This window comes from Osmerus eperlanus, chromosome 15 (assembly GCF_963692335.1).
Source record: "Osmerus eperlanus chromosome 15, fOsmEpe2.1, whole genome shotgun sequence".
NCBI lineage: Eukaryota > Metazoa > Chordata > Actinopteri > Osmeriformes > Osmeridae > Osmerus > Osmerus eperlanus.
The window spans coordinates 1,765,528-1,909,706 of NC_085032.1; the positions used below are offsets into that span (position 1 = coordinate 1,765,528).

Below are 144,179 nucleotides of genomic sequence, written 5' to 3' on the forward strand. Positions count from 1 at the left end.
TTGCCTGTATTCAAAACTTGAGAGCCCTGGAACAAGTTTGTGTCAGAAGTAAACGTAAATAAATGTTAAACAAAAATGTTAAATAAAAGTAAACAAAAGTAAATGTTGAGTCTTCATAAACGGAGTGACTAAGTTCAGTTGAGTTCTGGATTTTAATAAGTATTATCAATCTGCAAATTGGGAGAGAAAACCAGACCCCTGACAATAAAATGCGACACCAGGATTAGGTCTCAATCATGTCTCAGTCCCAGTCAATCACCCCTTTAATATATATTAGAAACATAACAAGACGGGGCTCCAGTGTGTGTTCAAACAAGGCCAAAAGTGCCAGACGGTATCAGTTGAAAAAGACAATCACACCCGTACAAGAAACCCTCCCCAACCCTCCCCAATCTATTGGCCTACTACAATTGTAAATATCCTATGGCTTCTTCTCCAATTGGGCCTTGATACAATGCCATCTAATATTTTCTTCCCATTCTGCAGTTTTTGGGACCTTTCCAAACCAGTACTTTGTGCCCAGGTCCTCTATTCTGCCATACTACATGTGTTTTCCAACACCTGTTACAATCAACCCTGGGTTATTGTAGCTGCCGCAATAATGTTTTTCTTTCATAATATCGTGTTATTTTGAGTTTGTAATGTCCCTGAGTAATTGTAATGATTGTAAGTTCTGTGTTGTGCTTCTGATGCCTATTGGTTAAGTGTATTGCAATGAATAGCGTGCAGGTAGATCACGTGCTTAATTAGTAAGACGGCTCAAGTGCTTCCGGATGCTGCAGAGAACATATAAGCACGGAGGAATACGCTCGTCAAAAAGGAAGAAAATTTACTTAAACTACTCTTATCAAACAAAGAACTTTGGGAGCAGTTATAGTTATTATAGCTCTTCACCATTGCATGGTGCCATTCTTCACAGATCACACCCATCAAGTCAAAGTGAATAGTAACTGGTCCAACTCCATGTCCAAGCCCATGGTATCTGTGGAGGAATACAGTCATCACACTTGTCAAACCCTCCCCACACAAGTCCAATGACTTAATAACTTTCGTGTAGGCCCATACTATAGCAGTTTGCAGACATACAACAGAGATGAGACTCAGGAGAGTGAATTAGAGATAATGGTAATGGGAGGGTGTTGCACCACCAGGGTTTGCTTCTCTTTTTCTCCACTCACTTCTTTACCTTCTCACGCTTTCCAATTGTTTAAGTCTCTATACTCTATTCTCTCTGTATCCTGCATAAAAGATGACTGTGTACTGTATATCAAAATAATCCGGCATATAAAACAACGTATCTCCACACTCAGATCCTATCACCCTTCCCCAGCCCACTGCTGTTTTCAACTATCCTATATACTACAACAGAATAATACAATTCCTGAAATTCAGTTATGGCTTTTGATTTTGGAGTGCCACCCAAAGATTTCAGTGGCCCTATCTGGCCACTTCTATAAAACATTTCTGGGGGTGCCACTGCTTTTGCATGTTAAGGCCTGCACTGCAATGAAGAAAACTATATGACAACAAAAATGTTTAATGTAACTGGCCCCTCTAACAGAACCACTGGCCCCAATGTAATGCCCCCCCCTCCATGGTCTAGAACCTCCCCTAGCTGCATTGCAATCAAGACAAGAGCCTTTTCATAAGGCCCAGTGACAGACTCATGCTGTCTGAGGCTGTCAAATATCAGCACTCATGGAATGCCTCCTGTACAATTAAAGTAGGCCTACTTGGTTGGAACTAACTGTTATGTACACATTTATATTCAAATTATAAACAAACAACAAGAAAAATTGTATGTAGACACAGCCGCCCCTTTAATTGCATTCACTCTCATTCCCATAGCTATGGTGCTCTCAAGCTAGTATACTAACTTTTAAGCACAGAAGTGTAGGCTAATATACGAATCGTCACAAGCAGAACAGTAATTTACTTTCAAAGGACATTTTAAAATTGTGTGTATGTGATGGATGTAAGGACAACAATTGTATTGTCACTACAGTGGCCTTTTGCAAAATGGAATAGATTTAAATGTAATGTTTTGAGTTAAGTTAACTCTACATTTAATCCAAACTGAATAGAAGTTACATGAGAAAATAATATTGTGTTTTTTATATAAAAAAAGGTACGATTTGCTCAATGATTGCCTCAATGCACTTCATTAAAACGTCAACAGAGCTAAAAGCGGTAATTTAGGTGGGGGGAGGGTTTCTTGCACGGATGTGATTGTCTTTTTCAACTGATATCGTATGGCACTTTTGCCCTTGTTTGAACACACTGGAGCGCCGTCTTGTAATGTTTCTAATATATTGTAGCGACCCTGCACTTCAGGAAGGGGGAAAGAATGTCAGGACATTATTGGTAGAGTACGGGGGGTCACGTTTAAGTTCCGGGGTGACAACAGGCGATATAAGGGGAAGTTTGGGCGGGTTCGGGGCTCTTAAGTTGTGGCTGTTGTAGTGAACCTGTGTCATACTATATTAGCAACCGTTGTACTCCACTGTGTTAGCTGTTAATAGCAAGTTCTACGTAGTAAAAAGGGTTAGTTTGGGCGTGGGCAGTAGCCTAAATGGCTGCCTGTTGTTAAGAAAATAAAAGCCTTAACCAAAATATCACGTCTAGTCTCCGACTTATAACGACCCGTGTCAGGGACGCTACATTGGTGCCAGAAGTGCTTGAACCTAGCCATTGCTACAGCGATCAACTTCCACTGCGGAGATGGCTGCTCGCGAGGGACTGGGCGCCCGTCCTAAAATAAAGGCGGAACGGGTAGACGGTGGCGGAGGGAGTGGCGTGGTCGGTCCGTTGATCTCGCTGTGGGACTCTGCTAGTGGTGTGGCACAACCTTCGGTGCTAGCTCCCGCCGGCGGCAGGCATGTGAGGTTGACGTCATCTGCCTGCGGCGTGGGGATTTTACAGGGGTCACAGCGCGACAGAGGTAACCTCCATGTCAACAATGATGAGGGATACCGGGGCTGGCGCGTAGCAGGCAGCCCCGGTAAAGACCGAGTCGGGAAATGAACGAATCGTTCGTTTCCTCCAGTACAGAGCCTTTGCAGGTCACGTGAAAAATGATCCAAAGACTCGTAGAAAGACCAAGTCGGGAAATGAAAGAAATCGTTCGTTTCCTCCAGTACAGAGCCTTTGCAGGTCACGTGAAAAATGATCCAAAGACTCGTAGAAAGACCGAGTCGGGAAATGAACGAATCGTTCGTTTCCTCTAGCTACCACTACAGAGCCTATGCAGGTCACGTGAAAAATGATCCAAAGACTCGTAGAAAGACCGAGTCGGGAAATGAAAGAAATCGTTCGTTTCCTCCAGTACAGAGCCTTTGCAGGTCACGTGAAAAATGATCCAAAGACTCGTAGAAAGACCGAGTCGGGAAATGAACGAATCGTTCGTTTCCTCTAGCTACCACTACAGAGCCTATGCAGGTCACGTGAAAAATGATCCAAAGACTCGTAGAAAGACCGAGTCGGGAAATGAATGAATCGTTCCCTCTAGCGTTTCCTCTAGCTACCACTACAGAGCCTATGCAGGTTACGTGAAAAATGATCCAAAGACTCGTAGAAAGACCGAGTCGGGAAATGAACGAATCGTTCGTTTCCTCCAGTACAGAGCCTTTGCAGGTCACGTGAAAAATGATCCAAAGACTCGTAGAAAGACCAAGTCGGGAAATGAACGAATCGTTCGTTTCCTCTAGCTACCACTACAGAGCCTATGCAGGTCACGTGAAAAATGATCCAAAGACTCGTGGAAAGACCGAGTCGGGAAATGAACGAATCGTTCGTTTCCTCTAGCTACCACTACAGAGCCTATGCAGGTCACGTGAAAAATGATCCAAATACTCGTACCCGAAGACCGAGTCGGGAAATGAATGAATTTTTTATGTTTACTTGGACGAGCCTATGCAACAGCCCCGATGCGCGGCCACGAGAAAATGAACGAATCACTCTTTGAGAGGACTCGTTACTCCCGAGTCCTTGTAAGGATTCGTTCAAAATGAACGAATCGTTCACGAACGACACATCACTACCACCGGCTGCCATTTGGACTTGAGCGCGGGCACCTTTGCTTTAGGGGGCGGGCAGCTCATTCAAAATTCTGCAGCTAGATTATTAACCAAAACTAAAAGGAGAGAACACATTAGTCCTGTCCTAGCTACTTTACACTGGCTCCCTGTTACCTTCAGAATTGACTTTAAGGTCCTTTTCCTCACATACAAAGCTCTACACGGACAAGGACCTAGCTACATTGCTAACTCCCTTATAAACTACACACCAGCTAGAACACTGGGATCATCAAATGCAGGCCTATTAGAGGTCACCAGAAGCAGTCACAAGAAGATTGGTGATTCGGCCTTTGTCAATTACACCCCAAAACTATGGAACAAATTACCCATAAATATTAGGGAAGAAAACACTCTAGACATTTTTAAAAGACAGCTTAAAACTTACCTTTTTACCGAAGCATTTAAGTAATTTTATCTCAAAAGGGTTTTTCTACTTTTATTAGTTATATTATTGTAGAATCTTGGTTTAGTAAATTTGGGTCATTATTTGACTTGCTAATTTTATTTTGTCTAGGTCAGAGTTGGCGAACTCTGATAGCGTACAAGAACTCTGGTCGCGTGAAGTATTTAAACAAATATGTAAAACAATCTGTATTCTTGATCTGAGGCAAAGGATCCGTTAACAGAGAATACGGCCCATACTCTTGACCTGGGGAAAGGATCTGTTAACAGAGTGTATGGTTTTATATATACAGACCAGGGGTGAACCAAATGTATGTGTGTTACTTGTAATCCTACTTTTATTAGTTATATTATTGTAGAATCTTGGTTTAGTAAATTTGGGTCATTATTTGACTTGCTAATTTGCATTCGGATATTAGAAATTTGCTCTCGTAAATGTCCGATGAGCCACAACTTTTCTTTGTTTTCAAAGCTGCCAACTGGGGTGGCAGCTGGGGTGGCAAGGCTATTTTTAGGGTGGCATTTGCCACCCCATGCCACCCCGGTAGATCCGCCCCTGCATGTACCTCCAGCTTGGTGTGTGTGTTTTAAAGAACCTGCTTCTGTGTCGTCAAGATAGTAGCCCTACAGATCACAGATTTTAAAACAAGCTAGTCGTTGCTGCCCTCTGGTGTTCGGAAGTAATAACACCCCCAATCATTTACATGTCTCTCCCCCTCTCTCTCTTTTTCACTTGTGCCAGTATGCATACTACGGCCGATCAAACAAACGACTAAATGACTCGTTATACCATTTGTGTTTTATGGTTATTCCGTCGTTCCAAAATAAAACAAAACAACGGCAAGCACGCATTTCCCCATCATCTGGTTCTGACATCCGAAATGGACAAATCGATATTACGAGCCTATTTTTCATCTTTTGCAGATATCAGTATAAAGGATATGGAATAATAAAAACAAGGATTAATGGCTCGTTATACCATTTGTGTTATATGGTTATATCATTATTAAAAAAAAACGAAACGACCAAAAACAATTGCCTACTTAAATGTGTGTTCGACTTACTAAAGTGACAAAACGATATTACGGCCCTATTTTGCGTTTTATCGACACGGGTTGCAAAATAGAAAAACCAATGGCCACAAGGGATACGGACCCACTTGGTCCTTAATATGTGATATTTGCTCACACACAAAAAATTAAATAAAAGGTCGCTAACCACATGTCCGAAGTGTTGCTGCATTGTTTCACTGCGGAGCCTATTTCTGTTGCAACATCCTGCTTAAAAGGACAACAAGCGGCTCTATACGGGACCAAGCCCTTGATCCTACTGTATAAACTTTCCTTTTTGTCTTGAAAAGTTATTTGATGAAAAAGGAAACTACGCTTGTAGCTTTTTTGTTGTTGACAAAGCCTACATCCGTTTGTAGGAAGTTCCCTTTTATGGAAGCTTGAGAATTCTATGGAACGCACATCGACTTCCGTTTGGGTGTGTAGTGGTAGCTCTATCTACAAAGTAATTAGCTAAAGTCGTACCTTTTTCGAGCAATTTTTACCCATTATCCATTGCAGACTAAAAGGTAGGATTTTCTGATAAAGATACAATACGATTGCTTCTCTGAAAATACTTCAAGTTTGTTGTTTTTCTTAACTTTCACATCTCACTGCACTTGAACTCGTCCTAGCCGATCCGTGGAGTAGATTTTCACTACTCACATTCTTTGTATATGTTACATTTAGTCATCTAGCAGACGCTCTTATCCAGAGCGACTTACAGTAATTACAGGGACATTTCCCCGAGGCAAGTAGGGTGAAGTGCCTTGTCCAAGGACACGTCATATTTTTTTATTTTTTGCACTGCCGAAAATCGAACCAGAAACCGTCTGATTAGTAGCCCGATTCCCTAACCGCTCAGCCATCTGACTCCCTATGTATGGTGTTTAATTGTAGAAGATGTCAAAGTCTTTGAAGAAAATTGTGGAGGAGAGTCGGGATAAGAATATACCTGAGGTGGACATGTGTGACAGAGGGATATCCAACATGCTGGACATCCCAGGACTATGTAAGGACATTAAGGCTAGTCTGTTCCAGCCCGCTGGAATACAGTTAAAAACGAAATCCATATTTTAATTATTTTCTTTACTATGGCAATAATTGTGCATTAATGAGTTAAATGATATAAATCAGCAATAGAACACATCTGGGTAGCTACAATTGTCAGTCTTTTACAATACAGATCACATATAGGCCTAACATTTAGAATTTTAGATGAATGGTAGAATATAAATGCAGAATAAATATTGAAGTATGACATGTTGATAGTGGGCTGATTGTATACGTCTTCTATGTTTCAGTCACCTTGTCCAACATCACACAGCTGGTTCTTAGTCACAACAAGCTCACAAGTAAGTCATGATTATTCTCTGTGTCTTTCTCTCTTTTCATCCTCTGTGGTTACTCAAGTATTTTACAGTGTATTTGTATGATGATTTGACACAATCCTACAGTATGTGGCCTTCTGTACTACTAACCAAGACCACTAGAGAGCACACTTATTCTATCTTGTCCATTTCAGTGAAGGACTAGGCTTCTAATCTGTGTGCATAAAACAAATTATTTGGCTTGTTTACCTGTGTGCATCTCCCTGTCCCTGTCTCTACTAATTGTCTGTGACCATCACAGCCAAGGAGATTACACATTTATCCCCTCTCTATTTATAGAGAAGATCAAAGACATTTTAGGTGAGCTAATTAGGATCATTATCCATTCCCTCATATCTACGGGTGGGAAAGGTGTGTTGCAATATGTATGTGGGTAAAACAGAATTTTAGTCATTGATGGTATTAATTTGTCCTATGAAGGTTGGTGCATTGTGTTGTGAGTCTTATTCTTTAGTCCATGACTTTATTCTTTATCATAACAGTGCATTTGTTTTTGTGCTCTGAAATTCTCTGATCTTGCCCTACTTGCTTTAAAAAGCCCCATATATAAAAGATAGTGTCGTCTTTTTGGACTTTTGAAGGCAGACAGGAATTATGGTTACATTTGGACAGTCTTTCATTAGTGAGGTAAAAGTACAGGGGGATTGTACTTGCAAAAAGAGAGAGAATAGGTGGATGGAAAGTAAGGAATGAAGAGATATGGGATACAAGTGAGGGGGAGAAAGTGATATGCTTAGCAGAGCTTGGGTGTGGACCCTTTCCCTGCTAATTGATAACATGGCTCTTCCTTATTACTATCAATCTCTCTCACCATTATCTGCAGTGGAGTGTCAGATCAGTTACACCAACCTACGCACACACAGCAAAATGTAACTGATCCCAATTAATTTTAAGATACACACACACACACACTTAGGAAAAATTCACTTTGGGCTGCTGTATGCTACTTTAAACTCATGCTATTCTGCGAACATGCAACCTTAATAAACGACTCAACTCAATCAACTACCATCGGTTGCGCATGAAAAGAGTGAACTACTGTGATCGTTGGAGATCAATAGAATGGACCTTATTGTGGACTGATTTGGTCTGTTAGTTCTTCATCTTTGGAAGAAGTGATGTGTACTATGGTCATCTGACTCTGGACTGTATCTGCATTGATTCACCACACTCACATGACCCATGGAGACTGTCACAGAAGAAATGCAATAGATTTTTAAAATCCAAGGTCAACCTTTATGAAAGACATACAAGAGTGGTCTTAAAGGTCCCATGACATGAAATGTTCACTTTAGGAGGTTATTTAACATTAATATGAGTTCCCCTAGCCTGCCTTTGGTCCACCACTGGCTAGAAAATTTCGATAGGTGTAAACCGAGCCCTGGGTATTCTTCTCCGCCTTTGAGAAAATGAAAGCTGAAACGCTCGGTTTTGAAATTCCTCTCCTTGTGTCGTCATAAGGAGGAAGGTTACCTCCCCTTTCTCTGCTTTGCCCGCACAGAGAATTTGGCCCACCAATGAGAAAATTAGCTACGACTGTGCGAGCGCAATATTGTTTTTTCCTCGAGACATCATGGCTTGCAAACGACCGAAGCATGGCAGTTAACCCCACCTTTTTCTTCCTCATAGCATTTACAGCTACAGACACAGAAACGGCACGTCCTGAGGAAAGCTCATTGTGGGACTGCTCGTAGTGGCTGTAATTCTGCACACAGGCTGAATTTCGGTAAAGAGACTTCAGATACAGTATTAGGGGACCACTAAGGCCTATTTAAAAGCATCCAAAAACAGCATGTCATGGGATCTTTAAAGCGGTAGACTACAGAGACATCCTTTTAATAACATTCCGGTTTGGTTGCACTGTGAAAATTAAGAACACTTAACTTTTTAAAACGTACTTTCGAGTGCTGTGTCCTCAGACTATAATTACAAAATGTTCTTGGCCCCAATGTTTTACTTTACTTTAGTCATATCCTATAGCCTACCAACCATTTTGGTCAACCCAATAACACACTGAAACATGAGTAAACCCCTGTGGCCTATTTATAAAGGTTGCATAAGCACAAAAGAATGCATGAACCAGTTCCTATGCCAACGTTGGGATTATGAAAAAACAAACTTCATGCGGAAATGTGTGGTCCTCCGCACACACTGGCTCATGCATGCGCACAATAAATGAGAAACTGCTACTCCGATGGCAGAAGGATGAAACTCAAGAAAATCCTTCAAATTGATAACATTGTGGAAAATATATTTTTTTTATAACCTCTCACATATTACATATGAACAGTTCCCTGGAGCACACACTCAAAAAAGGATTTCTAATAAAAACATATATTTTCATGCAAAAGAACCCCCCCTAATATTTGTACAGTTTAATGGCAAATAATATTTGATTGGATCGTAAATGTTTCAACACTTCTTAAATGTTATGAAATTCATTCTAATAGATGATAAGGTTAAAATTAGGACATTTTAGATTATGCTGTTGCCTCAGTCGGACAAATACGAATGCACAGTGTCACATATGTTATCACATGTTCGTTGCACATAACTGTCAATGTAATCATGCCCACACTGTGTCCAGCAAACCCAGTGGGATGGGCGTGCACCCTGTTTTATAAATCGAAATATTTTTGTGCGTACTCTTTCTGTGTTTCAATTGTGCACAACATTTTCACATGAATTCTACGCAGTTTTATAAATGAGCCTCCTGGGGCCTGTACTACGAATCAAGATCAACATGCTCTGGATTACTTTCAGTTACCCGGCTACACAAAGCCTAACAATGGCAATCACGATAAACGGTATCACGACGGCGGTTATCAACTCTCTAACTCAACCCAGATATTTCCAATCTAGAGACGTGCGTGTTCACATAAAGGGGCGGTGTTTGCACCGTATGTCCAATCGCAAACATGGACAAAACAAGAGCCGCATATTTCACGCAGACAATAAGCTTACAAACGTTGTCTACTCCTCCTGCGTGAAATATTGTAATACAAACATATCAGGAATACAGACATATAATACTGGCAAAAATCAACAAAGTCGCTGCTGCCAAGCTGGCAGAAAATAGCAGACGCTGTAAATGCGTAAGCTACATGACTTATTGATATCACTGCCCCAGGCACAAGATGTGACCATAATTACACTTGTGCATTCCATAACGTTAAACTTTTGTTGCTGTATTATTTTAGTTGCAACCCTGGCAGTGGCAAACGATCATGGGAGCAAATAAAAAATAAAAACATAATTCAAAACGGTAAGGAGCAGTAGGCAATACTTGCACATATTTTAAGGCCAAAAAGTACGAGGCTGAATTGCCCGAGTCAGTCGCTTTTGCAGGATATTGGTATACAAAGGGCCTATAGAACAATGACATTGCTTGCAGCCAACAGGAAGAAAAATTAGGAAAAGAAAACAACTGGAGGGAGCCCTCCTCCACAGGACTTCACTCTTGCTGAGGAGCTGGCCCTCTCCAGCTATCAGGGTCGCCCCATGATGGAAGGAGTGGTAGGGGGCATTTCTTCAGACCCTGGTGGCAGCAGCTCGGAAACCCAGGCATATGTATGTTTCAAGTAATCTATGTGACCATGTTCATTCAACAAATATTTATGAATATTGTAGGAGTGAAATGTATTATTGTTCTCTGCAGTGACAGGAAATACAGTGGTGTTGCTGCCACCATCCACTGTCGTCCCACTGTGCCATACAGAGGTAACAGTGAAACTAATAGTCATACGTCAGTATGTATGCCATATGTTGTTGCTGAATATTTATCAAATATGTCATTTACTTTCTTAAGTGGAGGTACTAGATGATCAGGAAACTGTGTCTGCCTGCTCAGAGAGCATTTTGGGGGTACACTTTTGAGTTTTTTTTACCACTTGCTGGTGGTAAAAATGGTGAGTGTGTGTGAACGTGTGGCTGTGATTGAAGTGTCTGTAATGACTTGCTAATGGTGGTGGTCTGAACATGAGACACAAGTCCTTAAAGTGCTCATTTCAAATGACTCAATTGATTAAATTGCTTTGGTGTTAAACTCAGCAGGAAGAGGAACTTCTTCCTCCTCCTGAGCCTAGGGTCTTCACTTCAAGGCCAAGACAAAGACACGAGGTATAAACAATGAACCTTGAAACACAGTAGTCCAATGGACACCTTCAACTTTCTCCAAGTGTGCCGTGCAAAGGGACAATGTTCTTTATTTGTTTCAGGTTGGAGCAGACAATGTGAGGGCCCTGTATAAAAGAACCCTGGAGCTCGATATAGAGTAGGCTATAAGAAGCCTTTAATTAAAAAAACAAGGCTGTAGATAGAAAAACTGGAATATGAGAAGAGATAGTACATGGCTGGATTAATGACACGAAAATTAGTTACACTGACATTCTTTTTCTGTGTTCCTATGAAAGGGAGAAGACATGAGGATGTATTTGTTAAACCTTTTTCTACGTTTTGGTCTTTTTATACCTTTTTGTGGCTTTTTTGTTGTGCCTTTTGAGTCTTTTATGGGGGTTTTCACCATTTCTTTCTTTCAATGTCCAATTTATTATTTTTGAAAAATGCTATAAAAGTGAATGAAACATCCAAATTCAATGAAAGTAGTGAAATTATCATTTATTTAACTTGTGAGGGGCATTCTACGGTACCATACACATTCTTCCTTTTGGTTTGAAATGTTTTTGTTGAAGGAAACCCAAATTTCTGATATGGAAATAATTAGAAAATGGGTCAAAGCAACCCAAGGACAACAGAAGGGGTTAAAGGGAGACACCCTAGTGAATAGGAATAACATAACATGACACTACATAAAAGTACCCGTAGCGAAATAACGCAACGCTATGCATAGTCTGTGGGACTGTGAGCGCATGGCTTCGATGTGTCACATTGGCAACATACGGCTCAAGAAGCTGGCAAAGATATGTAGATAATTCCCTCAGCTGAGAATCTATATCTTTCATAAAAAATACTCATCAGGGAATGCCAAAGGGATTTTTCGGTCTCTAAATGTTTCTCTAAATTATTTTAAGTCTTAGCATTGCTAGTCTATGTACCTTTAGTATAGTTAGATCTTTTTAAAGGCCATATGGCAGGTTTATTTTTCCAACGAATTTGCGCTATTTGCTTGTTGGTAATAAACATTTAAATTGTTATCCATTGTATTTGATGTTGTTGGGTGTCACAAAACGGAATATAATACTAAAAAGTAGCTACTTTTTGCAATGATTCTTCTTTTCCCCACAATGCATTGCATGACTTCACATTGGGGAGACGACCGACCAAAGCCCGCTTACAGACCATTGAAATCGATTAGAAATAAACACTAGGCTAGTACCAGAGAATGTCTAATATGTTCTCTGCTAGTACCATCAAAACACGGGACATCTAATCGTTAACGTGTTTACAACGTCGGGGAAAATATTGAATTAGGGATGATCTTGGGGGGATTTCTAGGTGGGACTGGCAAGTTAGCCCATAGCTAGCCCATAGCTAGCATGATGTCTTCTTTCTAGATAAGTTTACCGGTAATACTAGTCTACTTATCTGAACTACAGCTAACGACATGATTGTCCGGGACAAGTGGATTTTTTTGTAAGGCAGAGAAATGTACCTGCCCCACTGGACAAGTTTAAACTCAAACAAAATAAAATGCCATACTGTACTTGCACTGGCCAGCTTGCAAATACTGAGGATAGCCTACCGAAGTTGAGTTAGCCAATGTCGTTAGCGATGCTAGCTAACGTTAGTTTGCTAGCTGTATATAACATTTCACTGGGTCTTGCAGCTGTTTGATTGACTGAAATTATTATGAAATGTTATGTTCTACTAGCCATTTGCCTACTTTTGCAAGTCACAGTATTTCCAAACCCTGATAGTGTAACTGAGAAGACGCAGTAATTCCTCTTTCAAGTAATAAGCCAAGTGTTCAAGTGTTGAGCATTAAATTAGCTGCACGGTCTGTAGAGATATTGGGACGAAGCTGCAATACATTACATAACAGAAAGTGTTTCATTCTGCAGAAATTGTGTAAATGTTTAATGTAACAAATACCTTTTTTTATAACACCTCAATTGTTATCATTTGTATAATATTACAACTCATCTTCGTTGGTCAAAGCCACAATCTTTACCCGGACGTGACTTTTGTGCATGGAAAAGTGAAACGTAAATGTAGGGCTAAGTGCTTAAAAATGTTTTTCAGGCCCTGAATGATCACTATCACTAGATATAAAGAAAACGTTGACTTTCACTCGGTGCTATTCACTGACAGTAAAAAAAAAAAACATTGTATATGTGCACTGCTGTTCGTAGACTAGCTCCAGAGATCGTTGCTGCGTTGCTAAATGATAGCAACTCACCAGGACACTTCACCAACTCTCCACTCATTCTGCTCGGACCATCCATTTAATTGGCTTTGACGGCCATCAGGTCTGGGCAATTCCTCATTTGCCCTCTCATGTCTACTTGGTTCGAAATTATACGGCTGCGGGCCATCATACACATTAGTGGTTTTTGCCACCTCTTCTTCATCCCAGTCAGTCGCCATAGTTCTAGTATTGGCTGGGGCTTCTCTCCTCCACGACTCCCCAACGTGACGTCATTGCCGATTTGCGCTAATATGCTAATTGCTAACACCAAAAACGAAAAAACTGGTCTTTAATACCATTTGGAGACACCATTTGGAGATATTTTAAATGATATACATATCTTGAGTGCTTCATGTACCCATTAATCAACAGTAGTGTTTAACCTGCCATATGGCCTTTAAGATTCCTATATGTTTAATGTATGCACCTTCATGCCAAAGCAAATTGCTTGTCTGTGCAAACTTTCATGGCGATTAAAACCCTTTCTGATTCTGATGTTCTGGCTCTTCTGAGCGCACCTCTCACTATCTGCGCACCAAGCTCCACAGGATCTTCTATGAACGGTGAAGCCATTATCCTCAAGAATGAGTTAGTGGACGGGGCTTTTATCCGGTTGATCTCTGATCTCCATCTTAACCTGCTCCCGACCAGGTTAGCCGTTCAGCATGTGTTACCATGGCGATCTACCCTGGTAACAAGTGATCCACCATTGTGATACAGAAAACCCTGGGTTGAACCTGAAGTTACCTCGCTAACGCCAAATCTTGATTCGTAGTACAGGCCCCAGGTCAGATGTGGTCCAACTATGTTCAAATAATCCTAAAATAAATGAATAATGGGATTTGGAGAGTTTACAAAGTTAAAGGCTCTGTCATAAATTCCCACCGAAGTCAAGTCAGAAATGTAAACCTTTGTTTGAAGGGCAAATGGGTTCAAACGAGGTTGTTGAAAGCACACCTGATTTTCTATGATCGGTTTTCTTTCTGAGACCTAAATGTCTGATAATTAAACACAACAGTTAATTTCCATTAGCCAGTTTGAAAATTACAGTTTTCTCTACTTCCTTGGGGTGTGCGGGATTTGAAAAGTGCTTTTGAAGTTTCACCAACTACAATAGGTTGTGATCACACACACACACACCCTTTCTGATACATTATCAGTATGCCAGAACAACGCTCGGCCATCCTAATCTCCCCAGGGCCATTCGTGTCATGTTCACTTGGTCTGTTTGTGTACGCCTCCCACTCCATCCCTACATCTATCCCCTCTCTGTCTTTACCATTTATCAAACTTACCTCCCCCCTCCTGTCTCTTACGCATCAATCTTTGTCTTCTCTAGATTGACCTGATCAGAGAGGAGGAGGAGTAAGGGTGGTGTGGGAGGTGTGGGTTGCAGGGTAGGTCATGTGTGACTTATCAGTTATGCTAAATGACTCATCATTAAGATGACAAACCCTTGGCCTCGGTCATAGAGGCAACTAATTCAACCATTAAAGACATCCAGTCAGTGAACCTAACGATTATTAGATTGTTTAGTCAAGTCATGTTGCACTGATGTTTTTAACAGGGTGGTGTATCACTGTTTAGCCGCTGTGTTCATTTTTTGATTCTATGTTGTGTTTGAAGTGATGGAGTTTGCAATGTTGATGTGCTCAGATGAATGGGAGGCTTGAAATTGAGAGTTGTAGTTTCATCTATATCACTCTCATTTTCACTCTTTTGTTTCTTGAATTTTCATTCTTTCACAAATTTCACATTTTCCATTTCACATTTTCCTCAGTCGTTCCTTCCAACATTGCAGACATGAAGAACCTGGAGGTTCTGAATGTTTTCAACAACCAGATTGAAGAGCTGCCCACCCAGATCAGCAGCCTACAGAAGCTGAAGCACCTCAACCTGGGGTGAGTGTGTGTTTATATTGTCGCATCTGTGAAAATAGCCAGCGAGTTTCTTATGCTTTGTCAAACTCGTAAAGCTTGACAGAGAATACATTCTTTTCATTTTTCTGTCTGGTTTATTTGCACGTCTTCACCATCCCTCGTGTGAACTAATGTATTTTATTAGCTGGAGAGAAGTCAATCCTCCTTATTTCTCTCAATTTGTAACTCAATTCTAACCTGTTTTACTATATTAAAGTCCCATAGCCCTCAAACCATTTAAGAGGACAGGGGAGGACTATAAACCAGAACATACATTTTGTAGATTAAAGATTAGGTCAGTTTCTTGGATTTTAACAACGTTCTCTCTTAAATGGTAAACACAACGGCCTGAGCATATCACACTTTAGGTATGTCTGTGCTATTGGCCACGTGCAACCACATTGTCCCGAACCATTATGCTTTTGCTCAGAACAAGGTTCTGAAAGGAGGAGCAATCATTGGGCTACAGTTTTCTTCATCCCAGGTTGAAGAAGTAGTAGTATATTAGCTTGTGTTGCTCCAAGACCCTCATTTTTTCAGATCCATTGTTCTGACCACATTGTGTTGTGGTCTGACCATGCTGTGTTGACAAAATATCTATCAAAGTGAAATTTAGCCAACAGTATGTCATGACAATAGACAGCTTCCTTGTGTGTTTGCCCCCAGAGCAAGTACTTTGAGCAGAAACAACTTTGTTTGGGTTCAGGGGGCCAAAAGGGGGAGACGGGGGCACTGGGATTTACAGTGGGATTTCTGTTTACCTGTGTTCTCTGCAGTAGACATTAGACAAATGCAAATATTAATAAACAGAAGAATAAGGCCTTGCCTTATTGTTATGTATCAGTCCTTATTGGTGTATTTCATTACTGAAAATATTCACATTGACAAGCTGTGACAACTTGCAGCATCGCAGGAGTCACACACAGTGAGCTAACTTGGTAAAGTAATTAAAACTAGAGAGGGTACAATTTCTGGGGAAATTGTGGGATGTGCTTGCGTCGGTTGCAGATGGGTCCATTTTTTTTACTGACATTTACAACTGATATTTCTGTGTATTTTCTATAAAAATGCGTACTCATTCTTTATGAAGATTTAAAAGCCTAAATTTGTTGCTGCTCATTAATTCAAAATACTAAGAGTGAAGTGTAGAATGAAACAGTTGTCATCTCATTTCCTCTGCAAGAGGGAATTGTGAATGGTATGGTATGGTTGTGAATGGGTTGTGCTCAAGCCTTCGGCGAGCACAACCATTGTTCTCTCTCATATATATTTAGGGTTCCTCCGGTAGGAGGGAACCTATTGTTTTTGTTATTATTCTTATTAGGGTTCCTCCGGTAGGAGGGAACCTATTGTTTTTGTTAGTATTCCTATTATTATTATTATTATTATTAGGGTTCCTCCAGTAGGAGGGAACCTATTGTTTTCACTTCCTACATATATTTGCACAATTTTTAATTTTTAACTTAATTTTATATTCCTAATTTCTTCACATTTTAAACTGCTGCTAGCTCTTCTTGTGTTGTTGTTACTTGTTAACGTTATATGTTATAGTGTTATATGTTATAGTGTTAAATGCTATTTTTGGTATATGTTACTATATTACTTTGTTAGTTATATCTACTGTCTACTGCGCAGATGTTGCTGGCCAAGTCTTAAGAATTTCGCTGCACTGAAGCAATTTGGTGTATGCGACAAACTTTGATTGATTGATTGATTTCTGTTAGTATTCTTCTTATTATTAGGGTTCCTCCGGTAGGAGGGAACCTATTGTTTTTGTTAGTATTCTTATTATTATTCTTATTCTTATTTTTCTTCTCCTTGCGCCCCATTATCTCAAAAAGTCCCTAGTCATAAATGTTCTAATTTGGCACATTGATACTACATGCAAGTGGGTACCCCCACACCAAATATGGGCCACATCAGACCATAGGGGGCGCCACAGGCAACGTCCAAAAGTCGGATTTTCAAAGTGATGGGATTTCCACCCCATTGCTCCAATTCTTCTGAAACTTGGTGTACATGCCTCATTTGTAATAAGGGACAAAAAAGCCTCAAGGACCCATAAGGTCCGCCATGATGGATTTTCCTGTACAGTGATCATTTGGGAAAATCTTCAAAATCGATCTCCTCTTAAACAAAAGGTCAGATTGACTGGAAATTGTACAGATATGTATCATTGATGTATTTAAAAACGTTACTTAAGACAGTTGAATCAAATACAAAATGGCTGAAAGGGGATGTATTTATGTAATTGTCCACATTGCCTCAATATGTTTGGGTCACTAAATCAAATGTAATTTTGAATTATGGTTTTTCAAACCTAATAGGCTTTAAGGTGACACCCCTTGAAGTAAACCTGCAAAGTTAGGAATACTTATGTTTTTATTTTTATAGAATAGAAGTATGCACTGGAATAACTACATCTCTGACGTTGATAACAAACCAAACCGTTTAAAAATTGGTTGAAAATTGAGCAAGTTATGGTTATTTAAAAAGTACATGTAGCACCAACACAATGTTATGGGTGAGCGAGTTGACTGTAGCAAGATGGCCGCCATTTGCGGACGTTCGACTCCAATAGCCGGCAACGCGGACGAGACATCTAGCCCTTATATATGTCTATGGTTGAGGCTACTTGGTTCCCCTTCGTTCTTTTGGTGAGCAGTCTCACGAGCCCTACTCACCCGGCGTCATTGAGCCGACCAGCTAAATACTTATTTAGCACTAACGTTAGCTACCTGATGCCACCCGGATGAATATTACATTACTCTGCCAGTCACTATATTACAGACACTCAACAATGGCATATTATTTGCAGATAATAATTAATAAATGTTGATTTTTTAATAACTAAGTAAAAGCCATATGGCAGGTTAAACACTACTGTTGATTAATGGGTACATGAAGCACTCAAGATATGTATATCATTTAAGATATCTCCAAATGGTGTCTCAAAATGGTGTTAAAGACCAGTTTTTGTTGTTTTTGGTGTTAGCATTAGCATATTAGCGCAATTCGGCGATGACGTCACGTTGGGGAGTTGTGGAGGAGAGTAGCCTCGGCCTATTACTAGAACAATGGCGACTGACTGGGATGAAGACGAGGTGGCAAAAACCACTAATGTGTATAATGGCCCGCAGCCGTATAATTTTGAACTAAGTAGACATGAGAGGGCAAATGAGGAATTGCCGGAGGAATTAAATGGATGGTCCGAGGAGAATGAGTGGAGAGTTGGTGAAGTGTCCGGACGAGTTGCTATCATTTAGCAACGCAGAAACGAGCTCTGGAGCTAGTCTACAAACAGCAGTGCACATATACAAAATGTATGTTTTTTCTGTCAGTGAATATCATCAAGTGAAAGTCAACATTTTCTTTATATCTAGTGACTTTTTGAGGCACTTGTCCTTTGGACAAGTAGCCCTACATTTACGTTTCTATTTTCCATGCACAAAAGTCACGTCCGGGTAAAGATTGTGCCTTTGACCAACGAAGATGACCTGTAATATTATACAAATAATAACAATTGAAGTGTTATAAAAAGTGTTATTTGTTACATTAAACATTTACACAATTTCTGCAGAATGAAACACTTTCTGTTATGTACTGTATTGCAGCTTTGTCCAAATATCTCTACAGACCGTGCAGCTAATTTCTTGCTCAACACTTGAACGGGGGCTTATTACTTGAAAGAGGAATTATTTACTGCGTCTTCTCAGTTACACTATCAGGGCTTGGAAATACTGTGACTCGCTAAAGTAGGCAAATGGCTAGTAGAACATAACATTTCATTATAATTTCAGTCAATCAAACAGCTACAAGACCCAGTGAAATGTTATATACAGCTAGCAAACTAACGTTAGCTAGCATCGCTAACGACATTGGCTAACTCAACTTTGGTAAGCTATCCTCAGTATTTGCAAGCAGGCCAGTGCAAGTAACATGCCATTTTATTTTGTTTGAGTTTAATTAAACTTATCCAGTGGGGCAAGTACATTTCTCTTCCACTTGCCCTACAGAAAAATCCACTTGTCCCGGACAATCATGTTGTTAGCTGTAGTTCAGCTATGTAGACTAGTACTACCGGTAAACTTATCTAGATCTAGAAATAGAAGACTATGGGCTAGCTATGGGCTAACTTGCCAGTCCCACCTGTAAAATCCCCCCAAGATCATCCCTAATTCAATATTTTCCCCGACGTTGTAAACACATTTCTGATTAGATGTCCCACGTTTTGATTGTACTAGCAGAGAACATATTATACATTCTCTGGTACTAGCCTTTTTATTTCTAATCGATTTCAATGGTCTCTAAGCGGGCTTTGGTCTGTCGTCTCCCCAACGTGACGTCATGCAATGCATTGTGGGGGAAAGAAGAATCATTGCAAAAAGTAGCTACTTTTTAGTATTATATTCCGTTTTGTGACACCCAACAACATCAAATACAATGGATAACAGTTTAAATGTTTATTACCAACAAGCAAATAGCGCAAATTCGTTGGAAAAATAAACCTGCCATATGGCCTTTAAGTGAACTTGAATCATTTCTCACGGCACACCTGACGATCTCTCACGGCACACTAGTGTGCCGCGGCACAGTGTTTGAAAATCACTGGGCTATAGCAGCCTCAGTTGAAAAGTTGCATCAAAACGAAGAAATTTGGCAATCCGTTGTATTTATTTTTCCTAACCTCTACGTCCCTTAAGTTTTCCCCTTCTAGTGATATTTTCAAGCATTTAGCCTACTCATATTGCATTCATTCATTAATAAAGAACCCCCTTTGAAACATGCTTATTCTAACAACGTTGTCACCGGTAGAGCTAGTCGCTCTATCTCAGATGGAATCGTGATTCAAACAGTACCATCTGCTAACTGAATATATGCCTCCAAAAACGTAAATAAGCTTGACATTTATTTATGGATAATTCAAAAGAAGTTTGCTCGAAGCGATCATTGTCAGTAACAATGCCAAATGCGACCATTATGTCTCAGTCTAGAGCCCTGCGTGGAAAAGCTGACCCCTGTAAATTGTGCTACTAGCAAGCTAGCCTAGCTGCCGTTGCTAGCCAAACGTCACTGAGGGGATTGTTTGAATCCGCCGTAAATGAAAAACATTTCCTTTAACAAAGTTTAGGCTGTGGCATTGAAAGTTTGAGTTTAAATACATTATTTAATGTGACAATACTTACTGTACATGCAAGTCTTGAACTGCTTAAATGTATGATGCTGCTACTACACCACGGCATGATAGTCCTACTAGAACGTCGTTTCTATGCATCGTTGCTTACGTGTGCTGACATGTGATGTTGTGATGTAAGGCTAGCACTGAGTTCCCTTGTGCGACCAAAAGGCACTTTTTGCCACAAACGTAATTCAAGCCTAAACCATGCAACGGAACGTAAATCCCAATACAAGCAACGCAATCGCTAACAAGACAAAACCTAATGACACCGGCGTTGTCTATGTCGTCCAAATATTGAGGGATCCTGAGGGGTGGGAACATAAATAATATATAATAAATAAAGCTGCAAGCAGCGATGCGGGTTCCTCCGCCAAATGGCAAAATATTTTAAACATGTACACTGTCGAAGATCGAGAGTTGGACAACAAGAGAGCAAAACTACTTCATGTTTGGCCAACAACAGGCTGAATGGGGATTTGAACTCATGAGCATAAGGTTACAAGTCAGTCTCTCTATCCTCTCTGCTACACACCAACTGTTGAGATTGTATGAATAGAAAGGGCAGAGTATTAGCTTTGGTCAGCTTTGGGACAAAGGTTAAGAAACGGTTGACATTTCAAGGTGAAATTGCATGAAATTGTACATGTTATTTCAGAATGATGTCATCCTGTTTAGCTAAACAGATAATCAAAATTATGACAGGCCAAAAGATAATGGCTGGATTCCAACCTACTACCTTATACTTTACAGGTCACCATCCCAGCCCATTGAGCTATTCTCAGTGTTGAATATTGTCATGTTCAGTTACTGTATAAAAAAGTAAGCTGTTTCTCCTGTGGTAAGCGTTGTTAGATTCAGCCAAAGTTGAAACTGCTTGTACATTTCCTATAAAAACGGGACAACGGGATGACTGGGTTGCTGCTGTAAAGAATAACTTACTCATAGTTTTAAAAAAAGGTTGTTTGGAGTGCCATAACTTGTCATGGAAGGGAATTTCAAAACAAACTGATTTCCCTAACAGTAGTTATTTGTAGTTTACATTTAGTCACTTTGAGCAGAAGTTCTGATCCAGAGCGTACAGGGACATTCCCCGAGGCAAGTAGGGTTAAATGCCTTCCCAAGGACTCAACATCATTTGACATGGCCGGGAATCGAACCAGCAACCTTCTGATTAATAGCCCGATTCCCTAATTGCTCAGCCATCTGACTCCTGTTATTATTTCTTCACTAAAATAATATGTTAATGCAGTTTCTGATAAATAAAATGTATAAAAATACAAACTTAAGATATGAAACTTAGTCCTTTGAACAAAAACACAATAATAAAATAAATAATAATAATAATAATATTCATTTATCGGCCGATAATATTGGCCCGCCGATATATCGGTCGGGCTCTATTTTGCAGTGGTTTACACAGTCTCGCTAAAAAGATGATCGGAGTGTTGTGATGGGCTCAAATTAACACGCATTGCTATGTTTTACAACCAGAGGATTGATCGGAAGACTAGAAACCGGTTTGTCAGATTACAAAATAAAAACTATGCCTCTGACTGGTTTTGAACCTACAACCCTTTGCTTACCAGCACAACATCTCAGCCAATTGAGCGATTCCCAGACATGGATTACACAAAGTTCAGTAACTGGATAATAAAAAAAGCAGTTTCTCCAATGGCGAGCATTGTCAGATTTGGTCCAAGTTCAAACGGCTGTAATTCAGTCATATTTTCATATCAAGGTGAAACTTTGCATGGTACTTCAGGGGCGTGTCACGTTAAAGCCTATTAGGTTTGAGCCATCCTTCAAAAATACATTTGATTTAGCGACAAAAACATATTGAGGCAATGTGGACATTTACATAAATACACCCCTTTCAGCCATTTTGTATTTGATTCAATTGTCTTAAGTAACATTTTTAAATATGTCAATGATGCATATCTGTACAAAATGTCAAGTCAATTAGATCTTTGGTTCAAGAGAAGAGGAACTTTTAAGGTTTTCCAAAATTATCACTGTACAGGAAAATCCACCAAGTTTCAGAAGAATTGGAGCAATGGGGTGGAAATGCCATCACTTTGAAAATCGGACTTTAGGGCGTGGCCTGGGGGTACCCACTCGGATGAAGTATCAATGTGCCAAATTAGAAAATGTGTGACCAATAAAATGTAGAGTTATTGTGGCTCAAGGAGAAGATTAAGAATAATAATAGTAATAATAATAAAACTAACAAAAACAATAGGTTTCCTCCTGCTGGAGGAACCCTAATAATAAGAATACTAACAAAAACAATAGGTTCTCTCCTACCGGAGGAACCCTAATAATAAGAATAAGAATACTAACAAAAACAATAGGTTCCCTCCTACCGGAGGAACCCTAATAAATACTAGTGCTTGTCAGTTAAACGTGTTATTAACGGCGTTAACGCAAACCCATTTGAACAGCGTAATTTTTTTTATCGCGAGATTAACGTTCTTTTTGGCCTAGCAAACTTTTTAGTTTTTGTCACATGCTGTTGCAACAACTACTGACGTTAGAAAAAAAACACCACACCGGATCTAGATAGACTGGAAACAAAACAAACAAACAAGTCTGTGCGGCACGCCGCACAGACTTGTTTGGGCTTGCGATCTGGCTAAAGAGGAGTAGGCTAATGTTATGTTTTGAGTGGATGGCGAGTGCGAGACGCCGAAATGGATGCCAATAAGATTCTGAATGGAAAGTTTACTTTAAAAAAGTTGCCAAATGGTTCCATTGACAAGACCAAAGTGATCTGTGTGTTTTGTCGTTGTGAACTGAGCTATCATTGCAGCACATCCAGTCTGAAATACCACTTGATGGCCAAGCACACAGCTGATGCGAATTCTCCGCCCCCTCGTCAAAGCCAGGCGATTGGAATGTTGTTTTCAATAAAAAAAAAAACATTTGCACTAAGTGTAATAGTGTAACTAAGTGATAAGAGCATTAAAATGAGAAAATAATATTGGGACAAAAAGAAATCAAGGGACATTTAGAATAGATAAAAATGTGTGATTAATTGTGATTAATCGCGAGTTAACTATGACATTAATGCGATTAATCGTGATTAAATATTTTAATCGTTTGACAGCACTAATAAATACATATGAGAGAGAACAATGGTTTGTGCTTGCCGAAGGCAAGAGTTTGCATCACCAGGGACGAAACCCAGCGTCTGGTGATGTCTATGGGTTCCAGACTTCAGGCTGTCATTGACTGCAAAGGATTTGCAACCAAGTATTAAAAGTGACAATTAGATTTATGATTATGTTAGTTTGTCCAATTATTTTTGGTCCCTTAAAAAGGGGGGGGCCACATATAAAATGTGGCCCCCCCTGCCACATCTGTTACAGCTACCTAGGCTACATAATTATATATTTTTATTTACAGTGCCCAATCGGGACCCCCCTGCAGCCTAGCCCCCTTGTCAACCACCTAGGTTGCCTATGTCTAAAAACGCCCCTGCAAACAGCGCTGCAGTTTTGACACTTTGACATTTGTGTTATAGTATGCGGGCGACACAGTGTAAGCCTACAAACCTATCAAAATGAAAAGCACAGCATCGGAAGTTTGGTAACATATATAATAAAGGTTTGACTTTTTGACGGAGCCGAAGCACACGTCCGCAACCCTTTACCCACCAGTTGAGAAACACAGGTATAAATGATTTATCTGATATACAGTTAGGTCCATAAATATTTGGACATTGACACAATTTTCATCATTTTGGCTCTGTATACCACCACAATGGATTTGAAATGAAACAATCAAGATGTGCTTTAAGTGCAGACTTTCAGCTTTAATTTCAGGGTATTTACATCCAAATCAGGTGAACGGTGTAGGAATTACAATACATTTTATATGTGGCCCCCCCCCTTTTTAAGGGACCAAAAGTAATTGGACAATTGGCTGCTCAGCTGTTCCATGGCCAGGTGTATGTTATTCCCTCATGGGAGTTTGTTATTTCATTGACAAGGAGCAGATAAAAGGTCTAGAGTTAATTTCAAGTATGATATTTGTGTTTGGAATCTGTTGCTGTCAACTCTCAATATGAAGTCCAAAGAGCTGTCACCATCAGTGAAGCAAGCCATCGTTAGGCTGAAAAATCAAAACAAACCTATCAGAGAGATAGAAAAAACATTAGGTGTGGCTCAATCAACTGTTTGGTACATTCTTAAAAAGAAAGAACGCACTGGTGAGCTCAGCAACACCAAAAGACCCGGAAGACCACGGAAAACAACTGTGGTGGATGACAGAAGAATTCTTTCCCTGGTGAAGAAAAACCCCTTCACAACAGTTGGCCAGATCAAGAACACTCTCCAGGAGGTAGGCGTATCTGTGTCAAAGTCAAAAATTAAGAGAAGACTTCACCAGAGTAAATACAGAGGGTTCACCACAAGATGTAAACCATTGGTGAGTCTCAAAAACAGGAAGACCAGATTAGAGTTTGCCAAAAAACATCTAAAAGAGCCTGTACAGTTCTGGAACAACATCCTATGGACAGATGAGACCAAGATCAACTTGTACCAGAATGATGGGAAGAGAAGAGTATGGAGAAGGGAAGGAACTGCTCATGATCCAAAGCATACCACCTCATCAGTGAAGCATGGTGGAGGTAGTGTTATGGCGTGGGCATGTATGGCTGCCAATGGAACTGGTTCCCTTGTATTTATTGATGATGTGACTGCTGACAAAAGCAGTAGGATGAATTCTGAAGTGTTTCTGGCAATATTATCTGCTCAGATTCAGCCAAATGCTTCAGAACTCATAGGACGGCGCTTCACAGTGCAGATGGACAATGACCCGAAGCATACTGCGAAATCAACCAAAGCGTTTTTTAAGGCAAAGAAGTGGAATGTTCTGCAATGGCCAAGTCAATCACCTGACCTAAATCCAATTGAGCATGCATTTCACTTGCTAAAGACAAAACTGAAGGGAAAATGCCCCAAGAACAAGCAGGAACTGAAGACAGTTGCAGTAGAGGCCTGGCAGAGCATCACCAGGGACGAAACCCAGCGTCTGGTGATGTCTATGGGTTCCAGACTTCAGGCTGTCATTGACTGCAAAGGATTTGCAACCAAGTATTAAAAGTGACAATTAGATTTATGATTATGTTAGTTTGTCCAATTATTTTTGGTCCCTTAAAAAGGGGGGGGGGCACATATAAAATGTGTTGTAATTCCTACACCGTTCACCTGATTTGGATGTAAATACCCTGAAATTAAAGCTGAAAGTCTGCACTTAAAGCACATCTTGATTGTTTCATTTCAAATCCATTGTGGTGGTATACAGAGCCAAAATGATGAAAATTGTGTCAATGTCCAAATATTTATGGACCTAACTGTATGAGAGAGAACAATGGTTGTGCTCGCCGAAGGCTTGAGCACACCCAATAATAATATATATTGACATTTGAGTTTAGTCATTTAGCAGACGCTCTTATCCAGAGCTACTTACAGTAATTACAGGGACATTCCCCCGAGGCAAGTAGTTTGAAGTGCCTTGCCCAAGGACACAACGTCATTTTGCACAGCCGGGAATTGAACCAGCAACCTTCGTATTACTAGGCCAATTCCCTAACCGCTCAGCCACCTGACTCTATATGAGAGAGAACAAAGGCTGGTTCTTGCCGAAGGCAAGCACACCCAATTATTGCAGATGCTTTAATATTTTGATTCAGTGTGTTAAATCAGTCCAAACACTGTGATGTTAATTATGAATACAATTCATTATTTTAATTCAGAATCTTCCAATGAGAGTGTTGCACAGTTGTGTGGTGTATAATGAGTATAAGTAAATCAGTGTCTGCTGGTGTAGTTGATAACGGTAACTCTTATATTAGGGTTGTGGGTTAAAGAATCGCATGCATTTTCAGTATTTGATTAGCAATGGAATGTGACAGCTTAACCCCAAATGAGTGTACGAACTCACACCATGCAGACTTTTTTGTTAATGCCTCTACCCTGAGCACAAATCCCAAAAATCTATGGCAAGCCGTTTTAACATTTATTTCTGAAAACGTACTAGTCACTATTTTGAAGTTACTAGTACTTATTATTTAGTTACTAGTAACTATTCCAACAGTTACTAGTATCTATTCCTGTTTTACTAGTAACAAATTGCACATTTTTAATAATAATAATAATAATAAATTGTATTTCTAACGCACCTTTCATCTGAAAACAGATCTCAAGGTGCTACAGTTAAGATTATAAAACAAGGTAAAACATCAATATAAAATACAATTAGATAATTAACTGACAAGATCTGCTAAAAATAAATGTTTTTAGTCTTTTTTTTAAAGTCTCAGTGGTTTGAGGTGCCCTCAGATGGTCGGGGAGGGCGTTCCAGATCCGGGGGGCGGGGGAACAGAAAGCCTAGTCACCCATGGTGCTGAATTTGTTCTGGGGAGATTGGGGGCTCTGCTTTACAGATATTTACTATTTGTTTCCAACTAGTATCTATTCCAATAGTTACTAACTACTATTTCAGTTTTACTAGTATCTAATAATTAGATACTAGTACTTATACATTAGTTGGGTGTGCTCAAGCCTTCGGCGAGAGCACAACCTTTGTTCTCTCACATATATATTATTATTATTATTATTATTTTTATTTCTTTTTGCCCCCCTAAAACTCAATATTTGGCCTACCTAGACAACCTAGGTGTCAAAAGTTTCGTCTTGGTAGCGATTGAGTTGCTTCTATTGGGATTTACGTTCCGTTGCATGGTTTAGGCTGAAGTTAAGTTTTTGTGGCGAAAAGTGAAGCTAACGGTGGCTAATTTGCTAGCCACAGTCACTGACGTTACTAACGTCACTACGTCACGAAAACACGCGTGACTACCTTTGGCAGAACATTCGTTTCGTATCTGTTAACTTGGGGTATAGCTAGGCTAACTATAGCTTTACTGCAAGACAGCTAATTTGTTAGCCACAGTCACTGACGTTACTAACGTCACTACGTCACTAACGTCACGAAAACACGCGTGACTACCTTTGGCAGAACATTCGTTTCGCATCTGTTAAGGGATAGCTAGGCTAACTATAGCTTTACTGCAAGGCAGCTGCAGAAACGCCACAAGCAAAGAGGCCAGGGTGATAACTATTTACTTATTTTACTTTGTGATATGACACACAATTGTGATGTGTAATGTAACTACAATATAAGCTGATATTATTAAGGAAGTACATCTACTTTCGGAAACAGTAGTCTACTACTTCACTGAAGTATTAGCATCATGACATTATAGCCTGTGTTGCCCGGGCAACACATACTACAGTGGTCTATGATGTATCTGTTTTCAATCGTTAAAATACACATTCCTCACATATACATTTTCGTTGTAGGATTTATTCTGACATTAGTAAACGATTTGTTGGTGAAATTACCATTACCTGTGGTTTCAAACCAGTGTAGCTAACTGGAACGCTGTAGCTTACGCGAGACACACTACAAAAACATCTACAGTACACAGCTGTTTAGGAAGTCAAACGGCGACAGAACATGTTCGGCACTCTCCTTACTTAAATCAAAAGTCTATCTAACTACTAACCTGAACTTCATTGCCACAGCCTAAACGTTGTCAATCTGTTCATGAAAATAATTAATTTCAGCCTAAACCATACAACGGAACGTTAAATCCAATTCAACCAACGCAATCGCTACCAAGACGAACACAGCAGTAGTCTACTAGTACTGTACCGTAGTAGTACAATTTACCGGGGCAGCTTCTCCACACAGGGATATATCGCATTTTGCGTTGTTACTGACAATGGTCGCTACCAGTGAGCTTTTTATGAATGAGCGATTTTCCACTAAATAAATGTCAAGCTTATTTACGTTTTGGGGGGCATATTTTCAGTTAGCAGATGGTACTGTTTGAATCGCGATTCCACCTTCTACTGCCGGGTAACGTCGTAGAATAATCTTCAAAGGGGGTTCTTTATTTATGAATGAATGCAATGAGTAGGCTACATGCCTGAAAATATCACGAGAAGGGAAAAACTTAAAATGACGTTTAAGTCATAGAGATTAGGTCAATTTTTACACCGGTCTGCCAAATGTATTCGTTTTGATTCAACGATGAGGCTGCCTCTTGCAGGGGAAATGAGAAGACATCTATTTCATTCTACACTTCACTCGTATTTTCAGTTGTAAATGAGCAGCATTTTTGTCTGTTTTTTTTAAATCTATTTAATCTTTATAAATAATAACTATGCATTTTCATATAAAATATACAGAAATCAGTTGTACAAATGTCATTCAAAAACGGACCCCTGTGCAACCGACGCAAGCAAGCACACCCTACAATTTCCCCAGAAATTGTACCCTCTCTAGTTACTAGTATCTATTTCAATTCTTACTAGTAAAAGTTGTATTGTTACTAGTAACATTTAAATTGAACTATCAAGTAGTCATTTCGACTACTCAACACAGAGTCACCGCTGCTCCTCCGCGTCGAGAGGGGCCAGTTGAGGTGGCTCGGGCATCTGATAAGGATTCCTCCTGGACGCCTCCCTGGTGAGGTGTTCTGGGCACGTCCCACTGGGAAGAGGCCCCGGGGAAGACCCAGGACACGCTGGAGGGACTATGTCTCTCGGATGGCCTGGGAACGCCTCGGGGTCCCCCAGGAAGAGCTGGTGGAAGTGGCCGGGGAGAGGGAAGTCCGGGCCTCCCTGCTTAGGTTGCTGCCCCCGCTACCCGACCCCCGGAAAAGCGGCAGATGATGGATGGATGGAAGTAGTCAATTTTACTCTTCATAAGCAATGACGAGTAAAAAAGCAATTCTTACTAGTAAGAATAATAATGTTACTAGTATCTAACGAATAGTTACTAGTAAAAGTGGAACAGATACTAGTAACTGTTGGAATAGTTACTAGTAACTAAATAATAAGTACTAGTACCTTCAAAATAGTGACTAGTACGTTTTTATAAATAAATGTTAAAACGGCTTGCCATGAGAATCTTGTTTAAAATGAAACCATAGGTCACCCTCACCTTATTGGGTTCAACTGTGGAATTGCTGTGGTTCGTTGTTGACCAAACATATTTTATAATCAACATCATCTCATTTAGACATTTACATTTAGTCATTTAGCAGACGCTCTTATCCAGAGCGACTTACAGTAGTACAGGGACATTTCCCCTGAGGCAAGTAGGGTGAAGTGCTTTGCCCAAGGACACAACGTAATTTGGCACAGCCAAGAATCGAACTGGCAACCTTATGATTACTAGCCCAATTCCCTAACCGCTCAGCCACCTGACTCCCTAGGCAAATCACTGATCTCACAGTGATTTGCCTTAAGACTGTTGCTGTAGTGGCCCATGGCCATAAATACTAGTGTGGTGGACACTGGCTCCAGCTCCTGAATCGCTAGTCATGCCCAGTTTTGAAATTGACGGTGGTGATATTGGGTGGGTTAAAAATTTATTATTAATCAGTAGTCCCAACTTGTTGTCTCTTTATAGCAATGCAACGGCCCTCATGATGTTGACAGGCAAGGTTAACTTTACCTTAATAGCTTCACGCTATTTCTAATATGACTTGTGTTGCATTTTTCAAATGTTGTCGGATAAATGTTTCAAATCCACAATTCCTTGTTGGGACACAGCCATTTCTCCTCTACAAGCAACCATGGGAAACAGAAAAGCAAATTCTTAGCTAAACTTGCTGTCAGCCAGTCTATATCAATATCAATCAATATTATTCTTCCAAATACCTATCATAAATATGATTTGGCTTCATATCAACTATGAAACAAACATTATATGGCATGCTGCCATGAAAGAAAGTTTCACAGAAAATTAAGAGAAAAAGGCTAATACAATTACCCTACGTAGGTTGGAAAACACATTTGGACCCTGACTACCTTCAAGCTGACGTAGTTAGCTAGATAGAAAACATGACCACCACTTAATAGATGGATGGGTTACTGTAGCTTATTTGATGATGGCAAATAAATGCATTTCAAAATTGTCTTCTAGAATCAACGTAAGTAAAATAGTACATTAAATTAGTCGCTAAAAGTTGGACGTGAGAAATCTCTGTTACAAGTTACAGAAGTTTCTAATGCAAAAATATAAACTCAAAAGCAAAAAAAAGTTTTAAGTTTCAAATGCTCAAAAAATTATATTCTATGGCAAAAAAAGTTTATAATGCAAAAAATACTAACGTTTTGCACATCACTACAAAATATTTGGTGCAATTTTATTTATTTTTGCTTTGAAGCCTCGAATTTGCTCTCAACATAGACAGAAATGTATCTCCATAAGGGCTTAGCCCTGTTATTTGAATAATTAATACATTATTTAAGTTGAATAATACTATATTAAAGAATTGGCATTACATACTAGCTAGCAGCCTACATAATGCCACTGAAGACAATTTTTTTAAATTTCTTATAGCAAGTTCCCAAAAATAGCCTGTTGTAGGTTTTGCCTTTGCCCTTTCTTAAAGATGCTGTAAAGCAAATTCCATGATTTGCTTCTCAGTACATTATATACGTGTGAAATGAGTTGCTGAAAGCATGTGCAAAGCTCTAAAACTGTCGCACTGAAATGTGGAGTTAGACTGTTGAACAGTTTCTCACCCGTTTTCAGCTCAGGTTTTGTATAGGCGGGGCAAAACCCAACCTATTTACGTCACAGCCACCTATCTATGTCAGATCACAGATGGCTGCATTCTGTTACTCAGCTGGTACGGTGCAAAGACAAAGCAATTAACACATAAAACACTCAGAGACTGCAGGTAGGTCTGTTCTGATATCTGAAATTGATTTAGCTAGTGTTGCTGTTGTTGCTAAATTCACTAAATTTTAAGGGGCGGAGCTTCAGCTCCTTCAGGCGACACGCCCCCCCCAGTCTCAAGCAGAGAAAACTGCTGATTTTCTCACGATTTCAAAGCCTAATTTAACATACTTGTCAGTGTTTTTTTTTTTTTCGAATTTTGATGGGTAATTAACAACACATTCTTCTGTGGTGTGATGAACTTATTTTCAATTCCACTTTACAGCATCTTTAACTGTAACGTTAAAGGGGTCATTGACTGATTTTATAGAGTATTTCACACTGTTCCTTAAGGTCTCCGAATAGGGTAGGTAACATTGGTTGGGCTGAAAATGGCCCGGGTGCTGTTCTATGCGCCCTATTGCAACCCTGTGAAATAGCCCTAGAATGAAACAAGAGGTTTTCTCCATTTTATGGTATGCTCATGAATATTTAGATGAGCTGCGCGCTGATGGAAGCTGTGGAGCAAAGATGCAACATAGCCAAACATGCATCGTGAATTGTAGATTTACATGACAACAGAGGTTATTTATTCGAATGAAACAGTCAGGAAAATGAAATAACGTTAGCCCCATTGCCAATAAACTAAATCATCACACATTCTACCTATGCTAGATACAGGATACGTTAGCATTGCTAATAACTGTTAGCGACAAAATCATACTTACAGCTTGCGGTTGTGATGAGCATACGGTCGGATGTGTATGTACATTTTGGGGCGTGACAAAGGTACAGAGCAGAGCCAAAAAAGGTGGAGCCACCGATCTGACGTCAATTTGGTGGCTTTTTGGAAATCGCCCGTTTTACAGCGGCAGTTTCAAATTGTGAGATTTACATAGGAAAGAGGTGTCAATGGACTTCACTGTATGTCCATTTTACCCACCGAACTGTCGTTATTCAACTATAACAAGGTAAACTCGGTTTTGCAGTCAATGACCCCTTTAATGTCTGGTCTGTTAGGTCCAAGCTGCTTAATTAGTAGTAGTTGGTACTTTATTTATCCCTATGGGGAGATTGGAGCAGACAAGTAGAGGAAATGGGGAAAAATACAAGGTTCAAATTTATTAAATACCCAGTACCAAAAAAACACCGGGCGGTGTGTAATTACTGGGTCATACTAGGGGTGGAACGGTACACTGAAGTCATGGTTCGGTTCATACCGCGGTTCAGACATCACAGTTTGGTACGAGTTCGGTACAACGGAGGGAAAAGCAAAACAAACCAGGTTCCTCTACGAGTGAATACTGGCGTATTGAAGATATGTAAATTCTGATTGCGTCAGTAATTCTTTTGGCCCTATTTGTATGTGTATCTAATGGCTGGTTAAACACTGTAGGGAGGAGAAGTTGGACAGTTTTTTTAGTCTCGTTCCAGTGATTGGCACACCTGAGTGATGGCGTCGGATATCTTTAGTCATTTAGCACACGCTAAATGCGTTATATGCGTTAGCATGTTAGATGTTTTTCCACTCACATACCATAATTACCAAATGTTTTTAATAAAATCGCGCTTGGAGAAATTCCTCAACTCCGTGATATTGGCAGACACCGCTGCTGTCATTTTCACTTGAATTTTGTGGGGATTACGCTTACAATGTAGCTGGTGTAATGACGTTAGCTGTGCAAATGTCCAGTAATATCTCGATTTTAATTGTTCCATGTTTGATACGTAACGTAGGTGATTACTGGCATAACATATTTACGTGCAAAGGCACAGCAGAGTTGAAGAATACAGGATCGAAGTGCGCAAGTGAGTTTTTCTCTTGTCGTCCGCAGTGAACGGACAGTAAAAGCACTGTTTGCAATCTTTTTTGTATTTCATTATGCGTAGCTGCTACATTTGTCATCGTAACGTCTAAACAATTGGAATAAAATACATATTGCATATATATAAATCACAATAATAAACAGTAAAAATACAAATACAAGTTTATTAAAAAAAAATATTTTATAAACATTTTTACGTTGGAATTTTGGCACGGTAGGCAGTGCCTACCTTGCCTACCCAGACTGCACGTCACTGCCCACTAGGGATGGGTATCGAGAACCGGTTCTTGTTTACTTGGTTCCCAGTGAACCGATTCCTTGGAATCGTCAGCCAAATTCTTTAACGATTCTGCAGCAAACATGGCAACTAGGCAGAAGCGTTCTAAAGTTTGGTTGTATTTCACACGACAAAATGACAACAACGCCACTTGTAACGCGTGTAAAAAGTCTATTTCGTCAAAGGGAGGAATTACAACAAATATGAAGAAGCATTTGAACACACAGCATGGAATGAAGTTACTGGAATGTCATGTGTTCGATGCATGCAGCAGCGCAGCTAACGTTCGCGCTTCATCTCTTACTATCCAAGGTAGAGCTAAACCCCTCAAAAGTGATTACAACCACTTGTCACTGTGTGAAGCAATTTGCCTTTATTGTGTATAGTAGATCAAGTTATCTTCTGTCCCGTCGTTTGAAGCATACATTTTAGCTCCATCTCCCATTATTGATCACTTCACGTTAATTATCGGAGGGCATGTGTTATCACAAACGTTCGCGTTGTCGTGTTAACCCATTATTAAACTGAGCATATCGATTTTTAATCCATTATTAAACTTAGCATTTTAATTGTTGCTCTTGTTGGTTAGTTGTAACGGTTTTAAATTATTTTACTCGCTGTGAAATATTTCACTGTTGATTGTTTTTCGACAGGTACACTCTTGCACTTTTTTGAGTTTCATGTTGTTTAATTGTAACTTGTTTAACTGCATGCTCTTATGGTTCTTCCCTTTGGTACTTATTTGGTTTTTCACAATGTATACTTCATGTTTGGGGCTATCTCGTTGTTATGATCAGTGACCTATGCTCTTTTGTAAAGCTCTCTCTTGGAAGTCCCTTTGGATAAAAGCGTCTGCTAAATGCATAAATGTAAATGTAATGTAAATTGTTTAACAGAATGGCCGATGTTTGACACTGTCATATTATATGATTTGACCTTGGCTGAAAATGGAATATTATATAGTTAAGCTAGTGTAGCTAATAGAAGTGTAGAAGAAGAGCAACGGAAACATTTAAATGTGTATGTATACATACTGTATATGGTGTGCAGCATTATAGAAAATGATATAAAAGAAAATGTATGTAAATAAACCCGTTTGTGCTCTTTCCCCCCCCCCCCCCCTTGCCCAATAAGAATCGAAAAAGAGAATCGATAAGGTATCGAATCAATAAGCAGGAATCTCTGACTCACGGCAGCACCAATCAGAGCTTCAGAGCTTCAGATTAGATGTCCCTAAAGAACAATATCTAACAGTAGTTCCGCATTACATTAATTAATTTGCACGCAAGTTTTATTTATTTTTATACAGTGTATTCTCCGTGTAATTTCATGCATCGAACCGTGACGTCCGTACCGTACGGTTCGGTACGAATACATGTACCGTTCCACTCCTAGGTCATACACATATGTCCAAAACAATTTAACGCTGTTGCACGCAGGAGTAATACACATACACACAAAACAATTTAATGCAGGTGAGTCAGGGGTAGTACACATTTGTACAAAAAAAGTTTGTCTCGGGTGACACACTTGTCAGTGACGCAGGTAAAACTGCTAACTGTGAATAGCATGAGCCATTGAACAACCTGTAACTTAAGGCCGAATCCCAATACTCTGTTTTACCCCTACCCCTTAGTTTTGCGCGTTCATGTGAGAGTAAGTGGTCTCCCAATACTCTTTTTGATCAAGGGGTAGGCCTAAGACAAAGGGGTACACACCCCTTAAAACCAAGTGTTTTCGGGAGCTTACTTGAAACCAAGGGGTATGTGAATACTGCGCAACCTGCAACAATGGCGACCAGATCAGCCAGAGTCCCATAAATGTAATATATTCGGCTTAAATAATTGATTAAAAAATTATGACAGTCTTGTTTTGTGCTCGACACAGTCCTGTACATATGTATTTGCAACCATGTTCTTAATTGAAATGTTTTTTTAACCCTCGTGCTGCCTTCGGGTCACATGACCCAAAGGTTCATAATGAACCATCGTTGTGTTTACCCAATTTTACCCAATACAAAAACAAATTAAAATAATTTTCTTTTAACCTTTGCAATGTGGGGGGTCTGAGACAGCCTAGCTGTTAAAAGAAAATGCTTCACTTTGTCTTTGTATGCAGTAAATCTGTCGCAATACAACGGTGGGTCACAATGACTGATGGGTCAGAATGACCCGAAGATAACACAAGGGTTAAATCGCTTGTGTGCTACGCTAACGTTACATTGCTGATTTGAATGGACTCCATGCATGTCTACAGTTTTAACTGTAGCAGCAAATTTAGTTTGATATCAGTGCATAACACTACTTGCTTTGGAGACATTGATATACGTAACCGTAACACTACCTGACCCTTTCAAGGGCTAGTGGTGGGGTGGTACACATCCTCCCTGTGAGAGAGATAGAAGGGCAGATCAGGGGCCGGTGTCAATGTCACAGGGGATTACAGAACTTTGTACAATCTCCTCAACGTTCTGACATTCTCTGTGTTATTGATTGGATGTCAGATGCACAATTTGCCAACCATAATCTTGTACACATAAGCCACTGAGTTGTATTCAGGACTGGGTTTTCTCGCATGTGTGTGTATGTGCTTGTTTTCAGTGTGTAAGGGTGACGAACCTAAACTCATTTGTCAAAAACAATCGGTCCCTTCAACCCGTAAATTGCTCTGTGCAAACAAAACCTCATCTCACACACACACTCACTGGTGTGGATTCTCTCCCCCAAAATTATCCCCTGACCACGACATTACCTTTGAGCTTCTCTGTGGCATTTAACGAACAAGCAGTATTGAAATTGATAATTATGTTGTCCTGGATGACGAAGAGGATAGGGGTGAAACAGATATGGACTCACCAGGCAGAGAGGAGCTTAAATAGGTCACGACAAGGTCATGATTCCCAAAGCATTCTCTTTGTACATCCGTTGGCATTGTTCTATAGAATCACAGAGCAATTCTGTCTTTGTACGAACATTTAGTATTGGCCTCTGCCTGTGCTGTGCTGTAGGCAGTAGTCAAATATTTAGGTCAGTACACATAGTGGATCAAGTGCTGTGTTGGTAGGTATTTGAGGTATGTTTGGTAAAAAATAACTTTTTGTGTACCATAAACATGTTATTCAAGCTAATAACACCGTCTGAGAGTTGTTGAGCAACACAGACAACAGTGCCAGTGGAAAGTCAATTTCACATTTATGAGTGGTCTTTCCAGCCCAACCGCCTTTTGCGAGGCGGGCCCTTTTTTTCGTGGCTCAATATGGAAGAAAGCATGGAAGTTTTGGGTGCACTGTTTCTCATATTATATACACTACCGTTCAAAAGTTTGGGGTCACTTAAAAATGTCCTTATTTTTCAAAGAAAAGCACTGTTTTTTTCAATGAAGATAATGTTAAATTAATCAGAAATACACTATACATTGTTAATGTGGTAAATGACTATTCTAGGTGGAAACGTCTGGTTTTTAATGAAATAGCTACATAGGTGTATAGAGGCCCATTTCCAGCAACTATTACTGTATGTGTTCGAATGGTACATTGTGTTTGCTAATTGCCTTAGAAGACTAATGGATGATTAGAAGGATCAGAATTAGAATGCCAAAGGTCTGCAATGTTGTAATTGCTGCAAATGGAGCATTATTTGACGAAAGCAAAGTTTGAAGAACAACATTTATATTTCAAATAAAAATAATTATTTCTAATAATAATAATTAACCTTGTAAATTTCTTGACTATATTTGATATTCATTTTGAAAGTTATTTGATAAATAAAAGTGTGAGTTTTCATGGAAAACACGAAATTGTCTGGGTGACCCCAAACTTTTGAACAGTAGTGTATATATTTGTAATGTTACCTATTGCAGTTTTAAGACAGCATACTGTATGCTGTTCAGGTGCTGTGTAATCACTGTATGTTTCTGCTCTCCACAGAAAGTAATGAATAATCACAAAAAGTATATTCAGTCTTTCTGGTGGTATTCTTTTTTTTTTAATAAACTGTTGCAATGCAGTGTGGGAATGAAGCCTCAGTGCAGTCAACAAGCCATTCCTATTTACATTTACATTTATTCATTTAGCAGACACTTTTATCCAAAGCGACTTCCAAGAGAGAGCTTTACAAAGTGCATAGGTCACTGATCATAACAACAAGATAGCCACAAAACATCGCGAGTAGCCAAAACATGAAGCACACATTGTGAACAACCAAAGTAAGTGCCAAAGGGAAGAACCATAAGAGCATGTAGTTAAACAAGTTACAATTAAACAACATGAACCGCTATAAGTGCAAGTGTACCTGTGGAAAAAGCAAGCAACAATAATAAAAACAATATATCACAGCGAGTACAACAATTTAAATCAGTTACCACTAACCACAAGAGCAACAAGTCTCTAAGCAAGAATCATTGTGATCCTTGAGGAAACTAACATCGGGTCAAGCGAACCATTCCTAAGTACCGTTGTACTCCCGGAACAAGTGCGTCTTGAGCCTTTTCTTGAAGGTGGAGAGACAGTCAGTGTCTCTGATGGAGGTGGGGAGTTGATTCCACCACTGGGGGGCCAGACAGAAGAGCTTGTGTTGGGACCGGGCGGTCTTGAGCGGTGGGACCACCAGGCGGTTGTCTGAAGAAGACCGTAGGTGACGGGTGGGGGTGTAAGGCTGCAGGAGAGACTTGATGTAGACGGGTGCAGTCCCGTTCACTGCTCGGAAGGTCAGTACCAGGGTCTTGAATCTGATATGGGCCATGATAGGTAGCCAGTGGAGAGAGATGAGGTGCGGGGTAACATGGGAGCGTCTGGGTAGATTGTAGACCAGGCGGGCCGCTGCGTTCTGAATCCTCTGAAGAGGGTGGGTTGCACATGCTGGGAGACCAGCGAGCAGCGAGTTGCAATAGTCCAACTTGGAGAGGACAAGTGCTTGGACTAGCAGCTGGGTGGAGTGCTCAGACAGGTATCTCCTGATCTTCCGGATGTTAGATGTTAGATGATGTAGAGGGTGTATCTACACGACCGGGAGACCGCAGCAATGTGGGCCGTGAGGGAGAGCTCGTCGTCCATGGTAACCCCAAGGTTCCTGGCAGAGGATGAAGGGGTCACCGTCGCAGATCCCAGGGTGATTGAGAGATCGTGGGAGATGGAGGGTTTAGCCGGGATGATGAGAAGTTCTGTTTTGGCGAGGTTCAGCTGGAGGTGGTGCTCGGTCATCCAGGCGGAGATGTCTGTGAGGCAGGCCTCAATCCTAGCTGAGATCCCCGGATCGGTCGGGGGGAACGACAGGTACAGCTGCGTGTCGTCAGCGTAGCAGTGGTAGGAGAAGCCATGGGAGGTGATGATTGGTCCAAGTGAGGTGGTGTACAGAGAGAAGAGGAGGGGTCCAAGGATGGAGCCCTGTGGGACACCAGTGGAGAGCTGGCGAGGTCCTGACAGTTTGCCTCCCCAGGAAACCTGGTAGGATCTTCCCGACAGGTAGGATGTGATCCACTGGAGTGCAGTGCCAGTGATGCCCATCTCAGAAAGTCTGGCGAGCAGGATCTGGTGGTTAACCGTATCAAACGCTGCAGAAAGGTCCAACAGAATGATGACGGATGACCTGGAAGCCGCTCTGGCAGACTGGAGGGCAGTGGTGACTGAAAGGAGGGCAGTCTCTGTGGAGTGGCCAGTCTTGAAGCCCGATTGGTTGGGGTCAAGCAGGTTGTTCTGAGAAAGTTAGACAGTTGGTTAGATACAGCATGTTCAATTGTTTTTGAAAGGAAGGGTAACAGTGATACCGGTCTGTAGTTCTGGAGGACAGCAGGGTTAAGGGAGGGTTTTTTGAGTAGAGGGGTAACTCTAGCCTGTTTGAAGGCAGAGGGGAAGGTGCCAGAGGTAAGAGAGGAGTTAAGGACATGGAGAAGAAAAGTTATGATGGAGGGGGAGATGGTTTGAAAGAGAGGGGAGGGGATAGGATCAAGGGGACAGGAGGTGGGGCGATGAGAGAGAATGAGGTCAGAGATCTCTGCCTCAGACAGGGGAGAAAAAGAGTTTAGACATTTAGTTGGGTCAGTCATGGAGGGTGAGAGAGTAGGAAAGGTGGGTTTAGGGAACCGACTGCTAATGTCGGCGACTTTTTTCTCAAAGAAGGAGGAGAAGTCGTCTGCTGTCAGGGTGGAGGGAGGGGGTGGGGGAGGTGGGTTAAGAAGGGTGGAGAAGGTAGAAAAAAGTTTGTGGGGGTTTGAAGCAGAGTTAATTTTGTTCAGAAAGTAGAGGGTTTTAGCACCAGTTATGGGAGAAGAGAAGGATTTGAGGAGGGAGTGATACTTATCAAGGTCCAGACCGCCTTTGGACTTGCGCCATCTCCTCTCAGCTGCCCGAAGGGTGAACCGTTCTTCACGAATAACATCCGTAAGCCACGGGCAGGAGGGAGAAGATCGTGCAGGCCTGGTTGACAGGGGACAGAGAGAGTCAAGTGATGCAGTTAAAGTGGTTAACAAGGCGTCGGTGGCAGTGTTAGTGGGGTGGGACGAGAACTCGTCAATGGGGGGGAGGGAGAATGTTACAATAGAGGAGAAATGGGAGGGGGATAGGGAGCGGAGGTTGCGCCGGAAAGTTACAAGGGGAGGGGAGGTAGAAGGAGTTGGAGGGAGAGAGATAGAGAATTGGATAAAGTAGTGATCAGAAATATGCAGTGGGGTTACAGAGGTTAAGTCAGTGATACAGTTACGTGTCAGAATGAGGTCTAGCTGTTTGCCTGCCTTGTGGGTCGCCGGTGTGCTCAGCAGCGTCAGGTCCAAGGAGGTCAGGAGAGACAAGAAGTCGACGGCCTGCGTTCCTTGGAGGTGGATGTTGAAGTCCCCAAGGACTATAAGGGGGGTTCCATCATCCGGGAGGACGCTGAGGAGCATGTCCAGCTCCTCCACAAAGTCGGCTAGCAGGCCTGGTGGGCGATAAAGAACAATTAAGCATGCTTTGATAGGATCAGTTAGCATCACATAATGGTGTTCAAATGATTTGGCAGTAACAGGGAGTGGTGTGGATGTGTATTTAATGTGGGGAAAGAAGCAACCCTGTCCCACCACCCCGCCCGGTTGAGCGGGGTGAGTGAGTGAAGGAGTGTATAGAAGCAACTATTTTTCATATTTCAGACATGTAGCGTACAATAAAACATTTGCCATCATGTTACATTAACTACCATGGAACTACATAGCAATACCTATAATAAAACATTGTAGATACGCAGGAATGTACTTAAATGTGATGTTGTATTCAGGGCACTACACTGCAACCGAAATGGTCGCATTTGCGACCTTTTGAAATGCCATGCAATTTTTTGTGTCGCAAATGTATCACTGATTATTTTTGTGCTTACCTTAAGTTTTAGGCAATATGCTAGGATTTATTATGAGCATTTGGTAAAACAGTAATGTGTATTTTAAGAATAAGTTTTAAAACGTGCTCTGAGCATTCAACACATCAAGTTAGCTTTAGCCCCCCGCCCCCCGCCCCCCTCCCAGAATGGTGTAGTAGCCTAACGTTGATTTGAAACAAATCAACCTCTCGTCAAGACGCACGCAGCAATCGCATATAGGCTACTCAAATCTGACGTGTTAAAATGAAGTGGACAATTCGCCATGTACGGAGCATGTGAACGAGAATGATACAGACATATGAATTTCAACACCAGTGGCTCGAAGAATACCAGTGATCAGCGTATAAATAGTATTGCCAAACTTTTTCACCAGCGCAAGGCGCAAAGTGTAGCCTATTTAAAAGTCTCATGTTTTTGTATCGCTTCAGATTCCTCACTACATAAAATGTGGTTGTCATTACAGTTTACTTAAGTCTTCTAAATTAAATAAACCTCGGTCTGCGAAAAAGTAGTATCGCCAGGCAAATGAGGCAATACTTGTTTCAAAAGTAATATTGCCATGGCAATACTGGCAATACTGACGGCGGCGGCAATGGTTAAGGTACCCTACCAAGACGGAGCAATGCACTGTGTGTACTGTAAATTGTGGGCCTTCAATTGCAGGACTGTCCAAATTTGTAACAGCGTCAAAACAATTAAAACCCAAAACATTGAAGCTTCACAAAGATGGTATAAAGCATGTGAAGTGTAGAGACAGGTAGGGCCTACATATCCAATAACACAGCAGCACTCCCGACTGCATTTCGGCATTATTTTTCCTTAAGAGTTCAGGAGTCTGCCCATCAGTGCCCCAACCATAGCATGTTGAAATCTAAAATAAATTCATTTTGCACTTCATAATGTAGGCCTACTATCCCAATCAAATAAATAAATAAATCTATCCCAATCAATGTTAAAGAAAACAAGAAGGCATGTAGTTTAAAAGTTGGCAAGTAATTAAAGGTCCCATGGCATGCTTTTTTTGGATGCTTTTATATAGGCCTTAGTGGTCCCCTAATACTGTATCTGAAGTCTCATTCCCGAAATTCGGCCTTGGTGCAGAATTACAGCCACTAGGAGCAGTCCCACAAAAAGCTTTCCTTAGGACGTGCCAAATCTGTAGCTTTAAATGCCATGAAGAGGAGATAGGCGGGACTAACTGCCATTGCAAGCCATGATGTATCTCAAGGAAAAAACAATATCGCGCTGGCACGGTCATAGATCATTTTCTCATTGATGGGCCAAATTCTCTGTGCGGGCAAAGCAGAGAAAGGGGAAGTTGTACCAAAAGGTTAACATTGTTACCAAAATGGTAACATCCGCTTACACCTGGAACTGGACCTTGAACACCTCAGTTGTGTAACAACTTGTACCGCTAATCCATAGTGAAATGTAGCTGCATATCAGTTCCTTACTAATATCCTATCTAACCACAATGTTGTTACTTGATATGTAGTTACATGGTAGAAAATGTAAACTCAATACAATAAAGTGTTGCCAAACATTCTAATCTTGCCTACAGACAATGCCTACTACATTAGATATTTTATGAAGAATTCAAATATATACATCTACACAGACACACCAATTGCTCTGAAAGTGCCAAGTCAATGGAAGGAATAGTTAAGATGAGTTCAAGACAAAATCAATGTATTTATTACACATATGTGAGGTGCAGGTGTCTGTTACACTCAAGTTGAGTATCACAGAAGACTGGACAATGAATACAGAAAATCAAGAGAGTATATGGTTTGCAGGCACTGAAAAAGGACACTGTATGCTAGATAGCTTTTGTTTAGGTCTTTAGATAGGGCTCCCAGAAATGGCCTTGTCATTGCTTCTATTTTCCTCATTCAAAGTTGCATGGCATTATACACTTTGGAAATATGGTGACCTCTGACTTACATTAGTGACACAGGCCTTTCATAGTCACACCTTACAAAGACCCAACTTATGGCTAAGCAGGCATAATGAAACAGAATAATATCAATTTATCAATGATACAAGAAACATAGGCATACTTCTCTCCTGGACATAACCAAGGGTTATGTGCTCGTGAGCTTAATATTGCAAGGTATAGATCAAACATTGTTTATTATATTCAGAACATTTCAAACAGTGTAGAAATAATAAAGATCATTTTCTTTAATTGTTGTTAACTGATCAGTGGTTTAAGGACAGACCTCTTCAGTGGATGGGATATATTAGACATGAAAGTGAACATTTTGTCCTCAAAGTTGATGTGTTATAAACAGGAAATAAGGGTGCGAGGATATGAGCGACTTTAAGGAGGACCAAATTGTGATGGCTAGATGACTGGGTCAGAGCATATCCAAAACTACAGCTATTGTTAGGTGTTCCTGGTCTGCAGTGGTCAGTACCTATCCAAAGTTGTCCAAGGAAGGAAAAGCGGTGAACCGATGACAGGGTCATGGGCAAGGCTCATTGATGCACGTGGGAAGCACAGGGTGGCCCGTGTGATCTGATCCAATAGACGAGCTACTGTAGCTCAAATGGCTGAAAACGTTAATGCTGGTTCTGATAGAAAGTTGTCAGAACACACAGTGCATCGCAGTTTATTGTGTTTGGTGTTGCGAAGCCGCAGTCAAGTCAGGGTGCCCATGCTGACCCCTGTCCACTGCCAAAAGTGCCTACAATGGGCAAGTCAACATCAAAACTGGACCATGGAGCAATGGGAGAAGGTGGCCTGGTCTGATGAATCACGATTTATTTTACATTGCGTGGATGGCCGGGTGCGTCATTTACCTGGGGAACACATGGCATCAGGATGCACAATGGGAAGAAGGAAAGCCGGTGTAAGCAGTGTGATGCTTTGGGCAATATTCTGCTGGGAAAATTTGGTTCCTGACATTCATGTTGATGTTAATTAACACGTGCCAATGCTAACCAAACCTGCCTAAGCATTGTTGCTGACCATGTACACCCTTTCATGGAAACAGTATTCCCTGATTGCAGTGGCATCTTTCAGCAGGATGATGCACCCTGCCACAAAGAAAAAATGGTTCAGGAATGGGCATTAAGATCCCCAGATATTAATCCAATCGAGCATCTGTGGGATGTGCTGGCCAACATGTACAATCCATGGAGGCCCCACCTCGCAATTTACAAAGACTTAAAGGATTTGCTGCTAATGTCTTGGTGTCAGATACCACAGCGCACCTTCAGTGGTTTAGTGGAGTCCATGCCTCAACGGGTCAGGGCTGTTTTGGCGGTAAAAGGGGACCTACACAATATTGGGCAGGTGGTCATAATGTTATGGCTGATTGGTGTATATTCCACATGGAGACAAAGACAATAAATAAAGTTATGAAAAAACTTAGCATAGAAAATTGTCTAGCTGTTTTTGGGTTACATGATCATAACCAGTGTTCCCAATAGATGTTACCGGGAATGAGTTCAACATCAGATTTATTTATATATATATAGTAGTGCTGTCAAATGATTAAAATATTTAATCGCTATTAATTGCATTAATGTCATATTGACATTAATGCATGTCATGTCATATTGACATGTTAACTCGCAATTAATCGCACATTTTTATCTATTCTTAATGTCCCTTGATTTATTTTGGTCCCATTATTTTTTGTCCTCCACAACGTTAACAGGCCTACATGCAGTAGCCACCCATTTAGCTATGGCTCTAGTAAGTTTGTTCTTAGTTGTGGTATTCATGTGCTTCTGTCTGAAGTCATCCATTGTCGTCTGGCTTTGACGAGGGGGTGGAGAATTCGCATCAGCTGTGTGCTTGGCCATCAAGTGGTATTTCAGACTGGATGTGCTGCGATGACAGCTTAGTTCACAACGACAAAACACACGGATCACTTTGGTCTTGTCAATGGAACCATTTGGCAACTTTTTTAAAGTAAACTTTCCATTCAGAATCTTATTGGCATCCATTTCGGCATCTCGCGCTCGCCATCCACTCAAAACTTAACGTTAGCCTACTACTCTTTGGCCGGCTCGCAAGCCCAAACAAGTGTGTGCCTGTTGTTTTGTTTACGGTATAGCTAGATCCAGTGTAGTGTTGTAGTTTTTCTAACATTTCTAGTTGTTGCAACAGCGTGTAAAAAAAAAATACGTTTGCTAGGCCAAAAAGAACATTAATCTCGCAATAAAAAAATTATCGCAGTTAAAATGGGTTTGCGTTAACGCCGTTAATAACGCGTTTAACAGACAGCACTAATATATAGATATGTAACTGCACTAAGTTTCAGAACTAGGCTGTTGTAATGCTTTTGGGAAAAGAGACTGGATCAGATAGCTAACAAGCTTAGAATATTTTATTGGGGAATATATATTTTTGCATCATATAACTTAAACTGGGGGGCAGAAAAAACAACTGTGCCCCTTCTTGCCTCCTCATGGTGACGGGCCTACATTTGATAGCTTAGCTTGCCGTAAGCATTTCTCAAACTTCCAGAACTAAAATACAGACAGATGATGTGCATGTACTGAGCCGTGCATTTACCTAATCGTTACATCCATACCGTGAATTTGCGGTATGAATATATATTACATTACATTTAGCAGACTCTCTTATCCAGCGCGACTTACAGTAAGTAAAGGGACATTCACCCAAGGCAAGTAGAGTGAAGTGCCTTGCCCAAGGACACAATGTAATTTGGCACGGCTAGGAATCAAACCAGCAACCTTCTGATTAATATTCCGATTCCCTAACTGCTCAGCCATCTGGCTATATGTACCCCATAAATATATTTGTGTGTATACACCCTCACACGCACATATATCATAAAGGATGTAAAGAACATTTGGACATGTCAATGTAAATAACATTTAAATATAATATATACTGGCCATTAAAAGTCTGTGGATGATGACACATTTATTTAGTTATTTAGTTTCTATACTAACAACAAAGTGCATTTTAAGGGAATTTGTATGCGTATCATTTTACATTTTTTGCCATCTCACTCAAAACAAATAAATCAGATTTAATAATGAAAACTATTTAGCCGGTGAAGAGTGGTCAAACTCACTCCTCAGGTATGTATACAGGCCACCGGTGTAAGTGAATCTGTAGCTTTTGGTGGCGTGTTCGATCCCCGGTGCGGGCGAACGTTGGCCATGTGTTGCTCTGACAGGGTCGTGGCCACATCTGTTACAGCTACCTAGGCTACATAATTATATATTTGTATTTACAGTGCCCAATCGGGACCCCCCTGCAGCCTAGCCCCCTTGTCAACCACCTAGGTTGCCTATGTCTAAAAACGCCCCTGCAAACAGCGCTGCAGTTTTGACACTTTGACATTTGTGTTATAGTATGCGGGCGACACAGTGTAAGCCTACAAACCTATCAAAATGAAAAGCACAGCATCGGAAGTTTGGTAACATATATAATAAAGGTTTGACTTTTTGACGGAGCCGAAGCACACGTCCGCAACCCTTTACCCACCAGTTGAGAAACACGGGTATCAATGATTTATCTGATATACAGTTAGGTCCATAAATATTTGGACATTGACACAATTTTCATCATTTTGGCTCTGTATACCACCACAATGGATTTGAAATGAAACAATCAAGATGTGCTTTAAGTGCAGACTTTCAGCTTTAATTTCAGGGTATTTACATCCAAATCAGGTGAACGGTGTAGGAATTACAATACATTTTATATGTGGCCCCCCCCCTTTTTAAGGGACCAAAAGTAATTGGACAATTGGCTGCTCAGCTGTTCCATGGCCAGGTGTATGTTATTCCCTCATGGGAGTTTGTTATTTCATTGACAAGGAGCAGATAAAAGGTCTAGAGTTAATTTCAAGTATGATATTTGTGTTTGGAATCTGTTGCTGTCAACTCTCAATATGAAGTCCAAAGAGCTGTCACCATCAGTGAAGCAAGCCATCGTTAGGCTGAAAAATCAAAACAAACCTATCAGAGAGATAGCAAAAACATTAGGTGTGGCTCAATCAACTGTTTGGTACATTCTTAAAAAGAAAGAACGCACTGGTGAGCTCAGCAACACCAAAAGACCCGGAAGACCACTGTGGTGGATGACAGAAGAATTCTTTCCCTGGTGAAGAAAAACCCCTTCACAACAGTTGGCCAGATCAAGAACACTCTCCAGGAGGTAGGCGTATCTGTGTCAAAGTCAAAAATTAAGAGAAGACTTCACCAGAGTAAATACAGAGGGTTCACCACAAGATGTAAACCATTGGTGAGTCTCAAAAACAGGAAGACCAGATTAGAGTTTGCCAAAAAACATCTAAAAGAGCCTGTACAGTTCTGGAACAACATCCTATGGACAGATGAGACCAAGATCAACTTGTACCAGAATGATGGGAAGAGAAGAGTATGGAGAAGGGAAGGAACTGCTCATGATCCAAAGCATACCACCTCATCAGTGAAGCATGGTGGAGGTAGTGTTATGGCGTGGGCATGTATGGCTGCCAATGGAACTGGTTCCCTTGTATTTATTGATGATGTGACTGCTGACAAAAGCAGTAGGATGAATTCTGAAGTGTTTCTGGCAATATTATCTGCTCAGATTCAGCCAAATGCTTCAGAACTCATAGGACGGCGCTTCACAGTGCAGATGGACAATGACCCGAAGCATACTGCGAAATCAACCAAAGCGTTTTTTAAGGCAAAGAAGTGGAATGTTCTGCAATGGCCAAGTCAATCACCTGACCTAAATCCAATTGAGCATGCATTTCACTTGCTAAAGACAAAACTGAAGGGAAAATGCCCCAAGAACAAGCAGGAACTGAAGACAGTTGCAGTAGAGGCCTGGCAGAGCATCACCAGGGACGAAACCCAGCGTCTGGTGATGTCTATGGGTTCCAGACTTCAGGCTGTCATTGACTGCAAAGGATTTGCAACCAAGTATTAAAAGTGACAATTAGATTTATGATTATGTTAGTTTGTCCAATTATTTTTGGTCCCTTAAAAAGGGGGGGGGGCACATATAAAATGTGTTGTAATTCCTACACCGTTCACCTGATTTGGATGTAAATACCCTGAAATTAAAGCTGAAAGTCTGCACTTAAAGCACATCTTGATTGTTTCATTTCAAATCCATTGTGGTGGTATACAGAGCCAAAATGATGAAAATTGTGTCAATGTCCAAATATTTATGGACTTAACTGTACATGAAACCAACAATGAAAAATGTGTGTTTTGTGTGTGCTTTTAATCTATGCTTTTCTGTTTTAGTTTATCTTGTGTGGACAATATATTGTTTTAGACTTATGTTAATGTGAATAAGTCACAGATTTACAAATAGTGCCATAAAACACCTTTCTGTCTTGATATTCTTCAATTGTTTGTTTTATATGTGTGGGTGTGTTTTTCTGTGTCCAGTATGAACAGGATGAGTAGTCTGCCACGTGGTTTTGGGTCACTGCCTGCTCTTGAGGTACTGGACCTCACCTATAACAACCTGAATGAGAGCTCCCTGCCTGGGAACTTCTTCTACCTTAGTGAGTCTTTCTATGTCTGTCACACACACACCAACACACCACACCCAGCATTATCATCTTTGTTGATTTTGGAGATGATGACAATCACTCCTTTCATGCATTTAACACTGTTCTTTCTCTCTTTCACACTATTTTGCATGCTCTGCTTCTACAACTAAATAGACTGTTATTTTAATACCGTGATGACATAACAGAATCTCGCAAAGTAATCAGCTATATTCAGATCCCAGGGTTTCCCGCCGAAAATGTGTTAATTAAGGTGGGGTTTGCCATCAGAACCGGGGGGGGCGCCTTAACTACAAAACATTGTAGTTAAGGCGGCAGTCGTGTGTTGCTTAGGCGGCTGCCTTAAGTGAAAAGTGCTGCGGGAAACCCAGGATCCTTTCTTCACAACAGCACAGTAACTGGCTTTTTGGCTAAATAAAAAATTGGATTAATAAATGATCTGCATATGTAATCAGTGGTAGTAGATAGTGTGTCTGTGATACATTTTACATTTAGTCATTTAGCAGACGCTTTTATCCAGACTGACTTACAGTAAGTACAGGGACATTCCCCCGAGGCAAGTAGTGCCTTGCCCAAGGGCACAACGTAATTTTGCACGGCTGGGAATCGAACCGGCAACCTTCTGATTACTAGCCCTATTGCCTAACCGCTCAGCCTCCTGACTCCCCTGTGTTACTGTGTTCGCTGCGCACCAGTCTGTCAACGTGTATTTGATTAAGACATCTCTTTGTCCTTACTTGACCAGACAAGCTGACGTAAATTTTTTCTTAACTTGTGTGTATGTGTGTGTACGTCAGCTGCTCCTCCATACAGAGATTGCAAGGCGTGATGAATCAGCCGTGACTGGTCTTATTGATTAGTCTTTGGCTTGGTTTGGATAGGATGTCCAACACGCACGTGCATGCACATACAACCATAAGAAAACATAGGCCAACCAGACACACATCCACACAGACACGCACAACTCAAAACACTAACCCACTCCGGTGTGAATTACAGCGACCCTGCGTGCACTCTATCTCAGTGACAACGACTTTGAGATGCTGCCCCCAGACATCAGCAAGCTGACCAAGCTGCAGATAGTGAGTAATTTATCTAAATATCCCTCAAAATCAATGCCTTCTCTCCCTTTTTTGGTGTATGTTTCGATTGGGTTTATCTTTGGGGTTTCTCTCTGTCTACCGTCTTGGGTCTTATGAGTTGAATCTTAGGCTTGTTTTAAAGGGCGTTTTTTGGGGCTGATGTTAAATTATGGTCTTTCAATCTAATGGTTTTATATGAAAAACTGTGTGCAAAACGTAAATCAAGTCTGTATAATTGTATATCCCCCCTACCGCTTGTCTGCCCCAACCCCCCTCCCATCTGCCCATAATATCTCTCTTGCACCCTCCCTCATCTGCCCCGTTTCCCCTCCCTGTCTTAGTATCTGTCCCTCACTCTCTTTCTCTCTCCCGCCTCTCCATTTCTCATCCCCCTTGCCCTCTCTATGTCCCTTTCACTGCTCTTTTTCTACCCCTTTCCCTCTCTCCCCCGATTCATGACTTTATCGTCCCTCCTTCCATCCTCCTCTCAATGTATTTTCATTCTTCCTCCCTTCCTCCATTCTGTAGCTTAGTCTGAGAGATAATGACCTGATATCGCTGCCCAAGGAGATTGGAGATCTGGCCCAGCTCAAAGAGTTGCATATTCAGGGCAACAGGCTCACCGTGTTACCCCCAGAATTAGGTAAGACTGACACTCAAATCTGACATTTTTAATACTTACCACATGCATTCTCCCTATGCGTTGTATATGTGCACAAACACACTCACACACAGAAAAAGACTTTGTCTTTTCTACGACGGAAAACTAATAAAACTAACTGCACACAAACACTTACTATTTCGGATTCACACAAACACCTACTCGGAGCAGAAAATGTTTGTGATGGAGAGAGAGTCTGCGGGAGAGTAGGGGGGGACCATCTCATGCCCCAGACTGAATGCTTGGCTGAACCAGAGGCACCCCCACAGAGGTCTGCAGGGGTCATACCATCCCTGACAGGCTGTCCCCCTCTTTCTCACACACATGCACATACACACCTGTCGCCCTCATACGGCCACATACATGCATTTGCTGTTCCATTTCTGTCTTTCTCCCACTGTGTTTCACTCTTCTTTCCCTGCCAGAGCCTCTTGTATTATAGCTTAGATGGTCCTAAAGCAGAGAGAACACAATGAGGAGAGGCAGAGAGATGGTTGTGACTTAAACTTCCCCATTAAGTTTTCCCCTTCTGCTGAAATGCTTTCTGTCACTATTGTCACCTTGTATCTATGGGGTAGTCAATCCACTGTAAGAAATCGTTTGGATACTTTCCATCCCAAGTTCCGTTACAAATACTTGTCATTGATTGATATCCGGGGCTTATGATCATCACTTATGACTTATGATCATAGCTAACAAAAACAGAGAAACAGCTGCAGAACCAAAAGGGAGAAGTCGTGGATGTATCCTATGTTTACTGCGATAACACCAGTCCGTCGTAGATGTAAGCTATGCAGCTAGTCAAATTACTGAAGATTTATTGTTCACTGTGTTGGTCTCCTCTGATCCTGACTTGTACTGTACAAGCATTGTGGTGTGACATTGTGATGTTTGTCACTGTGGCTAGCTACCTAGCATAAGGGTCACCTTTCACCCCAAAAAATATAATATTTCCTAAATCTAACCTTCCAGAAATTAACAGCAACACTTTTGGGAATGAGACACACATTTTTACAGTGCAAAAACTGAGTGAAAGAATGATAAAATTATAAATACATTTATACATGAGATAACAATAGTGTGCCTTGCTGAGAGCAAGCACACCTAATTAAAGGGAAACAGATGCATAGAGGGGGGAAAGGGGTGAAAGAGAGACATGTAGAAGCAGAGATAGGGGAAATGGGTAGAAAGAGAAATAGAGAGGACGAGAGGATTGCGGTGTTTGAGCTATTAGAATTCCCCTGTCACGGTTCCCTAATCCCTGTCTCTGCCCTGGGCTCGTTAGGCCTGACGCTACACTCTGCTAGCCGTGGGAGAGGGAGTAGAGAGTACTGAGAGGGGTAAGGGGGAAGCAGAAAGAGAGATAGGAAAAGGGAAAGTGGTACAGAGGGATATCGTGGAAATAGAGAGTTTTGAGGTTGAGAGAGATGAGGAACGGTAGAGTGGGTTAGAGGGTTAAAGGGAAGGAGACAGGAATTTAGAGGACCGAGACTAAGCAATAACAGGAAGGTGACGAAGATGCTAAATCCAGTTTTGACACTCAAATAAAAAACCATCTGAAAGCATAAAGACGGTCGGCAAGTATGTTTGGCCTCAAGTAAAAAAAAAAAAAAATTGAAGCCATTAGATGATTCAACTGCTGAACTGTTTGAGTGCTGGAGGTACGCTTTTACGCTGTTTGCAGAGTGAAGTTGGATAGATGCTACACACTGTACCTTTTAAGATAGCTAGCAAGAGTAAAGCGTTCAAAGAAAAACATGCGTTCCTCCTACATGTTTTCATTAATGCACTGCCGGGATGTAAGGTGTAGGTTTGTTTTCAGATTTGGTAGGGACATGAATATATAATGCAAGCACGCCAGAGTTTGTAAGATATATTTGCATTCATTTTATACAGTTTTACAAGATTTATGTAATTGGGTGTGCTTTGCCTTCGGCAAGGGCACAACCTTTGTTTTCTCACTTATATATTATTATTAGGATTCCTCCGTAAGGAGGAAACCTATTGTTATTGTTAGTTAGGTTTCCTCCTTACGGAGGAATCCTATTGTTATTGTTAGTTTTATTAGGATTCCTCCGTAAGGAGGAAACCTATTGTTATTGTTAGTTTTATTATTATTATTAGGATTCCTTCGTAAGGAGGAAACCTATTGTTATTGTTATTGTTAGTTTTATTATTAGGATTCCTCCGTAAGGAGGAAACCTATTGTTATTGTTAGTTTTATTAGGGGCCAAGCAGTGAAGCTGCGAGGCACCTATTGTAATTGGTAGTATTATTATTATTATTATTATTAGGGGCCAAGCAGCCCCTATTGTATTGTAATTACCTATTGTAATTGGTAGTATTATTATTAGGATTCCTCTGTAAGGAGGAAGCATGTAAGCATATCTCAGCAACCATTTGCGCGATTGTCACCAAACTTGGGTTCCATCGTTCCCATGAGGAGCAGAGGAGGCCTGCAGTGTTATACCAGAAAAATAACTTTGAACTATCAGTACTCTTGAACGCAAACATATATTTCAACCAAACTTGGTGTGTTGCATGAGTGCAACAGGTTGTTGTGACTTAATTGTTGCACAAGTGCTATGGAGGCCATGTCCTGCTCTGGACTGCTTGGCCCCTCCATTGCTGCTTGCAGCTATATTTATTATTGGGTGTGCTCAAGCCTTCGGCGAGAGCACAACCTTTGTTCTCTCACATATATATTATTATTTATTGTTTATTGTTTATTTTCGCCCCCCTAAAACTCAGTCAATATTTGGCCTACATAGACAACGTAGGTGTCAAAAGTTTCGTCTTGGTAGCGATTGAGTTGCTTCTATTGGAATTTACGTTCCGTTGCATGGTTTAGGCTGAAGTTAAGTTTTTGTGGCGAAAAGTGAAGCTAACGGTGGCTAATTTGCTAGCCACAGTCACTGACGTTACTAACGTCACTACGTCACTAACGTCACGAAAACACGCGTGACTACCTTTGGCAGAACATTCGTTTCGCATCTGTTAACTTGGGGGATAGCTAGGCTAACTATAGCTTTACTGCAAGGCAGCTGCAGAAACGCCACAAGCAAAGAGGCCAGGGTGATAAGTGTTTACTGATTTTACATTGTGATTTGACACACAATTGTGACGTGTAATGTACAATATAAGCTGATTTTATTAAGGAAGTACATCTACTTTCGGAAACAGTAGTCTACTATGTCACTGAAGTATTAGCATCATGACATTAGCCTCTGTTGCCCGGGCAACACATACTACAGTGGTCTATGATGCATCTGTTTTCAATCGTTAAAATAAACATTCCTCACAAATACATTTTCGTTGTAGGATTTATTATGACATTACATTACAAGTAAACGATTTGTGGGTGAAATTATAATTACCTGTGGTTTCAAACCAGTGTTGCTCACTGCAACGCTGTAGCCTACCCGAGACACTACAAAAACATCTACACAGCTGTAGGAAGTCAAACGGCGACAGAACATGTTCGGCACTCCCCTTACTTAAACCAAAATTCTATCTAACTACTAACCTTAACTTCATTGCCACAGCCTAAACTTTGTCAATCTGTTCATGAAAATAATTAATTTCAGCCTAAACCGTACAACGGAACGTTAAATCCAATTCAACCAACGCAATCGCTACCAAGACGAACGAACACAGGAGTAGTCTAGTACTGTACCGTAGTACCGGGGCAGCTTCTCCACACGGCTATATTGCACTTGGCGTTGTTACTGACAATGATCGCTACCACTGAGCTTTTTATGAATGAGCGATTTTCCACTAAATAAATGTCAAGCTTATTTACGTTTTTGGGGGCATATTTTCAGTTAGCAGATGGTACTGTTTGAATCGCGATTCCATCTTCTACTGCCGGGTAACGTCGTAGAATAATCTTCAAAGGGGGTTCTTTATTCATGAATGAATGCAATGAGTAGGCTAAATGCCTGAAAATATCATGAGAAGGGAAAAACTTAAAATGACGTTTAAGTCATAGAGATTAGGTCAATTTTTACACCGGTCTGCCCAATTTATTCGTTTTGTTTCAACGATGAGGCTGCCTCTTGCAGGGGAAATGAGAAGACATCTATTTCATTCTACACTTCACTCGTATTTTCAGTTGTAAATGAGCACCAAAAAAAAAAAGCTTTTAAATCTATGTCATCTTTATAAATAATAAGTATGCATTTTTATATAAAATATACAGAAATATCAGTTGTAAAAATGTCATTCAAAAACGGACCCCTGTGCAACCGACGCAAGCAAGCACACCCTACAATTTCCCCAGAAATTGTACCCTCTCTAGTTATTGGTGGCCAAGCCGCGAAGCGGCGAAGCCACTTAAGTGTTTCTACCTTTTCTTATTATTGGTGGCCAAGCGGCGAAGCCACTTAAGTGTTTCTACCTTTTCTTATTATTGGGTGTGCTCAAGCCTTCGGCGAGAGCACAACCTTTGTTCTCTCACATATATATTATTATTATAAAAAAAAAAATCTTTTTGCCCCCCTAAAACTCAGTCAATATTTGGCCTACATAGACAACGTAGGTGTCAAAAGTTTCGTCTTGGTAGCGATTGAGTTGCTTGTATTGGAATTTACGTTCCGTTGCATGGTTTGGGCTTAAGTTAAGTTTTTGTGGCGAAAAGTGAAGCTAACGGTGGCTAATTTGCTAGCCACAGTCACTGACGTTACTAACGTCACTACGTCACTAACGTCACGAAAACACGCGTGACTACCTTTGGCAGAACATTCGTTTCGCATCTGTTAACTTGGGGGATAGCTAGGCTAACTATAGCTTTACTGCAAGGCAGCTGCAGAAACGCCACAAGCAAAGAGGCCAGGGTGATAACTATTTACTCATTTTACTTTGTGATATGACACACAATTGTGATGTGTAATGTACAGTATAAGCTGATATTATTAAGGAAGTACATATACTTTCGGAAACAGTAGTCTACTATTTCACTGAAGTATTAGCATCATGACATTAGCCTCTGTTGCCCGGGCAACACATACTACAGTGGTCTATGATGTAGCGTTATCTGTTTTCAATCGTTAAAATAAACATTCCTCACATATACATTTTCGTTGTAGGATTTATTCTGAAATTAGTAAACAATTTGTGAGTGAAATTATCATTACCTGTGGTTTCAATCCAGTGTATCACTGCAACGCTGTAGCCTACGCGAGACACTACAAAAACATCTACACAGCTGTAGGAAGTCAAACGGCGACAGAACATGTTCGGCACTCCCCTTACTTAAATCAAAAGTCTATCTAACTACTAACCTGAACTTCATTGCCACAGCCTAAACTTTGTCAATCTGTTCATGAAAATAATTAATTTCAGCCTAAACCATACAACGGAACGTTAAATCCAATTCAACCAACGCAATCGCCACCGAGACGAACACAGCAGTAGTCTAGTACTGTACCGTAGTAGTACAATTTACCGGGGCAGCTTCTCCACACAGGGCTATATCGCATTTTGCGTTGTTACTGACAATGATCGCTACCAGTGAGCTTTTTATGAATGAGCGATTTTCCACTAAATAAATGTCAAGCTTATTTACGTTTTTGGGGGCATATTTTCAGTTAGCAGATGGTACTGTTTGAATCGCGATTCCATCTTCTACTGCCGGTAACGTCGTAGAATAATCTTCAAAGGGGGTTCTTTATTAATGAATGAATGCAATATGAGTAGGCTAAATGCCTGAAAATATCACGAGAAGGGAAAACCTAAAAGGACGTTTAAGTCATAGAGATTAGGTCAATTTTTACACCGGTCTGCCAAATGTATTCGTTTTGATTCAGCTATGAGGCTGCCTCTTGCAGGGGAAATGAGAAGACATCATATTTAATTCTACACTTCACTCGTATTTTCAGTTGTAAATGAGCAGCACAAAAAAAATGCTTTTAAATCAATGTCATCTTTATAAATAATAAGTATGCATTTTTATATAAAATACAGAAATATCAGTTGTAAAAATGTCATTAAAAAACGGACCCCTGTCCAACCGACGCAAGCAAGCACACCCTACAATTTCCCCAGAAATTGTACCCTCTCTAGTTATTGGCCTCTGACTCTCTAACACTGGCCAAGCCGCTTCCAGTGTTTCTACCTTTTCTTATTAGGTTCCTCCGGTAGGAGGGAACCTATTGTTATTGTTGGTATTCTTATTAGGTTCCTCCGGTAGGAGGGAACCTATTGTTATTGTTGGTATTCTTATTATTATTTTTCTTCTCCTTGCGCCCCAATATCTCAAAAAGTCCCTGGTCATAAATTTTCTAATTTGGCACATTGATACTACATCCAAGTGGGTACCCCCACACCAAATATGGGCCACATCGGACCATAGGGGGCGCCACAGGCCACGCCCAAATGTCCGATTTTCAAAGTGATGGCATTTCCACCCCATTGCTCCAATTCTTCTGAAACTTGGTGTGCATGCCTCATTTTTCATGAGGAACAAAAAAGCCTCAAGGACCCATAAGGTCCGCCATGATGGATTTTCCTGTACTGTGATAATTTGGGAAAACCTTCAAAATTCCTCTTCTCTTGAACCAAAGGTGAAATTGACTTGAAATTTGGTACAGATATGTATCATTAACGTATTTAAAAACGTTACTTAAGGCAATTGAATCAAGTACAAAATGGCTGAAATGGGTGTATTTATGTAAATGTAAATGTAATAAGCTTTAAGGTGACATGCCTCTGAAGTACCATGCAAAGTTTCAGCTTGATATGTCAAAATATGACTGAATTACAGCTGTTTGAACTTGGACCAAATCTGACAATGCTCGCCATTGGAGAAACAGCTTTTTTTAATTATCCAGTTATTGAACTTTGTGTATTCCATGCCTGGGAATGGCTCAATTGGCTGAGATGTTGTGCTGGTAATCAAGGTTCAATACCAGTCAGAGGCATAGTTTTTAATTTTTTATTCTGACCAAACGGTTTCTAGTCTCCCGATAAATCCTCCGGTTGTAAAACATAGCAATGCGTGTTTATTTGAGCCCATCACAACACTCCGATCATCTGTTTAGCGAGACTGTGTAAACCACTGCAAAACAAGCCAGGTTCACCACAGTAGCTAGCTACTTGTAGTCTACGCATGGTAGAGATAACTCTAATGGTTATCTCTAATGAAGTAAATTAATTGTTCAGGTGGATCCCTTGCCTGTTGCACAAATTCATTTCAGTAACCTGAGCCAGGACACATCCCCACTGATGCTAGGCATGATTTGAAATTTGACAAGTTATGGCACTCCTAACAACCTTTTAAAAAAAACTATGAGTAAGTTATTCTTTACAGCAGCAACCCAGTCATTCCGTTGTCCCGTTTTTATAGGAAATGTACAAGCAGTTTCAACTTTGGACGAATCTTACAATGCTTACCACAGGAGAAACAGCTTATTTTTTTATACAGTAACTGAACATGACAATATTCAGCACTGAGAATATCTCAATGGGTTGGGATGGTGACCTGTAAAGTATAAGGTCGTAGGTTGGAATCCAGCCATAGTCTTTTGGCCTGTCATAATTTTGATTATCTGTTCAGTTCAACAGGATGACATCATTCTGAAGTACCACAAACAATTTCACCTTGGTATGTGAAAATATGATTGAATTAGAGCAGTTTCAACGTTGGCTGAATCTAACAACGCTTACCACAGGAGAAACAGCTTACTTTTTTATACAGTAACTGAACATGATAATATTCAACACTGAGAATAGCTCAATGGGCTGGGATGGTGATCTGTAAAGTATAAGGTAGTAGGTTGGAATCCAGCCATTATCTTTTGGCCTGTCATAATTTTGATTATCTGTTTAGCTAAACAGGATGACATCATTCTGAAATACCATGCACAATTTCATGCAATTTCACCTTGAAATGTCAACTGTTTCTTAACCTTTGTCCCAATGTTGACCAAAGCTAATACTCTGCCCTTTCTATTCAAAGAAACAGTTCTATATCTCAACAGTTGGTGTGTAGCAGAGAGGATAGAGAGACTGCTTTGTAACCTTATGCTCATGAGTTCAAATCCCCATTCAGCCTGTTGTTGGCCAAACATGAAGTAGTTTTGCTCTCTTGTTTTCCAACTCTCGATCTTCGATAGTGTACATGTTTATAATATTTTGCCATTTTGCGGAGGAACGCACATCGCTGCTTGCAGCTATATTTGGTGGCCAAGCCGCGAAGCGGCGAAGCCACTTAAGTGTTTCTACCTTTTCTTATTATTATTGGTGGCCAAGCCGCGAAGCGGCGAAGCCACTTAAGTGTTTCTACCTTTTCTTATTAGGGGCCAAGCAGCGAAGCTGCGAGGCACCTATTGTTATTGTTAGTATTATTATTAGGGGCCAAGCAGCGAAGCTGCGAGGCACCTATTGTTATTGTTAGTATTATTATTATTATTAGGGGCCAAGCAGCGAAGCTGCGAGGCACCTATTGTTATTGTTAGTATTATTATTATTATTATTAGGGGCCAAGCAGCGAAGCTGCGAGGCACCTATTGTTATTGTTAGTATTATTATTATTATTATTATACTTCTTAAGACTGGGTGTCTATGGCAGGCCCTAGAAGCGCTTGGTCGAAAGTTGTGAAATTTGGCACACTCATTGGGGACAGTCCCTTGGTCCAATTCACAAAGTTTCATGTCCCATACTCGGGCACTCTAGCGCCACCAATGGGTCAAAGTTGGAGTTGTGTTTACACACGCAACTTTTAAACCGTATGACCCATTTTCAAAAATGAGGTACCATTGGATTCCCTGGATCAAGCCGAATTCAATGCACACCTTGGCGTCAATTTCCGGTTATATAGATTTTCCGCTATTTCCGGTTTTATCAAAAACCTTTGAAAGCCTACTCCTCCTACAATCTTTGTCAAATCTTCTTCAAAATTACCAGATATGCTCTTCAGACCAAGCCGCACAAAAGTTATGGTAGAGCATTTTGATACCCACAACCGTTTGTCCTTGACAGCCAATCAAAATCAGCAGAAAAGCCACCAAACAGGAAGTGAAGTCATATCTCAGCAGTTGTTTGAGGCAGTGAAACTAAATTTGGTACGCCGCCTCGGAACCTTATTCTGAGGATGTCCTCCAAAGATTGTGTCATGTGACTAAAAGGGGGCGTGGCCGGAAGCATAAACGTGTTTTGGCTAATAACTGTTGAAGTGTGTACCTTAATAAAGTAATTTCTTTGTCTCTTGATGTCTTGTGAGATATCAAGCCTGACTATTAATAACTTTTCATAAAATTCGACTGGACGTGGCCGCTATTTTGGATTTCATGGAAAAGTGTAAAAACCTTTTGCACGCCCCAATTTTTGTCCAATGTTTACCAAATTTGGCAAAGATGATCTTTAGACCCAGTTTCACAAAAGCAATCAGATGGATTTTCAATTTTCAAAAACGTTTGTTCGGTAGAGACGATCAAAAGCGGTGGCGAAGCCGCCAAACGAGGCGCAAGAGCATATCTCAGCAACCATTTGCGCGATTGTCACCAGACTTGGGTTCCATTGTTCCCATGAGGAGCAGAGGAGGCCTGCAATGTTATACCAGAAAAATAACTTTGAACTATCAGTACTCTTGAACGCAAACATATATTTCAACCAAACTTGGTGTGTTGCATGAGTGCAACAGGTTGTTGTGACTTAATTGTTGCACAAGTGCTATGGAGGCCATGTCCTGCTCTGGACTGCTTGGCCCCTCCATTGCTGCTTGCAGCTATATTTATTATTATTAGGGGCCAAGCAGCGAAGCTGCGAGGCACCTATTGTTATTGTTAGTATTATTATTATTATTATTATTATTATACTTCTTAAGACTGGGTGTCTATGGCAGGCCCTAGAAGCGCTTGGTCGAAAGTTGTGAAATTTGGCACACTCATTGGGGACAGTCCCTTGGTCCAATTCACAAAGTTTCATGTCCCATACTTGGGCACTCTAGCGCCACCAATGGGTCAAAGTTGGAGTTGTGTTTACACACGCAACTTTTAAACCGTATGACCCATTTTCAAAAATGAGGTACCATTGGATTCCCTGGATCAAGCCGAATTCAACGCACCCTATGGGGTCAATTTCCGGTTATATAGATTTTCCGCTATTTCCGGTTTTATCAAAAACCTTTGAAAGCCTACTCCTCCTACAATCTTTGTCAAATCTTCTTCAAAATTACCAGATATGCTCTTCAGACCAAGCCGCACAAAAGTTATGGTAGAGCATTTTGATACCCACAACCGTTTGTCCGTGACAGCCAATCAAAATCAGCAGAAAAGCCACCAAACAGGAAGTGAAGTCATATCTCAGCAGTTGTTTGAGGCAGTGAAACTAAATTTGGTACGCCGCCTCGGAACCTTATTCTGAGGATGTCCTCCAAAGATTGTGTCGTGACTAAAAGGGGGCGTGGCCGGAAGCATAAACGTGTTTTGGCTAATAACTGTTGAAGTGTGTACCTTAATAAAGTAATTTCTTTGTCTCTTGATGTCTTGTGAGATATCAAGCCTGACTATTAATAACTTTTCATAAAATTCGACTGGACGTGGCCGCCATTTTGGATTTCATGGAAAAGTGTAAAAACCTTTTGCACGCCCCAATTTTTGTCCAATGTTTACCAAATTTGGCAAAGATGATCTTTAGACCCAGTTTCACAAAAGCAATCAGATGGATTTTCAATTTTCAAAAACGTTTGTTCGGTAGAGACGATCAAAAGCGATGGCGAAGCCGCCAAACGAGGCGCAAGAGCATATCTCAGCAACCATTTGCGCGATTGTCACCAGACTTGGGTTCCATCGTTCCCATGAGGAGCAGAGGAGGCCTGCGGTGTTATACCAGAAAAATAACTTTGAACTCTCAGTACTCTTGAACGCAAACATATATTTCAACCAAACTTGGTGTGTTGCATGAGTGCAACAGGTTGTTGTGACTTAATTGTTGCGCAAGTGCTATGGAGGCCATGTCCTGCTCTGGACTGCTTGGCCCCTCCATTGCTGCTTGCAGCTATATTTGGTGGCCAAGCCGCGAAGCGGCGAAGCCACTTAAGTGTTTCTACCTTTTCTTATTATTATTACACTTCTTCTGCCATTGGAGTCTATGGCAGCCCCTAGAACCGTATGGTAAAAAGTTGTGAAATTTGGCACACTCATTAAGCACAGTCCCCTCTTTATATTCACCAAGTTTCATGTCTCCCATTGGAGCACTCTAGCGCCACCAATGGGTCAAAGTTGGACTTGTGTTTACACACGTAACTTTTGAACCGTATGACCGATTTTCAAAAATGAGGCACCATTGGATTCCCTGGGTCAAGACGAGTTCAACACACCCTATGACGTCAATTTCCGGTTATATAGATTTTCCGCCATTTCCGGTTTTATCAAAAACCTTTGAAAGCCTACTCCTCCTACAATTCTTCTTTAATCTTCCCCAGAATTGGCACACATCATCGTCAGAGCAACCCTCACAGAAGTTATCCAAAGATTTTTGATTTTCAAAACCGTTTGTCCGGTATAGCCAATCAAAATCGGCAGCAAAGACACCAAACAGGAAGTTGGGTCATATCTCAGCCAATCCTTGAGAAATAAACACCAAACTTGGTATGATGACTCGGAACCCTCATCTGAGGATGTCCAAACAATTTGGTGTCATGTGATCACTGGGCGTGGCCGCAGGATGCAAAAATGTGTTTTGGCCAATAACTGTTGATTCGTTTGCCTTTATTAAGTGATTCCTTTGTCTCATGATATCTTGGGACATCCCGTGTGTGACACATGATAACTTGTGATAACAGCCGAATTGATGCGGCCGCCATTTTGAATTACTGAAAAAACGTTTTTTCTGTACTCCTCCTACAAATGTTTTCCAATCTTCACCAAATTTGGCAGAGATCATCTTCAGACCAAGCCTCACAAAAGCCATCATATGTTTTTTGGATTTTCAAAACCGTTTGCCCGTTACGGCCAATCAAAATGTGCCGTTAAGCCAGCAAACAGGAAGTTGGGTCGTATCTCAGCAAATCTTTGATGGATTCGCACCAAACTTGTTGCGTGTACTCTTAACCCTCTTCTGAGGATGTAAAACATGTTTTATGGGTCATTCGATTGCTTGGCCACCTCATTGCTGCTTGCAGCTATATTTATTATTATTCTAGTTCCATGGGAGTCAATGGCAGCCCCTTGAACCCTTGGATAACTTTTTGTGAAATTTGGCACACTCATTGAGGACAGTTCCTTCTATACCTACACCAAGTTTCATGTATCCCATTAGACCACTCTAGCGCCACCAATGGGTCAAAGTTGGACTTGTGTTTACACACGCAACTTTTGAACTTCAAAAATGAGGTACCATTGGATTCCCTGGATCAAGACGAGTTCAACGCACCCTATGACGTCAATTTCCGGTTATATAGATTTTCCGCTATTTCCGGTTGTATCAAAAACCTTTGAAAGCCTACTCCTCCTACAATTTTTGTCATATCTTCTTCAAAATGACCAGAGATGATCTTCAGACCAAGCCTCACAAAAGTTATCCCATGGCGTTTTGATTTTCTAAACCGTTTGTCCGGCACAGCCAATCAAAATCAGCATAAAAGCAACCAAACAGGAAGTTGGGTCAAATCTCAGCAAATCTTTGAGATATCAACACGTAACTTGGTATGTCACAAGGAAGACACTACAACATGTTACCACGTGTAAAGGCAACTTCATATCTCCAAAAATGGTTGATATAAAGCAAATCGAATTTATCGCTAACGCTAAAATAATGCTTTACACATCCGCCGGTCAAACAATGATACTTTGATTCAATCACAAGTTCATATGAAGACTCTTGAGAATGTTTAGTACACAAATCTGAGGAAAAGTTGACTGTAACATGAAAAGTCGATTTGTGGTGAATATTGGAAACATGCATGCTTGGCTAATTGTTAACGAAATTTCCAATGAAATGTCTCCCCTGCTCTTCAGCGCGCGCGTGCTCCACATTCTCACACACTCAGCCATTCCCTTGACACACGCGCGGGCTTGGCGAGACACATACTCAACATTTCAGGCAATTGTGTGCTGACCAAGCCCCCACTCATTCCTTGGCTTGAAGTGAAGGCCCTTGTGGATCTTGATGGTAATGCATTTTAGAAAAAGTTCTCAAAATCCTGAAACATTGATAGTATAGGCCAGGAGTAACTACCACACCACAAATGACGCACCATTATCCATAGGTGGCGCTACGGCCAAGCCCCAATTGTCCATTTACAAAGTGATGCCATTCGCATCCCATTTGGCCCAAAATTCTGAAATTCATTAGATATGCCTTATTTCTTATGAGGAACAAAAAAGCCTCAATAACCTATAACGGCCGCCATATTGGATTTTTTTGTACAATAAAGATTTAGGAAACACGTTTTTTCGCTACTTCTCCTACAATTTTTGTCCAATCTTCCCCAGAATTGGCAGGTATCATCGTCAGAGCAACCCTCACTGAATTCTTCAACAGATTTTTGAATTTCAAAACCGTTTGTCCGGTACAGCCAATCAAAATCGTCAACAAAGCAACCAAACAGGAAGTTGGATCAAATCTCAGCAAATCTTTGAAATATCAACACCAAACTTGGTGTGTCACGTGAAAGACACTACATCATGTTCCCATGTGAGAAGGCAAATTAATATCTTAAAAAATGATTGAAATAAAGGAAATCTAATTTATTTCTAACGCTAAAATAATGCTTTACACATCCGCCAGTCATAAAACTCTGATTCAATCACAAGTTCATGAAGACTCTTGAGAATGTTTAGGTGTATGGATTCATGACCCTGTTATTAAGAGGTCCGAAAAAGGTAGGGTCATTTGAGTTCTAGGGGGCGCTACAATAGGCAAAACTGTGTTTTGACCAATAACTGTTGATTTGTTTGTCGTATTTAATTGATTCCTATGTCTCGTGATATCTTAGGAGATCCCGACGAATTGATGAGGCCGCCATTTTGAATGAATGAATGAAACTTTTTCCGTACTCTTACACAATGTATCCAATATTCACCAGATTTGGCACAGATTATCTTCAGACCACAATCACCTTGACATGTCAAAATAGGACTGAATTACAGCTGCTGGGGCAACAATTTGGGCCAAATCTGACCACGCGTGCCACAGGAGAAATGGCTTACTTTTTGTGTACAGTAACTGTACACAGCAATTCCCAGCGCTGAAAATGGCTCACTGGGATAAGACGGGCTCCTTTGAAGTGCAAGGTCGTAGGTTCGAATCCAGCCAAAGTCTCAAGCATGTCATGATACTGGTTTATCTGTTTAGTGATGCCAGGTATGCGACAGTAGCTGTCGAGCAGTATAATCATAATGGTCACGATAATGTTTCATTCTCAGGGGATTTATACTCAGAGTCAGATTTATTGTGCTTTGTCGATATAGTGATGCTACATCTAGCCAGTGCATCGGATTTCTTGCATCATAACTTCTGAACAGATTTGTCATAAATCACAAGATTTGTCTCTTCTGATTCTACGTGGCATACTAAGTTGAAATATATCACACTGTCCCGTGTCTGCCATGTTGGGCGTCGGCCATTTGGAATTTTCATAAAAACAAACTCCTTGTTCGCCGTTGCTCCTATTTTCATGGACATGTAATCAAATCATTTTCAGACCACAATCACCTTGAAATGTCAAAATAGGACTGAATTACAGCTTTTTATACTTGGGTCAAATCTGACAACGTTTCCCACAGGAGAAACTGCTTACTTTTTGTATACAGTAACTGAACACAGCATTTCCCTGCAGTGAGAATAGCTCACTGGGATAAGACGGGTTCCTCTGAAGTGCAAGGTCATAGGTTCGAACCCAGCCACAGTCATCAAGCATGTCATGATACTGGTTTATCTGTTTAGTGAAGCCAGGTATGCCACAGTAGCTGTCTAACAGTATAATGGTAATGATCATGTTTCATTCTCAGGGGATCTATACTCAAGAAGAGTCAGATTTATTGTGCTTTGTAGATATGTGTCCTCTAACCTCTAGGGGGCGATCCCGTGTCTGACACATGTTAACTTGTGATACCAGCCGAATTGATGCCGCCATTTTGAATGAATTAATAAAACGTTTTTGTTCACTCCTCCTACAAAATGTATCAAATATTCACCAAATTTGGGACAGATTATCTTCAGACCACAAACACCTTGACATGTCAAAATAGGACTGAATTACAGCTGTTTAAACTTGGGCCAAATCGGACAACCGCTTGCCACAGGAAAAACTGCTTATATTTTTACCCAGTAACTGAACTGTGATTTGCAGCACTGAGAATCGCTCACTAGGATAAGTTGGTGTCCTGGCAATGGCAACGTCAGAGGTTTGAATCCAGCCAAAGCCGACGAGCTTGTCATGTCTCTGATTTTCTGTTTAGCGAGACTGTAAGCCACTGCAAAGGAAGCCAGGTACACCGCAGTCGCTAGTTACCTGTAATCAAGCTACAAGCTATAGTGCAATCCTCACACAAACTATCAAAATGATTTTCGAAACCGTTTGTCCGGTACAGCCAATCGAAATCGGCAGCAGAGCCGCCAAACAGAAAGTTGTGTCATATCTCAGCAAATCTTTGTTGGATTCACGCCAAACTTGCTGCATGTACTTGGAACACTTCTGAGGATGTCGAAAGTTTCTTCTGGGTCATCTGATCTGCTTGGCCACCCCATTGCTGCTTGCAGCTATATTTATTGTTATTATTTATTTTCCCACCCCTAAATCTTCGTCAATATTTGGACTAAATAGACAACCTAGGTGTCAAAAGTTGCGTCTTGGTAGCGATTCAGTTGCTTGTATTTTTACTTACGTTCCGTTGCATGGTTTAGGCTCAAGTTAAGTTTTTGTGGCGAAAAGTGAAGCTAATGGTGGCTAATTTGCTAGCCACAGTCACTGACGTTACTAACGTCACTACGTCACTAACGTCACAAAAACACGCGTGACTACCTGTAGCAGAACATTCCTTTCGCATCTGTTAACTTGGAGGATAGCTAGGCTAACTATAGCTTTACTGCAAGGCAGCTGCAGAAACACCACAAGCAAAGAGGCCAGGGTGATAACTATTCACTAATTTTACTTTGTGATGTGAAACACAATTGTGAAATGTAATGTACATTATTAGCTGATATTATTAAGGAAGTAGGCCCACATCTACTTTCGGAAACGGTAGTCTACTATTTCACTGAAGCATTAGCATGACATTAGCCTCTGTTGCCCGGGCAACAAAGGCTATCTGTTTTCTGTAACAGGCATCTGTTTTCAATCGTTAAAATAAACATTCCTCACAAATACATTTTTGTTGTAGGATTTATTATGACATTACATTACAAGTAAACAATTTGTTGGTGAAATTATCATTACCTGTGGTTTCAAACCAGTGTTGCTCACTGCAACGCTGTAGCCTACGCGAGACACACTACAAAAACATCTAACTTACACAGCTGTTGAAGTCAAACGGCGACAGAACATGTTCGGCACTCCCCTTACTTAAATCAAAAGTCTTTTAATAGGTGAAACTATCTGACTACTAACCTGAACTTCATTGCCACAGCCTAAACTTTGTCAATCTGTTCATGAAAATAATTAATTTCAGCCTAAACCGTACAACGGAACGTTAAATCCAATTCAACCAACGCAATCGCTACCAAGACGAACACAGCAGTAGTCTAGTACTGTAGTAGTAGAATTTACCGGGGCAGCTTCTCCGCACAGGGCTATATCGCATTTTGCGTTGTTACTGACAATTATCGCTACCAGTGAGCTTTTTATGAATGAGCGAATTTCCACTAAATAAATGTCAAGCTTATTTACGTTTTTGGGGGCATATTTTCAGTTAGCAGATGGTACTGTTTGAATCTCGATTCCATCTTCTACTGCCGGTAACGTCGTAGAATAATCTTTAAAGGGGGTTCTTTATTAATGAATGAATGCAATATGAGTAGGCTAAATGCCTGAAAATATCACGAGAAGGCAAAACTTAAAAGGTCATAGAGATTAGGTCAATTTTTACACCGGTCTGCCAAATGTATTCGTTCGGATTCAGCTATGAGGCTGCCTCTTGCAGGGGAAATGAGAAGACATCATATTTCATTCTACACTTCACTTGTATTTTGAGTTGTAAATGAGCAGCAAAAAAAGATGCTTTTAAATCTATGTAATCTTTATAAATAATAAGTAGGCCCTATGCATTTTTATATAAAATATACAGAAATATCAGTTGTAAAAATGTCATTCAAAAACGGACCCCTGTGCAACCGACACAAGCAAGCACACCCTACAATTTCCCCAGAAATGGTACCCTCTCTTGTTTAAAAAGCTTTGTTTCACTCAGCGATTCTTGGTAGGGAAATCATATTTCCGTGGCTTTGGTAGTGGCTTTTTTCCCGAGCATCCCTACTAAATTCTACACCCTTGCTGGTGTGTATTATCTGCAATGATGTTATCGCTGTTTGCAAGGAATATACTACGGCACAAGAGACAAAGCATGGCACCTTCAAATGCCCTGTCTGCTCCAATTCGGTCACGACTTTATTAGAATAAAACCGCTCAATACAACGCTTTTTTCCAAAACATTTTTTTGCAGGGAAAATGGCACAAAAAAAAATCTAAATCATCAGGCGGACCAGATTTTTAGGTCGGCCAGTCTTGTCCTGCTGGCCGCCTGTGGCCGACCGCTGGCATAGACAGAGAAGTTGTTAAGGAGCATAAGAATAAGAGGTCTAGTATAAGGTTGGTTGGGAGTTTGGGGCAAAGTCTATGGTTTAATGTTAGGGCCTCATGTGCGTTGATTGGAAAGACTGCAAGTCAGGGCAATCTGTGAAACTCGGGCTTTAGCTTGTCCTTAGTGCTGGGGTCTGGCTTCACTAGCTGTGAGGTGTTAGCTATCGGCAGTACTGTTATCACTATATGCTTAATTTAGCCTCTCACCCTGACAGCATGTCTCAACACTGGCTAATCAGGAGCTAGCTAATTAGCCCCTAAGGTGCTAGCATAAACCACATTAGCACGCTGACCCGTGCCAACCCTGCCTTGGCAGAATGCTAATTCAAGAGGCCTTCTCTCTTTCCCTCACTCTTCTGTTCTTCTCATCCCTTCATCACTATACCCTTATGACCATTTCATTGAAATCCCCAGATTTCTCTTACTCTTGGTTTTGCAAGCTGTCTCTCGTCACCTGCTTCTTTCCTCCCTTATTTCCTTGTTCACACCCCATCTTTATATCTTCATTAATTTCCCCCCTGAACTTTATTCCCCCCCTGGCCTTCCCCCCCTGTCTTACTAGGTAACCTGGACCTGACTGGCCCTAAGCAGGTGTTCAAGGCGGAGAACAACCCCTGGGTGACACCTATTGCAGATCAATTCCAGCTGGGAGTCTCGCATGTTTTTGAGTATGTCCGTTCAGAGACATACAAATAGTAAGTAGATATTTGTAAAACACTCTACACAGGGCTCACAATTTACTCCCAACTTTATTATTATAATTTGGAGCACCCACCCAAAAATGTCATATCTTTTCAGATCTTCAAATTCTGCATGCTAGTTTTATTTATTAATTTTTTGTTTAACCTTTATTTACCCAGGCAAAGATCATTAAAAGATCATTAAGAACAAATTTGTATTTACATTGATGGCCTGACAAAAAGCACAAATCTTTTTGAGGGGAAGGGGGCTAAGGAAAAAAAATCTGGTTAAAAAGCACAGTGGCACACAACCACAGCAATACAGACATACAGAAAAAAGCACAAAAGCAACAACAAATAACAAGCAGGTTAAACAAAGCAGGGCATTAATAACATAGGGAGATTATTTACAACAACCACAATCAAGGCACAGACTGACACTGGCAGGTATGAACAAAGGATACAGGCAGGGGACAAAACAGGCAACATAAGTAGTTAGCTCCCTGTCAATCTGCATTAAAGTTAAGAACGTAAAGATGATTTTTTATTGGTTGTGTAACGTTTGATAGAATGGTGGACCATCCACTATCAGCTCACAGCAGTCACACACTTTCAAGCCCTGCTCTGTAAGGCAAGTGCATCGATGCATCAGTACAAAGTGCAATTAAACCCATATTCATCTAAAGCAAATTTCACCGCATCAAAGGGACGATGGACGGGGCCATGTACCGTCAAATCTTGGGTGAGAACCTCCTTTCCTCAGCCAGGGCATTGAAAATGGGTTATGTATGGGTATTCCAGCATGACAATGACCCAAAACACACGGTCAAGGCAAGAAAGGAGTGGCTCAAGAAGAAGCACATTATGGTCCTGGAGTGGCCTAGCCAGTCTCCAGACCTTAATCCCATAGAAAATCTGTGGAGGGAGCTGAAGGTTCGAGTTGCCAAACGTCAGCCTTGAAACCTTAATGACAAAATCCCTCCTGAGATGTGTGCAAACTTGGTGGCCAACTACAAGAAACGTCTGACCTCTGTGATTGCCAACAAGGGTTTTACCAGCAAGTACTAAGTCATGTTTTGCAGATGGGTCAAATACTTATTTCACGCATAAAAATGTAATTGTCGCAATTATATTATAATATGAGCTATCACCTGCCCAATAAACATTTTAACATTAGTCAGTCTTAACAACAGCAAATAATTCATTTAGCCTCATTTGCCTTTTGCTGAATGAAACAAATCTCGTTTTTATTAAGTAATTTTGCCATCGAAAAATAGCAAGGATGTGTGGGTAATATTGTTGTCAAAGATTCTATAGCCCGCCCACCCACTAGTGATGGGAAGTTCGGATCATTTTACAGACTCGGTTCGTTGCTCAACATTGTATAGCCAATTCCCTGGCAAACACGTATATCATATTCTCATGTAGGTTAGTGCATGTAAACCAGCAGATACTATTTTAAAAGAAATGCCTGCATTAAAATAATGTATCATGACAGTTTGTATGATTTGAAATGGTCATTTATTATCATACTAGCATTTAATTATCACGGCAAACAATTACGCTGCACTGAACTACCAAAAAGTTAAAATAACGAAACCTGTAATTATCATCAAACAGAGAGAATTAAGAAGAGTGGCCATTTCTAGTTGAAAAACATGGAAGCATGGCCGCCCTTGTAGCCATTTTTGTTTGTGAAGGAAATTTTTTGCTTGCAGTGTAAAAAAGTTCACAACAAATTCCAAAGAGTTATTTACAGGGTTCTTACAGTAAAATAGAAAATCCTTTGCAGTAAGGGAGTACGATAATCCAAAAAGATAATAATTTAACTCGGTAATAAACATTTTCGTCTTCTCACACACAAAAAAATATCATCTGTGTTGTCACAAAAGGAACAAGCAGAGCTTATGTCAGTATACTTTGCTATATTGACATTCACTGGGTATATTTTATGTAAGGTTTTGAAGTGAACCTCCTTTACCTTATTTGTAATACAGTATTTACTCGATAACAGCCAAGCTTTTTGCCAGTCAATGTCCTGAACCAAATATTCCCAGTAGAACTTCCCTTTAGGTGTTATCCTTTTTCTGAATTGAAAGAGCTGGCGAACATTTTCATTATCACACTTTCTGGCTAACACATCAATCCCATTCAAAAGTAATTTATGTTGTGTTGCATTGCCCATACCAAAAGAAAGGTGACTTTTGATAAGTTGGATTAACCCCTTAGGGATAGCTTTAGTGAGTGAGTTAAATTCTCTAAATGGGACTGGGAGGCCATGACGTGACAGAAATTGTTCATATGTCAACATAGTGCCAGATCCATCAAACAAAGAAATAATATTATGAATGCTATTTTCAAACCATCTAGAGAAAAACAGGGATTTATTTTTAACTGTAATATCTGCATTGTTCCAAATGAGTGTTTTATGAGGTGAAAAGTTGTGAATGAAACACAGTTTCCATGCAAGAAGACATTGTTGGTGAAATTTAGAAAACATGACAGGTAATTTGGTAGGGGCATAATTACATTTCAAAACAAAAGAAAGACCCCCAATCCGGATAAATATATGATTGGGAATAAAAAAAACATAATGTGTATAAGACATCTCCTTATCCAGCCGACCCTAAATGAATTAACCGTGTATGTGAAATCTAAGAAATCTAAACCTCCCCAGGCTTTGCAATCAGAGAGCACCTCCTTCTTAAGTTTGTGACGCTTATTTTTCCAGATAAAGTCCAGAACATTTTTATTAATCTCTTTTAAGGATTTATTATTAATAAATAAAGAGAGAGAGGGATATACAAAGTGAGAGAGGCCATCTGCCTTGGATAAAAGAGTTCTACCAAACATAGATAAGTCTCTTTGCAACCAAGAGTTAAAAATATTTTTTTTTTGTCATTGTCGCTGTATAGTTTAAATGCTGTCTATGAGTTACATTTTTAGTTATGTGAATACCAAGGTATTTAACAGTATGTTTTACTGGAATATTTTTCATGACACTGTCATCACACTCATGCAAAAGAAGGATCTCACACTTGGAAGTGTTCATCTTAAGACCTGAGGCACTTGCGAACTGCTCAACCAAAGTTAACGCACAAGACAGCTGATCCTTGTCTTGCATAAACAAAATGGTGTCATCTGCCAATTGTGCAATTTTTATTTCTCTGTCAAAAATATTTATGCCTTTAAATTCAAGATCATTAACTACATTTAAGGCCAGTAATTCTGTGACCAGAAGAAATAAGAAGGGAGACACTGGGCATCCCTGCCTTATTCCACGGTTGATCTCAAATCTATTAGTCATATTATGGTTAATTATCACAGAACTATTGATATCCTTATATAGCATTTCAATAATATTAATAAAGTAATCACCAAAACCAAATAACTTAAGAGTTTTCAAAAGAAATGCATGTTCAATAGTGCCAAAGGCCTTGTAGACGTCTAAAAAAAGAAGAAGAGCCTGTGACTGTACTGCATCATCATAGTCTACCAGATCAAGCGCAAGTCTTACATTGTTTGTTATATGACGATTTTTTATAAAGCCAGACTGTGTTTCTGATATGATGTCACCAAGGCCAGTTTTGAGTCTATTTGCATAGACTAAGGCTAATATTTTATACCTCCTAATAGTGGAGTGTCCTTTTGGCTGTCCAGTGTAATTGTTATCAACTTATGATCAGATAGTGGTGCAAATGAATGTAAGACTTCCTTAACAAAATGTATAGCTGATTGGGAGATTAAAAAAAGATAAATTCTCGATGTGTTGAGTTTTTGTTTGGCCAGGTGAAGTCCATTAGATCAGGGTTAAAAAAAACGTAATGTATCAACCAGAGAAAGGGCAGAACACAAGGACAAAATCAAATTATTTGCAAGAGGACCCTGACTCAATCTGGGGGGGGAATCTATCAACACTAGAATCAACACACTCGTTAAAGTCACCCCCAAAGATAACATAAGAGTCAATATATTTGTTAAGAAGTAATTTGGTATTATTCGATATCTGGACAAATAAAGTTTTGTTGGCCAAACGCAAATTATAACAATAAACATTACATACAATAAAAATGCCATTGTCTTGTCTTATGACAATCATTACCCATCTTCCCTCAGGATTTCACTGTTTCCAACACTTCACCTTTGAATTTGTGTAAAAGTATAGCAACCCCTGCTGAGTTATTACTTACATGACTATAATGTATAGTATTTCCCCATTGCGATCTCCAAAATCTAATTCAGTCGAGTGAGTTTCTTGGAGCATTATAATGTCTGCCTCGCTTCTTTTACAAAATTAAAATAAAGCTTTCCTCTTCACAGTATCACGCATTCCTCTTACATTTAAAGACAAAAAAGACGAAGACTTGAAAACATAATCCAACAGTGAAAGATAACAGTTAACTCTTAGCAAAAACTTACAAACTTACAAACTCACCTACAAAGGAGAGGTGGATAACAACTATAACTTTCCATAACACAGTGTTGGGATGTTCAGTTTCAGATTTGTTTTTAATTGTTATGTACCGTTTTATGTACCGCGTCAAAGGGCAGGAATACCTGGTATAAAATGCTGTGTTTCCTTTACATTTTCCTTACAGTCAGTGGATATTATATAAAAAAGGGTTAACAAAAAAAAGACAGACTTGAGCTGAGCAACTTAAACCATAATGAATGTAACTTGAGTCCTCGTGAATAGTTCAGAGGTTGTAAAGAGAAAAGAAAAATCAAGTTCACTTCTGTGAACTCTTTTTCATAGCAAGATAGCACAGGGATTAATATACAGCACTTTTTTTCTCCCTTATCCGAAATCTGAGAAGCTGTATTTCTTCCCGTCAATAAGGGCGTATGAGCTCTTAAAAGACGCTCTCTTACCCTCCTCTCGTGCCTTCTTAACCTTTTAAGGAGTGAGTTCTAAATATTACCGACGCTTCTACCAGAGTGAGTTATTTTTCCAAAACGGAAGCTAGCTAGTTTTAGTTAGCTTCCGTTACCTAGCAACCTAGCATAATACTCGTAGCAATGCTACTACCTGCTAGTGTTACTTGTTAGCCTCCTAATTGTAAATTTTGAAGCCATACTATAGCGTTTTTCATATAGTTTTTGTCTATCGGAAAATAGTTGGTTGGAATGTTCCGAATCACACGTGTGACGGTACTCTGTGGGGCCCGCTTTCGAACGATCACATATGTGTGACGCTACTCCTTAACGGGTTAACTAATGGCCAGAGCCTTTCCCTCGCTGCTCTGTCCTCAGGAGGCAGAGGCTACGTGATGGTCAGATGTTTAGATTGAAAATACTTGGACTCCCTGACGGCATACCATACTGCGTCTCAAACTCGCCGTACTGCGAAGAGGATGATGATAGATCTGTTCCTCCTTTCTTGTTTAGATCCAAGACGAGGAACAATGTCAACTCCTGCATGTAGACTGTCACAGACGTCAGCTGCCACGTGTTGTAGAATGTCTATGACTCTCTTTCTCACGTTCTCCCCGTCAGTTTCTTCCAGACCATGATGTTTCAAAAATCATTTCCAGCTATAGCATCTTCTTCACCTGAGTCCACAGGAGAATGCATAGCACTGGTGTTAGCACTAGCTGCCATTGCCACATCTCGAGGATCCTGCAGCATCGTAGTCTTCTGCTTTCTTTTCAGAATCAAAATCAGAATTCGGTTTATTCGCCATGTATGTTATACAAACACGGAATTTACTGTGTTACTGTGTTCCAGTGGGCTCACCATCTGCAGGAGGGGTCATGGGGGTCGGGTGCAGTGTGAGACGGGCGGCGGCCAAAGGCGGGGGCCTTGGCGGTCCGATCCTCGGCTGCAGAAGCCAGCTCTAGGGACGTGGAACGTCACCTCGCTGGCGGGAAAGGAGCCTGAGCTGTTGCGCGAGGTAGAGAGGTTCCGGCTAGATATAGTTGGCCTCGCCTCAACGCACAGCATCGGCTCCGGAACCAGTCTCCTTGAGAGGGGTTGGACTCTCTTCCACTCTGGAGTTGCCCTCGGTGAGAAGCGTCGAGCTGGGGTGGGAATACTTGTTTCCCCTCGGTTCGGCGCCTGTACATTGGGGTTCACCCCGGTGGACGAGAGGGTAGCCTCCCTCCGCCTTCGGGTGGGGGGACGGGTCCTCACTGTTGTTTGTGCTTATGCACCAAACGGCAGCGCAGAGTACCCACCCTTTTTGGAGTCTCTGGGGGGGGTGCTGGAAAGCGCTCCTCCCGGAGATGCCCTCGTTCTCCTGGGGGACTTCAATGCTCATGTGGGCAATGACAGTGAGACCTGGAGGGGTGTGATTGGGAAGAACGGCCCCCCTGATCTGAACCCGAGCGGTGTTTTGTTGTTGGACTTCTGTGTTAGACATGGCTTGTCCATAACGAACACCATGTTCAAGCATAAGGGTGTCCATATGTGCACTTGGCACCAGGACACCCGAGGTCTCAGTTCGATGATCGACTTTGTAGTCGTGTCGTCGGATCTGAGGCTGAATGTCTTGGACACTCGGGTGAGGAGAGGGGCGGAGCTGTCAACTAATCACCACCTGGTGGTGAGTTGGCTATGATGGTGGGGGAAGACAAGGCCATAGAGAATGACTTCCGAACGGCTTCGAAAAGGTTCTGGACCACCATCCGGCGACTCGGGAGGGGGAAGCAGTGCACCGTCAACGCTGTATATGGTGGGGATGGTGCGCTGCTGAACTCGACGGGGGACGTCCTAGATCGGTGGAAGGAATACTTTGAAGAACTCCTTAATTCCACCAACACGCTTTCCGACGTGGAGGCAGAGTCTGGGGACATCGGGGGGGCCCCCTCTATCTCTGGGGCTGAGGTCACCGAGGTGGTTATAAAGCTCCGCGTTGGCAGGGCCCCTGGGGTGGATGAGGTCCGCCCGGAGTTCCTTAAGGCTCTGGATGTTGTAGAGCTGTCTTGGTTGACACAACTTTGCAACATCGCGTGGACATCGGGGACAGTGCCTCTGGACTGGCAGACCGGGGTGGTGGTTCCCTTCTTTAAAAAGGGGGACCAGAGGGTGTGCTCCAACTTTAGGGGGATCACACTCTTCAGCCTCCCTGGGAAAGTCTATTCAGGGGTCCTGGAGAGGAGGGTCCGTCGGATTGTCGAACCTCGGATTCAGGAGGAGCAATGTGGTTTTCGTCCTGGCTGTGGAACTGTGGACCAGCTCTACACCCTCGGCAGGGTCCTGGAGGGTGCATGGGAGTTTGCCCAACCAGTCTACACATGTTTTGTGTCCCTTGGGGGCTCATGTGAAGGGTGCTCTGGGAGTACGGGGTACCGGATTCCCTGATCGGGGCTGTTCGGTCCCTGTACGACCGGTGCCAGAGTTTGGTCCGCATTGCCGGTAGTAAGTCGAAGTTGTTACCGGTGAGGGTTGGACTCCGCCAGGGCTGCCCGTTGTCACCGATTCTGTTCATAACTTATATGGACAGAATTTCTAGGCGCAGCCAGGTCGTTGAGGGGGTCAGGTATGGTGACCTCAGGATCGGGTCGCTGCTTTTTGCAGATTATGTGGTCCTGTTGGCTTCATCGGGCCGTGACCTTCAGCTCTCACTGGAGCGGTTCGCAACCGAATGCGAAGCGGCTGGGATGGGAATCAGCACCTCCAATCTGAGGCCATGGTTATCGACCGGAAAAGGGTGGAGTGCAATCTCCGGGTCGGAGAGGAGATCTTGTCCCAAGCGGAGGAGTTCAAGTATCTCGGGGTCTTGTTCACGAGTGAGGGAAGAATGGAGCGCGAGATCGACAGGCGGATCGGTGCGGCGTCCGCAGTGATGCGGGCTCTGCATCGGTCCGTCGTGGTAAAGAAGGCGAAGCTCTCTATTTACCAGTCGATCTACGTTCCTACCCTCACCTATGGTCACGAACTGTGGGTAGTGACCGAAAGAACGAGATCGCGAATACAAGCGGCCAAAATGAGTTTTCTCCGCAGGGTGTCCGGGCTCTCCCTTAGAGATTGGGTGAGAAGCTCGGTCATCCGGGAGGGGCTCAGAGTAGAACTGCTGCTGCTCCGCGTTGAGGGGGGCCAGTTGAGGTGGCTCGGGCATCTGATAAGGATACCTCCCTGGTGAGGTGTTCTGGGCACATCCCACTGGAAAGAGCCCCCGAGGAAGACCCAGGACACGCTGGAGGGACTATGTCTCTCAGCTGGCCTGGGAACCACTCGGGGGTCCCCCTGGAAGAGCTGGTGGAAGTGGCCGGGGAGAGGGAAGTCGGGGCCTCCCTGCTTAGGTTGCTGCCCCGCGACCCGACCCCCGGAAAAGCGGCAGATGATGGATGGATGGATGAATTTACTGTGGCAGGGAGGTGCAAACACTAAACATACACAAATCTTAAATTAAGTAAAGGTACAGAATTTTAACTATTCCTAAGAACTAAACCTAAGAATAAAACTATTTAAATATAAAATGTAATATATTTAAAAATAAGAAGAAGAATGAGCAGCATGAGTGGTCAACATAGTGCAATCAGATACTGGGTTAAATAATGAATGAATGCCAAGGGGAGTCCTTGGCCTTGTTGAAGAGGCCAGTAGCAGATGTAAAGAAACTGTTCTTATGGCGTGAGGTTTTGGTCCTGATGGACCGCAGCCTTCTGCCGGAGGGGAGTAGCTGGAACAGGGAGTGGCCAGGGTGGGAGGGGTCTGCCACAATCTTCCTCGCTTGCCTCAGGGTCCTCGAGGTGTGCAGGTCCTCGAGGGTAGGCAGATTGCAGCCGATCACCTTCTCAGCAGTGCGGATGATACACTGCAGTCTGCTCTTGTCCTTGGCAGTGGCAGCAGCGTACCAGATGGTGATGGAAGAGGTGAGGATGGACTCAATGATGGCTGTGTAGAAGTGCACCATCATTGTCTTTGGCAGGTTGAATTTCTTCAGCTGCCATAGGAAGTACATTCTCTGTTGTGCTTTCTTGGTGAGGGAGCTGATGTTCAGTTCCCACTTGAGGTCCTGGGAGAGGATGGTACCCTTTTCGCTTCAATCTTCTGCCCATACACTCAACTCGAAGTGTCTCTAATTTAAAAAAAACATAACACACGTGCTTTCTCAAAATTATGGTTAAATTATTAGTTGTTTTACCACTTCACTTGAACTTTCTCGACGAGCATGGGTTTACATGTCTACCTGCGACGACGCCATCTTGGCTCCTCTATCATTCACGTCTTACTAAACCTAGTCACGCGAAAGTGAACGAGGTAAACAAATCCTTTCTGTTTCCTCTTCTGAGCCTATAAAGGTCACATGAAAAATTATCCAAAGATCCGTATCTGAAGACCCAGTCAAAATGAACAAATCATTTCTGTTTTATCTAGCTACCACTGAGCCTATGCAGGTCACGTGAAAAAGGATCCAAAGACGTACCCGGCAGATGAACGAATCGTTCACCTCCCGACCGTGTCTTCGGATCAATGTTTAGTTCCTCTGCCAACCGAGTCTTCGGATCAATGATTCATTTATCTGCCGGGTACGAGTCTTTGATCCTTTTTCACGTGACCTGCATTGGTTAGTAGAGGAAACTGTTACCTCTCCCGAGACACGGCCATGGGAAAATGAACGAATCTCTCGTTGAGAGGACTCGTTACTCCCGAGTCCTTGTAAGGATTCGTTCAAAATGAACGAATCGTTCACGAACGACACATCACTACCACCCACACATGTTGCGATTGTTTCCCATCCTGTTGTGTTGTGTTGCATTGCGTTGCGTGTTGAGTAAGTGATAAGTAGGCTACCCCATGCCCTTCAAACACAAAAGTGGCTGCAGGAAGCGGCCCGAACGCAAAGAGCAGAATGAAAGGGTGGCAAAGCTGGCAAAATGATCTTCATCTGGATTTGTGGCGAACAGTGTTCAAGAGTACGCTATGTCTGACCCCCAGCCCAACAGCAATGAGTGTGAAACTCAGCCACCAGGGTAGGCTAATCACATAACGTTTACTGTCTGGTATAGCCTAATTGAATGCATTTAGACATGGGTATTAAACGTCATAAAATGCACGTATAGGCCTATAGGCTAAGGCAGCAGCCAGGTTAGATATTATAAACTATGTGCAGGATGTAGTCGGAAAATAGCTAAATCTATTTCATTAAAACATATTGTAGCAACCCTTAATGTGTATTGTACATCATAAGTACATTTCCCTGCGCCTCGCTAAGCTCAACACAATAATTTCGCCTGACGATAGGTCGGCAAAGGGCCCGTTGGTGAGATATGCACTCGGGCCCGCCAAGTCATTGTTACGCCGCTGCCGCCGTGTCGGACATTTTCCAGTGCGAATTTCTATTATCCTACTGCAAGTGAATGCAGCATGAGACAACTCTACCCACCCTCCCCACACCGCCGAGTCGGACATCTGAGAGCGAGTTTCATTTGAACACAAGGCGCAAACTGACCAGGGCTGCGTTTCCAGAAAACGTTGTAAGCCTAAAGGCCGAATTATACTACTCCGACTCCGTTACAGACAGACGGACGGAGTTGGACGGATTCGTTGAATTTATAGTACTCCGAAGGCTGTGGGTGCTGAAAACAATTCACCGCCAGAAGAGTAGGTGGCGCTGCACTGCGATGCTAGTTAGGTTATCGAAAAGTCTGAGCAAATTTACAAATTAGCCGTTTCATCAATAAAATAAGCACATTTTCAGCAACTACACTGCCCATTTCTAGTCACATTTTAATTCAAATGCTGATTTACATGTTCTGTTTAGCTGAAATATGAATTGTAAAAACTTACAGCAATGGCGGTCAAAGGATTCTGTACGTCTTTTTGGTCACGTTAACCCCGCCCCTGACGCAAGCGGTTCTTAATACGGACCAATCACAGCCAAGGGGTATCCGTAAAATGACGGACGGACAGACGGATAGTCAGGAAAATTAGGAGGTGCACGTAGAGCTCTCCGAGGGGCTCGGAGAGGGCTCAGAGAGGGCGTTCCACGTCGGAGAGGGCGTTCCCTGTGTCCGTGTCTGTGAAAACGGAGTAGTATAAATCGGCCTTAAGTTGATCATAGAATCCATCGTACGACGAATCTTAGTTTTACGGGCCGTTCCCAAAGACACCGTAGCTAAAATGTCTCTTGAAAATTCTTAGCTCTTGAAAGCGCATAGATTAGCCTACTCCTTACGAGCATGTTTGGGAAATGCACGTAAGAAATATCGATGGTTTCGTTATTTTGCTTGATCGTTACTAAGATCCATCGTTATCGGGAAACGCAGCCCAGGCTCCAACTCAAGCAAGCACACCGGAGGAATGAGGTATTACTAATCAATTATATAGTTGTATTTGTATCTATTTATAAACCTTTAGATGTGTGAGTTATATAAATATTTCCGACGGTCCCCACAGCTTAAGTTATTTTTCCGAAACGGTAGCTAGCTAGCTTTAGTTAGCTTCCGGGATAAGTTAGCTAGCAGACTTGGGGAAAGCAACAACAACAAAGATGTGCTTTCTATGCTCAGGGTGCTCTCCTAAGAAATATATGTAGAGCTAACGTTTTGATAAAATATATTTTATGCAACACGTTAGAGCTAACTTTTTGATAAAATATATTATATGCAACACGTTAGAGCTAACTTTTTGATAAAATATATTATATGCAACACGTTAGCTCTACTTACTGTGGGTTGGTTAGGTGTAAGGTATGTGTAATGTAGGAATAAGGCTAGTTTTGTTTAACCGTAAATGTTTGTCTCGCATGCATGCTCGTGTTATATTATCAGTCATTGAGTATGATACATAAAGACTCAACAAACCGATTCAACCCCTTAGATGCGAGTTCTAAATATTTTCGACGCTCCCACCAGTTATTTTTCTGAAACGGAAGCTAGCTAGCTTTAGTTAGCTTCCGTTACCGAGCAACCTAGCATAATACTCGTAGCAATGCTACTACCTGCTAATGTTACTTGTTAGCCTCCTCATTGTACATTTTGAAACCATACTATAGCTTTTGTCATATAGTTTTTGTCTATCGGAAAATAGTCAGTTGGAGAGTTCGAAAATGTACATGTGCAAAATCGCACAGAAAACAAGAAAATGAGTGACAAAAATACCTAAATGTTGGGAATAATGGATGAGAAAAATAAGAAACAGGTGATTGAAAATCAAAACTACATTAAAACACTAACTGACATTCTAGTTCTAACTGCCACATAAAACACATCCCAACGGGGTCACAGGGAGCCATCTGACTCAGAAAAAAGGGTGTTTTTCTAGCTATGTTAGATTTGCTGGCCAACCATGATCCTATGATTAAAAAAAGACTTGAGCAGCAAGCTAAAAATGCAACAATACACTATCAAAACGAAATACTGGAATGTTTGGCTGCAATGGTTAGAGAAGAAATCATTCAAGAGGTTAAAAAGAGCATACAGCTTTCAGTGATAGTAGATGAAACTAAAGATGTTCAGAAAAAAGAGCAAATCTAATTTGTTCTAAGACACTATTACAATGGTGTCGTTCATGAGAGCTTTCTAGAGTTTGAAGTGGCAGAACGCCTGGATGCTTCCGCGTTAACTGACAAGATTATATGCTTTCTTGAGAAGCATGGGCTTGAGTATAAGGAAAACCTTGTAGGCCAGGGCTATGATGGCACTGCAGTGATGAGCGGGGTACATGCAGAGTCCAAGCGAAAAAGTAGCCAAACATGCTTTCTATGTTCATTGCAGTGCACACTGCTTGAACTTAGTAATAGTAGACTCTGAAAAGTGTAACGGATGCGGGAAACTTCTTCTCATTGTTAGAGCGTATGTATGTATTCATGTCTGGGTCTTATGTACATAACAAATGGCTGGAAGTGCAGCAGGAGATGTTTGATGGAACTCCAAAGGCTTAAGGCCGAATTATACTTCTCCGACTCCGTTACGGACAGACGGACAGTGTCGGACGGATTGGTTGAATTTATAGTACTCCGAAGGCTGTGGGTGCTGAAAACAATTCACCGCCAGAAGAGTAGGTGGCGCAACGGTTTTTTGTAAGTCGTCGTCGAGTGTTTATTTACCTAGGTTATCGAGAAGTTGGAGCAAATGTACAAATTAGCCGTTTCATCAATAAACTACGCACATTTTCAGCAACTACACTGCCCATTTCTCGTCACATTTTAATTCAGATGCTGATTTACATGTACTGTTTAGCTGAAATATGAATTGTAAAAACTTACAGCAATGGCGGTCAAAGGATTCGGTTCGTCCTGTTTATCACGGCAACCCTGCCCCCGCCCCTGACGCAAGCTGTTCTTAATACGGACCAATCACAGCCAAGGGGTATCTGTAAAATGACGAACAGTCAGGAAAATCAGGAGGTGCACGTAGAGCTCTCCGAGGGGCTCGGAGAGGGCACGGAGAGGGCGTTCCCTGTCTCCGTCTCCGTAAAAACGCAGAAGTATAAATCGGCCTTTAGTGATACATGTTGGGCCTGCAGGCACATAGCATGTTGCAATGTTATGGATAGGTTTCCTGCAATAATTCAGGTGCTTGAAGAGATTGCATCTGAGAACCATCCACAAAGAGCTGTTGAAGCAAGAGGGATATTGGTTCAGATTGATTTGAATTTTCTTGGATGCCTTGTACTGTTCCGAAAGGTTTTAAGTGACTAATTATTTGTCAGACATGCTCCAGTCTAAAACAGTGGACTATGCTAAGGCTGTCGAACTAATTGAAGCACTTAGAGACATTGCTACATTATCGTTGTGAAGCTTCTTTTGATGAAGTGTGGAGGGAAACACTTGATCTATGTCAAAGAAGTGTTATTGATACCACTCAGCGAAACCCAAAGAGGTCCAGACAAACAACAAGGGCACTTCAAGATAGTGTCATCGCTTCCACCTTGGGACAGTATGTAGTTCCAGATAGCAAACACACCTTTTGTGTCATTGTGTACTATCCAGTTATGGATAACATGATTGGAGAAATAGAAAGACGGTTTTCTAACACAAATTGTAACATAATCCAAGGTGTCCAGGCACTAAACCCGTCAAGTACTACTTTTTTGAGAGAGGAGGCTGTTCTTTTATTGGCTAATACTTATGTTTCAAATATTGAGGATCTTAAACATGAGTTACATCAGACGAGGAGAGTACTAGAGAGAAAAGAGAAGGAAATGGAGTGTCCTACCACTCTGATGGAGTAAACTCAGTTTTTGGACCCATACCAGGAAGTTTTTTACAAGTTGTTAAGGTTGTGTAAAATAGCAGTAGTTTTACCTGTGAGCAGTGCATCGTGTGAACAAAGTTTTTCAACTCTTCGGATCATAAAAAATTACTTGCGGTCTATTATGACAGAGAATCAAGTTTGGCTGTACTCAGCATTGAATCAAAACACACTAAAGCTTTGGATCTAAATACGTTTGTGAGGCATTTTGCTGAACAACATGGTAATCGCCCCATTCAGCTCTTGTAGGAATGCCAACATCATGCTCTGCTTACTGGTGTAATGTGTATTTTTTTGTGGGGGGACTGACCCCCAAAAACGTTTAAAGTTGTTATAATGTACAGTATGTATACTGGATGTAAGTTAAAACAGTATTTTTGTTGTAAGGCGGGATAATCAGTTATTATTCATTAAACTTTGTCTGCCACATAATGTTTCTAAGGCTTTAATAATGTGCCATAATAATGTAGCCTAATGTTTTTGAGCTAAAATGTCTTAATTTGGGGGCATTCCAATTAAACATTAAGTTCAAGTCTTTTGTCTTTTATATTGTCAGGTACACAGGCCAACACAGGGTTAGACTGTGCACTGAAATTCTTAGGACAAGACAACGCAAAGTAACCTGGCATATCATGAAATATAAGTACTCAGAACAAATTTACACTTATGACAAGCTAACATATATACCTCCTAAACAGGGCCGTTGCTAGGAATTCTGGGCCCCCTGAAAGAATATTGGTATGGGCCCCAGACTTTTCATTGCTAAAGATCAATTTTACACCACTTTTTGTCTTAGACTATACATATTATAATTTTTTCTTTATTTTTCTGTTTCTCTGTGTTCTTGACAGTGTCTGACGCAATGCACCCAATTATTTAATTTTTTCAATTAACCACATTATGTAAAAATCAAGCACCTGGTGCAACACACCCAAACTCACATTATCAATGCCATAGCTTTAGAGAAACAGCTTCACTTTATTATTGTATGAAGATGGCAAGCTGTAAGATTAGCCCCTGCTTAACATTAACAACTCATGTCAACAGGCTACGATAGCAGTTTAGTTTTAGTAAACACTCATGTAAGAATGGAAAATTGTGTGCTACTGGAATTTTTTGACAGCGTATTATAACGTTTGGCGAATTAGAACCCTACTGATCTTTTCTGTGGATAATATTTAGTGGATCATTTTGTAATGTCAGCCTTGTCAGGCGATTATTTTACACTGCTGACCACACGTAACGATAAACGTTAGTGTCATTCGGTTAACACAGTAATGTTAGTAGCTGGCTAAGCGCTAGCTCCCAACATTAGTCACTCCAACATCGTGACGTTGGACAAGGCGAGCTATGCTATTTCTCGTGAACCACAGGGTGCCTGTGCAGCTAGCTTAACACTCACCTTTCTTGGAAAAAAAATCGCTGATATTCTGGGCTCCTGATGTGCTCCTGGCCTCTCTTTTTTGGCGTCCCGATTTATGTTTTGGCATTGTCAGTTCTCTATTGATAACCAGCTGGCTGCTGCTGCAGTTTGTGAGCAATAACGTTACGCGCAAATTTTCAAAAGAGGAGCGAACCATGGACCAAACAATTTTTTAAAAGAAGGGTGTTACTGTTCGGAAAATATAAACATTTTTTTCTTTCAATTTTGCGGCTTTGTTTTAACTCTGATGCTTTAGTATGAGTATTAGTTAGGCCTATGCATAATAATTTAGTCATAGAAAGGGAAGCCTACATAATAGGCTACTGGGGTTTTTGTGCCTCTCTCCCCCCCCCCCCCCCCCCCCCCCCCTAGAATTGTCATCATCTTTCACACCTAAACGACGGACCTGCTCCTAAATATCCAAAATAATAAGCAATAGAGTAAACTATACCTATAATACACATAATATCCTATACTAGCCTTATAATCTATACTAACGTAGAGACAAGTAGGGTACACTTAGTGCAATATTGCTGATTGTGCAACCATTAGCTAAAGTGACAGTGTGTAAAGTGACTAGTCGACAGTGTATCAATATACAAATCAATGTTCATTCAGAAGCCTGATAGCCCTTGGAAAGAAACTGTGGTTCAATCTACGTGTGCGAGACCGAATGCTTCAGTATCGTCTGCCAGAAGGCAACAGGGTAAAAAGACTGGAGGATGGGTGGTAACAGTCTGATTGATTAATAATAACTGCGATTAAATCAGCATATATACTTCTGCCACCGGGTGCCACCCCTCAAAATCTCCTGCCACCCTCTTGCCACCCCATTAATATTTTTCTAGATCCGCCCCTGGTTTGTGCACATTTATTGCGGAACATGACTTGTCATTCACACTTTCTTAGCCACTGGTCACCCTGTGCAGAAAACTAGCAGAAGACAAAAAAGCGTTTCTCTCCCAAAAAAAAACAATATCGCAAGCGCAATATTAGTTTTTCCTCGAGAAACATCATGGCTTGCAAACGACCGAAGCATGGTAGTTAGCCCCACCTCTCTTGAATACATATTAGATAATACCCAATTGCTTTGAAAGTGCCAAGTCAATGAAAGGAATAGTTAAGATAAGTTCAAGACAAAATCAATGTATTTATTATTGTATTTTTAATGTGTGGTGCAGGTGTCTGTTACACTCAAGTTGAGTATCACAGAAGACTGGACAATGAGTACAGGAAATCAAGAGAGTATATGGTATCACAATATGGGAGGATTCAAGGCGATTAACATAGCGTTTGCAGGCACTGAAAAAGGACACAGAATGCCAGATAGCTTTTGTTTAGGTCTTTAGACAGGGCGGGGGGGGGGGGGGGGGGGAGTTGGTTGGCGATCATGTAGAGACAGAAATGACATGCCGTCATGTAAATAAGATAAATAACAGAAGGCCATTTAGTTTGTTTAATAAAAGAGCAAGCTATAGACCTGTTTTATAGGAATGGTAACCTTAAATGACCTATTTTGTGATTTGGGGGGGGCGGGGCCCCTAATATAATGGTAGGGGAAACACTGATGGCATTATACACTTTGGTAATATTGTGACCTCTGATCTACCCTAGTGTCACAGACATTTCCTAGTCGCTTCTTACAAAGACCCTTATGGCTATACAGGCTATATATGGCTTATGGCTATACAGGCATAATAAAACAGTATAATGACAGTTTATCAATGATACAAGAAACATAATTAATAGATTCTCTAGGATGTCCAGGATTCTCTCCTGGACATAACCAAGGGTTATGTGCTCATGAGCTTAATATTGCAAGGTATAGATCAAACATTGTTTATTATATTCAGAACATTTCAAACAGTATTGAAGTAATAATAGTAATAATAATAATCATTATCTTTAATTGTTGTTAACTGATCAATGGTTTAAGGACAGACCTCTTCACTCTCCTCCTTATAGTATTTAAAGCTACAGACACAGAAATGGCATGGCCTAAGGAAAGCTCATTGTGGGACTGCTCGTAGTGGCTGTAATTCTGCACCATGGCTGAATTTCGGGAAAGAGACTTCAGATACAGTATTAGGGGACCACTAAGCATACAAAAACAGCATACCATGGGACCTTTAACGGAAGGGTACCAACAATTTTGTGTATGTATATGGATATTCTATACAGCTCTGGAAAAAAAATTGACCACTGAACCTTTTTCTTTCCTTTCAAATAATTAAATGAGGAAAGTTTCGAGTGACGAACAGAAGGGTTCAACTTGCAGTGGCCTCCTGAACTCTTCTGTTCCTCAAAAGAAAAAAAAATCACAACATTGTTGGAAAGGAAATAAAAAGGTGCAGTGGTCTCTTGATTTTTTCCAGAACTGTACATACGAGTATGAGAAGGCTATATGATAGACATCAGTAGAATAGAATAATAGGTTCAGAGATGTTTTCCAGGCGGTTCTCCCCTAGGGAGAAATGCAGAATCATCTTAGAATGCTTTTTACTCAAAGTGTAGTCCCAAAAGACTTGACCAGACTGAAAAATAGTAGGAGTGATTTCTTCCTCAGGTTTCTGTTGCAAGAGACACACCCTCTAAGTTTGACGGTCATTCGCTGGGACGGCTCCTTTTCTATTTGGCCAATGGCCAATGTAAGGTTTTATCACTAGTCTTTGCTAGCAATGGCGCTAATTGCATCCTGTCAATAGGAAACAACCCTGCATGATGCATTACCCTTCAGTCAAGCCAGGCCCCTGGTTCCCTCTGCTCACCCTTTCCATTCTTCTCATAAGTCATCTGCCCTTATTGATTGGCCGATTCATCAAAAGCAACACACCATTGAATATTCTGTCTCGACCATTAGTATTTGGGATTGATATAAAGTTATTTTATTTTGGGATCAGAGTAGTGGCAAACTGTGGTGGCAGTTTTGAGCATTGGGTCGTTCTGTAAAAGTACCACTTCATTGTCACACATTCAGTATTGCCACATACAACTTCTGTTCATACACAAGTAGTGCAACATTTTCAAATGCAATACTTGGGAGTGTGCACTGGAATTTGATTTACCCTTTAAAATTAGCCTCAGTTGAACCTTTCTAACATCTATTAAAGAAGTCTATAAGATGTATATTAGTTCTTTTTTTTTCTCACCGAAGTGTTGTTGAATAATACGACATTTGCCAGTTATTGGGACTACTTGAAATTCTTAGGAATAAAATGTGACAGAAGTATTTGGGTCAATGACAAATTGGGTCCTCAAAGTATTTTCTAAATAAATATTTTTACATCTGGAACAATGTGTTTAAACAAGTCTCGTTATTTAAGTAACATGCAGTGTTTACATATAAATATTATTTTTTTCACAGTATTTTTAACTTTTTAACTTATTTATAATAATTTGAGATTATTGCATTTCAGTGGAGAGGTATTTTTACCATCCGATTTGACATGTAAAGAACTAGAAGTGCCAAGCCGGTTTTACTAGAAGCGCGGTTATGAGTCTTTGAGTCTTGTTATTATTTATACCTCTCGATATGTCAGAAATGCTAGTGTAAGCTATTTTATTGAGTGGGCTGTTATAATGTTAGGCAGGAATTCCAAAAGGGTGACTTTGATTGTGAAGGAGGAAGTCGTGTGCGAAGAGAGTGGAGACAATGCGTGGCCAGCCGAATGCAGGTGTCACGGAGCCCTGTAGTCTGTACCCTGTGTCTCTAATTATTATAAATTAATAGTGCACAGTGCCTGTGATGCAGTCCGTGATTAAGATGTCAGTGAAACACACAAATAAAGATTACTTGAACTACATTTACATGTATTCATTTAGCAGACGCTTTTATCCAAATCCAAACTATAGATAGTGCATAGTGCCTGTGATACAATTGGTGGCACACACACAAAGATTCTTGAAATTAAATATAGGGCAGAGTGCCAGTGATAATGTCAGTGACACAAACAGATATCTGGAATTATAGATAGATAGTGCAGTGCTTGTGATGCAGCTGGTGATGAGAGTTCTTTTCAGTGGTTCTGGTATGTATATTTTTCAGACCACAATTGAAATTCTCTGTCATCTCTGAAGTACTTGTTCAACCTCCACGTCATCTACTCTAGTCAAATTGCCAATGATGTGGAAGCCTAGATTCATGCAAATGATTATGTAACCTTCATTTGTCTGCTGTTTCCTACGTTATCAATTGCTCATGTTTTGTTGAGAATTTATTATATTTAGTCATTTAGCAGACACTCATATCCAGAGCAACTTACAGTAAGTATGAAGACATTAGCTCTCTGTTAAATTGTCTTACCACCACAAACATCTAGACCAGGGGTCACTAATTGGCGGACCGCGGTCCGGACCCGGACCCAGGTGGATCCCTATCCGGACCTGGACCTATAACCAATATATTATTATGGAATTAATTCATTTTGACGGAACGTTTCCATTTTAACCGGCACATCTTTTTGTTCCAACAAAATGTGGTTTCTATCTTACTTATCCAATACAAAGGTCCAATCAGGAGCTTTAATAACTGTAATCACCATGACAACTCACTCACTGAAAGTTGGCCGCAACCTCTGTGGGTCAGGTTGTGTGTGTCCTTCGCAACAACGCAGTCTAATCGATTTGCTATCAGTACATGTTTCTTCCTTAGCGAAAAACATGGCGTGCTCTAAACCCGGCGAAAAGTTGATTCCAAAAATACCTAATTTCAGACAAGTATGCATTTGTGCTGCCGGTGGGGAGCACAAAACTGATGTGTTTAATGAGACGGTTGCCCTTGTCAATAGTGGTAGCTAATGTGAAACGTCACTATCATGGCCGTGGGAACTAGGAGTGCTGTAGCACCCCCTGACAGCACGAGAATTTCCAATGATATGACTTGAAAATTCACCACCGCGGCACAGCCCAGCCCAGCAGTAGTGGACTGGCCATCGGGAGCACCGGGAGAAGAATAACAATGGAAAACCATTGGCTATGGTCACTATGACACAAGGCATGGACACTTTGAACAAAATTACCCCCAGAACTCTGAGGTAAGGCCCAGAAAAATAAACCATATTTGTTCCAGACCCTGGACTGAAGGGAGAGCCCGGACACCCTGCGGAGAAAGCTCATTTTGGCCGCTTTTGGCCGTATTCGCGATCTCGTTCTTTCGGTCACTACCCACAGTTCGTGACCATAGGTGAGGGTAGGAACGTAGATCGACTGGTAAATAGAGAGCTTCGCCTTTCAACTCAGCTCCTTCTTCACCACGACGGACCGATGCAGAGCCCGCATCACTGCGGACGCCGCACCGATCCGCCTGTCGATCTTGCGCTCCATTCTTCCCTCACTCGTGAACAAGACCCCGAGATACTTGAACTCCTCCGCTTGGGTCAAGATCTCCTCCCCGACCCGGAGATTGCACTCCACCCTTTTCCGGTCGACAACCATTGCCTCAGATTTGGAGGTGCTGATTCCCATCCCAGCCGCTTCGCATTCGGTTGCAAACCGCTCCAGTGAGAGCTGAAGGTCGCGGCCCGATGAAGCCAACAGGACCACATCTGCAAAAAGCAGCGGCCCAATCCTGAGGTCACCAAACCGGACCCCCTCAACGCCCTGGCTGCGCCTAGAAATTCTGTCCATATAAGTTGAACAGAATCGGTGACAAAGGGCAGCCCTGGCGGAGTCCAACCCTCACCAGGAAGAAGTTCGACTTATTACTGGCAATGCGGACCAAACTCTGGCACCGGTCGTACAGGGACCGGACAGCCCCGATCAGGGAATCCGGTACCCCGTACTCTCGGAGCACCCCCCACATGAGCCCCCGAGGGACATGGTCGAATGCCTTTTCCAAATCCACAAAACATGTGTATACTGGTTGGGCGAACTCCCATGTACCCTCCAGGACTCTGCCGAGGGTATAGAGCTTGGTCCACTGTTCCACGGCCAGGACGAAAACCACATTGCTCCTCCTGAATCCGAGGTTCGACAATCCGACGGACCCTCCTCTCCAGGACCCCTGAATAGACTTTCCCAGGGAGGCTGAGGAGTGTGATCCCCCTAAAGTTGGAGCACACCCTCTGGTCCCCCTTTTTAAAGAGGGGAACCACCACCCCGGTCTGCCAGTCCAGTGGCACTGTCCCCGATGTCCACGCGATGTTGTGTCAACCAAGACAGCCCTACAACATCCAGAGCCTTAAGGAACTCCGGGCGGACCTCATCCACCCCAGGGGCCCTGCCACCGCGGAGCTTTTCAACCACCTCGGCGACCTCAGCCCCAGAGATAGAAGGGCCCCCCCCCCCGATGTCCCCAGACTCTGCCTCCACGTCGGAAAGCGTGTTGGTGGAATTAAGGAGGTCTTCGAAGTATTCCTTCCACCGATCCAGGACGTCCCCCGTCGAGGTCAGCAGCGCACCATCCCCACCATATACAGTGTTGACAGTGCACTGCTTCCCCCTCCTGAGTCGCCGGATGGTGGTCCAGAACCTTTTTTCGAAGCCGTTCGGAAGTCATTCTCCATGGCCTCGCCGAACTCCTCCCATGCCCGGGTTTTTGCCTCCGCGACCGCCAAAGCCGCGTTCCGCTTGGCCTGCCGGTACACATCAGCTGCCTCTGGAGTCCTACCAGCCAATAAAGTCCAATAGGCCTCCTTCTTCAGCTTGACGGCATCCCTCACCTCCGGAGTCCACCACCGGGTTCGAGGGTTACCGCCGCGACATGCACCGACCGCCTTGCGGCCGCAGCTCCGGTCAGCCGCTTCAACAATGGATGCCCGGAACATGACCCATTCGGACTCAATGTCCCCGGCCCCCCCCCGAGACATGATCGAAGCTCTCCCGGAGGTGTGAGTTGAAGCTCCTTCTGACAGGGGGTTCTGCCAGCCGTTCCCAGAAGACCCTCACATTACGTTTGGGCCTGCCAGGCCTGACCGGCGTCCTCCCCAACCATCGTAGCCAACTCACCACCAGGTGGTGATCAGTTGACAGCTCCACCCCTCTCCTCACCCGAGTGTCCAAGACATTTGGCCCCAAGTCCGATGACACGACTACAAAGTCGATCATCGAACTGAGACCTCGGGTGTCCTTGTGCCAGGTGCACATATGGACACCCTTATGCTTGAACATGGTGTTCGTTATGGACAAGCCGTGTCTAGCACAGAAGTCCAATAAAAAAACACCACTCGGTTTCACATCGGGGGGGGCCGTTCCTCCCAATCACGCCCCTCCAGGTCTCACTGTCATTGCCCACATGAGCATTGAAGTCCCCCAGGAGGACGAGGGAATCTCCGGGAGGAGCGCTTTCCAGCACCCCCCCCCCAGAGACTCCAAAAAGGGTGGGTACTCTGAGCTTCCGTTTGGTGCGTAAGCACAAACAACAGTGAGGACCCGTCCCCCCACCCGAAGGCGGAGGGAGGCTACCCTCTCGTCCACCTGGGTGAACCCCAATGTACTGGCGCCGAACCGAGGGGAAACAAGTATTCCCACCCCAGCTCGACGCCTCTCACCAAGGGCAACTCCAGAGTGGAAGAGAGTCCAGCCCCTCTCAAGGAGACTGGTTCCGGAGCCTATGCTGTGAGTCGAGGCGAGGCAGACTATATCTAGCCGGAATCTCTCTACCTCACGCACCAGCTCAGGCTTCTTTCCTGACAGTTCCACGTCCCTAGAGCTAGCTTCTGCAGCCGAGGATCGGACCAACGCCCCCGCCTTCGGCCGCCGCCCGTCTCACACTGCACCCGACCCCCATGACCCCGCCTGTAGGTGGTGAGCCCGCTGGAAGGGGGTCCCACGTTGCTTCTTCGGGCTGAGCCCGGCCGGGCCCCATGGGAAAAGGCCCGGCCACCAGGCGCTCGCCATCAAGCCCCACCCCCGGGCCTGGCTCCAGGGTGGGGCCCCGGTGACCCGCGTCCGGGCAAGGGCAGCTGGGAACCATTGTTGTTTTTCTTCATGGTGAGTTTTTTGAGCTTTGCTAAAACGAAAGCACGCAAACCAAAAACGCTGCAAATACATAAACACGTTGCGAAAACAAAAGCACGCAAACCAAAAACGCTGCAAATACATAAACGCATTGCAAAAACGAAAGCAGGCAAACCAAAAACGTTGCAGCCAGTTTTCACAGCGGAAGTTGTCCAGGCCTCTAGGGGGAGCGTTAAGTGGAACAGCTTGATTTTTGGCCCCACGGAGCGAAAGAGAGCATATGAGAAGTTTGGACCAACATCGAAGTAAAGAGGCGACATAAAAAGGTTAGTATTCATTTTTACATGTGGCCCTCCTCTTTTACAGTTTTTTAAAAGAGCAATTTCGATTTTGGTCCCATTTCCAAAACAAACTTCTCATATGTTCTCTCTCTCTCTCGCTCCGTGGGGCCGAAAATCAAGTTGTTCCATTTAGCGCTTAGGCACTTCTAACCCACCTAAGTCGATTCTGTTTGCTTCGACAACAGAAGTGGAAACAACTAACGTTATCATTTCAATGATATCTAGTCAATCTGTTGAAAACAGTGTTGTGTAGATTTATTTGTACATTTTTATTTCAAGTCTCCCCCTTCGATGTTTCAATGAGTGCTGTTGGCCGTGTTGCGTCTTTGCTCCGCAGCTTCACTCGTTGTAGACCAACCAATCAGCGCGCAGCTCATCTATATATTCATGAGCATACCATAAAAGGGAGAAAACCTCTTATTTTACTCCAGGGCTATTACACAGGGTGCATAGGGGCATATTTTCAGTCCAACCAATGTTACATACCCTATTCGGAGACCTTAAAGTGGAACTGAACTGCAATTAGACACAGTGATATTATAATAGTATATACATTTATTTTAAAACAATTGGGTTCTATAGACTTATTTAGCTGTTTCTGATTGGACGAGAGACGTTCCTTGACGTTCCATGAGTTGAAATATCCCAGGACATCCGAACTCTGACTTTTCACAGCTAATAATAAATCACTCCGCGATGAAACATTCGCGACTATACCTCGCTGCGTAAATTATGTACTTAAAAAGAACTGGGCGCCGCCATGTTTAAATGACGTATACATCTGACGTCACGAGAATGGTTGCGCTCAATTTCAACCCGCCAAACTGAATTAAAGATGTAAGAAAATCGACCCATCATCGACCCATCATACCTATCCCTGTTCATCCTATGGCGTATGCTTTCGAACCAATACGTTATTATGTACCCGCAGGACAGCAGTTGTTCCATATGATGCAGAATATGTGGTTTTGTCGGAAGATATAAATATAGTTAACACTGACAGGTTGAACAACACCGAGTGGTGTACTTGTAGCTAGCTACGTAACTGCACGACAATGCCAACAGACAGAATCGATCTGATCAAAGAGGCAGACCTGCATGACCTGGGTGTTGGTGGTCCACCAAAATTATTGTTCATCATTGAGCACAGGCTCTTTCCGTGTGAGGAGAAAGACTTTTATGTTAGCTTATCATAGGTGTAACCTATGAATCATAGTATGATCTGAGTAGGCTACTTATATGTCATGCTATGCCAGGTTGCCTTGCGTTGTCTTGTCCGTCCTAAGAATATCAGTGCTCGGTCTGACCCTGTGTTGTTCTGTGCATCTGACAATAAAAGAGCCCCCTATAAATAGCTGGTAAGTTTCAGTTACTAGTAGACCCTTCAAATTGTGTAAAACATGCTCACTGGTTGAGTTGATAACTTGTTCGCTGCTAGGTTAAACAAACAAACAAACAAAATACAGCGTAGGAAACATTACGTAACGGAGCTACCTTTGGCTACAATCAGATGTGAATTTAGGAGCTAGAGCTAGCTAGCGTAGCTATGTCAAAAACGCTAGTGTGTGTATGTAACGTTAGCGTATTTAACAGGTTTATAAATATAATCCACTTCTGTAAAGTGATCCCTGCAAACTCTGAATCCGGGGGCAATCTATCAATCTATCAATGTCAATCTTGATGACTGCTAGCAGCCGGCAGTCACAGTACCTAACCATTCTTGTGACGTCACAGACATGCCGATTCAAAGATGGCCACGCCCAGTAGTTAAGTAGTAAAGTTTAAAACGTTTTTATTAACAAATGGAACATTTTGCTCTTTTAGTTGTCAGATAAAGTTTTGTGATCTTATTTTAATAATTATATGAGCCGTACTTCATAAATCAGTTCAATTCCACTTCTTCCTACAATTCTACATTGCAAATGTGCACAAACTCCAATTAAATAAAAATAAAATAACCAACATTATAATCACCAGCTGCATCGCGGGCATGTGCACTGCACAATGTAGAATTCTAGAAATCTGTGTGTGTGCCACCAAATCAACTAAGCAACATAAGCATTGGAAAAAAATTATTAAGATTGAGAAATTGCTTTTAAGATGAACATAAGTGCCTCGATGATGTGGAGGTTGGACAAGTCGTTTTACGAATTTCAATTGTGATATGAGAAATATAGGTACCAAAGTCACTGAGAAGAACTGTCATCTTGAGCACTGTACTATTTATCTACAATTCCAGGAATATGTGTACGTGTGTCACCTTTTGAATGAGCTGGGACTGAGAAGTGGACTAGAAATATCTTTTGTGTACTTTTCCAAATCATGTCCAATCAACTGAATTTACCACACGTCGACTCCAATCAAGTTGTAGAAACATCCCAAGGATGATCAGTGGAAACAGGATGCACCTGATCTCAATTTTGAGTGTTATGGCAAAGGCTGTGAAAACTTATGTACATGTGATTTTTAATTTGTAATAGATCTGCAAACATTTCAAAAACTTTTTTCACATTATCATTATGTGGTATTGTGTGTAGAAGTTTGAGTTTTTTTTTTCCGCAATGTGGAAAAGTGAAGTGCTATGAATACTTTCCGGATACACTGCATGTACACTAATTCCTGCCAGGCCCAATTCTGTTATTTCCAAATTGAATAGACCTCAATTTGGACGCCTGTATTAGCTAGATCAAAATCCTACATATAATTTTTTAATAGATTACCGTATTTCTTCGATTAAACGCTGCCCTCAAATAAACGCCGCCCTCGAATAAACGCCCACCAAAAATGAACATTGTGTAATAAACGCCGCCCTTGATTAAACGCTGCACCAAAAAAATCGGAAAACGGTTATTTAATTGGTTAAATTAAAACAGTATTTATTACACAAGTAAATCACAAGTGTATTATAATTCCCTCGAAGCACTGGCAGACACAAGTGGCTTTCTTGCTATAGGTTTCTCCAAATCCACCCACAGTATAACGAGAAAATAAAGATCACATTACCGTATTTTACGGAAAATAAGCTGCATCGTGTACAAGCCGCACCCCCCCAGAATGAGCACTTTGCGTTTGTAAATTCGAGTATAAGCCGCACCGGAATACAAGCCGCACTTTATAGGCAAACAACGTTGCCGTTGCGCGGACCAATGCTCACAAATGATTACTTGTACATTCATGCTGTAGCTGCGGACAGCTTGGATAGCGATCTAACTAGACAACATTCACAATTAGGGTGAACACAAATTATCTAAACTATAGACCATAGCATTACACATATCAAAACAGAACAAACACAACAATAGAACTCCAAACAATGCTTATTTAACTAAGCTAATGCCCTTAATTTAGTAGCTTTTCAGCTTGCCGCAGGGCATTCTGGGTACCAAGAGCAATGCACGAGTATAGGCGATCTTACAGCATTGTGTAACTGTTACACACTTCGGTTGTGGATACTATGTCCAGAAATAAAGCCAAGTCACTCATTTGGTGGCAGAATCCATTGTTATGTTTACAAAATTATTTTAGATATATTATAAGTTTAGCTAGCTTGCAAATCCTGAGGATAGCCTACTGTAGCAGACCTTTCTATGTGACAACGGACAAGGGTGTTTTGTCCCTCGGGAGTTGCCGTAGGCTTGATGCTGAAAGAATTACGTGAAATCAATAGGTGCGTTCGACATGGACTGCGGCTGCATGAAACGACCGGCGAGAGCAGTCGGGGAGGAGTTGAAAACGGCTCTGTAAAGTCGGACATTCCAGCTTCTCTTGGTTTGCTGCGTTGACGTCAGTCATGGCCGATCAAGCGCTGTTTGCTTACTTTACTTTATTTATAATTAAACTTAGTCTTTCCGTTAGTGAAGAGGCAGACTAAAACTCTTTCTTCAACACATTTTTAATTCAATTAAACTGTTTGGTCCGGATTTGAGCGTTGGCGAAACTGAAGGTGTCAGAATAATTACAAAACACGCGTCAAAGTTGTCGTGTGTGAGTCTGGCCAATCATGAAATAGCTGTGTCGTCATTAGAACCCGTGCAGTTGCTCTTGAGAAAATGCGCTCGGCTACACAGCCGGCAGTTCTCGAATCAATCTCACGGTACTTTGATGGCTACGTCACAGTGACCTAGCCTCGGCGCCGTCTCAAGTCGGACAAAAAGTCTAACCAGAATTCACTGTTTCAAGTCAGCCGCTTGCAGCCGGCTGCAGCGCTGCATGAAGTCAGTCCATGTCGAACGCACCTAATGAGTGCTGTTCGAATGGCGATGTCAAGAAGAGCAGTGGTAAAATACAAGTTATGAAAAGAGACCGTGTCCGTGTCTTATTGTCCACACGATCATATACAATTATATCTAAAACGAACTTACAAAGAGCTTGGTTAGACTACCAAAATTGAATTAGTAATGTTGTTAGCGATGCTAGCATTATTTTGCTAGCTAGCCTAGCCTATAACATTTCACTGGGTCTTGCAGCTGTTTGATTAACTGAAATTATTATGAAATGTTATGTTCTACTAGCCATTTGCCTACTTTAGCAAGTCACTGTATTTCCAAGCCCTGATAGTGTAACTGAGACAACACAGTAAATAATTCCTCTTTCAAGTAATAAGCCCCCGTTCAAGTGTTGAGCATAAAATTAGCTGCACGGTCTGTAGAGATCTTGAGACGAAGACACATTTTTGTTCTAAAACCGGACTATACGCCGCTTCGAAATATAAGCCGCACAAGAAAACTGTAAAATCGGAGTACAAGCCACGGCTTATTTTCCATAAAATACGGTAATATGAACATACAATGACATGCACAGCATGTAAATAACGTTCACCAAAGTAAAATAAACACAAAACAACATACCTCGTTGGCTGCATGCTGTACACAAGGGAATAAAGGTTTCATAGACCGCTAAACAACCTTAAACTTTTATCGGAGCATTAAATTGTCCGTGCTTCGCTTGCTGTTAGCTTGTCGACTCTCTCACTCACAAGCATTCCAAAAGGCCTTCAAAATAAAGGCACTGTACTCCTACCAAATAAAGTCACTTAATAATACTGAATGCAATTATATAATTCTAAATTATGACATTGGTTGAAAACAAATTATACATTATAATAATGTAATTGCGACAATTACATGTAGCCTACAATATAGCGAGGTAGCTGACTTCACCACTGGCGATTTCGGCTTTCATCAACCCCAAGTTCACGTGCTACAGATCTGTCGTTGCTGGTGAGTGCTTTCTGCACAGCTTTCTGTTTGACAGCTGAAGTGTAAAAACGTTTCTACATGCAGCTTCAGATTTCGTTCATTCAAAGAAATACGGTAAATCGTTTTATGATAAAATATAATTTTCATAGTTTGGTTGTACCACCTGACGTGTACCAGCCTACCAATGAGTCAAAAGTAGCTATTTTTATCTATATTTGAGAGAGATCTACAAACCTTTTCACTCAGACAGTTGGTGTCCTCTTGATGGTGCAGTATCCTGTTTACAGTTCACTTCATGATAAAAGTAGGTTACGGTTCTGCCACCCTGACATTTGAGAAAATACAAAATGCTGGACTAATGTTTTTCAATTATCCCAACAGGTTTATAACATTTGGAATTTGTAAAGTTAGTTTTATTTGAAAGGTTTCAAATATAATGTAATGTCATGTTATTTTATTTTGAATTTATTATCATTTAAAAGAAGTTTAGTTTGTTCTTTTGCATGGCCGGTTGCTCCGCCTGACACATTTTGGGAGTTTGGCATGCCAAAACATAAAAATATGGATTAATATTATTTCAATGTATTGAAAATGTATTCACACTAAATAGGTTTTATAGAATAAGGTAATACATGTCACAAATGGATTAAATACATTTGATAGAAAATATAAATAATATAAATATTGGAGACGGGTGCTGCCAGATTTACAAAGACACAGTTTAAGGGAACACACTGGACACAACAAATGACAACTTATGTCAGTAACAGTGAGTTTGTCGTAAAAAGAAGGATCCCTGTCCCGAAAAGAACCTAACCCCCCTGTTAAGTAAGGTTGAGTTTCCGCAACGTTATGACCTACAACCCTGGATGATCTGGAGAGATTATATAAAGAGGAAACCAAATTGGTCAGAGGAGGAAAATATTGTGCTTCTACAGGAATACAAAAAAATAAAGCACATACTAAAAAGTAAATTTGATCCACAAATAACTGCAAACAAAAAACAACGAATGTAGGAGGAAATTGCATCAAAATTAAACTCAAGATGTTTGGTGAAGCGGTCAATTCAAGAAATAAAAAATATAGCTATAAGATAACTTGACTGTTATGTCCAAAAATAGATTTCAGGAGGGAGTCCAATAAAACTGGTGATATCAACTTCACTTGTTGGTCTTGTTGCTACACAGTAACGTTTAAGTGAGAGCTAGCCTACTTCTTAGGTAGATCAAAATGAGATCAACAGTTACACTGCATTTACCGGCGTGCTAGGCTAGCTACTTTATTTACAGCGGTAGCCGACGCATAAATAGCCTTCATGTTTAGACTGCAGCACAGTAGCCTAACAGAGTGCTATAGGTATGGGATGGGTTCATTTATCTCCATAAACTCAGCCATGTTGCGGTAAAGAATAAGTCAGAGGTACCTTAAAGGTGACATGACATGAAAACTTCACTTTAGGAGGTTATTTAACATTAATATGAGTTCCCCTAGCCTGCCTTTGGTCCCCCAGTGGCTAGAATTTTCGATCGGTGTAAACCAAGCCCTGGGTGTTCTTCTCCGCCTTTCAGAAAATGAAAGCTCAATTGCTCTGTTTGAAAATCTCCTCTTTGTGACGTCACAAGGAGGAAGGTTACCTCATAGACATATATACATGTCTATGGGTTACCTCCCCTCTCTCTGCTTTGCCCGCCCAGAGAATCTGGCCCGCCCATAAGAAACTGAGCTACGACCGTGCAAGTGTTTTTATCCTCGAGAGACATCATGGCTTGCAAACGAACGAAGATTACATTTGCTCAGTTTGGATGTACAAAGGAAAACAAAAATCTTTTTAAATTTCCTTCATCCGTACCTCTGAAGACCCAGTATCTTAATTTTATTTTCTCTGGAAATGCGCCTACACAACTTCTGTTGTAGGCGCATTTGTTTTGTATGTCTGCGCCAAACACTTCAGCCACGACTGTTTCCTCAACTTGAGCTAATACAAAACTGGCCTTGCTGAAATTAAATTCTGGATCAGTACTAACTTTGCTTCGTCCAGCTACTAACCTCAGACAAGTAAGTTAACTAACGCTATATCATTTTGTAGCTTTACTGTATATGGTTACCTAGCTTGCTACCCTTAGAATGTGGCTGTAACATTAGCTCTGCAGCTAACAGCTGAGTTACTGTCGCTAATGGAAAGGTAGATCAAGCATCATGTATGTGTGTGAATACACATGCTGTAACGTGAGTGTTGTACACTTCTTTGTTATTTGGATAACCGTTCTGCTGTTGGTGTTATTTCCCCTCATTGAAATGACTGAGTGTGTACCTCTGCAAACCAGGGTTATCAGATGAGAATGGGAAAATTTGAGGCATCTTACTGCAACGGGGCTACAGCCATTGCGATACATCCATTGTAAACATTAGCGCATGGTGCCGCCCCTCCGCTCCTCATTAGCATTTAAAGCTACAGACACCGCGTTCTGAGGAAAGCTCCTTGTGGGACTGCTAGTAGTGGCTGTAATTCTGCACCAAGGCTGAATTTCGGGAAAGAGACTTCTGATACATTTACATTTATTCATTTAGCAGACGCTTTTATCCAAAGCGACTTCCAAGAGAGAGCTTTACAAAGTGCATAGGTCACTGATCATAACAACAAGATAGCCACAAAAACATTGCGAGTAGCCAAAACATGAAGCACACATTGTGAACAACCAAAGTAAGTGCCAAAGGGAAGAACCATAAGAGCATGTAGTTAAACAAGTTACAATTAAACAACATGAACCGATATAAGTTCAAGTGTACCTGTGGAAAAAGCAAGCAACAATAATATATAAATATATCACAGCGAGTACAAAAATTTAAATCAGTTACCACTAACCACAAGAGCAGCAAGTCTCTAAGCAAGAGTCATTGTGATGATGGGGGAAACTAACATTGGGTCAAGCGAACCATTCCTAAGTACCGTTGTACTCCCGGAACAAGTGCGTCTTGAGCCTTTTCTTGAAGGTGGGGAGTTGATTCCACCACTGGGGGGCCAGACAGGAGAAGAGCTTGTGTTGGGACCGGGCGGTCTTGAGCGGTGGGACCACCTGGCGGTTGTCTGAAGAAGACCGTAGGTGACGGGTGGGGGTGTAAGGCTGCAGGAGAGACTTGATGTAGACGGGTGCAGTCCCGTTCACTGCTCGGAAGGTCAGTACCAGGGTCTTGAATCTGATACGGGCCATGATAGGTAGCCAGTGGAGAGAGATGAGGAGCGGGGTAACATGGGAGCGTCTGGGTAGATTGTAGACCAGGCGGGTTATACAGTATTAGGGGACCACTAAGGCCTATATAAAAGCATCCAAAAACAGCATGTCATGTCTCCTATAAGTTTTCTTCCTTACTTTGTTTGCTAAGGTCTTTCGTGCAACGCTTTAACAAACTTTAAGGGAATCCTTAAGTATACGACCAAGATAAGGAGAAAACCTGAAATACTTAAGGGAACATTTAAGGAAATCTTAAGGAGAAGAAGAAGGTGCTTTGTGCAACCGATTATATTTTAAGGAAACCTTAACTCTGACTTTAAAGAAAATCTTAACTTAAGGTGTTTTGTGCAACCGGCCCAAGGTCTTTAATAAACAATCACAGTTTCCTATCAGTGACCCAGCTGTAGCCTTGCTCTAGTTGGTTATGAATTTTGTAGTTTAATCAAATCCTGTGCTGAGCCAAGGTAATACAGTAGACATGAGTTTACCTTTTGTGTTCACAACTAAAAAATTTACACAATGGAAGCCCTTGCAATTTACATGGCATATAGCTCTATTAAAACATTTGCTTGATTGACTGATTGATGGCCTATTTTCGAATTATGGCTTTGGAAAGAAATTACAATAGCTTATATAGAGGCATGTTTGAAGGAAGAGCAGGACTACTCTAATGCGCTGCTCTTCCTCCAGACACGTCCTCCCAACTTCAAACGTTCCCTTAACCCTTTTTAAAAATATTTACCATGAGTGCCAATTATTCCAGAGTTGACTATACAAACTTTTCAGTTACAAGATGGTGATTTTTTTTGACAGATTTTGTTGTTTTAATTTGAAGGTGCTTGTGTGTGTGTTAAGTCAGTGAGATTGGATCAGCATGAGGTTGATGTTCCGATCACAGTGTGATCCTTTTTCTCTCCCTGTGTGAACTAGCCAGAACAGGGTGCTGGTGAACTTTCAGTGGGTCCACAACTCTTTAATCCTGTCTTTATCTCAGTGTAATTTCCTTCCAGTGAATATGGACTATGGAATTGTCTGTGACCTTGCCAATATACGGGTCAATGACATATAAGGATTTTCAACAGGCCAATTTAAAAATACAATAAGATTTTTTGTTGCATTTGTTCAAATATTAACAATGTTGTGTATGTATGAATTTATATAAAACCATTATTTAATTTCACCTACCTACATGTAGTTACCATACACATTTTTCCGGTGAATTGCATAAAACTAAAAAAAATGTCTAAACAATATAATTCCCTTTAGCATACTCGATCATAGATTAATATTTTTGCCTCAGAAATGTCATGTTGCATTTTTATTTTAATACAGTTATTGCCATTTCTGGTCACACCACATGATGTGTGGTCGCACCAAATGATGGGGCAACCATCTATTGTCAAAAATCAATATATTAGGAAGCAATAATTGCATGCAAAAATCTAACACAGATTATTATTCAAATTTAACAGATTTTTCAGTGAAAGCAAACATTTAATTTTAATTTCCACAACATTCCATTTTCATAAAATAAAAAATAAAACGTTTTAGAGAATTTCATCCATGGCATTTTGTAAACATTTCATTTTCAAAACATCAAATTTTACTACTTCTACTCATTCTGATGGGACCATTGGGATTGAGTATAGGCATTTCTTTAACCCCAGGAACTTTTGAACTTTTCCCAGTCATTGTTGCTCAACTTAAGAGCAGCGCGAGGTTGCTGGCTCAGGTTCTGAGATCACTGACTGACTGACATAAAAAATCTAAAACAGATCACTGACTGACATGCAAAAATCTAAAACAGATTTTTATTCAAATTTAACAGATTTTTCAGTGAAAGTAAACATTTAATTTTCATTTCCCCAACATACCATTTTCATAGAAAAAAAATAAAAAAACACTTTAGAGAATTTCATTCATGGCATTTTGTAAACATTTCATTTTCAAAACATCAAATTGTTCATTTTACTACTCCTACTCATTCTGATGGGACCATTGGGATTGTGGTATAGGCATTTCTTTAACCCCAGGAACTTTTTAACTTTTCCCAGTCATTGTTACTCAACATGGAGCAGCGAGAGGTTGCTGGCTCAGGTTCTGAGACTGACTGGACATCCTTCTTTAAGTAGAAAATGGCATCTGGAGTTTGTGGCCACTTAAATAAGTTCTTATTTCCTGACTGCCGCATTGCATTGACCCTGACCTCCTCTCCCACAATCTCAAGGACCTGGCCAATGTATGGAAGCTCATCATATGTTATTATCACAAACTTGCCACATTGTCCTGAAGACTTGTTCCATTGGTGGCTCAGAATTTCTTGACGCATCCTCAGTGTGGCATGTGGTGTCCGTCAGGTCAACTTTTACTGGCTGGTAGCATAAGCAGGTCTTCATTTCTGTATGCTTGCAGAAGCACGACACCTCCCTATGGCTTATCTGTGCAGCTTGTGAAGACAAAACCTGGTGGATCTTTAAGGTGCCCTTCACAGCCATCATCTTGCCTGGAATCATCTCATCATACTTTTGTATTGCCTCTTCGCTTATCCAGTGATGATAAATGCTTGATCCTGACTTTTTGGCCAGCATTTCGTACAAATCCTGTGGAGTCTACAGCTCGCCTCCTCGTAGAACGTATTGATCGGCCTCCCTCTTTAAGGCACCACCAATACCGTCCGGGGCACCCTTTCCATGGGATCGTTCAGAATAGTTCCATGAAACATACTCAAATCCAGATAGGACAGGTACAGCACTAAGCATGTAAAAGTTAGCTTTGTTTCTGTACTGTGTAACCGGTCCATCACTAATAACATGCAAAGCTGTAATCTTTGGGTAGGTTGCCCGTAGCTCCGTCAGTATGGGCTCCAAGTGTGCCCAAACTGCCCGCTCATCATGATGGAGGCTGTCTGACAGTGTTGCATAGGATTTTGTGCCATGCACAGTGTAGAGTATAGCAGTGTGGATCGTGGCTTGCTTTCGACTGCTTCCAAAATGATAAGCCTGTATCTCTGTGCTCATCTTGCATGCATAGTTCTCCGAGAAATCAATGTGAAGAACCGCTTTAGTCAGTGAGATTTTGTTTTATGTATCAAAACTGCTCTGTTTGGTGGATCCAATTGAACTGATGTATGGCTAAAGCTTCTAGCTTTTTTTGGAACAGCTCTTTCAATTCCTGTATTGGCCCTGTATGTGTGCGCTTTACAACATTTGCAAAGGTTTTCTCTCCCTTTGTTGAAGTTACCCGCTCCCATTGTTCCCAAGAGACCGTAATACCGTCTGTTTCAGGAAATTCAACTTTGTCAAAGCAGCACTTAGGACAAACACGATCCATACATGCCTTATTTTTGGGGTCACATACACTGATTTCCACTAACTCTGAGATGCTGGTTGTCTTTAGCAGCCCTCTCTTGGCAATTTGTTTACCAACGCAGGCCCAAACGTAATGTGAGGGTCTGCTGGGAACGGCTGTCAGAATCCCCTGTCAGAAGGAACTTCAACTCCCACCTCCGGGAGAGCTTCGATCATGTCTCGGGGGAGGCCGGGGACATTGAGTCCGAATGGGCCATGTTCCGGGCCTCCATTGTTGAGGCGGCTGACCGGAGCTGTGGACGGTCAACCGCAAGGCGGTCGATGCATGTGCATGTGTAGCTGATGTGTACCGGCAGGCCAAGCGGAATGCGGCTTTGGCGGTCGCGGAGGCAAAAACCCGGGCGTGGGAGGAGTTCGGCGAGGCCATGGAGAATGACTTCCGAACGGCTTCGAAGAGGTTCTGGACCACCATCCGGCGACTCAGGAGGGGGAAGCAGTGCACTGTCAACGCTGTATATGGTGGGGATGGTGTGCTGCTGACCTCGATGGGGGACGTCCTGGATCGGTGGAAGGAATACTTTGAAGACCTCCTTAATCCCACCAACACGCGTTCCGACGTGGAGGCAGAGTCTGGGGACATTGGGGGGGGCCCTTCTATCTCTGGGGCTGAGGTCGCCGAGGTGGTTGAAAAGCTCCGCGGTGGCAGGGCCCCTGGGGTGGATGAGGTCCGCCCGGAGTTCCTTAAGGCTCTGGATGTTGTAGGGCTGTCTTGGTTGACACAACTCTGCAACATCGCATGGACATCGGGGACAGTGCCTCTGGACTGACAGACCGGGGTGGTGGTTCCCCTTTTTAAAAAGGGGGACCGGAGGGTGTGCTCCAACTTTAGGGGGATCACACTCCTCAGCCTCCCTAGGAAAGTCTATTCAGGGGTCCTGGAGAGGAGGGTCCGTCGGATTGTCGAACCTCGGATTCAGGAGGAGCAATGTGGTTTTCTTCCTGGCCGTGGAACTGTGGACCAGCTCTATACCCTAGGCAGGGTTCTGGAGGGTGCATGGGAGTTCGCCCAACCAGTCTACACATGTTTTGTGGATTTGGAAAAGGCGTTCGACCGTGTCCCTCGGGGGCTCATGTGGGGGGTGCTCCGGGAGTACGGGGTACCGGACTCCCTGATCGGGGCTGTTCGGTCCCTGTACGACCGGTGCCAGAGTTTGGTCCGCATTGCCGGTAGTAAGTCAAACTTATTCCCGGTGAGGGTTGGACTTTGCCCTTTGTCACCGATTCTGTTCATAACCTATATGGACAGCATTTCTAGGCGCAGCCAGGGCGTTGAGGGGGTCCGGTTTGGTGACCTCAGGATCGGGTCGCTGCTTTTTGCAGATGATGTCCTGTTGGCTTCATCGGGCCGTGACCTTCAGCTCTCACTGGAGCGGTTCGCAACCGAATGCGAAGCGGCTGGGATGGGAATCAGCACCTCCAAATCTGAGGCCATGGTTATCGACCGGAAAAGGGTGGAGTGCAATCTCCGGGTCGGGGAGGAGATCTTGTCCCAAGCGGAGAAGTTCCAGTATCTCGGGGTCTTGTTCACGAGTGAGGGAAGGATGGAGCGTGAGATCGACAGGCGGATCGGTGCGGCGTCTGCAGTGATGCGGGCTCTGCATCGGTCCGTCGTGGTGAAGAAGGAGCTAGAGTCAAAAGGCGAAGCTCTCTATTTACCAGTCGATCTACGTTCCTACCCTCACCTATGGTCACGAACTGTGGGTAGTGACCATATCCCCCGGATAAGCGGAAGATGATGGATGGATGGATGGATGTTATGTTTATCTATTTTTCTCATTATATTGTAGAAATACTAATCATTAACCATTGTCTCTGAAATACATGAAAAAATCGTAAAAAGCCTTAAAATCTTGTTTATAGAATATTAAAATGAATTACTATTTGTATATAAACCATCAAAAGAATAGAAAAGCACAAAACCTGTCGATATCGGATATATATCAGTATTGGAAGGCATAATTCAATGGTCGCACCACATGATATTTGGTCGCACCACATGATTTTATTTTTTGTCAGTCAAATTTTACAGGCACAGCATTGGCCACCTAAGTTAAACTAGCTCGTTTCTCGCAGAAGGCCACTATGACATTTTCTATCAAAACATCAATTTGTAAATATAAATGAACATTTATTGTCTTTTAGAGGTCATACCACATGACATCCAAAAGTGGAAACTACATACCAGCCATTCAAAAAGTTACTTTCTTCAAAATATGAGAGAGGGTTACAAACCTGCTTGTTGCTTTCAAGGGTCCTTTACAAACTGATGTATGAAGCAACTTCCTGTCTTTCAGTGGAATTCAAAATAAAAGCTCCAAAATGGTCATTTCTTGATGGTCGCACCGCATGATATTTCATAAAATGGACGTACTCGGACAAAGTTTGTTTGTATATTATGACAGAAATAGCAATAAAAGAGCACTGTAATTTCATATAAGACTACAAACACATTGGAAATGATGCCAAACAGGGCAGAAAATACATTTTAATTCATTATGAGCAAATTTCCAGAAGTTTCCAAAATAGCACTCATGCCCGACCGGTCGCACCACATGATATTTTGACACTTTCAGTAACAAAAAAATTAGAAATGCCAGATGATTTTAAAAATGAATGTGGTTACATAAAGGGGAGACACTAAATATAAATTTAGTTTTTTTCTATAAATCTAGACCATTTTTAACTGGAGAAAATGCAGTTGGACAGTAAATGTAGGCTTCATGTCATTGACCCCTACAGCTCTGGAATAAAATAAGAGACCACTGCACCTTTTTCTTTCATATAAAAAAAAAGTTGAGAAGGACAATTTTGAGTGAGAAACAGAAGGGTAAAATTTAAGAGGCCACTGCAAATTTTACCTTTCTGTTCCTCACTCAAAATTGTTCTTCTCAACTTTTTTTTTAAGGAAAGAAAAAGGTGCAGTGGTCTTTTATTTGTTTCCAACGCTGTATGTGTGTGCTCGTTTGTGTGTGCACTGTCGACAGTTATGTCACTATAGACAGGTGATAACAGGCCCCCGGGATTTGCCACACAGAAGAATACCTCTAAGGCCCAACAATTTAATTCACACCTGCAGTAATGTCCTTCAGCCTCCAGAAAGGAAACTCTCCATCTCTCCAAATGCCCTCTCTCTTTGTTATTCTGTCTCATACACTCCCGCAGACTCAGATACACACTCACACATGTTCTCTTTCCTTATCCCCATTCCTCTTTTTCCTTATACAAAGACCTACACAATGTATATTGGTAAAGTGTACTTTTATTCTGTACTCAGTATGTATCAGATCATATTAATAAGGTGTACAATGCATTGGAAATACAAAACTGTGTTTAGTGTCCATATCACTTTCACAGTTATTGCAATCAGCTACTGTCAGTTTATCTGACAATTGAGCAGTCTGAGGTGAACTTGATGATGGTGGCATTGAACAAAAACAAAGCAAAAGTACATGCACAGATGAATTGTGCAATTTTTGTGTCTTGCATCTAGTTCTGCATGTACATACACAAAAGTTTGGATTCTGGGGAGTACACTGTATATAACTGCCATGCATATTTCATAGGGCAGCTTATTAACCTGACAGAGAAAATTGGCGGACTGACAGCATCGAAGAGCTCGCAACAGCGTGGTCATAGTTCATTAACATACCGTAAACTCTGTTTCTCCTCTGCCCCTCAGATCTTTTATTCATGCCTCTCTATTCCTTATTCTCTCTCTTTCTTTTATCAAATCGTGATTTTATATTCCACCCCTTTACCCTCTCATAGACAGGCATGGAATTTATTTTCATATCCACTCTGGAGAGTAGGCGCTTAGGGTATTGTTTATGGACATGGCCTTAGATAGTGGAATAAGCTCTGAGGATTTCCTTTTAAGTAATAGGGTATGGAGATGGTGTACATTTAGAAAGCTATTTAAGGTCCCCTTATTACTAAGAGAGCAGATGTGTCATTAGTAACCTATTAGATTCTCATTAGCGAGGCGGTGTAGCTGCTCAGCATTTTCTTAACAGGCTGTGTCATGTAGCACCACTCCTAGAGCTTACTATGGTCACCTGTTGCACCTCGAGAGTGTATGCTGTTAGAACATACTGGAATGCGTTATGGGCTCTGTAGTTTAGTCCTTTTGCCTCAATGTTTTGTTCATGTACTTGAGTGCTTATTATTGTACTGAACTGGCAGTTTACCTTTCAGTCTAGCAAAATACAACTCTGATGTAATTGAGAAATGTGTTACATACATAAACTAGAGAGGGTACAATTTCTGGGGAAATTGTAGGGTGTGCTTGCGTCGGTTGCACAGGGGTCCGTTTTTTAATGACATTTTTACAATTGATATTTCTGTATATTTTATATAAAAATGCATACTTATTATTTATAAAGATTACATAGATTTAAAAGCAGTTTTTTTTGCTGCTCATTTACAACTCAAAATACGAGTAAATACGAGTAAGTGTAGAATGAAATAGATGTCTTCTCATTTCCCCTGCAAAAGGCAGCCTCATCGTTTAACTCAAGAGTTTCTGACCTAATTATATTCATGCATTGATGCGCCCCTGAGATGACTCTATGGGGTCTCCCACTGGCTATTGGATGGGTCTGAACAGAAGGTATCTTTCTTGGGTTACTCTTTCGAGACAACTTCATGCAAACCTTGGCACATGGAGCTATAAATAGTATTTGAAATGACCAGAACCTGCTGGGAATATGAGTCTTAGTGAAACATTTCAATTCAAGTTGTTCCAACGTTATTAGTCTAAATAAGCCACCCTCTATACATTGTCAGAATAGGAATTAAACCATGAATAGGTTAGTGGATCTTGCTGTTGATTATTTTGTAATTAATATGACAAATTTAAAATGATGACACTGCAAAAACCATACTGTTGAAGGCCTCTTGTTGATGTTAAGGTTCAGGAGAGTATACTTACAAAGCATGTAGAAGTCTGTAATTGTTATCATAGGTACTCTTCAACTGTGAGTGACGAAATCTAAAACAAAAATCCAGAAAATCACATTGTATGATTTTTATTAAGTAATTCATTTGCATTTTATTGCATGACATAAGTATTTGATACATCAGAAAAGCAAACCTTAATATTTGGTACAGAAACCTTTGTTTGCAATTAGAGATCATATGTTTCCTGTAGTTCTTGACCAGGTTTGCACACACGGCAGCAGGGATTTTGGCCCACTCCTCCATACAGACCATCTCCAGATCCTTCAGGTTTCGGGGCTGTCGCTGGGCAATACAGACTTTCAGCTCCCTCCAAAGATTTTCTATTGGGTTCAGGTCTGGAGACAGGCTAGGCCACTCCAGGACCTTGAGATGCTTCTTACGGAGCCAGTCCTTAGTTTCCATGGCTGTGTGTTTCGGGTCTTTGTCATGCTGGAAGACCCAGCCACGACCCATCTTTATTGCTCTTACTGAGGGAAGGAGGTTGTTGGCCAAGATCTTGCGATACATGGCCCCATCTGTCCTCCCCTCAATACGGTGCAGTTGTCCTGTCCCCTTTGCAGAAAAGCATCCCCAAAGAATTATGTTTCCAACGCTATTCTTCACGGTTGGGATGGTGTTCTTGGGGTTGTACTCCTTCTTCTTCCTCTAAACACGGCAAGTGAAGTTTAGACCAGTGTTTCCCAACCGGGGTGCCGTGTGTAAAAGTCCTTCAATCAGTAGCAGACTGGCCATCGGGAGCACCGGGAGAATTCCCGGTGGGCCGAGACACATCTGGGCCGGTGGGCCGCTTGCCTTATTTTTTTACTAATAAAATGTCGGCAGAAGATTGAGAAACACGGTAGTCCATCCCCCATTTCCCCAAGGCCGGTTGGTCTATTCCAAATCAACGCCTGTGCAGCCATTACCCCGCCCCCTTTGTCTCGCTTACACTCGACAGTGACACTGAGATCAAAAAGACAATCTTCACTAGACAACGTTTTACCAATTTAAAAACGGCTATGTTTATTTTACATAAAGTTCAAAAAACTATTTTGCGCTTAAATAAAGGCCAAAAAATGTTTTTCGCGCGCCATGCGTCCTCGCATGAACTGTGAAACTCCCTAACTTGCATTACATCAAACACAGAATGTGATGCATTGGCAGGGCAGCTGTGGTGGCGTATACGGGGGCCGGTTCTGGTGGGCCAGTCTGGATAAAAGTCCAGGGACTTTTAACCCTTTACTCCCAGTCCGTCCCTGCCCTCAACAAATTTTCCTTATAGCTGGATGAGTCGACTGACATTACTGGGCACGCACGCTCAGCTCCTGGCAAATGTTCGATTTGTAGATGGCGACAGCATTTGAGAAACGTTTTTATTTTGTAATTCAATGCCTGACAAAACAACGGGAGAAGAAATATATTGTGTGACAACAGAGTATATTGAACAGGGGGGGTTGAATTGGAAGGACTGTCACAGATTATGTACTGATGGGGCCTCTGCCATGACGGGGAGTACGAAGGGCTTCATTAGCAGAGTCAGAGCGCAAAATCCACATGTGAAAGCCACTCACTGCTTTTTACATAGGGAGGCACTGGTAGCAAAGACGCTCCCGAAGGAACTCTGATGTACTAGACAGAGCAGTAGATATAGGCTTAGTTAATTTCATCAAGGCACGCCCACTGAAGAGCCGTCTATTTTCGATTTTATGCGAGGAAATGGGAGCGGAGCATCAGAGCTTGTTATTACATACGGCTGTTCGATGGCTATCACGCGGCAAGGTTTTGGCATAACTCTACGAACTGAGGGAAGAGTTAAAAACTTTCCTCAATCAGGAGAATTTGGGATATGTAGAGTTAAGTCCTTTTCATTTATTTTTACAAAATTGTGAAACTTTTCTAAGGGTGCCATGACTGAAAAAAGGTTGGGAAACACTGGTTTAGACCAAAAAGCTCTATTTTTGTCTCATCTGACCACATGACCGTCTCCCATTCCTTCTCTGGATCATCCAGATGGTCATTGGCAAACTTCAGATGGGCCTGAACATGCGCTTTCTTGAGCAGGGGGACCTTGCGTGCGCTGCAGGATTTTAATCCATGACAGCGTAGTGTGTTACTAATGGTTTTCTTTTAGACTGTGGTCCCAGCTCTCTTCAGGTCATTGACCAGGTCCTGCCGTGTAGTTCTGGGCTGATCCCTCACCTTCCTCATGATTATTGATGCCCCACGAGGTGAGATCTTGCGTAGAGCCCCAGATCGAGGGAGATTGACTGTCATCTTGAACTTCTTCCTGAGAAGGCAACTGTTTGTTGTTGCCTTCTCACCAAGCTGCTTGCCTATTGTCCTGTAGCCCACCCCAGCCTTGTGCAGGTCTACAATTTTATCCCTGATGTCCTTACACAGCTCTCTGGTCTTGGCCATTGTGGAGAGGTTGGAGTCTGTTTGATTGAGTGTGTGGACAGGTGTCTTTTATACAGGTAACGGGTTCAAACAGGTGCAGTTAATACAGATAATGAGTGAAGAACAGGAGGGCTTCTTAACCCTTGTGTTATCTTCGGGTCATTCTGACCCATCAGTCATTGTGACCCACCGTCGTATTGCGACAACTTTACCGCATACAAAAACAAAGTGAGGAATTTTCTTTTAACCGTCGGGCTGTCTCAGACCCCCAACATTGCGAAGGTTAAAAGAAAATTCTATTTATTTGTTTTTGTATTGGGTAAACACAACAATGGTTCGTTGTGAACCTTTGGGTCATGTGACCCGAAGGCAGCACAAGGGTTAAAGAGAAACTAACAGGTCTGTGAGAGCCGGAATTCTTACTGGTTGGTTGGTGATCAAATACTTATGTCATGCAATAAAATGCTAATGAATTACTTAAAAATCATACAATGTGATTTTCTGGATTTTTGTTTTAGATTCTGTCACTCACAGTTGAAGAGTACCTATGATAACAATTACAGACTTCTACATGCTTTGTAAGTGGGAAAACCTGCAAAATCGGCAGTGTATCAAATACTTGTTCTCCCCACTATATGTGTGTATAGTTTGGGTGGTAAAGCTATATAGAGAAGTGTCATGGGAGGTGGTAGGGTCAGAGGAGTTCCATCATTCTTCATTAGCCAAGACAAGACATCTCTTAACATTGGTCCCCAGCACAGCCAGGGGCCTCCTATTGGTTATCAGTCTGACACCTCATTAGGGACCTCCTACACATGCCAGGCCAGGACCTTCCTGTATTCACTTTAAACGTCATCAATCCTTCTCTCTCCTTTTAACATCCTCTCTTACTGCATCCCTTTTGCCCTCCTCCAACTTCATGGTCTTGTTTCTTCCGCGTCTCTCTCTCTCATTTCCTCATTTACTATGTCATCCTCTTTTCTCTCTCCCCATGACTTGATTCCAACATTTGCTAAATAATACTATGTAAAAAAAGAAAAAGAAAAACAGCATACAATAAAATATTTTGACTGATAGACATTCATGATATCTTTTACTTCTAAGTGTTGTGTTATATCAGTCTGTCTGATGATATCTGCATGTCCCTTAGCATGAACATATCAGTGTTTCCCCTAGGTTTACAGGTGGTGGTGGGGGGGGGGTGGTGGCATTAAAAAAGAAAATGATGTATGGACAAAACCTGATTTCAGATCGTTTCCCATGACCTTCACATTTATCAAGAAAATGATGCACACACTAAACTGTAGTGTGTGTGTGCATGCATGACACTGTGGCTTGATTATTTAAGCCGTGTGGAATAGTAATGCCTCACAAAGTCCATAAGACCATTTCAGGATTCAGATTCCATTACTTTGGCACCCCCCTCGACACTCCCGTTTTAATTGGCCTTAACAGTCCACCAGGGCCTTCTCCAAGTCACCCCCACACTCAAGCATGGGAAATCTTTGTGATGCTCCACAGATATAACGGCTGCTCCGGCAGCCTATGGACAAGAGTAATACGCCTGGACGGTTTTCATTGATTTGTGTGTGGTATGGTTGTGTCTTCGCGTCTGTGGCTTTGAGGAAAGTGAGTGCATCATAGAGTGGGAGAGAATCGGAGACAGAGGGGGAATGGTCACAATCAGGGACTGGAACAAAGGAGAGGAAAGACGAGACCTATTCAACATAGTCTTATTCATGAGGGGAAAAGTAGATTTTTTTCAACTTCATTTAGCACGGAGCACAGCAGGATCAGGGATTTTAGGGATTTTTCAGAAGCTTATTAGAGCAGCTGCAATTTCTTTGATACACAATTTTTTGCATAAGATTTTTTTTTTTTTTATTAACTGGTTAATTTGTAGGGAAAGTCCATAGCAGACTCTTAACATGCTTTAATAAAGACAAAACATTTCTTGAAACATTTTTCTCAGCTGAAGCATTATTCAGCTAAAACCTGTGTTGAAGCCACCATTCATTCACCAATGATATTTCCCTTTCTTTATTCACCCAGGTGTTTTGTGTCTCTCTTTCTCTCACTCAGTATTCCGAACGTTTCTTTGGCATGTCAGTCCATACAAGCTGTCAGAGAGAGGGAGGGTTGTGAAAAGAGGAGATGGAGAATGAGAGAGGGATGTGTGGGTAGAAAAGGGGAAAGATGGAGAGACAGGGTGGGATAGCGATCCCCCTCCCGCCTCATCAGATGGTTGTAAAACAAGGCCAATTTAGCCATTGACACCAGCAGGTGTCTATGTGATGCTGTGAGCCCTGATCCTTCCTGACAAGCCCTAGTCACATCAGCTTAGCCTCTCAGACTGAACCAACTTCACTATGCAAACCAGACAAATACACTCCAGTCCACTGGCTATCAGAAACACCCCCAGTCTCCCCAAGTTTATCAAATACTATGCTTTGAGGTCCTGGTGGTTAGTTTGGTTGGCACACAGACCTTTGTTGCGTAGTGAACATGTTTTTTTAAATACCCACCAAGGATGGACTGATGTCACCCTTGCACTTGTTTTCAACTACATGGTTGACGTTGAGGTTTAATCTAATTGACTACATCCCGCCTGCTACATTGTGTACAATTGTATACCTGTACCAGAGTTCCCCTTGAAGATGTCCTATATAAGCAATATCCTAGATTCCGCCATAATTAATTAGCATTATACTCTCTTGTCTGAGCATGAATTTTGTGTCACATTGGATTTGTCTTCAAACTCTCCCTCTTCCTCCTCCTCCGCCGGCCCTTTCTCAGTTTTTGAGGCATCTATCAGGAAGACGAGGCCACAATGTAAACATGGCACCTTGTTATGACACCACTGAGTACACCAACTCAGCCACTTATTGACTCTGAGTAATCGTGTTTCATTTTAAAGGAGATAGCTCTATCAATCAAACATCTCACCCACTTGTATTTCTCCTTTTCTTTCAGGTTATGTGTACTAGTTATTCTACATTTTAGGTTGACGTTGAACTTGTCCTCATCAGACACGTAATTAACGACACAAACTGACAAAAAAGTACAAAAGATTTTCTCCACTTTTCATCAAGCAGTGAAGGGTTTTAGTATCAGAGTGAGAAGACTTGGATCACATCTCTCAGGACTCCGGTTCTTCCATATCAGACACTTAAGGTCCCGGGGGTGGGTGGGATGTTTGGAGTGCCTCCTACCCCCCAGACAACTCTTGGAACGGCTGGCTAGGCATCTCCTGAAGGAACCAGCACTATGGTGGTAGTTTTGGAGGTGGGGAGAAAGGGAAGGATAGTCTCCCACCCCTCACCCTACACTTGCAGGCAGTGTGGTTCAATCCCATTCTTTCATGTTTGATTTTTGCTCTAGCTGCTATAAGGAATTAGTATGAATTCAAGAAATTACGTATCATTGTCGGGAAATGTTTGTAAGAGAATGATCAGTCTTTGTATGTCAGTTTGTCTAGGCGGGGTGTGTATTTTTCCACCATCGAGATGGCCCAGGCTTTGGCCTTCTCAGAAGGGGTGGGAGAGCTACAGGTTATGTTGATAAAATGTAACAATATTACTCTGTCAAATTCAATATTACCTGGACCAATAATGAAAAATACTTGATGTATCCAATCACCTGTGTGTGTTCAAATAATTTACTGACTTTGCACATATGTCTCAATGGTAAATATTGGAAATTACTTCTTCCCTTCAAGTCAAGCAGGCTTGTGAGATTTAACTTCTGCAATTAGACCCGCTTCTCAAATTACACTCTTCAATGATCACTAGTGGCCTGGTCAGATGCTGCCACACACAACACACACATACAGAGACAAATCATTAGGCAGTTTGTCAACATTCAGTCTTGCCTGCTCATTACTGTCAGTTACTACAGGCCACCATGGACAGTGTGTTACTCTGACTCTTTATCGCTGTCCTTATTTCCCTCCTTTCTCCTCTTATTCCTCCCCAACCCCCCCCCCCCCCCCCCCCCCCCACCATATCTCTCTCTCTGTCACTTTGTTCGGCCCCATGGGTGGCTCTCTACCACACAGAGAGAGCTCAGTGGACTGGAAAGAACTCTTCCTCAGTCTTTGTCTCCCCTATTCCTTGCTCTCCCTCTCCAAGCAAGAGCGGCCCATTTCAGAGATAATTGTGTCTTTGTGTATTTCCTTTTCCTCTCCTGGATAATCCCCAGCTGCGGCTCTTTAGCCCTCAGTAGAGGAGAGTGGGGAAAAAGAGGAGAAGATGTATGTGTGGTTGTGAGAGAAAGAAACTCTTGATTAAGGCCTATTTATTCCAACCTGTTTATAGTTCTTAAGCAAAAGTTGTAAATTAGGTACAATGATGCTTGCTCGCTTGAGTAACCATGCTGATAATCAGGCCAAAGAGATTTTAATGAGAGGATGCAGGAATGATTCTGTTTCATAATTGACATTGGAGGACAATAGGTTGACTCATTGGAATGTCTAAGGGGATCTGGTAACAGATTTGAAGTTAATGATTGATAATTGATAGCAAACAAAACCTCCTAAACATTTTAAGATAAAGACAATGTTCTGGACTAGTTGTTTGATCGTCTGGATGATCAATGAAACATACTTAAAAACATGTTTTATTTTATTTACACCTCTCCACAGTCTCTACGGGCGCCACATGCAAGCAAATCCTGAGCCGCCAAAGAAGAGCAATGACAAAACCAAAAAGATCAGCCGCAAGCCTCTGGCTGCCAAAAACAAGTGAGGAAAAAGACATGGAAGAGAAGAGTTGACCACTTGTCTGTCCAGGCTGGACCTCACTGCATGTGCCTTTATCCCTTTTTTTTCGATGTATTCATCAACAAGGAATTATAATTTTTTAGACAGCATGTATGTTTGTATGCTAACAATGTCACACATGAATCTCAACCAAGGTTGGGGTTCATTGAGTTTAATTACAGGAAGTAAGCAGGAAGTTGATCAAAATTATAATCTATTCTATTAATTCAACCAATCATTTACCTAACTTTGGTTAATGTCGTTTTATTCATATGTCTGAACTGTTGAAACTGAATCATAACTGACCCCAAACCAAGTTTGCAACTTGGGTTTAACTATGTAGCTTTATTCACCTCGAGTCTCATTTATAAAACCTGACATGAAATACATTTCATACTATATAGTGGCATATGTAGTACATACATGAACTCTACAATGCGATTTCACAGAATTTGAAATCAAAGTGTAAGCGGTAGATTGAAGTTTACAAAAGGAAAACTGCAGTATGTTTATAATACAAAAAAAACCTTCAACACCATGTGCAAATGTATGCTCAAAAGCTTGCATGGAAATAGGTGTAGTCTCACGCCAAGTTCTATTTTCATAAATGCCACTGTATCTGTAAAGTTACGTACATTTGGTCTATAAGGCCCTTGGTGCTTGTATTCTCTTCCATTAGACAAAGAATAAAATATTTTCAATCTCTGTGGGATGTGGTCAGAAACCTTGTGTCACAAAATTCAGTCAACCTGTTGAATGTACCCTTCACTCAAACATTTCAACTTAAGTCATGGTTTTAGTTAAATATTTTGTTTAATATTTTTACTTGACTGTGTTTGTGTCACACCAGCTATTGTGGTAATTGTACAACAGTGCCTTGTTGAGAGCCCACAAGTGAGATGATATTAGCCAACCCCTATGTTAGACATGATAAGAGCACAGAAAAAGGAGGAGAGAAAACTGTTGTATCCAACCCCTTCAAGGGCTCTGTCAGCGCCCCCTTTCATAAGACCGGGCTGAGTAACCAGCATTTGGCCAGGATGAGTTCAGTGTGGGATTTGGGAGGGTTTAAGGGGTCTTAACTCTGGACTGAGAGGGCACGATTCCTCAGGTTTTCTAAAGTCACTGTCTGTTACCTCAACACTTGTTTGCTCTTGTTTTTCAATAGAAAGGGATGAATCTGCAATGTCCCTAGTGGTCAATTGTACAGGCTACTCTGTCTCTTGGCTGCATCAAGCAGCAGTGCCCAAACCCCTGGATAAGGGCCAACATTTGATGAGGGACAACAAGTGGCCTAGAACAATAGTATGGTCATGTTTTTAAGTAAATAATTCACAGAGGAGACCATACTAAGACAATGTAGCATTCTGATATGCAATCCATTGTTTGTAAGTCCTGTCCTCAACTAAATTGTGATTCGAATTTCTTTCCCCCTCTCAATGATACTGGAAATTGGTGTGTCTGAATGATTTTTATTGTTTCAATTTTCCAGTGACTGCACTATTGCTAATATCTGGGTGAACCCCAGTAAAGTACAATGGTAACATCAATTCTTCCTGAAAGTGTTATTTTACCAAGAAAAACATTCAGCTATCAGTTAAAGAAAATGTAATATTTTTTCTTGCTTTTTATCAATCCACATGCAACAATATCTATACTCTGTTACAATGTTTCTGCTATTGAGCTTTTTAAATAAATATATTCTATTCTGTTTAAGTTTTGACGAGTTGAGACCAACACAGACTGCCCTGAACTGTGACACCAGACCATGCCTGAAAGGATGAGTGCTGGGATCTGAGGCGCAGTGAAACACCTTCACACACGCCCACAACATGCAACGTCTAGAGTAGATTCACACAGTATCCCTCACTCTGCAAGAGAGAGAAAGAGGTGTGTGTTAGCTGCCATGGGGCTGCCTGTCCTGCTCATTCACACACCACGCTCACGGGCACAGCATGTACATATGTCTTGGAGCAGGTACACTCTACAGGAGGCCTGACATGTATCCAAACACACACACTCCACACTAACCTCATCTACGCCTGCCTCATCCTCCTATCTAGCCTGGGTGCCAGACAAACTTAGCCCGCCCACAAAACAATTTGGTCGGGAAGTTGGGTCTGGGGTCGCTCGGTTGGGGAAAAACTATGTCCGAACAAGAGCTGTTCTGACCAATCAAATTGTCAGGTCGGGCTTTATACGATGATGGACAGATGATCAACAGTAACGTAATCAACCACATCACCAAAGAGCGCTTGGGTTGAATTTGTTTTCAACAAACAACATACTACGTTGCCCTGATCGGTTGTAGGTCTATCCAATTGAGTGAAGAGGCATTTTTTTCAGGGTTCGGTTGAAACATGCCCCATACTCACAGGCCAACGGAGCGGTATCAGACTCATATTCTGACTATAATTATGAGTATGACAACGTCAGGCTAACTCCTATCCACCCTTCCTCAATACTTACTTTGACCCCAACCTTTCCTCAACCCCTTATATATTCACTCTCCTACATAATCCTTCTGTAAACCTCTCCCTACAGTATGTCTCACTTCTCTTCTTCCCCTCTGACTTGTGTTCAATGTGTTAAAACTCCTTTCTCTTATTGCTCAATCAATCTCTCTCTACCTCCTCAAACCCCTACTCACCCTTGTCCCCTTTTAACCAGTGTTATTCACACCATTTAAATTTACAACATATACAGAAAGCACGCCATTTTCCAAGTAAAGTCCTCCAATTTGACCTGCTGCCAATTGTTCATGCCAACTTCTACGCTTTCCTCCAGCTCGAGTTTCAATGACAGTGGTTTCACAAGGAGGAAGGCCTGTCTCGTCGATGGAGATTGGCTGGAACAGGATTTCTGGGAAGTAGCAGGCCACAACATATAATACATATAAACATACATAACGATAATAAATAGCACAACATAAACAACATTTAAACAATTGCCTAAACGCAGCAATTTAAGCCATTCACAACGACAGTGCTCTCATCCTCTTGGGGCAGTGCCTTTTGAATATGGTTGGGTTTAGAGTTAACTTAAAGGTATGTATCCCAAATGGCACATTCTCTTAGTATACAAACCATATTAGTTCATTAATTCAGTCATCATAGCCTGAAGAATAAACCCCTATCGGTCCCTGTAGGCTTGTAGAATAAGGATAATTTTAAGCAGAGGTGTTGTTAGACATAAAATTCTACTGGGGCACAGGCCCCTATTCATATCCCTTTTTTTTCTTTCAAGCTTGCTGCGCACAATGCACTACTAGGCTATAGAAACTCCCCTTGCTGAACCCACTATACAACAGTTCAGGAAAGCAAGTACTTCGGCAGGTGCATCATCAATATTTAATGCGAGTGTGCCCATTTTTTCGCATTAATTTGAGCGCAAATAGGGCCTACTGTTTTTTTGAGCTTCATGTAATATTGTTTTTATGTTTTAGTCAAAATATGATGATCGGTAGGCCTATCATTTAGAAACTTTCTTTCGTTTTGCATTCCCTATTTTCTTAGCCTTTCTCAATTCTGACTTGTGTGCGACACCTGGACTTCTGTGTGCATGCTGCAGTGGCTATTTGGCAAGCTCAGAAGAGCGCGCTGACATGGAATTCTGCGGGCATCGGTTTGTGTTTTCGATTAAACTGATTTAATTTTTCAAGCGTTGATTGGGATACAGCGTTTTGTTTTTCCGGGAGTATCAATCTAAATTAATGCACTTACGAATAAAGTAAATTGTTAAAACTCAAACTTTAGATTTTACTGGGGCACAGCAGATTTATACTTGGGCACGTGCCCCAGTAAAAAGGGTCTAACAACGCCCCTGATTTTAAGTATTCTATATCTGTTCAGTTGTGTTGGATTCAGCTTGGAGGAGAAAGTTGCGGTGAAAAATGAATCCTGTCATGAAAATGCATAATTACCGCAAAGCTTCATCTTTCAGAAAAACTGAATGGATTTCTGACCTTTTCATACTTAATTCTATTCAGCAGTTGAATGTTGTAAATAATCATGATCCCAGTGCTTTCTTGTTAAACATGTTTTGTTGATATTGTGTTTGATGTTGTTCCGTCCCTCCCCCTCCCCTTAGCAGATGTTGTTGCTCCTTGCTGCTTCTCGATTCATCTCTTGGCACCAAGGACACAATGAGTCCCTAGCTAACCAACACCATTGATTTTTTACTGTGTGATTTATAGGAGGGAGTGTGTGTTAGGGCAGTTCTGATCAACCCAGGTGCTGGCTCCAAGCCACTTTAATGAGGGGGAAGGTAGGGGGGCAATGGGTATACATGAATTATGCCAACCAGTTGATAACATTTAGGTTTACATTAAAATAAGAGTGACCACAGTAATCTGTGCTGTGTTATGATTGTCTTTTTATTGAATGTATTGTGCCATGTAATAGTGAACAAAACAGTGCTGCATTTACAGAGGGTTGAGATTGGGTTGAAGATAACATTACAATTAAAATATACAGAAGACATACCCTTGAGGGTTTAGGCTGGTTGAGGGGCAGTTCTATGGACGTAAGTGAAGCCCTCTGTGACATTGCTTGTAAAAAGGGCTATACAAATACATTTTGATTTGATTTTATACATTGTATCATTATGAATTGCCCATTACACATTTACAAGCATTTTACTTGACCCAGTCTTAGTGGGGAGGCATAACCTGTTGATTAAGGTGTGTGTAATATAATGGTATGTGTTCTAGTAAGATGCCTAGACTAAATGTAAACTCATTTGTGCTTACCACATTGCTCTTCAGGGCAATTCATCATCTTTATGGAAGGCTATTGATTGAAGTGTCTCAATGATCGCTTGTTACCTTCTGAGCTCATTTCAGGGACATGTACGATACATCAACAAAGTCCTCTTAATAGTTGCATTTACTGCCTTGGATTGATACGGAAACCTTTTATGGATCAATCCATAAGTAGTTAATATGCTATAGGAAGTTGATTCTATGCACTGAGGTTTTTTCTCTGTGTGACAAATTTGGGGAAATGTTGAAAATAACATTTAAAATATGAATTTGTCTCATTGGCATATAAATGTTAAGTGTGTAAGCATAAGTGTGATATGAATGCTATAAATGGATTTCAGCCCTATGCTAACTAGTTAATAATTGCAAATGTTTCTGCAAGTGCACGCGCTAAGTGCTCTCCCACTGTGTGTCGGACTCCGAGAAATATCAAGATAACGGTATGGGTGGTGTCACATCGCGCTACATTCTCATCTTTCATAAGACTGTGCGCTTTTCTGCCCTCCCTCTTATCTATTCTCTCGTCCCTAGACTGTTCGTGAGCTGAGGCTGCGCCCTAACCATAGGGCTTGATATCTTTCAACGGTTGACATGCAGACTGCCTTTTCTTTGGTATTCCCTGGACTGGGTACACAGTGGTTGGTTTTAAATGCAAAGGAAACTGTTCACCTTTGGACATAAACCTCTGCACTTTTGTGGATAAAGGTTGTTCTTTCATCGAAGTGTTTTTGTGCCGGGTGCCCACACGTGACAGCGAGCTTTAAGGGTACCAACTCAGAGAGATGCTGAACGCAGTGGTTTTGAAATCACTGACGACTAAAGCGCCATCCTGAAAAACGCTTAACTTTCTGTTTGGGTGAGACTTAAATAAGCAAACATCAGCAAACGTGAACGGAACAGAAAAAACGCGTTTAGGGCTTGGCCCCAAAAAGTTAATTATCAGTGAGGGCGAACCAGAAAAGTTGGCTCTATATTTTTTTCATTCTATAAGTGTGCCCACCAACCACCAAGATTTCACCCAAAAGCAGACAAGAGGATCGCCCTGCGCTGACTAGACTGGTCGGCAGGAAGCGGCTAATAGCGGCCGGGGTCCTTGGTGTCGTCATGGTCTTGGTGTTGGTGATTCTGATCCCGGTTCTGGTCAACTCCGCTGGTACCTCGGCACATTATGAGATGCTCGGAACCTGCCGAATGGTGTGCGATCCATACGGTACCAAATCTCCGACCAGTACCGCAACAGCAGACACTGTGCGAGACAACAACCTTATGCAGTCTTTACCAACTTTTATACAAGGACAGAAAGGAGAACCTGGCCGCCCGGGAAAGGCTGGCCCCAGGGGCCCGCCAGGTGAACCAGGTCCACCCGGTCCACCAGGGACACCAGGGATAAAAGGGGAACCGGGTCGGCCTGGACTTGCCGGACCCCCGGGATCAAATGCCGCAGCCGGGGCCATCAGTGCAGCCACATACAGCACCGTCCCCAAAATTGCGTTTTACGCAGGCCTTAAGAAGCAGCACGAGGGGTACGAGGTGCTGAAATTTGACGACGTTGTGACAAATCTAGGTAATCACTACGATCCAGCCACGGGGAAGTTCACTTGCTCTATACCTGGAATTTACTTCTTCACCTACCACGTCCTAATGCGCGGCGGAGACGGCACCAGCATGTGGGCTGATCTGTGCAAAAACAACCAGGTAAGCTAAATAGCGGACACACGGCGGCATCAAGGGGAGATGGGCTGAGAATCACGTATGTACAAGTATTTTTCATTTTATCCTGCTCCAATCAATTTATTGTGACAATAAGCAGTTATAGTCGGACAATATTTTTGATGATTGTCTAATTCTGTGACCCTAGAAGGACGCAATCACTATGCGTAAATACGCGCGTACATTTTCATGGTGTAGCAACATACGAGTCTGGATCTCTGATGCTTATGGAAAATAACGGCTTGTGTGCTCAGTTACAATATTTATAATTTAAGATACACCTCGAAGAATATGTTTATGCAATATTATAGTAGTAGTAGTTATAGAGTAGTAGTTATATAGAGTAGTTATAGTGGTATTTTTAACTATTACTACAATAGTAACAATGCAATAATGATTTGGTAACACATTATACCTAAAAGTTTTTTTACTGGAACTACAGACATTCAAAATGATTTAAACCCATATTTCCACATGTTTTATTTATCAAAATGTTCAGCGCTTAGAGACCCTGCCAAGAAGCAAATTTAATCCCTATCCTGGGGGATCCCAGTGTCACTGTGGCACTGTTAGTCTCCACGATTCACAGAGCCTGTGCTTGCTTAGCCAAGCATGTCGCCCTGTCAACGGCGACCGCAATATATGCACGGCGACCAGTGATCAGCACGCCTCGAGTCAAATGCCTCCCATAAAATTCCTCCCAACAGTCACTGATCCATTGGTTTTCAACTCACTGAGTTGAAAAGCAAAACGGAGGCAAACCTGACGTTTTGGTGCAAAACAAAAGAGAAATTATCTAAATATAGCAAATAGAAAGAGTGCTCAGGCATTCGTTTTCATTGATTCCATACGTGAAAGTACAACTTGTTAAGTGATCCTTATTCTTGTGATGTCCTTATCTGAATATAGACCTAAGGTTAAGAAAGGCACCAGGGGACATTTTGGATGGAAACTGTTCAGATCCACTTCTTCAAATTCCGTTAACAAGCTATTCCCCCTGCAGCTTTGAACAGAGAAGACAATCACAGTTCCAAGGCGGGTCTTTGAGAATGTCCATCTCGAGCAGACAGTCACATATGATTCTTTGAAGTTAAAGTGGATTTATCTAGCATCAACACAGTGACAAAAGAGCTTGTTCCACAAACTTAACAATATATTTAAAGCTAAATAGATGCAGATTTCTGTCCTTAACACTCTTTCTACTGTTTCTCTTTTGTTCTCCACTTTCTCCACTGGTTTTTGCCAATTCATCTGAATTTTAAAGAATAAGGTGCTGAGACCATACCAGGCAGCCACACAGTCACTAGAACTGTCCACGGTGCTGAAATGTTATCACATCTCATTTTAAAAGCAAGAGGGTCACAACAATGTCAATGGCATGATTACATCATCACACAATTACAAGTATTTTATTTATGTTTCTGAGCATTTCTGCTTGTAAGTTTAGCCCAAAAGGTATTCTTAAAGTACCCTTACCCTAACCCTCTTGTTTATTTGTTTTAGAATTTTCACCATGAAATTGGTCACCTGAATAAAGGCTTTTATCGTTTTGGGAAGAGAACCTTTGGACCTTTTACTTTTGTGAACTTTTGTGTTCCTAACCAGAGAAGGATTGTTTTCCCTTCTTTTGTGTTCCATACTTTGTTCCCTAGTGTTTGCCTACTTGTTATGAACTTCTGATAACTCCAGACCTTTTCTTTGTCTTCTTAAGGTAATTGTTTATTTCGGGGTTTTTTAAGGTCCACTACATGGTGGATCACCTAAACAGTAAAATATGAAACAATATAGCAGTGGAATCTCACCACAGAAACAATTCTACCAGCATAAATGGTAGTGAAGATGTATTAATTGTACCTGCATCAGGAATAAAAAAACTGAGATGCTGGAGTTTACAAAGATGGTTCACTTAGCCACTAGTCAATGAAAAATGTTGGCACTAAATAAATAAACACATTCTAATTTTGAAAACGTTCAAACAGATGTTAGCAGACTTGAATACATTAATAGTAGTTGACACACACATCATGCTTTGCTATTTTACATTACACTAATTAAACGTTACAATTTCACATACACAGGTTTAATCTGAGGTTTAGATATAGGCAACACAAAACAAATTTGAGGTTTAGATGCATTACAATAATTTGTTTATATGTGATAATGATGCCATTCAGACAAGGTGTTTGTTAAAATACCAGGTGTGCATCTTGTTCATCTCCACAAATTAAATCTGTGCCTTTCACCTCAGGTTCGTGCCAGTGCCATTGCCCAGGATGCTGACCAGAATTATGACTACGCCAGCAACAGTGCTGTCTTGCACCTAGAGCCGGGCGATGAGGTCTACATCAAGCTGGATGGGGGCAAGGCCCACGGTGGCAACAACAACAAGTACAGCACTTTTTCTGGATTCATCATCTATGCCGACTAGGAACTATGGCACCTCTAAATCCGCTCCCCACCACCTACCCCAAATGTACAAATCCAACTCCTACCACTCCTTCACATACACCTTGCCACCACCCCCAACCCATGGTTTGAAGCCATGGTATGAAGCTTCCCCTCGCTCTGATTCTGATCGTTAGAAGGTTGACATGCTGGCTAGAGAGATTAATTTTACTTATTAGCTGCGGGATGTGAGTGTCACCTGATCCTGTATTGGATCGCTTTTGGGATCTGCTAGTGAACAAATAAACAACATACATGAGTAAGAGGAGAAGAAAAAAATATAGCCAAAACTATTGAATTGTAAATCAAACACAATGTGTTGACATTCTGTGCCACCAAAGCAGTATGTGGTGTATATCTTTCTTCGTGTAGCAATGAAACAAAGCTTAAACATATGTAACGTTTACAAAACCTGACAAATATATGTGCAATAATGTCTATAACAAAAACAACTATAGTTTAAACATCCTTGCTGTGCATTATGTTATACTTCTGAGACATCCATTCAAGTCAATGCTGCCTGAGGGTTACCTGGAAACTCTTATACATAAATGTTACACAAAGTAGTATGAGGTGGATTCATCATAGATTTTGCAGGGTGCATCTTGATTCTAAGAGGGTTCCTCTCCTCTCCTTTCTTGCATTGCTCTGCTGTGAAACAGCAGAGTAGGAAGGAGCACTCAACTGGCAGCTGACATCTTGCAATCCTCTTACTCATCCTTTGTGATCAGTACAGACAATGGAGAGGAGATGAGGGGGAAGGATTATAGGACATGGGGGAAGGATGATATTCTGAGATGCAGCCTTCCATCTTTAGGGAAGGGATTGGAAATATTTATAACATCTGCCATCTGAATGGTTTTGAACTTTTTTTCCTAACCACATAGGCCTTAGAGAACATAAAACGTGGTGTTGCTAATGGTCATAGGTAGACACAAACACATTTTGATATTAACCTGTCTGTTGGGTTTGTTTTTTATTCTCCATCTTTCACTTGCATTGTCCAGATGTGACAAGTCAGACTGCTTTGCGGGATTATCTACTCCCCATATTCCCCAGTTAAAATGTATAGTATTGGAATGCTACCAAGAGCACTATGCATAAATAGATAATTGCAATGTAAATGTAATGTATGTACCTTCAAGAAAGTTTAAAGAGTGTTGATTGCACCCTTAAATTCCTTTGTAAATATTGCAGTGAATATTTAATTTTTTCCTCCCTCATTGTATTGAGCAAGTACAGCTCAACCACTTCATATTAGAACAATAGTCAATTACTTAATGTAAATGCAATTCATTGATTGTCAGAGTTATATCTTTAACAGTGTGTTTATGTTTATGTGTGTGTGTGTGTGTGTGTGTACACTGACAAAAATATGACTTGGACATGTGTGTGTGTTTGCAAACGTGTGTTTATGTGTATATGTATTGAGTGTGTATGTAAATGTTTGTGTGTGTGTGTGTGAGTGCGCGTGTGTACGAGCATGTACTTACTCGAAACTTGCTTCTTTTGTCTTCCCAGAATACATGTCACCTGTATACTGTTTACTCAAAGAATGTTTCCATTAAACAGACAAATCTGACCTGATACTGGGTGATTGTTGGAGATCCAGTGTTACCAGGAGAAGTTGGGAGTGTAATTATTAGTGGTAATAAGGGATTATTTTTCATCCTCTTTTAAAAAAAGAATTGTTTTGATTTGAGCCACACTCTTTCTCTCTCTTTATTGCTTTCTGACTGCTCAGGAGGTCATATAAGTATGTACGGAGTCATTTGTGTGAATTATGGCACTGGACAGTCTAAGAAAATAAAAGGATAAGGAAGGTGAAATGGGCAAAAGGATGTGCGGGAGGTGACATAATGATGAGAATGTTAAGAGGATGAAGAATGACAGAAGGGGAGATTTGGTGGAAAGAAGGAATACATGGATTGGAGAGACCTTAGAAAGGGAGCAGTGTCTGTGAAGACAAAGACAATTGGATGGGTTCACACCTCTGTTGGCATTCCAGATGGAGTGCCAGTCTGGCTAGCAGCACAGGGGGCTACCAAGGATGGTGCAGGACATAGACATGTGGATAGGGACAGACCTCCTACCTCATAGATACACAGACTTGCTTGCTCACACAAAGTTCTCTGCCTCCCTTACTACTTCATTCTCCTCAATGTATGATGCACAGATGCTCTGAATGTGAATTCACCTTCTCTTTCATTGACACAGATTTAAATGGGCGTGTGTGACCCATTCCTCCAATAATCTTTAATCTTGACATAAGCATCTTCAGTGCAGCCTTCTAGTTGTAACTATATGATTATCATTAGTAATTATAATGAATCTCTCCAAGGTCCACTGCCTGTGTAGAACATCACAGAGAAATTAAAGGACACCAACAGTGGGAGATGAAGAACAGAGTTTGCTTTTTATAATAATAATAATAATAATAATAAATACTCGAATCTTTAAATGAAAACATATTTCAATAATTATATCTTCAAAGCCACATTGGCAAGGAAAAATCTATGACTTTGCTATATGACACAACTCTACACCATCAACACTAATCACTTTGCACCTCTGCCCCCAATTCTGAGATCTTCCAATCACAATACAATTATTTTTCTCTCTCGTCCAATAAGAACCAAGGGCATTTCTTGCTCTGGTCAAAAAACTCCACCCAATCTCCCCTCTTTGTGTCTTCCCTTGACGGAAGACTTTAATAATAATCACGTCATCTTCCAGGTTGTGATTGCTCTTGCGTGGACATCATTCATCACCCAGAATACTCTGTGCTGGGCCACCTGTTCAGGAGGTTGACTCTCAGCACCCTTTGTGACAATCTGTCCCAACAGGTATTAATCACCTAGCCATAATTGTGGGAACTGAGACCTGATACAACACTTCTTAGTTTGCCCTCTGAAACAATGGATCAAGTTTGACTTAGACACAAATGACTATTTGAGTCTAAAATAAGAATTCAAATCAGAGTTGCCATTAAAGTTGTAGTCTTTAAAGAATGCAAAACCGAGTTTACCTTGTCATAGTTGAATAACGACAGTTCGGTGGGTAAAATGGCTATACAGAGAACCTCAAGTCCCATTGACACCTCTTTCCTATGCAAATCTCACAATTTGAAACTGCCGCTGTAAAACGGGCGATTCTCAAATAAGCACCGAGTTGATGTCAACTCGGTGGCTGTACCTCATTGGCTCTGGTCTGTACCTTTGTCACGCCCCAAAATGTACATACAGCGTAATGTACATAAATGAATAACTATTATGTTGCTTACAATGCTAAAAACAAACCTAATACAAAGTTATGCTTAGGCTACGACACTGAAGTGCGAATATTACACTAGTATTACAGCTAACGGGTGCTGTTGGCCATGTTGCGTCTTTGCTCCGCAGCTTCGCGCAGTGCTCAGCGCAGCTCATCTAAATATTCATGAGCATACAATAAAAGGGAGAAAACCTCTCGTATTCATTCTAGGGCTATTTCACAGGGTTGCATTAGGGCACATAGAACAGCACCCGGGCCATTTTCATCCCAACCAATGTTACATACCCTATTCAGAGACCTTAAGGAACAGGGTGAAATACCCTATAAAATCATTCTATGACCCCTTTAAAGATTTTTATTTACTTAATTTTTAATTCACCAATGTAACTGAGATCACAGACCTACATTAAAAGCATAAAACACACCATGTTCATGCTACTCCACCTTGTCTGGTTGTCCAAGAAAGTACCTGCCTCTTTTTTCTTATTCCCTTTTTAGTTTCTATAGACTTAGCCAATATGTGTCAAGTATAAAAATAACCCTGTCTGCAAAGTTAGGGGGAAGACAATGTTGATAGTTTTTCTTCATGGTTGGCATCTGTTTACAGCCAGTATTAAGTGGGAATAGCTGGATTTTTGTCTCTGGGCTAAACAATTTTTATGGTGGATTGTTTACTTTACTTAAACAAAACATGCCATAACATGGGTGGTATTTTGATGGGAATGTTGAATCTCTTATGACATGACAATATATCTTGCTATTCACACTACACACTCATACACACACTCAAAGGACAATTCAAGGACAAGAAGGACAACTCATACTGTACACCGATAATGATATCTCTCAAACAAACACACAGAGTGAGAGATAAGGAGATAGACAGATTGAGAGACAGACAGGAAGAGAGAGAGAAAAGGAATGAGAACAAGAGAGATCACTGAAAAGAGACCCCTAGGTCCCATTACTGAAGAGAGAAGAGGTACAGTACAAAAACCAATATAAATTGATATAAATGCCAAGAGAATATGTTGTGTGTCCTATCTATAGAGGGGTGAGGCACTCAAAAATTGTATGACTAAAGTCTGGGAGGCGAAGAGCAAAATCAAATTGTATGGTTATTTCTGAGCGCCATTATACCAGAAGGGCATCTATAAAATTGACACATCACCTCACTTATTATGTGTGGATGAACAATCGTTGCTACAAATAGCAAAAGACCAATGTGCTGCTAAGATCCTAAGACACTGTCTTGGAGATACTGATACCAAGGGGCATCTGTAAAATGAACACATCACCTTGTGTGTGGATAAACAAGTGTTGTCAAAGCCAAAAGCGGCGGGATGTAGACTAGCCAGACAACTTTCGGCCAACTCCCTTAGGCAGAGAATTTCGGAACCCCAATTATGGAAGCGCAAATATGGAACAGTCTAACGTACAGGGGTACCGTGTAACGCACCAGGATGTAGTCTAACACTTTTGTCTAACGCACGCATAATAGAATCTTATTTTGCTTATGCGATTTATCCAGACGTTGTGAGACCGGCTCCACCATGTGAAAGGAATAATTACATAATTGAGTACTTTGGCTGGTCCCTACAACTAATCAGGTACCCAACGGTACATACAAGGGTTGTGTGAAAAAAAGTGAGTAGCTATGCAGAGATTAAGATAACCTAAATTTTCGAGACTGATATTAGCTCACCATCAGAAGAAAGAAAGAAAGAAAGAAAAAAACTATAATAATTTTTTTTAGATGCTCAATGTTCTCTTTTTTGTTGTTTGTTGTGATATGAGCGAGTCAGAGAAATTAGCAGTGAGCAATGCAAAGCTAGGTTGAATGACCTCAGATGGAGTTTGGAGGTATAGAGGTAAGGATGTGTAGTACCTCAAATATGTAGGCTACTGTACACACAACATATTTCTTATATTGCAAAACTTCTATTGTTGTGTAACCTATAGTCGATCATACAAAACCACCAATAATTGTTTACAAAGTGTTTAACTTATTATATTTACGTAATTGATGTACCTGAATCAATAATATTTAAAATCTAACAATTTTTTTAAATAATTGATGTCACGTCCCATAGGCGGAACAGTCTTAGTCCATCGGCAAATGTCCTCTGTTACATCCTTAGGATAATACACTAACGTTAATTTTAAGATTATAATTGATTGTCTTATAATTGATTTATGTTATAAATAGGGCTGTCAAACGTTTAAAAATTGTATGCTTTGTAAATAATTAATCTAGATTAATTGCATATATCCGTATATTTGCCGTGAGAAGTAGGCTATTTAAAAGTATTTAAAATCAAATGGATTTTTGTATATGAGTGACTAAATGAATTCTTAGACATGATAACATTTAAAGGTCCACATCTCTTTTATTTCCTATTCAGAATATTTTTTGTTCACTGTCATATGCAGACTTGCCACAACAATCAAAAATATGACCGAATCCGTTTAAGCAATTTGGTCAAGTTGTTTAATCTGTCACAGGTAGACCAGACTCAGTCTACATTTCCTGTTCTGGATGTGGCTTGACGAGACTTGGGGCTATGCTAGCTCGGAAATGTCATCTGCTTTCACGTCTACAAAGCTACTGTGGACGGTTGTGGTGTCGAGGGGTATAGATAGAAATTAATCTGTGTTATTGTTTTTACAATTAATTTATTGAAATGTACACGTTAATTAGCCCTGAAAAGCTATGTTTTTACACATAGCTCCCCATAACGTTGCCTACAGCCCTGTAGTGTCTCTTTTGTGGCATTCACTGCATGGCAATATTGTGCAAAACAAAACATTCCACTGTTTCTTTTGTAGACTGCATTGTAATGCAAAGCATTTTTGTGCACCCAAATATTCTTTCAAATTATTCATCATCTTTATTTGACTTGTGGGTTTTGAAAATAAATTACAGTTAGGTCCATAAATATTTGGACATTGACACAATTTTCATCATTTTGGCTCTGTATACCACCACAATGGATTTGAAATGAAACAATCAAGATGTGCTTTAAGTGCAGACTTTCAGCTTTAATTTCAGGGTATTTACATCCAAATCAGGTGAACGGTGTAGGAATTACAATACATTTTATATGTGCCCCCCCCCTTTTTAAGGGACCAAAAGTAATTGGACAATTGGCTGCTCAGCTGTTCCATGGCCAGGTGTATGTTATTCCCTCATGGGAGTTCGTTATTTCATTGACAAGGAGCAGATAAAAGGTCTAGAGTTCATTTCAAGTATGGTATTTGTGTTTGGAATCTGTTGCTGTCAACTCTCAATATGAAGTCCAAAGAGCTGTCACCATCAGTGAAGCAAGCCATCGTTAGGCTGAAAAATCAAAACAAACCTATCAGAGAGATAGCAAAAACATTAGGTGTGGCCAAATAAACTGTTTGGTACATTCTTAAAAAGAAAGAACGCACTGGTGAGCTCAGCAACACCAAAAGACCCGGAAGACCACGGAAAACAACTGTGGTGGATGACAGAAGAATTCTTTCCCTGGTGAAGAAAAACCCCTTCACAACAGTTGGCCAGATCAAGAACACTCTCCAGGAGGTAGGCGTATCTGTGTCAAAGTAAAAAATTAAGAGAAGACTTCACCAGAGTAAATACAGAGGGTTCACCACAAGATGTAAACCATTGGTGAGTCTCAAAAACAGGAAGACCAGATTAGAGTTTGCCAAAAAACATCTAAAAGACCCTGTACAGTTCTGGAACAACATCCTATGGACAGATGAGACCAAGATCAACTTGTACCAGAATGATGGGAAGAGAAGAGTATGGAGAAGGGAAGGAACTGCTCATGATCCAAAGCATACCACCTCATCAGTGAAGCATGGTGGAGGTAGTGTTATGGCGTGGGCATGTATGGCTGCCAATGGAACTGGTTCCCTTGTATTTATCGATGATGTGACTGCTGACAAAAGCAGTAGGATGAATTCTGAAGTGTTGCTGGCAATATTATCTGCTCAGATTCAGCCAAATGCTTCAGAACTCATAGGACGGCGCTTCACAGTGCAGATGGACAATGATCCGAAGCATACTGCGAAAGCAACCAAAGAGTTTTTTAAGGCAAAGAAGTGGAATGTTCTGCAATGGCCAAGTCAATCACCTGACCTAAATCCAATTGAGCATGCATTTCACTTGCTAAAGACAAAACTGAAGGGAAAATGCCCCAAGAACAAGCAGGAACTGAAGACAGTTGCAGTAGAGGCCTGGCAGAGCATCACCAGGGACGAAACCCAGCGTCTGGTGATGTCTATGGGTTCCAGACTTCAGGCTGTCATTGACTGCAAAGGATTTGCAACCAAGTATTAAAAGTGACAATTAGATTTTTGATTATGTTAGTTTGTCCAATTATTTTTGGTCCCTTAAAAAGGGGGGGGGGGCACATATAAAATGTGTTGTAATTCCTACACCGTTCACCTGATTTGGATGTAAATACCCTGAAATTAAAGCTGAAAGTCTGCACTTAAAGCACACCTTGATTGTTTCATTTCAAATCCATTGTGGTGGTATACAGAGCCAAAATGATGAAAATTGTGTCAATGTCCAAATATTTATGGACCTAACTGTACGTTGTGTAAGAAGTTGTTGAACAGGCCATTTGGAAAGGTTTAATACTTAATCACTTTATTGCAACACTCCTCTAATCAGCCACTCCTCCCAACACAACCTCCTGGGTGGCACGATGGTTAATACCGTTGCCTCACAGCAAGAAGGTCCTTGGTTTGATTCCCACTTGAGGCCTTTTGGTGCTCAGGTACATTAACTCCTGGGTCTTTCTGTGTGGAGATTGCATGTACTCCCTGTGCTCACCTGGGGTTCCTCTGCAAATAACCCCAACACAGAAAAACATACAGAACAGATGCTCTCCTGGCCAAGACATGGGTGAGGGCTTGGGCCTGGCCCCTGGGTGCTGCTGATGAGGCTGCCTGCTGCCCTTGGAGAAAGGACCAAGAGGATGGAAAAAAGCAGAAGATATTATTTCAACCGTGGACACTGTATGACTAATAAAGATTCCATGCAATGGAATATGTTCTTCTTCCGTGGAAGACTACTGTGTGTTACCCATTAGTCAGCTACGTTACACAAGAGTGAGAGCATGGTCTGGCCCCTAATGTCTACATACAATTGTGCATACAAAGACAAAAACGTATGGGCAATGCGTATTGTGAATAGCTACAGAAGACTCTAAATCACTGTGCTCCAAAGATACTGTCCTGTCACACATAAAAATTCACCAATTGAAGAATGTGAGAGATGGAGAGAGAGAAAGAGGAAAGATAACAAATGAGGCCAGGATAGCTTAATCAGAGGCGTGAATGACGAAGAGTCGCATTCACAACGAACAGATATCTATTTATGTGTTTTACCAGCATGCACACACTTATACACACAGGCACACACACTCACACCTCTGCAATGTTGTAATCAGTAAAGGTCAGAGAAAGTGGATGGGCGTGGGGGGGTGGACGTGTTTCAATAAGAGGGAAATTTAACAACGAGGTTTGGAGAACATATTAACAGCAGCCCCAAGGGAAGGAAATTAATGTTGAGACTTTGAACGGAGTAAAATGTCACCATCCAAGTTAACCTTTTTATTTTGGTTAGCTGCATCACTTTCATTAAGAAAATAAACTTTGATCCTAGGCCCCACTGTAAACAGCCTTGAAAACCATGACAATAATTCTGAAGGCTACAATAAAAAATGGTATACTGTTAAAATATAATTTCTAGTTGACAACACTAGTTCAATACGACATTCCCATTTCATTTCTTTATTCAACAAACCCTACGATCACACCTACAGTATATTAATATGAAACTATAGAATTAAAAATAAATTGACAATAAAAATTTGAATAAAGATATGCTAAACTAGACAGAATTAAACTTCAGCAACTAGCAAGTGACAGCAGCAGTGACTTACCTTCAGTGACAGGTGGGGGGAGGTGCACAAAGGGCACACTTATTAGTGGTATCTGGCTTCCAGCTTTTGACAACCTAGTCATTAGAGCAGATAAACATTTTTTTTAATGTAAAAAAAATGTCACACAAAGGGAAAACTTAACGGTCTTAAGTTGAAGTCATATGGGTGAAGACCATTTTTACACATGATTGCCCAATTTATTTTTGTTTTGATGCAACTGTTTTAACTATGTGAGGCTGCCACAAAGCCTATCACCATTCCCTCTTGCACTAAGGGAAATTAGACTAGAACCCTGTTTAATTCTACATACTTCACTCTTAGTATTTTGAAGTGTAAATGAGCAGCATGCTTTTTAATCTATTCAATCTTCATAAATAATAAGTGTGCATACTTATTAAAAATATCAGATACAATTTAAGTACACCTGAACATTTGAGTGTTTGGATGTTTTGGATATTAGTTTAAACAATAGGTTTGGAGGTGATATATTACAGTTTTTCTCAAATGCTAAAACACATTTCACAAACATTTCCTCCATGTTCCCCAATGTCTAAACACAACACCCTTTTCTAAAGCTACATAAACACAACCACTCCTTCTCACTTCAAAACTCAAACTTTCACACCAAAAGAGCAGCTCGAAGCTTTCAAAAATGTAAACACTATACACATCATTACACACTACAGCAAAACAATTGAAAACACAATGCTCAATTTGTGAGAAGGTTCTTTGTTTCATAACTGCCTATGCATATTTTTAGAAACTTTACAGTAATGGATCTTCTTAGATCTCTGCAGAGGATTAGGCATTTATATTTGTGTGTTTCATATGAAGAGTATAAATCTATAGTAAATTCTGCATGTACACTACTGTAACACAACTCAATGCAAAAACAATCTAATGCACACAACAGTACTCTTGAAAACATGATCAGGGTGTGAAGTTTTTTTATTTACTTTATTCACACCACACACACACACCACAATCACTGTGCGGCATCATGTCGCTGAGCTGCATCGGGCCACATCACCTCATCCACATCGCAGGCTATAATGTCTCTTGCCAGGCACCGCGGGAAAAACGCCCTGGAATGGCGCATCCATCCTTGGAAGGCCTCCACTGAGATGTCAACACAGGCCAGCTCCATTGCCCTTAGGAGGTTCTCTCTAGTGTATGGTTGTCTGTCATAAACCTTCCATCTCCACGATGAGAAGAACTCCTCTATAGGGTTCAGGAAAGGGGAGTAGGGTGGCAGACAGACGTTTAAAAAGTGGTTACTGTTGGTGGTGAACCACTCTCTGATTTGGTTTGTTCTGTGGAAGCGTACATTGTCCCAAATGATCACATAAATGTGATGTGCGGGCCCAGGATGGTGTTGTTGGCGGTCCAGGAGGACGTCTTTTAGCTCCTCTAGGAAGGTGAGGAGACGTTGGGTGTTGTTAGACCCAAGGACAGCATGCCGGTGGACAAGTATTTAAGAAGAGCAAGACAATACTGTAGCGATCTCAGTCACTACGAAGAGAGGTTTTTCTTGAACGAGCACTTTATTACTTCACAACAATGCACGTAAATCACTGCTACTAAACCGTGAGCACGAAGAGGCTCATCAACCAGAAAACACATTTACTTATTCAGGTGTCCCCGCCCCCCGGCTCCTCTGCCAGCCCCCCCCCGTAGTGCCTAGCAACCCCCACATGAGCTTCCGCTGCTGACAGAGAGCAAGGACACCAGCACACAGGCCCACATACATCACAATGAACATGAACTTGAACAAATCAACACATACAAGACACTACATTACCCCCCCACTACAAAGTCCCTCGTCCCCGAGGGAACAAACAAAGTCTGCATAACGATGGGGCAGTCTCCTGGCCCTTTGTGGACGTGAGGCGGGGGGTAACAGGCTTAACCCGGGGGCAGGGGAAGTGGGCTGAGACCCGGGGGACACAAAGACAGGGTCACCCCCTCCAGGCTCTGGTTGTGGGGAATGCGGTGTGTGTGTGTGTAGTGCAGGGGGTTGGGTGCGTGGGGTACCTGGAACCTGGGGTAAGGCATTGCCTTGATAGGGGGCCAGTCTGTCTCTGTGCAGTGCAACCTTCCGTCCTCGTGGCGGTAGCTGCACCCGATACATCACCTCCCCCATCCGCTCCAACACCCTGCAGGGCCCCACCCACTGACAGTCGAGCTTTGGACACCGGCCCTTCTTTCTTTGTGGGCTGTAAACCCAAACAAGCTCTCCAGCCTGGAAATTCCTACCCCGTGCCCGCACATCATAATTGCGCTTTTGCCTTGCCCCAGCACTTTCCTGCTGTACCCGGGCGAACGCATGGGCAGACTCAAGCCTGTCCTGGAGCCTCCTAGCATATTCCGGGCCTGGAGAAACCACAGGGGCGTCTGGAGGCCGCCCAAAGGCCAGCTCTGCTGGTGTGCGGAGCTCCCTCCCTAGCATGAGGAGTGCTGGGGAACACGTGGTCGACTCCTGGACTGCAGACCGGCACGCCATGAGCACCAGCGGCAGATGCTCATCCCAGTCTCGCTGATGCTCTGATGTCAGTATGGCCAGCTGCTGACCCAGTGTGCGGTGAAGCCTCTCCACGAGCCCGTCACTTTGAGGTCGTAACGGTGTGGTGCGTGTCTTCTGTATGCCCAGGCGGCTGCACATGGCAGCGAACACCTGGGACTCAAAATGTCTCCCCTGGTCGCTGTGCAGTGTGTCAGGCATCCCAAACCGGCTAAGTATGCCTCCCAGCAGGGCATCTGCCACAGTCTCTGCTTCCTGGTTTGGGAGGGCATAGGCCTCTGGCCACTTTGTGAAATAGTCAATAACAGAGAGGATGTAGACATTACCCTTGTTTGTGCGGGGAAGCGGGCCCATCACATCTACAGCCACTCTCTCCATGGGGGCCCCCACTAGATGCTGCTGCAGCGGGGCATGTGACCGACCTGTTGGGCCTTTCCGTGCAGTGCATAAGTCGCACCGTCTGCAGAAGTCTTCTACGTCCCGCCGAAAGTGGCCCCAATAGAAGCCTTGACGGAGGCGGCGGAGCGTTTTGGTCACACCAAAGTGGCCTGACCCCGAGGCTCCGTGCATGCCCTGCAGTACAGCTGTCCTCAGGCCCTTGGGGACCACCAGCTGCCAACGCTCCTCCCCTGTAGCAGGCTCTTTCCACGCCCTCTGCAGCACCCCGTCGATCAGGCGCAGCGAGTCAAACTTTGACCACAGTCCCTTGGTGGCCTGTGAGAGTCTTGCCACCTCTTCCCATGGCGGCCTCTGCTGTGACTCCACCCACTGATGCACAGGGAGTAGGTCGGGGTCGAGCTCCTGCTGTTGCCTCCATTCCCCCACGCTCACCATCTGCAGCTCTCGGCAGTCAACCACTTCAGCCCGCCGCACTGCCTTCTGTTGCTGCTCCTCTTCACACAGCTCCTGTTCCCGACTCTCCCTCCGTTCACAGTGGTGGCACCCGTCTGCAGCACACGGGCGACGGGACAGGGCATCTGCATTGCTGTGTTGAGCTCCTGCCCGGTGCACCACTGTAAAGTTATAGGCCTGGAGCTCCTCCAACCACCTGGCGACCTGCCCCTCCGGCTCCCTGAATGACATCAGCCACTGGAGAGCTGAATGATCGGTTCTCACAGTGAAAGGCAGACCGCACAGGTAATATTTAAAATGGCGCACGGAGAGCACCACTGCCAGGAGCTCTCGCCGGGTCACGCAGTAGCGCTTCTCAGCCTTGTTGAACACTCGGCTGAAATACGCCACCACCCTCTCCCCATCTGCACCCACCTGAGACAGCACTCCTCCAGCACCCACCCCACTGGCATCAGTGTCCAACATAAATGGGAGAGAGGGGTCAGCTGGAGCCAGCACAGGGGCATCGCTGAGGGCCCGGCGCAGCTGGTCGAACGCCCCCTGGCATGCATCTGTCCAGATAAACTCTCTGTCTTTATGCAACAACTGGAACAGAGGGGCAGCGATGCACGAAAAACCCCGTACGAACCTCCGGTAGTATGAGGCGAGGCCCAAGAAACTTTTCAAGTCCTTTTGAGTGGACGGAACGGGCCAGTCTGCCACCGCCTGCACTTTGTCTTGCACAGTGCTGATTCCCTCCCGCCCCACTCTGTGTCCCAGAAAAGTCACCTGCCGCTGCATAAAATGGCACTTATCCAGGTGGAGTTTCAGCCCTGCTTCCCGGATCCTCTCCAGCACGCGCCGTAATGACAACAGGGCGGCATCGAAAGAGGGTCCATGTGCCAAGATGTCGTCCAGATAAACCAGGCACTCCTGGCGTGGGATGCCAGTCAACACCTGATCCATCAGTCTGGCAAAGGAAGCAGGGGCGTTGCACAATCCAAAACTGAGGACCTTAAACTGCCAGAGCCCACGTCCAGTGCAAAAAGCAGTCTTCGGTCGGGCAGATGGGGCGAGAGGCATCTGGTAATAGCCAGAGCGAAGGTCCAGGGAGGAAAACCAGGCAGAGCCTGAGACTAAGTCCAGAGACTCATCCACGCGGGGTAGTGGATATGAGTCTTTCTTAGTTACCCCATTCAGTGGCCTGTAGTCCGAGCAGAGGCGCCACTCACTGTTCTTTTTGGGGACCATGACCACTGCAGCTGCCCAGGGGCTATCTGATGGCTCGATGATGCCTGCCTGCAGCATGTTCCCGACAGCTTTGTCACACGCCTCTTTCCGTGCCAGTGGAAGCCGGCGGGGACGGCACTTTATCGGACGGGCGTCCCCGGTGTCAATCTCATGCTCCACCAGCTGTGTTCACCCAACGTCATCCTCCCTCAGTGCAAAGCTGTCTTTAAACTCCACTAACAGCCGCCACAACAGCTCCTGCTGTTGTGGCGGTCCAGGTCACCACAGTTCTCCATCCAGATTTTCGTGATGGCAGAACGCGTTGTCTCCTCCTCCGTCTGGGGCAGCAGGGCCGGAGACGAGCAGCCCATGCTGATGGGGGCTGGCACTGCCAGCAGGGGTGGAGGGGAGTTGGCTGCTGTCACCTCTGTCTCCAGCTGAGAGGGAGGCGACTGAACAGCCATGCTGTGGGCGTGGGGGGGTGGTCTGTTAGGGGAACACGCACCCTGATGTCGTGAGGGGTTTTGGGGAAACGTGGGTGTGGCCTGCGGCTCTGCTGTGCCAACTTCTCGTGCCGGCAAAGTAATGGGTGCAGCAACTGGTGATGTCACGGCCGACAACGCGATGACAGGCCAGTCCTGAAACCTGAGCGTGCCTCTGCCCAGGTCCAGCTGACAGCCCGTGGCCTTCAAGAAATCCAGTCCTAGTATGCACGGGTCCTGCACGCTTGCCACCCACACTGGGTGGCGGACAGCTTTTCCCCCCACAGTCAGTGTCATTTCTCCCCTGCCTTTCATGGGTGCCAACCTGCCCGTGACTGTGCGCAGCTGCACAGTGGTGGGCTCTAACTGAGTCCAGCCTGGCACCACATCAGGTCTTACCAGCGTCACTGTGGACCCCGTGTCCACCAGAGCAGTGCAGGGAACCCCCTCAACGGTCACTGGGACATGACAAAAGTCCCCAACACAAGTCCGCCCCACCACTACCACAGGTTCCGTGGGGATGTTGTCGTCTGCTTCTGGGGGGAGTGGGCCCTGACTCCCCCGTCCGTGCTTTCGGGCCCTTCCTGCAGACGACGAAGAGGATGGGGCTGGGGTCCGCACAGCCTCCCCTCCTCCTCTCCGCGTTTCCCGGACCCTTGGGTGCTTTTAGGCACTGCCTGAGGAGATGACCAGGCTGGCCACAGCCCCAACACACCCTGGGTGACGTGTGCGGGGTACGGGTTGGCTGGATAGACATAGCCTGTATTAGTTCCGTCAGCTCAGATGCCCATGCTGGCTTTTCCAGGCCAGCGTTGGTGCCCACTGCCACTCTTGTTAAGGGCATGCTCTCACTGTGGTTACCTCCAGCTGGCGCACCCCACACGAACTCCCTCTCCACTGCCAACTCCAATGCAGCCTGCAGAGATCGAGGGTGCTCCAGCTGCACATGCACACGCAGCTCAGTGGGAGACAAAGCTCTGACGAACTGGTCTCTTGCCAGCTCGCTCTGCACATCCGGTGGCATGTGTGCGTATGCCCGCCGAGTGAGGCTCTCAATGTCATTTGCTAATGCACGCAGGGGCTCCCCTGGGAGTCTGTACCTGTTGCTGAGTTCATTTTTCAGCAGGCCAGGCTGCACACATTGTCCAAAGCGCCTCTTTAATGCAGCCACCAAAGCCCCATAATCATGCCTGTCCTCAGGGCTAACCAACAGAAGGCATTTTAATGCATCGTCTGTGAGGCACATTGCCAGCTGCAGGGCTTTCTCTCTTTCCGTCCACTCCCCCGCGTGAGCCAGCAACTCAAACTGTGCATGTGCTTGCACCTGCAGCCATGCCAGCCTCCGAAGCCATCCTCGCAGCCGAATCCCGTGTCTGAGATCTTGCCTGTTCCATCCTTTGAAACTCCTCAGACCATCGGGCTGGACCACTGTCTCCCTCCTCCTTAACTTTCATGCCAGAAAAGTCCTCCTTACGCGAAGCCATGTCCCCCACAACAAACGTAGCCGCTAGCTAAACTGATAATTATCTACCCCCAAAAAATAAACGATAACGAACTTGTCTCCCGAGCTCACTCACTTTAGTTAAAGTTCACTTCTGACACCAATTGTAGGGATCTCAGTCACTACGAAGAGAGGTTTTTCTTGAACGAGCACTTTATTACTTCACAACAATGCACGTAAATCACTGCTACTAAACCGTGAGCACGAAGAGGCTCATCAACCAGAAAACACATTTACTTATTCAGGTGTCCCCGCCCCCCGGCTCCTCTGCCAGCCCCCCCCGTAGTGCCTAGCAACCCCCACATGAGCTTCCGCTGCTGACAGAGAGCAAGGACACCAGCACACAGGCCCACATACATCACAATGAACATGAACTTGAACAAATCAACACATACAAGACACTACATTCGATACAAAATTCAAGTTACAAACATAACAAGATAGTAAGGATATTTTTTTCTTCGCGCAAACTTCTTGTGAAAGGTTTTTTTTGTATATCAATGACAGAATTTGTTTTGACGCACCGCCACTGATTCACAAAACCTAAGTTTCTGCTAGCTATGCTGCTCTCGTAGATGCTTGTTCTGGTAACTAGGGGAATTTTAAAGGTCGCTGATGGTCACCGAATCAGTCCAATCGCGTTGAAGTAAGAACGATAGGAACCCATGTCATTGGTTAGGGCGCAAAGATTTGCGCCCCAGAATCGAACTTTCAATCCGCCAATGAAAAGCTGTTCCTGCTGAAATGACAGCAAAAAGTTAACTAGCTTCCATAGACTTTGCTGTTACCGGCGCCCTTCACCTGAAGGAGGGGCTTTTCTCAGTAATGACGAATGGAAATATATTATGTTTGGTCACATTTAAGTGGTTGTTGTCAGGGGCTTACGGTCTCCCACACACATTTAACGCGTAAACACGGTACATTTCTTATTTTTATTATTTTGTATTTAATGTTTTTGACATATTTTCATACATATTTTCATCTCAAAATTTTAAGTGGGGCGGCGCACTTTCGCCCACTATTGACGCACCGCCACTGCCATGGCCGCACAAAGAGTAATATTACCCCCCCGTTGGCCAGGAACCTCAGTGATGGCTCTGGCCAATGATGTTACAGCCTCTTTGCCTTCGTTTCTGCAGGTTGAAGCCAGCCTCATCCAGGAAGAGGTACTCATGAGGTCTGGCCATCGCGTCCAACTGTAATATCCTCTGTGAAAAGGTGCACAAGTGTTCAGAAGAACAGTCAATCAGGTAGCACAGTATTGTCCAGAAGTAATGTAGGCCACTGAGCAACACAGTATGTCCACTAACTGTACTGTGAACATGGATGTATACTTACTTGCACATACTCGTAACGTAGGTCTTTGTGTCGCGCAGAGTTGCGCTCAAAGGGAACCCTATAGACCTGTTTCATCCGCATCTTTTGGCACCGGAGAACTCGGTCTATTGTGGCCAAGCTGACATCATCAATGCTCTCAAAGTTGACATTATCGGCAATGACTTTGTCTCTGATCTCCCGGAGTCTGATGAGGTTGTTCTCACGAACCATATCCACAATGAGGGTTTCTTGTGCCGCTGTAAATATGGCAACCCTCCCACCTCTATGTGGCATTCTTTCAACTCTAAAGAAAGAAACATGTGTTGTCAATTGTCAATTGTTTTACAATACAGTAACAACTGATTCACGAGTTCAGTAATCACACCATCGATTGAATAGATAGCTTTTATTGAAGCTGGGCTGGTAGCAAAGCCAAGCCTAATGCATTGTGGTACAGGCTGGTAGCAGAGCCGAGCCTGAGGCTGGTAGCAGAGCCGAGCCTGAGGCGGTTGGTGTAGGCTGGTAGCAGGGCCGAGCCTGGTGCTGATGGAGGCCGGTAGCAGAGCCGGGCCTAGGTTCCTGGGAGGATGAGAGTGTGATTAAGGGATGCAGAGATGGTGGAAGTGATGTGGATGGTGCATGTATAGTTACCGGGGAGGTGATGGGGATGGTTCATGAATAGTTACCGGGTATGGACTCGGGGTGTGGCGGAGAGTCCTTAAGGGTCACGGCCGAGCAGCGGCTCAACCGGATCCCCAAAGGAACACTCACCTACGGGCTGCTGCGAGGCTGATGAGAGCTTGAGTGTGGTGGAGATCGGGGAGGTTGGTCCTGACGTATAAGCGGTATGCCTGAGAGGACCAGCGACCCAGAAGCTGGATAGTGTGGTCAGCGACGCCCTGGCTGGAAGCAGAGGAAGCGGCACCGATTCTGAAAGAATGTGCGGAATAGTGTGTGGGGTCTATGCCTGATTTGGTGAGGATGAGGCGGAGATGATGGTGGAACCAGAACCGGGAGGCGACGAGTCCTGATTCCGTGATGAATAGTGGGCTGAATGGGAGGGCGTGGCTTCCGGATTTGGAGTGAATGAGTTTCTGTAGAGACTCGAAGGGGCTGAGAGGAGAATTGAGGCGGAATAGGAAGATGGGAACTGCGGGCCCGCTCTGATTGGTCTTGCTGGGTTTCAGAGAGAAAATGAGTGTGTCGGGGGAGTGTAGGGTGATGTCAGAGACGCATGGGTGAGCAGAAGGGTCGAAAGTGAAGGAGGTGGACGTGAATTTGGAGCACCTCAGAAAGCCAGGAGGAACATAGCCTCCAGGGTGGAGTCAGTGGAATGGGAGGAGTAGCCAGACCGCAGTGTGGTGATGCAGGCGGCTAGTAGGTCGGCAGTGAGGGGGAGTCGTGCAGAGGGAGAGCGGGGTTCCAGGCGCTTCAGACCCTTCATGAGAAGGGAGGTCTGGCTGTTGGAGATGGCTGTGCAGGGGGAACCGGAGAGCAACTTGCAGAAGAAGTTGATGCCGCTGAGGTATGTGTGGATGGTGGAAGTGCGGATACAGAGGTGCGCGTGAGCGTATGAGATGAAGCTGGTGATGGAAAGGAGGTTGAATGAGGGGAATGTGAGGTGGTGAATGGTGTGGAAGGACCTGACGCTTTTCCAGGCTGTCCAGTAGGTGGAGAGTGTACGGGGGGACAGACCTTGGAGGATGACGTCCTGGGTATGGAGGTGGAGGTCGTGGAGGGGTGCCGTTACGGGAAGATCGTATAGGAATACGGAGGGACCGGAGTGGGAAGGGGGTCCGCCTCTGGGGCCAAGCGCCTGAATTTCTGCAGGGAGAGACGAGAGAGAGAGTAGGCAATGGTGTTGTGGTGACCGGGGATGTGAGTGGCTCTGATTATGAACTGATGTGTGACTGAAAGCCAGGTGAGGCGACGGATGAAGGGCATGGCGGTGATGGAGTCTGATCGGCCTTTGTTGATCCAGGAGACGACGGCAGTGTTGTCGGAGTGGATGAGGATGGATTGGCGTGACCATTCATGGCCCCAGAGGAGGGCGGCGATGATGATGGGGTAGACCTCGTGAAGTGCAGATGAGGGGGCCAGTGAGGGAGAAGGGCAAGAAGGGAACTCGGAAGGCCATGGGGAGGAGAACCAGCGGCCGTTATAATAGCAGCCGCAACCAGAAGAGGGGGCGGCGTCGGTGAAGAGCTGCATGTCGTTGGGGTTGGATACAAGATCG

The 144,179-nt window shown here is 42.3% G+C and overlaps 2 protein-coding genes and 1 pseudogene across 3 annotated transcripts; 2 read left to right on the forward strand and 1 right to left on the reverse strand.

Annotated features, from left to right (window-relative positions):
* Window positions 1–5,753: 5,753 nt before the first annotated feature.
* On the forward strand, window positions 5,754–116,635 carry rsu1 (Ras suppressor protein 1). Of its 2 annotated transcripts, none has more exons than XM_062479603.1 (9): window positions 5,754–6,057; window positions 6,354–6,539; window positions 6,832–6,882; window positions 15,066–15,186; window positions 47,950–48,068; window positions 49,074–49,156; window positions 49,685–49,799; window positions 68,118–68,250; window positions 115,810–116,635. In XM_062479603.1, the coding sequence occupies exons 2-9, from the start codon at window positions 6,431–6,433 to the stop codon at window positions 115,910–115,912; spliced, it is 834 nt and encodes a 277-aa protein (XP_062335587.1). In that variant the 5' UTR covers window positions 5,754–6,057; window positions 6,354–6,430; the 3' UTR covers window positions 115,913–116,635. The 2 variants fall into 2 exon arrangements, with proteins under 2 accessions (XP_062335587.1, XP_062335586.1); XM_062479602.1 differs by having other exon boundaries at window positions 5,756–6,057; window positions 6,428–6,539.
* Window positions 116,636–121,216: 4,581 nt separating this feature from the next.
* c1ql3a (complement component 1, q subcomponent-like 3a) lies at window positions 121,217–126,430 on the forward strand. Its single transcript, XM_062479590.1, has 2 exons — window positions 121,217–122,383; window positions 124,647–126,430. Exons 1-2 carry the CDS (start codon window positions 121,793–121,795, stop codon window positions 124,824–124,826), a joined length of 771 nt encoding a protein of 256 aa, XP_062335574.1. The 5' UTR covers window positions 121,217–121,792; the 3' UTR covers window positions 124,827–126,430.
* Window positions 126,431–143,689: 17,259 nt separating this feature from the next.
* The window catches only part of LOC134035326 (uncharacterized), a 3,139-nt pseudogene continuing 2,649 nt past the window's right edge, over window positions 143,690–144,179 (reverse strand).

Bases quoted from the DNA above. Each gene is read 5' to 3' on its own strand.
- c1ql3a (XM_062479590.1), top strand. From the start codon at position 121,793: ATGGTCTTGGTGTTGGTGATTCTGATCCCGGTTCTGGTCAACTCCGCT. The intron at 122,384-124,646 runs GTAAGCTAAATA...CTTTCACCTCAG, and splicing joins ATCTGTGCAAAAACAACCAG to GTTCGTGCCAGTGCCATTGC.
- rsu1 (XM_062479603.1), top strand. From the start codon at position 6,431: ATGTCAAAGTCTTTGAAGAAAATTGTGGAGGAGAGTCGGGATAAGAAT. The intron at 15,187-47,949 runs GTGAGTGTGTGT...TTCTGTGTCCAG, and splicing joins CTGAAGCACCTCAACCTGGG to TATGAACAGGATGAGTAGTC. The intron at 49,157-49,684 runs GTGAGTAATTTA...TCCATTCTGTAG, and splicing joins AGCTGACCAAGCTGCAGATA to CTTAGTCTGAGAGATAATGA.